At 42.4% G+C, this 144,179-nt stretch overlaps 1 protein-coding gene across 1 annotated transcript; it reads right to left on the reverse strand.

Annotated features, from left to right (window-relative positions):
- Positions 1-23,760: 23,760 nt before the first annotated feature.
- On the reverse strand, positions 23,761-95,311 carry NIPAL2 (NIPA like domain containing 2). Its single transcript, XM_040626057.1, has 11 exons — positions 95,100-95,311; positions 74,699-74,767; positions 72,284-72,455; positions 56,518-56,577; positions 49,400-49,521; positions 41,773-41,869; positions 34,456-34,591; positions 32,507-32,595; positions 28,339-28,402; positions 27,144-27,238; positions 23,761-25,788 (listed from the first exon to the last, which is right to left on the reverse strand). The coding sequence occupies exons 1-11, from the start codon at positions 95,205-95,207 to the stop codon at positions 25,676-25,678; spliced, it is 1,125 nt and encodes a 374-aa protein (XP_040481991.1). The 5' UTR covers positions 95,208-95,311; the 3' UTR covers positions 23,761-25,675.
- Positions 95,312-144,179: the final 48,868 nt, after the last annotated feature.

The following is a 144,179-nucleotide window of genomic DNA, read 5'->3' on the forward strand; positions in this document are numbered from 1 at the left end:
CCTGGTCAAGGGCTGCCCCAGGCAGTGCTCATGTCCTCGCATCTCCGGGTTTGCACAGGTGCTAGAATGGCTGAATCGGCTAGGAGGGCATCCCACGGAAGGCCAGCGAGAAGCCCCAAGGGCAGAAACCAAAGGAAGGGCAGAAACCAGAGGGCGGCCAAGGCAAGGTGCTTTGGGGCCACACCTGTGCCCGGCAGGTTGCCGCAGAGAGGCTGGACAATAGGTGCCCCGAGGGAACGTGAGCCGGGATGAAAGATGCCCCTGGGCCCTCAGGAGACAAGCTGTTTCCTGTTGCAACTTTCTAAGAGCCAAGGGGCGTGTGTGTGTGCAAGCGTGTGTGCCCGTGTGTGCAAGCGTGTGTGCCCGCATGTGCTCGCGTGGGGGACATGGGAGGAAGCGACGGCGTGCTGGATGTGCATTCTGGAATAAGTACCAGCAGCTGGCGCGTAGATGTATCATCGATCTTGCCAATGTGCGGGACAGTTCCGGGCTGGCTGCTGCGAGCGCTCCGACGGGATCTGTGCGAGGAGCTCGACTCTCCTTTTTGCGGGCACTGCCTGGCATAGTTCTGAACATTTCCCATCGTCTGCCTGCAACAGTCATTAGGCAACAAGTCCAAAGACTGTCGTCTGCTAAGAAAATAGCCCAGCATCTCACTCTGTGCGCTCCAGAGCTGGCTTTCTCATCATGCTGGCCCAGCTGGGCCCCCGACCTCCTTTCAGCTCTCCCCCTGCCCGTCTCATTGTTCCCCTCCCCCCCGCCCCAACTATGCCTGCGGCTCAGTCTTTCTGTGTCCTCAATGAAATAGACGAGGTTGGGGAGAGGCCCTGCTACTTATTACAGTGTGGTCCTGAGCCCAGCAGCAGCAGCTCGAGAAGTGCAGGACCTCAGGCTGCACCCGAGACCTGAACCAGGTCTGCATTTGAGTCACACTGCTAGGGGCTTCGTAGTCAAAGAAGAGTTGCAGGAGTGGTGGACTGAGTCAGTGGTTTCCAAACCTGGTTATCATCAAAGGCATCTGGGGAGCTTGCTAAAAACACAGAGTTCGGAGTATCTGTAGTGCGGCCCTGGACTGTAGTCTTTCTTAAGCACCCCACATGATTCCAACACAGGCCATTCGTGGGCTCGTGTTTGCAGATCACCAGGATAGGCATATTTCTCCTCCCGCCCCCCGCTACTCCTAAGATTCTCATTTCTTTTTTAAAAGATTTATTTATTTATTTTAGAGAGAGTGCGCAAATGGGAAGGACAGAGGAGAGAGAATCTCAAGCAGGCTCTGTGCTCAGCGTGGAGCCCCACGCGGGGCTCAGTCTCACCACCCTAAGACCACAACCTGACCTAAAACCAAGAGTCGGACGCTTAACCAACTGCACCGCCCAAGCCCCCCCTGAGATTCTGATATTTTTGACCATGACTTTTCACAAATGTGAATATCACTCTTTTTGGGTGTTAGGTATTAGTGGGGCCTAGATGTTTGTTTGTTTTAATGAGGCCTAGTTTCTGGCTGCTAAATATTCTGTCAGGAACTTGTATTTTTTCCAGCATTTAATAGATGTCCCTTTAAGTAATTTGTGGGTACTTTGCCAGGCCCTGCAAGCTCCCACGACCTTGCACTTTGGGGAGGCTCCAGTGGCGCCTGGGACAGCATTCTGCTTCAGCCCCTCAGCCATTAGCCCCGGATGGATGTGTCTGAGATGCCAGGTCCTGACTCCCTGTTGAGAGATCCAGCCCGAAGCGTCTACAGAGAGAGGTCAGAGCGTCTGTTTGCATTTGGTCTCATCCGGCCTCTTGGAAGGCCCCGAGTCATTCCTGCCCACCTACATCATGCCCACACCTGCCTGAGTGGCCTTCGAGGAAGCACTCCTCTCCTTTGCCCTGGGAGCCGTGGCTGGGGCGTCTGTACCGGCACGCACCCTTAGGAGAGGAGAAAAGCTGAGTGCGCTTGGCATTAATTAGCCCTGGGAGCCCTGAGCACTGGGAGGTGAGAGGAGGGAGGCCAAAGACCTCAGGGCACCCCCACCAGGCTGAGAGGTGACAAGGTGGCAGGAGGCTCCAGACCAAAAGAAAGATTTCCTCAGAAAGTCCTCCTGAAAAGCCTAAATATCTCATGAAAAGCCTAAATATCTCATGCCATAAGATTCCGGTAGGCATCATGAAGTGTTTTCTGTCAGTGGCCTGTAGAGGTGTCCCTTTGGAAAGGTAGGAGTTGCTTCTTACCCAGGGCAGAGCTTGGCTTCTCCAAAAGCTTGTCCCTCTTACAGATGAACATACTGGGGCTGGGTACTCCCCCGGGGAAGGAAGTGGAAGCCAGAGAGAAGCGGGCCTTCAGTACGGGGTCAATGAGGGCTGGAATTTGGGGTTTTGTTTTTCCAAGGGCAACATCATCACAGAGGGCTCTGTCCCTCCCGGGCCTCCCCAGAGGCCAGAGATGAGGGTGGCTGTGGGCTGGGTGTCCACCATGTTCCTAATCTGGGAATACTTCCCCAAGTCAAGGGGGAATGGACAGTGGGAGGAGGGGGGTGTGGTAACCACAGAGTCAGGCCAAGAGCAGGGATAGCTAGGGAGCCCCAAACCCCAGCAGGACACCTCCGTTATCATAGTCCTGGTTCCTCAGCCTTCATCTCCCTGAGGTGTGAAAAAAATTAGTTCTACCTGTTTGGCCCATGGAATGGATTGTTCTAGTTTCCAGTTACTTCATTTGGTCATTAGTAATGATAAAGAGGGAACGTTAAGTACCCACGATATGCTAGGCTTTCTGTGCAATATTCCAGTTAATATTTGCAGCCACACTTTTATTATTACCTCCATTTTACAGACAAGGAAATTGAGGATTAGGGAGGCTTAATAGTTTGCTGGAAAGACACAGATTTGGGGTTTGGGCACAAAGCAGCTGACTTCAAGGCCGAGTTCATCCCGGCCTGCCGTGATGCCGCGTCACCTGCCATCCCTCCTCCATCCGGGCACAGCGTGTCTGCTGTTCTGTGCTGGGCATGCGAGGGGTCAGATCCAAACATCAGTGAGGCCTTGACTTGCCCTCGAGCACGTCAAGGTCAATGACATGGTGCTCTGGTACCATGTGCAGGCGTGAGGATTTTGGCTCTTGGTCCGGCCTAGGAACTGAGGCTCTCATCCTGATGTTTTCCTAGGAAAGATGGCCCTGGAATCCCAGATTTATTTCACTCCCTTTTCTCGCTCTTTCATTTTGCCCTGATACGCTGCTGTTATTTATGGCTCCGGCACCACCCAAACCATTCATCTTGCCATCGTTAGGCAGTTATGAAAGGCCTGTGATGACGTCTCCCAGTTGGCCCGCTCATGTTTAAAACATCAGCCAAAAGCAAAATACGAAAACACACGGCCACCCCTTCACCCAGAAAGGAGCGGGTACACCGTGGAGCCTTCCATTTCTGAACCCCGAAAAGTCTGCACGAAGCACTTGCCTCTCCTCCCGCTCTACCCCGTGTTGGTCTCCAAAACCTCCGCTCATTTCATCTTCTGAAGGTCGCCCATAAATCAGGGGGCCCGGCCCCCCGGCCTGCATCGCGCCGAGCCTGCCGCTCCCCCGGCCGCCCGCGTGGGCCTCTCGGGCAGTGCTCAGTCCCGGCAAGGATTAACGCTAATCTCGCGCTCATGTGATCGAGTCAAGAGTTATTCTTTCCATCTGTCACCCCTCGGGCCAGAGCTCTGTGTCCTTTCTTCCTCCTTCCCGGAGGTCTCTGAGGGCCAACGGTGACACCCCTGCCCAGGGGCAGTGCGGGGGGGCCGTTGGGCAGCTTTCCCACAGGGCACCTGGAAGGCACCGGCCGTGGAGTGACGGGGTGAAAGCTGACAGGCCCGGAGCTGGCGGGTGTCCCGAGTCCCACCGGCCGGCGAGGAAGGTCACCCAGTCACACAGCTGCCCCGTGGCGGGGCTGGCCCCAGAACGCACGTCTCCTGACAGCGCCTTTTCAAGACCAACTTTTGAATAAAGAATTTTCCAGAAAGAATCTAAAATCCAGGAAGGAAGAGAGCAGGTTGCTGGGTGCAAGTCCTGCGTCTGCTCTTTCTTCTGTCTTTTGACCATTCCCACTTTTCTTCAGCGGCTCTGCCCTCCGCCCGTCTTTCAAGGGGCAGCCTGGGTGCCAGCAAGAACCGAAGGCTGCCTTCCACTCCTGTCACTCCTTGGCTGGAAGACGGCGGGCAGGTCGCATAAACTGACCCTCAGTGTTCTTGTCAATAAAATGGAAATGAAGTTGCTGTCTGCCTCACCATCTTGAACTGACAGTCACGGGAGTCAGAGAAGCACCTGTGTTTTACGTTGGTATTTGTTGAGCACTTGCTGTGTACGACTCACAGAGCCTTGGCTTCTATCTTTTGATCCTCACGGCGATTCTATGAGTTTTGTCATCCCCATTTCGTAGAGAGGGAAGCTGAGGCTCCCTGACGGCAGGGAGCTGACCAGGGTCCCGCAGCTCATTGGGATCAAGCCCACGTCTGTCAGCAGCCTTACCCGACAGGACATGCTCTTTGGTAAGGACTCGCCACACCCTGCCTTTGCCCCTGTGTCTCTCATATACCTTTGGGGTTCTCACAGTGACCCCTTTGAAGTATCTTGGAAAACAAGGGTTTAAGGTGTGAGGATCAAAACAACCGCGGTCAAAGCAGCGGCCGTGCAGTCTCGGAGACTCCCGAGGGGAAGAGGGTGGGGCTGAGGGCGACCTGCTGGGGAGCCGTGTTTTCCTCAAAACCGTGGGTCGGAGAGGATGATGCAATGACAGGGGACGGGGCGGGGCGGGGGGGGGGGGGGGCGGCGATTCCCAGGCATGGCCGCGGGGTGGCGCCGTGGACCGACGCAGGAGTCCCTGTAGGTCCCAGGGAGAGGAGCCTCAGTTCCGTCCCAGGACGGCGTGGATGGAGAGGTTTCCGGGGGCCCAGGAAAGGCCCCCCTGGAAGGGCGTTCGGGTCTGTGGTTCAGTGCGACTGCCCAAGAACTGGCTGCGCTTTCGGTTCCTTCGGATTCAACAGGTGTTCGTGGAGTTCTGTTCGCAGACCAGGCCCTGGCCTGCGGGAGCCGAGGGGCTTGTGGGAACAGGTCCGTCCCTGGCCCCCGGGAGCACACAGTCCACCCGTGGGAGGCGGAGGTGGACACTGTTGCTCTCTTCAGAGTGAATACGAAGAAAGCAGGACAGTTTTTCACGGCCTTAAAAAAGAATGAAAACCTGTATTTTCTTGGGGCACCTGGGTGGCTCGGTCTTGGTTAAGCGGCTGCCTTTGGCCTGGGTCGTGATCTCAGCGTCCTGGGATGGAGCCCCTTGTCTCCCTGCTCAGTGGGGAGTCTGCTTCTCTCTTTGCCTCCGCTCATGCTTGCGCTCTCTCTCAAATAAATAAAATCTACCCCCCCAAAACCCCCAAGCCTCCCCCCAACCCCACCTGTATTTTCTTTATGAAAACCAAAAAAACTTCATGCTTTCCCTCATCCAGCTGAAAGTAGTGTTTGGGGATTCTAGGGCTTGGATGAATGTTCTAAAGAACAGGAAAGGGCCCTCCTCACTAACACATCTCACCATAAGCAACACCCCGTCTCACCTGGGGCAGACCCGTGCCTCATCTAACCTGGCATGCTCTATTTCTTTCTCAAAACCTGGCTCCTTCTAACCCTTTCTGTGCCACTTTTCCTGAATCCTCCAGGAAGCTCTACTTCATCCTCTGCCGTGGCCCCTCCTCCAACCGGGCGTCTGCCACACGGTGCCTCATCTGTTCGCACATCTGCCTGCTAGACTGAAGTGTCCCTGAGGGCAGGGCCCCCGGGCTTGGATCCCTAGCACCCGCCGTGCCAGGCAAGTGGCATGCCTGTTAGGTATTTGCTCAGTATAACCGAGGTGCTTGAGAAAGAAAGCACACATGATTATTTTAAAACACTTATGACCGAATTCAATCTAAGCAACAACCCTGTTCGCTTCTATTATCGGCACTATTTTATAGGTGAGATGGTGCTAGCTGCAGCGGGAGACGAGCCCTGAGATCTCAGTGACTTAGCATAGACAGAAGTTCTGCCTCACATCGCAGTCTGAGGGGAGGTGGACAGCCTTCTCCCGCTGGAAGCTGCTTCAGCCTGAATACATCCCTCCGAGGCGTGGTTGAGCTGCTCTGTCTGCTGTAAAAAAGTACCACAGGCTGGGGGGCTCGCACATCGTTTCCCCCACGGTTCTAGAGGATTGGAAGTCCAAGATCAAGGTGCAGGCATGGTCCGTTCCTGCTGAGGGCCCTCTTCCTGGCTGACGGATGGTTATCTCCCCGCTGCGTCCTCCAAGGCTGAGAGTGAGCAAGCAGGAGAGCTCTGGTCTCTCTTTCTCTTATAAATATATGAATCCCATCTTGACCTCCCTCCCGCCATGACCGCATCTCACCCTCCTCACCTCCCAAAGGCCCCATCGAGAAATATTATCTCAGTGGGGGCTAGAGGTTCCACATGGGAATTCGGAGGCGGGTTGGTGGGACACAAATATTCAGTTTTTAACAGCTGCCACCACTTGGGCACATGGGTTGTCCTGGCCCAGAAGTTACCTCTGTTCCCAATTCATTGGCCAAAACCAGCCATATGACCCCGCCATAAAATGAGGGGCGGCCGAGAAACGTAACATGCATATTTGGTCAAACCCTGCCAGAAATACACACACACACACACACACACACACACACACACGTGCTTACATCCACACACAGATACACATACATGAGCACACGCCCCTATGAGTCACGCTCCCACACAAGTACGAAATAGGAAACACCCATATCCACACACAGAGCCCAACACCATGTGTCCAAAAAATAAAAAGAAAGAAACGACGGGTGTAAAAATAATCTGCATGTCGGGAAATTAAAAGGGCTCTGTCTCATAAAGGTGATCTTTCCCCCCACCATTATTTAGCAAAGTATTATGCTAGGACTGAAAACACAACGATGCCGTGGGAGAAAACTCCTAGAGCGGCGGGCGAGAGCAATGGTGCTGCGGAGCGATGATGATGTTCTCTCCGCGTCTGAGGATCCTAGTTGTGGAGACAAGCCGTTCTTGGGCAGTTTACAGAGAGCAGCAAGACATAATCTTTGCAAGACTTAGCTTGAGCATCTGAGACAGTTGTTTTATTTCGTATCACTAGTTTGAATATATACAGAAGCAGGAGTGGCAGGAGAAGGGCCTACCCCTCCCGCCTCACTCCCCAGCTTTGCACGGTGCCCTCCAGGGGGGTGTTGAGGACTGACTCGGAGCTTGAAAGCGACCTCAGGGAGGGTACCTGATGACATTTTGACATTACTGAGACTGGAGGTGACATGTCTTTGTGGGAATTAAAGTATTTGGGCCAATTATAACAATAAACATGCCTTCAAAGGAAAAAGAGAAAAAAAGCAAAGGTTTCAATCCCTCAGTGTTGATTGAGCTCTCCCTCTCCCTCCTGGGGGAGCCTGTAATGAGTGTCTGGGACACAAAGACGTTCTTTCACGAGGGCATTTCGGGCTCCCCGCTCAGGCGGTAATGAGATGCCCAGGGAGCTTTGGATTTCACTCCAACCATTCAATCCGGTTTGATCAGCGTTCCTGGAGTGACGGCTGGGGCTTGGCGCCTTTCTGGGCACTCAGAACACAATGTTCTCTGGGTTTCTGCCTGCAGGGAGCTTGTAGTTTGGAAGAAAGATAGTACATGCACTTTAATAACTATGAGACAAAGTGGAAGGGGGGAGATCCTGGTGAAGGGGGTGTGTGTGTGTGTGTGTGTGTGTGTTGGGGGGAGGCTGTGTGGGGAGTGATTCCGGGAGTCTTCAGACCAGGCTTAGGAGCACGGCTACGCCTTACCCCTCTGATCTGGAAAGAGCACAGACTGAGGCACGCAGGAGGTCTCAAGCACTGTGGGGTGCAGCTGACTCTTGCAGCCAAGTTCAAGGGAAGGAGGGGAGGGAGGCTGGAGCCACCAGCCATAGCTGCTATGCATACTCCGACATATGACTTCCCTTGGCCGTCAGAAACCTCCATGGCGGGGCTTCTGGGTGGCTTAGTCAGTTAAGTGTCTGCCTCCAGCTCAGGTCATGATCCCAGCGTTCTGGGATCGAGCCCTGTGTCGGGCTCCCTGCTCAGCGGGAAACCGGCTTCTCTCTCTCCCCCACTGCTCGTGCTCTCTCTCATGTGCTCTCTCTCTCAAATAAATAAATCTTAAAAAAAAAAAAAAGAAGCCCCACGTCACACAAGTGCAGTGTTGGAAGCTGCATCTTGCAGTCGGGCCATAGCTAATGGGAGTGGGGAAGGATCGGAGGCTGAGACAGCAGGTTGGAGAGTGGGCATGGCCTCAGGGATAGGGGCTTGTCTTTGTGGGGTCCCCCCTCCACACCCAGGCAACAGTGGCCAGGGCAGCAGCCTGGACTAGAAGGAAACATCATGACGGTCGTCCGGGGCCAGCACTACCGTCCACTGAGTATCTACCTCGTGCCAGGAAGCCTACCACGTACGTGCCTTCCACGTGGAGCCTGGAGTCGGGCAGCCTGCATCTAGCGCAGCTCACCCCCCTGCCAAGTTGCTTCCGGCTCAGGGTCCCGCAAGTAATGGCAAATACTGGTTGAGTGCTTATCCCGTGTCTGATGGTTGGTTTCCGAGCCTGTGCTATTAGCCACAAAGTTCTCCTGCCTTGTGCAGCCCTGCTGGGGTGAGGTGAGGGCAGAGTGAGGTCATGGGGGGGACACCTCAGTGTGAGATGCGGTTATGGGTGGCATATATGTCGCCCCCACGCCCAAATTCCTCTGTCGAAGCCTGACCCCGTAACGTGATGGCATCCGGAGCCGGGGCCTTTGGGAGGTGGTTAGGCTCTGAGGAGCTCATGCGGGTGGGGACCCCAAGATGGGATTTGTTTCCTTCTAAGAAGAAACCCCAGAGAGCTTGCAGTGTCTCCAGGCTCGCACAAAGAGGTCACGTGAGCACGCGGTGAGGTGGCAGCTTGTAGACACAAGCCCGGAGAACAGGCCTCAGACTGAGAGCTCCCGTACCGACACCTCGAGCTGGGATTTCCAGTCTCCAGAATGACAAGAAATCAATTTTTGTTGTTGAAGTCACTCAGGCTGTGTTATTTTGTCATGGCTAAGGTAGTTACTAACTCAGTCCTGAAATCCCCAGGTCGGTACTATTAGACCCATTTTCTAGATGAAAAACGGAGGCAAAGAGAGTTTCAGTGACGTGACCTGGGAAACACAGCTGCACAAGCCTCAATTCTAACCCTGACTTGGAACCGCGCCTCCCTGGGTCAGGTGAGGGCTGGGTTGCCCGGATGCAAACCTCTGATTCCTGACTTTTTACTCTACTGCAGGTGTCAAGTCCCCTCTCCTCAGCTCAACTCGGGCTGTTCATGTGTGAAGTGAGCAGAACTGGGACGGTTTCACGTATGGCAACAGCTCCGAGTGCAAGCAAGTGAAGGCTCTCTGTTGGGATTTGAGCCCAGACGATGCGTTGTAGGACAAAGACCCAGTGATGGGGCTTTGCCGAGAGGCTGCTTTCACTAATGGTTCTATTATTAATAGCTGTTATATAATAACCATTTCAAAAAACGGTATGGTGCCTTCTCAAGAAAGTAAAAATAGAATTACCATAGGATCCAGCAATTACATTCCGGGACGTACTCAAACAAACTGAAAGCAGGGACTTGAACAGCTATCTGTACATTCCTGTTCATGGCAGCTTGATTCACAACAGCCAAAAGGGGGAGGCGACCCACGTATCCGTCAACGGATGAGCAGATACGCACAACGTGGTCTACGCGTACAATGGGATAATACTTGGCCTTAAAAAGGAAGGAAATTCTGACACACCTGCAACACGAATGAACCTTGAAGACATTTTGCTAAGTGAAACAAGTCAGCAGGAAAAGGCACACACTGTTTAATAGCTGTTACGATTCTCATGGTAAGAACTGGCTTCAACCTCCAGCCAGAGAGGCTGACATCGGGCCTTTGGAAGACTGTCCCCTCCGTGACGGCTGTGTGCCCAGATGGAGTTGGGTGAAGGTGCTGCCGAGGTTTGTCTTCCTGGTTATGGAGGCGATGGGATGGAAAGCCGCCAGTCTGCGGTCCTGCCCGGGCTTCATGTTGGTAAATGACAGTGGGGTCTCTGCTTGCTCCCCGCCATCTGCCGGCTCTGTGGTTCCAGTCTCACCCCCACCCCTGCGACAGCCAGAGAGCTGTGTCAAGCATGATAGCCTGCCAACGTGGCATTTGGTTGCCGGAGGTCAGAAGACTTGGCTGCGACACCACTTTGACAGAGAATGAGATGCTCAGCCTTTTCTGCCTATTTCTCTGACTGTACAAGAACTGGGAAAGCTTACTTCATTGGCGCTTGGAGTGATGCCTCCTCTGTGAAGCCTTCCTGATTTCCCCCCACCACAGACTCATGTAGTACTTTCCCCGTGCTTCTGTTGGACCTTGAACATACCCACATGGGAACATAAGTCCCACGGAACTCTAAACTTTGGATGGGAGGACTGGGTCACTGCCAGGCCCCTTGCACTGCAGGGGTATAATCACTGTTTATTCTAGACATAGATGAATGAACAGAGGAGCCCTGGGCATGTGGGGGAGAAGACCCTGGTCCAGCTTTTCCCTGCTTCTTTTGGATCTCACTTCCCTTCCCACATCTCCCACTGCCCCCCACCCATACCCATTCATTGTCCTGTTCGTTGAGCCTCCTCTTGGACTTTCCCTCATACCTGGGGGAAAATAAAACCTGGTTGGAAGGGACCTCATGAAGTCAGTTCCAGTAGGATCAGAATTGGGTTGATCAGACTTAATTGCTGCCTCTCCCAGAGGCCCTTGCACCTCAACCATGGGCAATGACTTGATGCCACAGAAGACAGTGAGGTTATTGGCTTCCAAGGGAGCTCCCAGTCTATTTTACCTCTGGGTCTCCCTGCCCTGTGTGGTCCGTCCCCACACTGAATCAGGCCTGGCCTGCGGGCCAAACAGATGATGGTGAAAGTGATGGTGGGTGACTTCCAAGGCTAAGTCAGAAAGGGCATTGCAGCCTTTGCTTTGGTCCTTGGATCACCCGTTCTGGAGGAAAGCACCCGCCATGACATGAGGAGACTCAAGCAGTCAGTCCTACGGAGAGGCCCACAGGGGCAGGAGCAGAGGCCCCACGCCGACAGCCAGCACGAACTTGCAGTCACGCACATGAGCTACTGTGAAAGAGCGTCCTCCAGCCCAGCTGTGTCTTCAAGGGACCGCAGCCTTCGCTGGTATCCACCCACACCCTCATGACAGACCCTGAGCCAGAAATGCCCAGCCGAGCGGCTCCTGAATTCCTGACCCACAGAAAAGACTGGAGATAATCAGTGGTTATTGCGGTAACGTGTGACACAGCATAAGCTAATTAATGCAACCAGGACTCAGAGGGGAGAATTTCAGACCTCAAGAACCTTCCTGGAATTGAACGGCCACTTCTTCAGTAAGGGTGGTCCTGCACAGCCCGGGAGTGTTTTAAAATCGCACGCTCCAGGTTGCACCCCCACCGCCCGGCTTCCCTTTCAGCAGCCCTGGTGTGGCTCAGCCGCCTGGGTGTCACCCACATTCCTCAGTGCGGGCCCCAGCACTCAGCGGCCAGCACTGCGGCCTGCCCCAGCCCCCAGGCCGGCTGGCTCGGGCGAGGCCCTCAAGGCAGCAGATGACTTTCCTCCTCGTTCCCTTCAGAGTCTCAGGCGTGGGTCGTGACCATTTCAGAGAAAAGGACTGAGATAGATAGGGTTTTCTGCTCGGGCTCTGGAGCGCAGGGCTGCCAATGCCGTGACATCTTTAAACACTGTGTAAGAGAAATGAGCTGTGCTGTTCCTAAGTTGTTCTAAGCAAAAGGACCCGCTCAACCCGACAGCAAGGGCGTTGGAAGCAGGGACTGTGTGACTTTTTCCTCTTTCTCGTTTGTTCACTCCTCCCTCCTTCCCCCTCCCTGTTCCCTCCTCCCCCCTCCCTTTCCTCCTCGCCTCAACAACACTCAGGTAAATACTAGCCGCCAGGCATCGCGGGAAGCCCTGGGCAGAGGGGCAGGAACAAAACAGACAATAACCCTTACCCTTGGGGAGCTTGCCTTCTGCTTGGGGAGGTGGACAATAAGCAAAAAATAAGACATTCAGTTCAATATTTGAAGGCAAGCGGTACTTCGAGGAAAGGGGCAGCACGAGTGGCAGGAGGTGGCTGCAGTCTGAGGGAGTCAGGAAGGCCTGGCGGAGCAGGGGACATCCGAGTAGAGGCCCAAAGGAGGCAAGGGCCGAGGGGTGGGCTTCCTAGGGAAGAATTTTCTAGGCAGAGGAGCAGTCAGGGCAGAGGCCTGAGCGTCCGGCCTCCCATCTGAGGTGGGAGCAGCTGGGAATTTTCAGGAGACCGCAGGAGCCTGCGTGGCCACAGTGGGAACCAGCAGGGGTTGTGGGAGCAGAGGTCGCGGGGCGAGGGGGCAGATGGAGCACGTTGCTTTGACTCTAAGCGAGCTGGGCAGCCACGGTAGGACCTTGAGCACCGGGCCTCTTACTGCCACTGCTGTGTGCTCTCGACCTACATCCCCTTTCCTCGAGTGTCCCCCGATAGATGGGGACGGGAATCTAAAATTCCAGCCCCATCTGCTAAGGGCCTTCCCTCCTAAGGGGGCGACAGGTGTATTGCACGCTGAACCCCCGGCTAGGGTTGCGGGTACACAGGGGCTCTCCTGCCCTGACTGAGGACACACGCTCTCCCAGGAGCCACTAGGAGCCTCACGGTGGCTTGTCTGCTGGGGTCCTGCATGTGAGCACCGACGTGGATGTTCCGGAGTCCCCGTATTCCTGGAGCCAGCCAAGGGCAGGTCCTGTGCCAGGCCGGGAAAGAGGCCATCTCGCCGTGCCTGTGTCACCTGTGGTCATGCAGCCACACTGCTGGGGGACCCAGGGAGCTCAGTGTCCCCACCAGGCAGCCTCTGCAGCTTCGCTCTGAACTCTCTGAGAGCTCACATGCCAGGACCTTCCCTTGCTCAGTCTGGCATTCTTTTGCCCAGTATGAACTCTGTCCTACTTTTTTTTGACACAAAAAGGCCAGATTCTGGCAGGCAGGGGAGCTGATGGAGCGCCGTCAACCCCCCAGTGCCCCGGGGGCCCAGGCCAGGCGGCCAGAGGCCCTGGGAGGTTCATGCGCAGCCGGCCGCGGGCCTTACTGCCCTGAGATCCCGACCGCCCTCCTCTCCCGTTGTCACCTTCCATGTCCCCAGGACTGCTCTGCAGCTCCTGGAAGGTAGCTGCTGGCTCCTATCCTCCCCCGAAGGCCTACCAGGTTTGGCCCGTGGTGGACCTCCCAGGCAATATTAAAGTCTGAGTCATGGAGTCGGGTCTCGAGACACACCTTGCCTGATAATCTTAGACACATTCCATGTTCTCTTTGTGTGCTCCTGACTCACACATTTTATATATTCTGTGTCTGCTGACAGCATGGTCTCCACGCCCCTTTCCGAAGCCACATTCAAGCCCGGCTGCTCTCCTTGCTGCTCCCACATGGTCTCCTTTGTTTCCTTCTTCATTCCTCAGACCTCATCTGAGATAAATCTTCAAGCCCTCCTCTCCTCCCCGAGCTGGTCTATGACTCATGAAGCCCCGTTCGTCCTTCAGAACAAACAGGTCGTCCCCAGTCTCCCCCTCCGCCCTCCCTGACCCAGGGCTCTCTCTCTCCAGTGATGATGGACTTGACTGCAGCGCCGGGTGAGGGTTTGGTCCTGGATTGGTGATGTTATTAAAAACAGATTTAGTAATGCTCCAAGCGGTCAGCCCGCCTGTCCAGTAATGGTTCATCATTGTCATAAAGCTGAACGGGACCATTAGGGGTCAGCTAATCTCTGCTTTTAGTCACGACCACTCGTACGTCATTCCAGGGAAAAGCAGCGATCTTTTATTTGTTGTTAGTTTTTAAAGACCTCCAGAGAGAGCTGGGCCTCCCTCGGAGACTACTCCGGTGATACTGTGTTCCCCAGGCCATGGTGCTGTGTGTGCGTGTGTGTGTGTGTGTGTGTGTGTGTGTGTGTGTGTATGACGTGCACACTCCAGGGCTGCTGCAGAGACAGGGACCGTCTACCCCCACTGCTTGCCCCCTACCCCCTTCTGCAGGTGCAGGTCTGAGGCAGCTGCAACAGAGGGGAGCAAACCCAGCGGGCGGGAGCAGTGCGCCGTGGATTCTGCCTCAGACCCACCCACCCCTGAACTGCTCTGTGACCCAGGGCTCACTGATTAGTCTCCCTGAGCCTCGGTCCCTCGACTCCGATGAGGAAATAATAATGGTTACTTTGCAGTGTTTTGAGGCTTGGAGATAATACCCATCAAGTGCCTTGTCCTTGGAAAGTGCTCCATAAATGTCTGCTATTATTGGGAATAGAGAAAAAAACGATGCCCGGGGGGGGGGCAATGGGAACTTTTGGACTTGCGACTCTCCCGAGAACAGAGTGTGTGGTCTGCGTGGGCAGACGTCAGCCAGGGGCGAATCCTCCTGGGAGCCTCCACTGCTCATTGTCGGGGTCCTGGAGAAAGCCCGAGGCCTCCCCAGCAGGGAGAGGTGACCTGCTGGCCCCAGATCACTTGCATCCTGGATACTTCCAGCTGGCTGGCCATGGCATCCTGTCCCCGGGCTGTGGGGGGCATGGCACACCTCTGTGTTTTGGGGGGGGTGGGAGGATACACATTGCCTGACTTGATGAGAAGCAACTTGTCCCTGGGCTGTTGGTTTCCATGGCAGCGCCAGGAAGAGCAGCCAAGCAACCAGGCAGTTATGCTTGAAAAAAAAGTAGTATGATTTGGGAACCTAGTGATTGTCATAGCTGTGTGTATGCAGCAAACAGAGATTCATTTATGTAACAAATATTTTCTGAGCATCTACCACATACCAGGCATCCGTGGGCATATGAGACAAAAAATCCCTGTTCTTGGGGAGTTCCTGTTATGGCAGGTAAGGGTGGAGGGGCAGACAGTGAGCAATAAACATAGTAAATACAAAAACTATACAGTATTTTAGGAGGTGAGCAATGCTATGGAAAGAAAGAGGAAGAAGAAGAAAAGGTTATGGGGCCTAAGAGTGCTGGGTGAAGGTGGGATGGGTTGCAATGTTAAAAAGATGGTCAGTGACATTTAAGCAAAGATTTAGAGAACTTTCAGGGTTAGCATGGCAGCAAGAGCAGTGTGTGCAAAGGCCCTGTGGCAGGAGTATGAGTACTGTTCAAGGAGGCAGTGAGGCTGGTGGGGAATTAGAGAAGGAGGTAGGAAGGGCCTTCAGGGCAGAGAGGTCCTGGAGGTTGGATCATGTCAGGTCTCTGGACTTGGGCTTTTCTACTGAATGGCCAGTTAGAAGGCTAGAGCAATAATCTAGTGGGAGATGGCAGTCATGGCAGTGGAGGTGGTGACAAGTCCAGCCAATCCTGTTCCACAAAGAGTTGTAATTGGATGCCAGGAATCAGATAAGCATGCACATGACTGACTCAAAGTGGAATAATCTAAGAGTGGCACTAAAAAAAAAAAAGAAAAAAAGTAGAAGGGATTCTAAGGAGGGAAGGAGTGCATCTAGCTGATAAAATCATTAAATCTTTGTGTTAGAGATTTGAGTTTTGAAGGGTGGAAGGTTTCATCTGGGAGCAGGAGTGGGAAGATGATTAGGGCAGGAGTCGCAGCCTGGGCAAAACAGGGAGGAGGGAGAGGCAGGGACAGGCTGAGGCCTTTCTCTCTCCATCCCCGCTCTTCTGCCCCAGCCTGCAGAATGCGTGGGAATCTGAGGGAATAGAGATAATGGGGTAAACTGGTGGGGGTGCTGGGGGAGGGAAGGAGGACCTAAAATGAGGGCAGCCGCTGGGAGTCTAGGAAGAAGGAGAGGCATGAGTGGGCTGCTTGGGAGAGAGGCCGAATGTGATCTGTCCAGTGATTGGCTGGCTGATATGGGAGGAGTCAGAAATGGCCCTGAGGCCCAGCCTGGGCCTGGGGAAAACAAGGGTGCAGTCTGGTGGCAGGGGTGGAGAAAAGAGGACAGGAGGAGGGTGATGACTTTGCTTTTGGACATACTGAGAGCAAGCTGTTCAAGGGGCACTGGTCAAGCAGGCGTTGGAAATGCGGGTCAAGGTGCTGTGGCCACACTCAGCTCTCTGCGGATCTGCACTGCTTTGTTGGTTGAGGGGCTCCCAGAATCGGTGGGAAGACTGTAGGATTAGGCTTGGAAAGGGGGGCAGGAACCAAGTGAAACCAAATGCCTGGCTTCTGGCTAACACTGAGTGGCGTCCCTGGCACTGGAGCACTGACGTGACAACTGGATGCTTTGGGCCACCCCTGCTGGGGGCCATGAATACATGTTTAAGGGCCTCGTGCTCCACACTCAACTCTGGGAAGGAGTGTGAACCTCCAGGGGCTGGGGACAGGGAGTCCTGCTTTTCCAGCTTTCCTAGTGGGCATACGGGGAGGGGGGCTTCTGCTTCCCAGGCAGGCTTGCACCACGGAGGCTCCCCAGACATGGGGGGGCACAATAGTCCCTGTGTTAGTGGGCTAGTTCTGCTGTGACACAGTACCACAGACTGGGGGTGCATAAATACAGAAATGTCTTATCTCCTAGTTCCGGGCTCTAGAAGCCCAAGACCCCGGTGTGAGCAGAGCTGGTCCCTTCTGAGGGCAGTAAGGCAGGATCTGTTCTGTGCCTCCCTCCTAGCTTCCGGGAGCCTCGGGTGAGTCTTGGGGTGTCGATGGCCATCTTCTCCCTGCATCTTCACACCGTCTTCCCTCTGTGTATCTCTGTGTCTAAATTTCTCGTTTTTATAAGGACACCAGTCATACTGGATCAGGGCCTGCCCAAATGACCTCATTTTTAACTTGATGACCTCTATAGGGGGTAATCTAAAGACCCTATTTCCAAATAAAGCCACATTCTGAGGTAGCGGCGGTTAGGACTTCAATGCCTCTTCTGTGTGTGTGTGTGTGGGGGGGGGATGACACAATTCAGCCCATAACAGTTCCCTACAGCAGCATGTTGGTTTGGCTTTCTTCTAACTTCATTTCTCTTCCTCCGAAGAACAGGATGGTTTTCATCCTGATGGCTTTAGAAAGATATTTATGTAATTGTCAATTGCTAAATTATGGAAATGAAATCAATCTGCTTTGCTGGTTCAATCATTCATAAAAACCAGTTAGTAAGCTCTGGTTTGCTCTCAGCAATGTCTGTTGATAGACTGTAGCTCCAACGTTCTGCCTGTGGAGAGTGTCCCTGGCCACGGGAGAAATGTTTTTTCCATTATTAACTTTATTGTTGTGGTGCAGAACTGAGTCAGGAAAGCGAGGCTGCTCCCGTTGCTTTCTGGATGGGGAAAACATGTTCGGCACGTGGGTTGTGCGAAGGGGCCAAATACCAATTTGTAGCAAGGACCTGTCACCCCCGGCCCACCCAGGAACCGCTGGTTCACCACTCAGACCTTTTCCCCAAACGTATTTGACGTCCCCATGGTTTTCAGAAAGGGCATGAAGTCGCACGTGGGCCCTTAGGCCTCATGGCTGTAGGGCCCCTGTTCGGTCTGTCTGGATGAGCTTTTCCTGTCTTGTCACCTTGTGCCTTTGCTGTAGACTCTGGGCCCTGTGTACGTTGTCCTGAAGGAAAATGTGAGGTCTTTATGGCAGGCCTTATGGCCCCTCTTTCCACTGGTCACCCCTTCTTCCTCCTGTGTCTTCTCGCTGAAGCCCAGCAGGCCAGAAATAATGAGCTCTACTCTATAAATGGGGGAAAGGGGTCACCAGAGGCAGACAGGCACCCAGAAATTTGTTTCTCTCTAAATAGGACTAGAAAAAGGAGATGGGGGAATTCACCCAGGAGAGCCCCCCCCAAAATAAACCTACTAGTAACCAAAGAACAGGAAATAGAAACATGGAAGAAGAGAACTCACCACTTTTATGTTCTTTCGAGGGTGGGGGTTGGAGAGGGGTGTTCTCTCCAGATGTCCAGAGAAGCCCCTGGCCTGCAGAGAGCCCCAGCCCCAGTAAACAGGAAACGCCAGAAATCTATTTTTATTTGGTGCTGTCTTTACTTTCCCTTGTTTCAGTGGAAAATGAGTCTGGATTCCACCAAACTCCTTAGTGAACAACAAATGTAAGCGGAGGCAGTGCCAAGGCTCTCATTCCTCAGCCGTGGTTTGGCCCGGTTTCTTCTCTGCGGAGACCTTGGAGGCCCGGGCCTCGCGGGGCAGGAAGCAGGTGGCTCGCCTTGGAGAACGCCAGCGGAACGGCCAGGGAGGGGAGTGCCTGCGCCCCCCGGTGACGGATCTCGCTCCTCCCCCGCAGAAGCCTGCCTTCCCGGAAGCCGCGGAGGAGGGGGGTGCCCCTGCGCCTGTCCCCCCCACCCCATAACCGGAGTCAGCCCCCGGAGCTGGCGGCTGGAGAGCCCCGCACCAGGGAGAGGTGGCCGTGGCGCTGCGCTCCGCAGGGATGCCCGGCGGGGCCTGGACACAGGGCCGACTCCGCACGAGGAACCAGCTTGGCCTAGGGGGGCACTGCTTGGAGACGCGTGCCTCCACCCCTGCCCTGTGCATTTCTCTGCTGTGGCCGTGGGGCTACCTGCTCAGATCTGCTCTCCCTGGTGGATAGTCAAGGAATGAGGTGTTTATAAGCCTCTTTGGCCCTTGAGCTCGGCAGCTTTTTCCTGTCTGTGTGATTAGGCGTGACTGATCTTTCTGTCCACGTGGAGAAGGTTTCCCAGCGTGGCTCCCACTTCCCTGCACACCTGTCTTCATCCTCCCTCTCTCTCAGCAGATGCCTCGGCCATCCTTAAATCACCATATATCAGGATTGCTACGCCTTTAAAAAGAGAACAAGGTTGTCATGTTCATTAGGATTAAGCCGAGGATCTACCAGGGGCTTGCGGTCCTTTACTCCGGCTCACCTTCTCCTGTCTCCTACCCGAACACTGTCCCCTGCTGGTTCTGGAACCTCATTGAACAGTGCTGCACTGTAAATCGAAGGCTGGGAAGAGCTTGCTCCTGGTGTTCATGGAGCACTTCTCAAACATCTAACTCATGTTTTCTGTAAACCCCGTGAATCTTGGGAAAATCAGACCCTTTTGGTGACCAGGAACGCACACTGTCTCCAGCCAGCTGGAGAAGGTGTTGGTGTTACTGTAAGCATGCCCATGAGTGGAGGGAGGTAACGTCACACACCTGGGCCTTCCCAAGACAGGCCTGGGCCGTGGCTTGCTGTCCCTGCAGCTCTCTGGTCAACCTCGCTGTGCGTCTCCTTCTCTTACAGTATGACTTCCCCCTCCACTGCCAACAGATGTGGCTCTTTTATTCTGGCTCTTTTATGCTCACGACTCCTTCTTCCCTATAACTTCAGTTTCCTACTGACCGTGGCTTGCCAAGCCCTTGCTGCCCCTTCTACCTCCACAACCCCCCAGAGGCTTCCAGTCTCTGCTCCCCACCTGACCCCTTGACTCTCTCCACATCTCTCAGTTCAGGCTCTGGGGAGCGCAGTTCTGGCTGGCCCAGCGCATCCCTCTCGGGGCCCAGCTTTTCTGCCCAGAGCCATCTCAGAAGTCACTGCCCAGCTTTAGGACCTGGCTACACCGGCCATTTCCGGTGGGATGTAATGTGCCACAAATGCAGAGCCTGAATTCAGTCTCGACTCCCTGAATGTTTATGATGCCATCTCATATCGGTGGTGAATGACTAAGAAAGAGAAAGGAGAATGTCAATGTTCTGACAGGCGGATTTTTTTTATTCTGTCCTTAGGAACAAACCCTCACCCCCCAGATCTGAAGTTAATGCCATCATGACCTCCCAAGTCAAACCCAAACTCTTAATTCTGTGTCAGAGCTGGTCACCCATCTTTCTAACCTGCCTTTCTCGTCCCACCAGTTGCCTTCCTCTTCACGCGACCCCATGTTGCAGATGTCTCCAAGCTTACTCGGAGCGATTCAGCTTCTCTCCTGCTCGTGGGCTTCCGCCGACGTCTAAATTCTGTATGTGCTTCGGGTACCAGCTCAGGACCTGCGCTCGTTTCCTAGGGCTGTCGCAGCAAAGTGCCACAGTACCACAACCCGGGCGGCTTTGAACAACAGAGATCATTCTCTCACAGTTCTCGAGGCCCAAGGTGTCGGCAGGGCTATGCTCCTTCCAAAGGCTCTAGGAGAGAGTCTTTCCTTGCCTCTTCCCGTTTCTGGAGGCTCCCGGCATTCCTTGGCTTGTGGCTTCATGGCTCCAATCTCTGTCTCTATCGTCATGCTGCTCTTCCCCACCCCCCACTCCCGCTCCCCGGTGTGTTTGTGTCCTTTCCCTTTCCATCTGTTCCACTGTTATTGGATTGGGTAATCCAGGATGTAACCTAGGATGATATTACCTCGAGATCTTTAATTTAATGACATCTGCAAAGACCCTTTGGCCAAATAGGTCACATTCATAGGTTCTGGGGGTTAGGAGGTGGACACGTCTTTTGGGAGGAGCACCATTTAACCCACTGTGATCCCTAGTTCCTTTTTGAAGGCTGCCTCCTGGTCAAGAATGACCTCTTTCTCCTCTGGGCTCCCATGCCCTTTATTCAAGTCTTTGAAGGCACTTAAAAACATTTTTTTTTTTACAGATTTTATTTATTTCTTTGAGAGAGAGCACAAGCAGAGGGGAGAGGGGCAGAGGGAGAGAGAGAGGGAGAAGCAGACTCCCCACCGAGCAGGAAGCCTGATACAGGGTTCGAGCCCCTGGGATCATGACCTGAGCCGAAACCAAGAGTCAGACGCTTCACTGACTGAGCCACCCAGGTGTCCCAAGGCACTCTTGGTGTTCTCTTGTGCAGTATAGATATATTGGTACTAGCGGTAAGAGTGTGGGTTGCAGAGTTAGATGTCCTGGGTTCGAGTCCCAGCTCTGCTACTTGCCAGCTGAATGACACTGGTCAAACCACTTCACTTTCCTTGCTAGGGCCCAGATGCAATGAGGTGCTTAGGGCACCACATGTAAGGAGCTACTCACTCTCAGGGTCCAGCAGGTGCAGGGGCAGCCCTCTCCCCACCTTGACGGTGACATTTCCATGAGCTTCCTTACATTTCATGCCTCTCTTGCCTTACCCTAGTCCCTGCCCTGCCTCTTGCCCTGGTTTTTTAAATCTGTAACTTAGGGACAGTGACGTCCCTGGTAGAGAAAGTTTAAGGACTGAAAAAGTAGCACAAGTAAGAGACTTAGCACAGTGCCTGGCCCATTGGAAGCCTCCAGAGATGACAGCTGTTGTTTCTCTCCAGACACAGCAAGTGTCTGGAGAGCTGGTCTTCATGTCAAATTCATTTTTATAGTCCTTAATAACTTTAAACACATTACATCAAAAATAGTATGTGATCAATTATGTTTAAGTGAATTAACAGTTGCTAAGTTTGAGGCATGTGGTGATTGGGTCTATAATCAGGAGAACAGCTCCAACTTTGAGTCCCTGGATCAAGAGTTCTTGAGCCGGTTCATTTCCCGGTTCACATTTAGCATTTAGAAGGTTTAGGTGAGGAGCTTTGGACAGAAGGTGTAGAGCCCAAACCTCAGAAAACTGCTGAGGTTGGTTTTCAAATTAGAACCATGAAGGCAAAGGCTCCGAAGGCGGGATGCGTGCACGCTGGAAGGATTAGCTCGCGTCTGGGTAGCAGCAGCTCAGATGTGCAAAGTGGCTTTGGTTCATGCGTGCTGGTCACATCGGGAACGGCTGGGCTCCCTCTCCGTTAGGCACTTGCCAGTTCCCTGGGAAGGAGATTCTTTCCTGGAACATGAGGCTATCTTGCATCTTGCCTGGAACGCCATGAAACCGTTGGCAGCATCTGCTTCAGCTGGGTGCATCGTGAAACACCACATTTACTTGATATCGGAATTGATATTCCTCTTTTACATTGTGGTTGGGACTCATTAACTCTCAATAAGGACCGACACTGAAGGAGGAGTTTCCTCCCTTTCTTGCAAAAAAATGTTTCCTTGGACGGGACGTAGCTGCTGTAATTGATTTGCTCTCCTGGCGCAGGGCAGCATGCTGTGTGGTACCCGAGGCTGGTGAGAAAGGGGACAGACTCAAGAATTCCTGGGTGGGAAGGCTTTTCCCTGCGCTTTACCACAATTGCTGAAACACGAGGTTTAATAGCCCAAGACTGGCCTATATTTGCAATGGAAACCGTGTTTGTGTGGAATTTTTTTTTTTTTAATTTCAAGATGGCCATAATAAGAGCCAGACTGTTGATGAGTCTAATGATTAGAAGCAGCTCTTAAATTTCTCACACAATCATGTTAGGTTCAATTCTGAGATCTTATTCTAAAAGTTCAAAATGCGTGGTGTTTATCTAGCAAGCTCACTAAAGCACTCACATCGCTAGTACCAGGCACGTGCGTTACGTTTGCCGTCGCCCCGTGCAAGGATTGTCTCTATAACCAGCCATGGAATTTAAGTGAAGCAGTCTGGAGAGGGGCTGGGAGGGTTCATTTTAGTAACCACTATATTTATGTCCACAATATCACTATTAAATTGGCGAGTATGAAACAACCTTTAGTGTGGCCGAGTGTATACAGTCACCATTCCTGGATGAGCTGTGTGCTTGGAAACAAGGAGCATAACGCGGGTACTTGGCTTCCAGGAATTAGGCTCAGTGTTTCAATCCATCTGAGTCATGTCCACCATTACACCTGCTTCTTTTGAAGCCAAACCTGCACATTATCACCATTACCCTTCAATAGCACTGAAATTGTAATAATCTATGCTATCTGTCCTTGCCCGTTCTTTCCCTGCCACAAAACAGAATTTCCAGGAGCTTGTGGGGGTGGGATGAGGGTGTTGAAAAATACATTCTGAGTCACCGCTTGAGAAGTTTTTATTGTATTTTTTTCCCCAAGCGATTCTGGTAGTGAAAGTATTATGGGTATAGAACAAGCAAACACTTAAACTGAAAGTAGTCAGATGATAAAGTCCTCTGCTTTAACGAGAGGTCGCTAGGACTCATTTCTGAAGCTATTATCAGCTTGGAGTGTGGGATTGGAGAGGCTCTTCCAGTACAGGTAGTGGTGTGCACAAAAGAACCACTGCTTTTATTTTTTTAAAGATTTTATTTATTTACTTGAGAGACAGAGATAACGAGAGAGAGAGCACAAGCAGGGAGGAGAGGGAGAAGCAGGCTCCCCGGTGAGCAGGGAGCCTGACACAGGGCTCGATCTCAGGACCCTGGGATCATGACCGGAACCAAAGGCAGACGCTTAACCGACTGAGCCACCCAGGCTTCCCTGAACCACTGCTTTCAAGAGAAACTTGGGCATTGCTTCCCTCTGTATCTTGTGTAAGCAATAAGATCCTAATATAAATATCAAGACTTGGCTCCACAGTCCCCTAGCAGCCTAGTTTGTCATGAATCATGAAGTGTCACCTTCTCAACTCCTGAATGCGCAAGGAACGAGAAAGAAACTGCATAGCAAGGGCAAAGGAATAATCTAGATCAAGGATTGGCAAACTACAGCCCTAGGGCTGACCACCTGTTTTTGTAAATAAAATTTTACTGGCATGCAGCCATGCTCATTCATTTACATATCGGCTATGTTTGCTTTCATGCTAGAATGACAGAGTTGAGTAGTTGCGACAGGCAACGTTGGCCAACAAACCCAAAAATATTTACTCTCTGCATCTTTACAGGAAAATTTTGCAGACCCCTCGTCTAGACAAATAGTCAAATGAGTCAAGTTGTTGGCTAAAGGTCCCCAATTCACAATGCCAAGAGAAGGGCTGGGTTGGCTTTGGTTGTTGTCATGTACTTTGTAATTTAAAAAATCTTACGAGCCAGTACAACTAAAACTCTTATTCACCTTGCTTTGAAGAAGCAGCATGGAAAGTAAAGTTAGGTCTCAATATATTTTATATGTTGCCTGGACTTCTAAAGCATCGCTGGATAGCTTAAATGTGCATAAGTCAATGTCATTTCTTAAAATTTTTAAAAGATGCGAACGTCGGCAACTACTGAAGTATTGGCATCATGCTTGCGTCTGTACAAAATTCTACGATGCCCAAAACCACGTGTGTAGCTATAAATGTAGTCCTGCTTCCAGGGAGACTCTTTGGTCTAAATATTTGTGCAATCTTTGAAACCAGTTTTGAGAGTCATCAGAAATCTGTAGTTTAAGACACCAGACACATTCTTAGCTGAGCCGTCCAGTGCCAACATGTTGGACCAATTCAGTAAAACATGCCATAAATTATACGACTGCTTTATTTGAATTAGGGGATACTTTCCACAAGAGCAGGCATTCTTACCAGGAGTTCAAAAGCCAGACACGGGCTCTAGGTTGTTATTCATACATTGGTGATGGATTCGAATCTTGCCTTTGTGGCCAGGTGTGGCCAGGAGTATAGGTTATGACAAAAAAACAAAGCTAAAAGACCCAAAGCGGTTAAGACCCGAAGTGGTCTCAATAGCTCTGAGTTACACAACCTTTACAAGTGCAAGACACCTGGCTGGAACAACTTTGACATGTCAGAAGTGATTGGAAGCTTTTGAAACGTCATTAAGGACAGGGTTTCTTACTTGACGCTGCTTACAGTGAAGGCTGGCTCCTTTCTTGTCATTTAAATATATTAGATCATAAATAACATAGATGATTATGGACTCTACCTGCAAATGAATCTTAGTAGATAAGTGACTAGTCATAGCAGAAAAGCCATTCCGGGGACAGGAGCACATGGCCTTCCTCTCTAGACTCAGGTTGGGCCACCTGGCTACATCTGCAGATTTAAGTGGCTAAAATCCAATCCTCTACTCATAGCTGTACTCTTGCCTAGAAGAATTTATAAAGCTTGGGATTATGACTTGGGAGAGGAAATGGTGTGCTAGTGAAAATAACATTAAGAATTTAAATACACTTTTTGAGACTTGCTTCAAGAGTTAAAACATATAATAAATCCACTAGATAAGTCGTAAGAACTATACAAATGTCGGCATAGGATATGAAGTTTTCAGTTTCAATTCAAGTGTAATAGGATCATATAGCTGAAGAAAATGTCCGTCATTCTATGTTTTTTGAAAAATTGGTCTTAATTCTTAAATTGTTCCTTTCTTAATCTGAGAAAGTTCACCCACCAAGGTCTACACACCATCACAGAATGCCACTTACAAACTCTCGTTTTAAGTATACACTTAATTTTCAAAGGACAGTTATAATAGGGCTCATTTCAAGAAAAGATGAGTCACCGTTCTAACTTACGACTAGAAAGGTGAGATCCTTATGGGGGAGGCTCATAAAAGATGTCGTAGGAGAAATGAATGCTCCGAAACCTTTGGTACAGGAGTGAGGCTGGGGGTTGAACGTGTCTCTTTAAAGCAAAGCAGCTGGCGCTCGAAGTCGTGTGGGAAAAGCAGACGTGTGTTCTGTAGCCAAATCGTGAGCACGCATTTTTGTGTGACAGTCCTGCTTGGGGAGCCAGGCTCTAATTAAGATCTAGCCGGTTCGATGTTTGCGAGGGGGACGTCCAGGGTGTGGGGTACACTTGAAATTACATTCCGTGAAGACAGGAGACTGTCAGAGCTTAGGAAGGCCCCGGCTGTCTCTGCAGATGGAGTGGGGTCAAGGGCGTGCAATGCTCACGCACGTCAGCACAAACTAGCTGTGGACACAAAGGGAGATTTTTTTAAAGGTGGTATCGAATAACAGGCCAGCAGCCATCCCCCTCGGCAGTTTAGACCTCTTTCTTCTCTCCACTTTGGCTCTTTGTTGAGTCACTTCCATCAGGCAAAGTTCCATAGGATAAGCCATTTGAATCTGGTTGTATTTTGTCCAACATTTGTTTCCCTGTGGAGATAACAATCACAAGAAATCTTTTGCGCTCAGAAAAGAATACGTCTTAATAATAATTTCTCCTCTCTCTAGCCCACATTTTATTCCCTTTTCTTAGTACTGTGTGGTCCACCTCTACACAGAAGAGATCAACGTCAGGAAGAAAGACCCCGGAGCTCCGTGTCCCTTGTGGCGACCACACACCCTCCACGGGAGACAGGCGGGCATGTGCTGGGCCTGGAAGCTGGGCTGGAGGAGCCAAGAGGTGAACATGAAGCGTCCCCCCGTCTCCACAGCTTCCCTCCCAGGGTCCTTTCTCCATTTCCGCGTTTGCTCTAATGCACGTGACAACAAAGAAAAGCGGACTTCCACGTGGCTTCTGAAAGCTCCTGCTGACTACGTGTGGGGCTTTGTGAGCTGGAGATATCGAGTTAAATGTTATTTTCCACCCAAGAGCCTGTAACCATACAAATCATTTATAACGCACCCCTTTGCCACGAATGCCAATTCTTGCCTTGAATGCTCTTAGCTGATAAGAGGGCCCAAGAGGGAAAGAGAACACAGAATTCCTTGGGACATACTTTCTCAGTTGTAGGGACGAGGCTTTAATGGTTTTTGCTTCAAAGTCTGGGACCTAACAGAATGGCAGAGGAAGCTGTCAGAACATCGTTACTTCTGTCTGGAAACCGGTAGGTTGCCCCAAATCCCTAGCAAAGCTGGATATATTCGGTGGGCAGGGAGGAGGTGAGGACACAGCCAAGTATTAGCTTTGTTCAGAACATCGCTCCTGTTGTCTCCACGACGACAGTGAGTTATTTCCTAGTGAGAGCAGAGGACTGCAAAGATGGTGCATGTGAAATGGATCAGGATGAAGAAGGCAAGGGGGGAGGGGGAGAAGCTCTCCATGTTCAGGTGACTATGAAGAATGTCCCTTTTGGCTCCACCGTGCACAGGCCACTGCAGTCTTCCCCGGGAACGTTGGTCCTTAGCAGCCTAAGCTCCTGTCCTTAGATTTTCCTTCAAAGGCTCTCTGGGCAGCAGGGGACCCCTGCTATAGCCATCCCCTACTCCTATCCCCACCCTTTTTCAGTTTAAGGAGACACAAAAAAGAAATTTGCAACAACCCCCAAATCAAGAAAACGGGGCCAGTTCTTTTATATCCCCAGGGTTCTGTGCAAAACTGACATTCAAATAAATGGTTATTAACACTGACAGTTAAAACGTCACCTCTGGTTTCATCATTAAATAGACATTTTCTTGAGGATAAGAATTATGTTTTATATTAATTTTAACACTCCAAATAATACCAGCCACTACTAATTTATAAGGATAAAGTTTTCCATCATAAATTAAAGAATATACAGTTTTACCAGGAATATTTCCAAAATCAATGTAAGACTGTGGCAGATGTTCCTTTTCTCGATTTCTTGTGACCAAAAACACACCAAGGAATGACAGAAGACACCTGTAAGAATAATATTAATAAAGAACACAAGAACATTGAAACAACCCATGGTGTTAAATAACAGCTCTATATTCTACACGATGACATAAATTCCATGGGTTTTGTTTTTCCTGTTTCTCATGGTAAGCCTTCTAGAACTTGTCTTAATTGCTGCAGCCAATTATATTTTTCCCCAGAACCAAGACCTGGGCAGCTTCCAATAAATCTCTGCCCCAGGTTTTTACCATCTGGAGGCTAATTCCAGCTCTAAACCCTTTGGGTAGACACTAGGTCTCATTTTCTATCCATGCATGCCCAGACCCATTACTGGCATGCAACACGAGCAAAAATATATATATTCTTTAATTTTCTAAGAAATTTAATTGTCCTTGGCCATAAGAATAGTCATAGTTTCCAGATCCTAGAAGTGTAGGCTTGCCCAAGTATCTTATGAAATTGAATTTTCAAGCTAGATGGTTTTCTACGCTGAAAATAGTCTGGGCTCAAGTATGCATAATAATGGTCATGCAGAACACCAGATCAAGGAACCGCGAAGCATTAATGGAGTGCCAGCTGGAACCATCTTATACACTGGTGATATTCTGTCAAAGTTCTGCTCTCTGTTTGCAAAAATGTCAGCAATGATGCCTACCAAATTTCCAGGAAGAGTTAAAGATGGGCACCCAGACATAAGAGAGGGTGTTATTAGGTCCAAAGCTAATAATCTGCCCCACACTTACCCTTTTATTCTAGGTGACCCTAGAGGCATCTGTGGTTCCTGAGTGAGTTCTAACTTAGAAATTTCCAAGAGCAAGGTAGGTCTGAGTTAGTACAGAAAGGTCATGGAGTAGCTCTAACAGCTGGTGGTGGATTTATCTAGACCTTGGCTGGAACTGAAAATCCCCGGTTTCAGAACCCTCAGCGAGAGACCCAAATTATCAAGTCGAACACATGGAGTCCCGTGTAGGGTGTTAAATTGAAAACCATGTTTCTTTTAAGAGCTCAGGAAGCTAATGTTTCTTATATTGCCTTCCATTTTTCTATACCTCAGGTATAATGCCAAAAATCCCACATAAAAGTAATAGGATTTCACATTCCTGACTTATGAGACATCTACTCACCCAAAAAAATATATAAACACAGTTAGAAAAGCTGCACCAAGGAACTCCTGATAAAATATGATACCTATAACAGGAATAAAAGACAAACTTAATTTTAGGGTAAGAATATATATACTAGCTACACATTGTTTTTCAAATTATGTTCATGTATTATTTTTTCTTAGTTACCCTTAAAATGCACATTCAGTAGCTTAAGTTTAAAAATATTTGCACGCCACACTTACATTTTCAGTGATTTCAAAAAGAACATAGATTCGCAGAGTTTATATAATGTAAGTATAAAATCAACACAATTGACATAACTTTTGGAAAGAGAAATTTCTTATCCAGTCTAGGATTTGTCCCACTGGAACAGGCAAGAAAACAAAACTCTAGTGACATTTCCCCCCTACACTTTCAGGCTAGGGGTCAGCAAGCCTGACCTGAGAGTCTGGGCGCACTCTGGGGTCCGTGACACGGCCATCCTTCAGCGCAGCGGCTGGCCGCCCAGGCTGGCACTCTTGGCCAGGCGTCGTGCGTGCTCGTGCACTGGAGGACATGGTAGCAACTGCCCTTCTCCCCAGCTCTGTTTCTCACTGCCAACTCCCTCTCCTTTCTCATTCTTCTGGTCTTCGCTTTTGGGAGAAGGAAAACTTGGATGTGTTATTTACTCTGATACACTTGTCTTCCTCCTTGCTGGTCTGGATGATTTCTTCTTAGTCTAAGTTCCCAAAGCCTTCAGAGAGTTATTATTTTTTTTTAAAGGTATCTTTAAAGTTTGTATTATGTGGAATTGAGTGTGTGTGTGTGTGTGTGTGTGTGGTGTGTGTGTGGTGTTAGCCTTGAGAGTCAGCCAACAAGTAGTTACTGAGTCCTCCATGCCAGCCATTGGGTGAGGTGCTGTGGCCACCATGACGGACAAGACAGTCCTATACCCAAGGAGCGCTCTCAGAAGCCCGCCTCCTCACCTAGAGAATAAACTTCATCCAGGAAGAAGCCATGTCCATTCTAATAAATATTTGTCGAGTGGATGAACATTTTGAGAGCATTTTTCCATGTTATTGCATACTTCCTTGTAATCATTTTAATGTTTCCGTGTTATTCTAAGCAGATATGCCATACTATTCATTTCTCTAAGAGAATTTTAAGCTGTTTTGAAAATTTTTTGCTTTAGTCAAGTAGCAATAAACTTCTTTGTACATATTTCCTTTTTTTCCCTCAGTATTTTAGGATTTTTCTTGTTATTGCTGCTTAAAGCAGTATTTCTTTTGTAAAGAGTAGAAACATCTTTTTAAAAATGTGTGGGTGGGGGCGCCTGGGTGGCACAGCGGTTAAGCGCCTGCCTTCGGCTCAGGGCGTGATCCCGGCGATCTGGGATCGAGCCCCACATCAGGCTCTTCTGCTATGAGCCTGCTTCTTCCTCTCCCACTCCCCCTGCTTGTGTTCCCTCTCTCGCTGCCTGTCTCTATCTCTGTCAAATAAATAAATAAAATCTTTAAAAAAAAAAAATAAAATAAAAAAAAATAAAAATGTGTGGGTGGTTCAGTTGGTTAAGCGTCTGCCTTTGGTTCGGGTCATGATCCCAGGGTCCGGGGATGGAGCCCCACGTTGGGCTCCCTGCTCAGTGGGGAGCCTGTTTCTCCCTCTCCCTCTGACCCTCTTCCCTGCTTGTGCTCTCTTTCTCTCTCTGGCAAATAAATAAAATCTTTTAAAAATTTTGTAGTAAAATACAAATAGTCTGAAGTTTACCATCATAACCATTTTTAAGTTTGCAGTTTTTGTGTGAAGTATATTCACACTGTTGAGCAACTAATCGCCAGACCTTTCTCACCTTGCCACACTGGAAGTCTATGGCCATTAAAGGACAACTCCCCGTTTGCCCCTCCTCCAGCCTCTGGCAATTACTACTCTGCTTCCCATTTCTGTAAGTCTGACCACTCCAGATACCTCATCTAGGTGCAATCCTACAGCATTGGTCTCTTTGTGACCGGCTTACGTCACTCAGCATAACGTCCTCAAGGTTCATCCATGTTGTCACATGGGTCAGAATTTCCTTCCTTTTTAAGGCTGAATAATATTTCATTGTACGACATACCACATTTTCTTTTTCCACTCATCTATCGATGGACATCTGAGTTGCTTCCACCTTTTGGCTATTGTAGATAACGCTGCTATCACCCAGGCGTACGGATATCTGCGTCCCTGCTTTCGATTCTTTCGGTTATGTGCCCCGATGTGGAATTGCTGGATTGTACGGTAATTCTGTGTTTAATGTTTGGAGGAACTGCCAGAGTGTTTTCCATAGTGACTACTCCATTGTACATTCCCACCGACAGTGCACAGAATTCAAATTTTTCCACATCCTCAGCAATACTTGCTAATTTTGTTGTGCTGTTGTTTTGGGCTGGTTGTTTTGTTTTGTTGCGAGTCTACTGGGTATACGGTGGTAACCCCTGGTGGTTTAACTTCGATTTCCCTAATGATCAGTGATGTTGAGCGTCTTCTCCTGTGCTTAGCGGTCATTTGTACATCTTCTTTGGAGAAATGTCTATTCAAGTCCTCTGCCCAGCTTTACATCGGGTTATTTGTTGTTGTTGTTGAGCTGTAGAATCAGAGACTAGACTAGAAACATTTTTCAGGCTCTCGATAAAGACTAGGAAACGAGTTCTAGGAGGGCAGTCCCGTGCTGCCAACGCCACGAGAGCGCCTGTGCTCCTGCAGACTGGCTGGCGTCAGGTATCGCCATAAAAAGAATGAAACAGAAACTTTACTAGTTTCCAGGCAAAATGCGGTATTGAGTTTTAATTTTAAGCTAGACTTTTTGATGGGGGCAAAAAGGGAAAGTTAGTCAAGAAGCTTCACCTCCATTCCATGCTTCAGCAACAGCAGACGAATGAGTGCTCCCAGAAAGTTCCAGCCTCCCTGACTCATCAATTACTTGGTGTGTTGAGTATTGAGATTCCAGCCCTGTCAGTCCTCCTACAAAATGTTCTTTTCAAGGGAACTACATTTTTTACACATCTTTACAACATTAATATTAACCATTAGGCTGTATGTCATGCCTGTAACTCTTTTTGGCCCTATTAATTTTTTTCCTAGTAATTCTAGGGCGCACAAATGTGCAATCTTTTCTTACTTTCTTTTGTCAATAAGCATAAAATGCTAAAAAAAATCAGATGTCTTGGTATATGGTCTTTCTCTTTAAAAGTTAGGTTCAATTTTGGGAAATAAAAAAATGCATCAATTATTCTTAAAAACTGCCCACTAGCAGTCACATTGTTTGCCATGAAACACGAAAGATGTGCCAATTAAGGAACATAATCCTTAACTGCTTCCAAAATGCATAAACTTTGCTTTGGGAAATGAACTTCCAATATGAGAAGGTAGTAAATAGATCCAGTAAGCCGGTAAACTAGGGCCGCACCAGTATTAAACTTAGGCGTGAAATACCGGAATCTACTGTATTTTAATTTGGATCAAATTTCAAATGTATGCTTTTTTAAGAACACTGTTGTCTCTCTCTCTCTCTCTCTCTCTCTCTCTATATATATATATATATATTTAATTGTCAGTAAATACCAAAGAACTAATAGTAGGAAAATAGAGGCCAGAGCAGCAATGATAGTCATTTCTATTCTCATCTGCCTGGCCTTCCCTGGAACACTGGATTCAGTTTTGGACCCAGTTTTGGACCCCTCTCTCTGAACAAAATAGTGAGGGACAGGGAGGGAAGCGTTAACGGAAATAGGGATGTTTGGTCCAGAGACAACGTAAAAGAGGACCCTTCAGCTGCTTTGATTATCAGAAAGGCTGGCAAGGAGAAGACTCCAGAAAGCAGAACTAAGATGAGAGTCTTGAATTCACAGGGAATTCACTAGAAACTAGTCCAGTATAAGGAAACACTTTTTAATAATTCGAGCTCCCCAAACAATTAGGGTGATCCGGAACAGGACTGCGCTGTCTCTGGAGACAGAGAGCCCTGGGGAGCTCTCACACAAAGCGGAATACCCCATCCTCGAGGACGTTATGGAGGAAATTCAGTCCCGGGAGGAGGTGAGGACGATGTGTTGTGGGCTACACAGGTCCTTATAACCTAAAGATTCCCTGACTGTGTCATTTACTCTGAGAGAAACTTGCTTTATGGCTGGTGTGGGGTAGGATCACTGAAGGATAGAAAGCCGACGCTCACCTGCGATAACGGCACTGGTCGTGAAGAGCACGTGGTTGACCGGCACCACGATCGTGGTATCGTAGAGTTTCGTGGCTTGATGCAGGAACCTAGAGCAGAAGGCACTTACTGGAGCTCTGGCTTTAAGAGACGCTCAGCAATACGTTAACAATAACATCACGAACCGCATGTCCTTAAGCTACAACTACAAAGGGAGAGGAAGTGCAGTGAAAGGGCATTTCCAATCAGCAGTCAAAGCTTATGTGCAGCTGATGTAGGAGATCAGATGTCAGGTTTTATGGTCTGTTTAAACCAACAACAGTAACAATGAAAAGCAATTAATCATATTCTGAGGCCACAGAAGTTTGAGTCGGAAGCGATTCAAGCTGCTGGACCAGCATCACCCTGGAGCGGACTCACGAGGATCGACCCTAGAATCTGTTAAATATCATATCTGGGGAGTAGGATAGCTATGCACTGACGTGCCACGTGCCAAGAAAGAAGATGCAGAAGTGAAGGAATGTTTAACGTTTCAGAAACCGTGCTCAGTACTCCAGCTGCAGAGCACATGTGGGGGCTCAGCTTCTCACTCCGGCCACCAGCGTGATTCAGGCTCCTGCATCGAAGCCATGCTGCCCTGGCACTGACACCGACTTGACAATTTTTTCCAAAAAATCCTTAGGTCCTATTGTAGCACCATTGAAAAAAAATGTTTTGTGGGTAGAGCCCAGGTGTGCCCGAGGGTGTGTGTGTACACGTGCCCGTGTGCACACACTTATGTATGTATACGTGTGCATCTATGAACAAGCACACCCCCTCGAGCGGTCTCGCTGGGTGGCCAGTCCTACAGTTCTAGTGCGTTCAGTGTAGTTCCGGAGTGGCAGAGGCAGGGACAAGAACCCAGGGGATGGGAATGCAGGGTACCCTCAGTTGTACCTGCCACCGAAATTCATAAAGCTGAGTTGAAAGATAACGACGTTAGTCACTAAACTCCAAAAGATATTCTAGTAGTGCTGATTAACTCAGAAGAAAGGGATGAAACAAAGTAGTGAGGGTCAAGCTTTAGAAACACCCTCATTCTCGTAAGGAAATGACAGATGAAACAATGACCAAACATTGGGTTTCTCCAGTCATTGTCCACATGCCTTGCAACAGGGCCCATGTCCGAGCCGTAATGATTAGACGTGACTGCTGGCATCCATGCAGGGAACCCCTCTCTTCCTGAGTGTAGGCTCTGATTTCCCAGCTGGCACTGGGATGGTGCTTTTGCATAGCCTTTTGGGATAAACAGAAAACTTCCCGGCTGACTAGAGACAGCCTCGCAGGCAAAGGCATAATCACGATGTGAGATGGAGGGGAAGTGACTGGAGCAGATGGAGGTGGGGGCAGAGAAGAACAGAAATTTAAAATGTTCCATGTCACCACTATTAGGCCCCAAGAGAAACATAAAACAATCATTCCGCGATCTCAGGGGTACGAAGAAAATTCTGGCCAAGGATGCAAAGTTCTGGGGAAAGGATTTCCCTCCTGGCCAAACGTCTGGTTTTGTCCATCCCTGGGCAATTAATGAGCATGAGCTAAGGATGAAGGTGAAGGGTTCATGTATTTCCTATATTTAGAATGAAATCCTGGATGTGGACCTGCCCCTTTGATTTATTGCTAATGACAACCTGCGTACGATGGATATTAATTACAAGCAGAAAAGCATCAGGAAAGTATCAAAGTGCACTTAGCTAGATTACGGCCATACTTTAGAACTCACAAGACATGAAGGCAATGCTCAGTAAAAAAACTTATTATTGGACACGAAGGATAAAGCGAGGCATGCTGGCTGAGGATAAGCTGTAGACCCTTCACCCTTAGAAATCAGTTACACCTAATTTTAATTATCAACGGACGCCAATAAAGACTAATGCTCCGAGAAGCCCAGGAATGTTGAAAGACGAGTGAGTATGCAGAAGCTAACTTACTTGACTTGGAAAACACAAGATGCGATCATGATGATAAACATGATATAGAAGATGGGGTAAGTTAGTTGCGTTTTATCCGTCACAGAAAAAGTGATCATGCCGGAGACTGCTTTTACCGAAATAACAGTCAGCGAGGCTGAAAAAGAAAACAGGAAACACAAATAAAATACATCGTTGAGCCAGAATTACAAATAAATATCTCAAGTTCACACAGCAGAGCAGTCGAGAACCCCCGTTGTGCTTCTGGAATGCGGGCTTGTGTGAGGTGGAGGAAGGACGTGGCGTAGGCCAGCCAGTAGCTCTCTTGCTCAAAGCCGTGCTGGACCCTGAATTTGCTTAAATCAGCTGAAGATCTGCTGTGCGACGGGGTGCTTTTTATCTTTGCAGCGAGATGCTTATTTTCCAGCCCTAACCATTGAAAGAATGCCGCAGAGGCTATAATTACTAGGAGATGGGAAAGTAGAAAACAATGAAGGAGGGGAGAAGAAAAGTCAGACAGTCCATGTGACATGAATGGGAAAATAACTATTAAACTATACTGAAAAAATTCAAAGACAACTAGATGAGAAAAGTGGAGCGTGGAAGGCAGCTTGCTCTGTGAGTTTACTAAGAGTTATACTGAGTCTCTGTATGAGCCTTTTTGTTCATAAATGTCTAGAACTTTCATGAAAAATATTTTTTTGCCAAAGACGGTAGTAGGAAGCAGGACCAGAGCTGAGTATGCATTTTTCGGAGTCAACCATAAATCTAAGATTTACATAAGCAATGTCTATTCTCTATGCTAAAGAGGAACCTATCCGTAGAACAAATTTTTCATAGGTTCCAAATAGCAATGAAGTGACTTGATAAGGTTATAACATGAAAGCAATGAAGCATTTTCTAGAAACACCATGTCCCCGTAGGAAGAAAATGGTGTTTTCTTTTTGTTTCTGGTCCTTTAATGTTGCATATAATTCCATAACCTAGCTGAAACTTACAGAAAATGAAAAGATAATTTTTACATGAGATCAAATAACTAAAAGTCAAAGGCGATGTGAAGGAGGAACATTCTCTTTGGTGTTGTTGGTCTACCTGGTCATAATATATCTGGGCTTTATCCCTTTAGCTCTTGAATATTTTAGCTTCTAGATACTATATATATATATATTATATATTTATATATATATTATATATTTAATATAATATATTAATTATATATTTAATTACATAATTATATAATATACATTATATATAATATAATATATATTATATAATAATTATATAATATAAATTATAAATATATATATATATAAAATAGCAGCGGATGGCCTCCCATCTCCTTTTCCAAAAACTGAGAATATACCTTAATTTGAAGAGTACCAGGACACACTTCCAAATTAGGCATTTTCTTTCCATTAAAAGTCATAATTAACAGAGGAGAACGGGTGATAAATTCTAAAAACAAACCCCGACCCGAACAAAGAGGCCCTTACAACTGGGCCCCTCTTCATCTTAAAACGTCTTTGACCTCATCATTTTACATGTTCTCTACAGATTATGACAATAGTCATAACTTCGCTAATCTAGGAATTTTAAATATCTGCAGTGATGTGTGTCACTCGATGGTTTAAGTTTGTAAGGTTAGCTCTTGAGGGACCTTGGTTTCCTCCTCAAAATTTTGCTTGAAATTAGAGCACAATGTGGTTATGGTCTTGTGGTCCGAACAGCCAGGTTTCCCAAAGGGATTATTAATGGGAAGAAGTTGAACACACTGTTCTATTAGCCTCACAACCTCCGGACTCCAAAGGCCTTTCAAGGTCATCTAATGCAACTACCATCTGATGTTAAATTATACTTAACCGCAAATCAAAAACAAAACTAGACTTCTTTATTAAACAGCTAAACCAACTATCGGTTTGCTATAGTTAATCACTGTATTTTCAAAGCATGTACAATCATCAGCTGATTAATCACTCTTTAATGTAACTGTGCAAGTTACTTCTAGGCTGGTGACAAGTATTTCCGTTTTATTTTTGGGTGGGAGTGTGGTTAAGGAGGACAGATGAAAATACAAAGTTTAATGCAGCATCATTCTAATGTATATATAAAAATATAAAGTGTTTATGTATCTTCTCTTTTTATATACAGAAGAAAAGGCTAGAAAAAATGCTAGAAGAAACTACATCAAGATACTCTTAGTGGTTATCTCTAGGCACTGGGATTATGAATAATCTTTAAACTCATTTTTTTAAGCTATAAAAGTTGACGTGTTCCTTTAAGAAAATTTGGAAAAATGCAGAAAAGCCTGGAAAAAAAAATCACCTGTAAGCTCAACACTCATCCCCAAATCATTTTTAACACTTGGGAATATGTCTTTGTAGCTATTTTTCTGTCTCTAAGTATGAATATATTGTAACATATGAATCATACAGTATATACTATTTAGGAATCTATTTTCGATTGCCATTAAGTATTTTCTATGCCATTAAATATTCTTCTAAAGCATGATTTCATCAGCTGTGGAGTACGCCATTGCATCAATGTGTACTTTATCCTGGCAATTCCCTATTTTTGTATGTTTAGGTTGCATCCTTTTTTTTTTTTTTTGGTATTAAAAATGAGGCTGTGATGAATACTCCTGAACATAGATCTTTGCATACCACTCTGCCAAGTACCCCAGGAAAATCACCTAAAGGGGACTTTGTTAACAGCTGCTGTTTTTCTGAAATGCACTGGCAAGCCGCCCGCTACAGAGAACCAGTCACGCTCCCATAATACTGTGCGGCAGTGCTCGGGTACGTGGATTTTTATATTTTTTCTTGGTGGGTCTTTCTGTTTTAGTTCTCAATAATAGACATTACAGCAGTACCATTTTTACCTGACATAGCTGACCTGAGTTTTAAATCTGGCCTTCTCAGTCCCCCCCTACTTCATCAATTGCTCCTTCCAGAGACTTTCCCAAATTGCCATCAATGCCTCCTTATTAGAGCCATCAATGCTTCATTTATTAACTTGGCTTCCCTAATCTGAATACAGAGCAGAGAGAAGGACCTCCTAGCTTTCCCAGCTCCCTGGTCAGCTGAAAGCATTCTGCTGGGAGTCTTAAGACTCTTTTAAAGGGGCACCTGGGTGGCTCAGCTGGGTAAGTGGCTGCCTTCAGCTCAGGTCATGATCCCAGGGTCCTGGGGTCGAGTCTTACATCGGGCTCCCTGCTCAGTGGGGAGCCTGCTTCTCTCTCTGCCTGTTCTGCCTGCTGCACCCCCCCTTGTGCTCTCTCCCTTTCTGACAAATAAATAAATAAATAAAATCTTAAAAAAAAAAAAAAAAGACCTTTTAAGAAAGAAGATTGCAGCTACCGGGCATGGGGCGCCACCCACCGGAAGCCAGATCTCTTTCTTCCCAGTTGCCCTCACCCTCTGTGTTCTTTTTTAGTTCATTTTTAAGTCCATCACATAAACAGTATTACATTAAAAATAAAGTAAAAAAAAATCCACCTGCCTAATTCCTCTCATTCATTTCCAGAGTACGCCTCATGCGTGCTTTCAATCACAACGGAGGTAGGTACGCTGTTGTGTGTTCCTTTTTCATTTAGCCTGACACTATACGTATTCCTCAAAGCTGCTACATGATTTTCACAATCATTTTTTCCTATAAAAGTCATTAGTGATCACTGTAAAATACCCAGCCAGCACAGGTATTTTTCTCTTTTCTCAGTGAGGACACGTCTGGTTTTCACCAATGGGTGTGCTCCAGCTTTTGGGTTAAGAGAAATATGTTCTTCCAGGGGCGCCTGGGTGGCACAGCGGTTAAGCGTCTGCCTTCGGCTCAGGGCGTGATCCCGGCGTTATGGGATGGAGCCCCACATCAGGCTCCTCCGCTATGAGCCTGCTTCTTCCTCTCCCACTCCCCCTGCTTGTGTTCCCTCTCTCCCTGGCTGTCTCTATCTCTGTCAAATAAATAAATAAAAATAAAATAAAATCTTTAAGAGAAATATGTTCTTCCAATGTCACAGAAACAGAATAGAATGGTGGTTGTCAGGGGCTGGGGGTAGGGGCAAATGGGGTGATGTAGGTCAAAGGGTCCAAATGTTTAGTTTAAGAAGAGTGAGTTCTGAGGATCTAAGACACGGCATGGTGACTAGTTGCTCACGTGCTACCGTGCACTCCGAGGTTGCTGAGATCGTAAGCATTCTCGCTGCACACACACCAGTTAACTATATGAACCATACGAGGTGATAAATGTGTTTGTTATCTCGAGCTCAGTAATCACTCTACAATGTATATGCATATCAAATTATCATGTTGTGTACTTTAACTATATACAGTATATGTGTCAATTATTTCCCAATAAAGTGAAGATTACTAAAAAGAGAGAAATACATTTTTAACACACAGATATCTCTATTCTGATTGCATTTTGGATTCTTTATTAGGAATGGATATTAAAGTTTAACATGTCTTTTCAGCATCTGTTTACATGATATTTCCCTTTTGAGTCATTAACATGATGAACTATGTTAATGGATTTCTTAAAGAACCATCCTTTCATTCCCATAATTAATTCAGTTAATTCAAAATGTTTACTTTGCGCACAGCGTCCTCAGTTCTAGGTAATTATATACAGCGTCACTAGAACAGACACGACTTTGTCCTCGTAGAATTAATCTGGTGGGGGAGATGAGTTCATACCAGAATATAACTATGAGTAGACTATGCAAGTACAAATTATTGTGTTACAAAGAAAAAGAACCAGTTTCACTAAGACCCCTTGGTCTTAAGAATGATTTTTTTTCTGGATTCTACCTGCTAATTTTTTATTAGAGACTTCTACATTAATATTCAGTCGTGAAATCAGTTCATGGTATTCTTTATGTGTGCTGTTTGGGATCAGTATTTATACTGATTATGTAAAAATAAAAGAGGTGAAAGCTTTCTTCTTACATCCTCAAATAATTTGAACAACATCAGAATAATCTGTTTCTTAAAGATTTAAAGGCATTACTGTCTAGGTTGAAAATAAAAGTATGCAGTCCTGCTTCTTTTCAGGATGTAGCTTCCATTTCCGCCATAGTTATTTTCCTTTATATATCCAAGGTTTCATATTTGTTTTCAATTTTATTTCTAATTTTGGGTATTTGAAACTTTTCCTTTTTTTTTTTTTTTGGTCTTATAGAGGATCTATTTTAATGTATTTGAAGAATAGATTCTTGGGTTTATTTATCAATCCATTGTTTTTCTATTCTCTATTTCATTAATTTTTACCCTTATTAATTGGTCCTTTCTGCTTGCCTCAGCTTTATTTCACTGTTTTTCTTCCCTAACTTTTTGAGTGGAATGCTTGACTTACACATTTAAAGTAATGAATTTCCTTTTGAATACAGCATTAGTCATAAAGCTATAGGTTTAATAGTAAGTGTTTTCATAATAATTTTAAAAATATATGCTGCAATGAAATCTTGGTTTCTACTTGGGCCCAGCTGCAGTTTAAGAGGGGTGTTAACATTTCCAGATGTTACGGTTTTACTCATTTCTATTTTTGTTATTATTTTCTGTTTTTATTTCACTGTGATCTGAGAATGTGGTCTGTACTATTTCAACTTCCTGGAATTTATCAAGAATTTCTTTGTGGCCAATTATATGACTAACTTCTGTAAATGTCACACAGGCAGTTGAAAGCAGGTGTATGGTTTGTTTTCAGGATTTAGAGTTCAATTAGATCAAAATTAAGGACTCATTCCTCTATCCTAACATATCTTTCTGTCTACCTACCTTTCATGAACTAGGAGAAGTCTCCCACTCCTCTCATATTTCTGTTAATGTAGTTTTCAAAAGAGCTGCTGCCCGAGTCTCCTGAGGCCTCCTGGTCTTGGGGTCTCTCCCTCCCAACCCGCAGGCCCACCATGCAGAGCAGCTAAACACTGATGTGGGGTCTCCGGGAGCCTCTGCTCCATTTAGTACTTCCGCCTTGATTTTTCACTTACATAGTAATAGCATGGCCTTCTGCTTTCTTTTACTTTCAAACTGAGTTACTTTGTTTTAGTTGACATTTGTGTATGAAGCCAAAGTGTTTCACAACCAGCAAGGGCCAGTTAGAAAGGGCACTATTTCTACAACTCTCAGATCTGAACCAGAGGACACTGGCTGAATCCAATTTCAGAAACTTTTTCAAAATCAGTCTGGGAATTTTTCTGAAGTCCAATTTGGGGATCTTTCTTTATTACTAGGTAAATTTACCCCATTTACATTTATGATCATAACTGATATGTATGATCTTAATACTGTTACCTCACTTTTCTATTTAAAATTTCCTTTATTTTCAATATTTTCCTATATACTGTACATTTTGTCTCTTAGCTGTTTGCTTTTGTTCTCCCTACCTGGTAATTTGGAAAGAAATAAATATAAAGTTCTTTTTCTGTTCTTTTGATCAACAGCATACCTGAACATGCATAAATTTGTTTCTATAAGTAACTACCACAAATACAAATCTTCCGATTCAAAGGAGAGAACTGTTCGTGAAATGAAAAAAAAAAAAGAAAGTTCCAGCTCTTCCTTAACATGAGGGTTGCTGCCTGTCCCAGTGGCATAAGTATAATCTACAGAGTCATAGCAAACAAAACATGATGTATGGACCATCTTATCTGCAAAGGGGAGGCAAAAGAATTATAAATAAAAATTTTAAAAGGCAATTTTCCAAACAATTAGTGAGAGCTCCTAGTGTTGGTTTATATGAGTGTGTGTGCGTGTGTGTATGTGTGTGTGAGAGAGAGAGAGAGGAGGAAAGAGGGTAGATTTAAAAATAGATAGTGGGCTTATAGAAGCAACAGTTTTCAAATTTTATAAGGTGCCTCTGGGAAAAAAAGGAGATGGGTGGATCAAAAATGAAAGAAATGTTGTATCTAAGAAAATCACACTGCTTACATTTACGTTTCTTATTAGCCATATTCATTAAAGACTTTAAAACGTGTAAACAAGACAGGTCTTGATAAGTAATTCCTGATACAAAAGTCTCAGTTGGGATCCTTCACTTGTTCCTCTTTTAATAATTTTCAGTTATATGCTAAGAAAGACAATCTTCAAATTGTCAGAGAGCAAATAAAATTACCAAGAAGTAAACCTTACATATGTTTTTAAAAGAATTAAACATAGCAATTATAGCCATGGACATGCAAAATATAATTTGCGTAATTGAGACTGGGTTTCTTTCTACAGATCAGAGTTGAAAAGTAGAAACGAGGAGAAAGGAATAGAATGCTCCAGTGTCCTCCTCCTCCTCCCAATCTCTTTCCTGACTTCGCATGGCTAGATGAGGGAATTAGGAAACCAAGCACGTCCTTACCAAGAAGTGCCACCAGGGTTAGCAGAATCACCATGTGCTTCATTCCCTTTCTCTTATGGAAATACAGCAGAGTGCAGAAAATTAATATTTCTAAAATCTAGAAATGAAAAAGATGAAAAAGAGTAAACTATACATTATTTTATACAATGTCTTCAGAATACCATACTTCTCTTTCTGATTTTGCAACAGTTCTCCTGAGAGATCTGAGGGTGACTGGCATTTCTATGGACAATTATAAACATATGAGAACAATATAAGGAGCCTCAGCCACCCAGACCCGGAGCTCTAACCTCACCTATATGCCAATGACCCTGAGATGGGCAACTCCAGTCTCATTTATCTAACTATCTTCTAGGCATCTCCACATGCACGTTTAATAGCCATATCACAGAAATATGGGCAATACTGAACTCCTGAGTGCCTTCCTTCCCTACCTGTCCCTCCTGGGGCCTTCCCCCCCAATGAATGGCATCAATACATATCTTGTTGCATCAGGCAGCAACTCTTTCCTTTCCCCCACTCCCCGCCACCTCCTTTCTAACCACTGCAATAGCTTCCAATTTATCTCTGATTCTACTCTGGCCTCTGTAATCCAGGCATTCAGCAGCCAGAGGAATCATTTCAAAGCACAATTTGAATAATGACATATGTCATTCATAGACAATATATATGATACACACATAAGGTGTTTACATAATATGACAAGCAGTCTCGTGCCCTACACGCAACCAGAGAGAAAGAACCTACCAAGACCTTTGAGGTCTCTTGGTACCACTCCCCAGTTGTACTCCGCTCCTCCTGGGATCTCCCCAGCAACCACTACACTGAATTTGTATGTTTACTATTCACTTTCTTTACAGTTTACTACCTTCTATGTATCCTCAAATAGCACCCTGTTTATTTTTGCATATGTTTGGACTTTATACATGCAGAATCATACTTGTTTTCACGTCCTGGTTTTTCACTGTGCACCGTTTCTGAGATTTATCCAGGATGATATATGCAGTAGAAATATATATTAAATCCCGTCATTCCTTTGCTCAAACCTCCTATGGTTTCCTCTCACATTAAGAATAAAATCCTGGATGGTGCACCTGTGCCAGCCACAGATGGCCTCCCCGCTCAGTTCTCTGCAAAGCTCAGATGTCTCCTGCCTTTGGGCTCTGCACTAACTATTGGAGTTGCCTGGAATACTCCTTCCCTGATCTCCCTACAATGGCTCCTTACAATCACTCAAATTTCAGCTTAAAGATCACCTCCTCCGAGATGTCTTCTCTGACCACTCTCATCTAACAGAGCCACCCCTCGTCTACTGTAGAGCATTTTATCATCATCTGGAATATTTCCTGTCCATGCATTTCTGGGTTTCTTTTCTGTCTCCCCGACTAACACACCAGCTCTATGAGAACAGGGACCTTATCTGTCCTCTTCTCCACTGTCTTCATTCAGCGCCTGGACACCGTCGGTCACTCAATAAGTATTTATGGAATTAATGAATAAATTACACCTCAAATTTATTATGAGCAACTTGCCAAAAAACAGACCTAATGTCTAATAAACTGAGTGTTCAATAAATATTAATTGACTGTCTAAAATTTTCCTATCCTTAAGAAAACGCTAACGTAATTTTGAGTTCTCAATTTTATTTTTGTTTGAATATTTTTTCTTTTTTGAAGTCCTTCAGATAACCTGGAGCAAAGCTATTTTTTTTTTCAAGGAGACAGTATCCCTGGACTGAAATCATAAATATTTGAATGTTTACTTCTCTGACGTCAGACAAGTAAAAACATCCCCAATTTTTTTCTTAAACATTACTAGAGTTAGGGACCTCCCTACATCCAGGCCTGCATTTTACTTATGGGGTCCTCTCTAAGTCAGCGTGAGTCTCTACTGTTTCAGTTCAAGGTCTGCTTAGTTTTTTCCCTTTAATCCTCTGTGGGCATGGAAAGCAGCAAGACCATATCCTCCTCATTTAAAAACCTTTCATCTCATATGGAAGATTAAGTCACCCCTCAGTCTTTTCCTGGTTAATTAAACTAATTACTTTAACTTTTTCTTATAGGATTTATTTGCCAGGCCTTGAATTTAATCAAGTCATGCTACAAAAGCTGTTAAACTCCTATCACTTTGCCTTCCCCAAAGCTGCCGTCAAAACGCTGGGTGTCTTAATGTCTGTACAGATCATCAATTGTTAACAGAAATATCCCTGTTGGCTACATCCCCCTTTCAACCACAGGCTTGTATTTCTCACATGATACGATTACAAACAACTCACAGCAGAGTTTGGGCCCCGTATTTGTGATGGAGAGAAGGAGCTCTTCCTGCACGAATGCACAGAGCGTGTTAGCTAAATCTATTAGCAAGAGGATTATTACTTTAGGGAAAATGAGGGTAGTTATCAGTTCTAAATATCACATATGACTTTTTTCCAAATTCCATCTCTGTGGCTTCAGATAAATAAAACATGAGCTCCTGTGACTCAGAATGACTGTAGCTGCCCTATGCTCTGTCTTGTGGCAAGAGGTCATGGAGCTCCCAGGAATAAAATATTCAAGCAGCACGAATTCATGTTCGTTTTTTTCCTAGCAACATTTTTCCCCCTCGCTGAAAATATCAATATTAAGGCAGCTGTGATTTCTACAGGTTGCTGAGACCCAGGAAGGGGCTGCTTTGCTGACAGCTACCTCAGAGGTCAGAAATAATAACAGCACTTACCAGAGGCTTACCACGTGCTGTACTTGGCCCTAATTCATTGAATCCTCTCAACAACCTCAGGAGGTAGGCACTATTATCCCCATTTTAGAGATGAGGAAACCAAGGCTCAGGGGGGTTAAATGATGTAGGTCTGGTAGGCAGAATAACGGCTTCGTTCCCATCTCTGTAACTTGTGCGTACCTTACTTTACATGGCAAAGGGCTTCGGAGATGTGATTTAGGCTATGGACCTTGAGATGGGGAGATTATCTTGGATTATCCAAGTGGGTTTGAAGTAATTGTATGAGTCCCAAAAAGCAGAGAACCTTCCCAGGCCTGGTCAGAGAGAGATGTAACGTGAGAAAGAAGAGAGTCAAGGAATGCTGGTGGCCTCAAGCAGCTGGGAAAGGCAAGAACACAGACTCTCCTCCAGAGGCACTGGCAAAGAATACAACCCTGCCAATACCTTGATTTCAATCCACACCCGTGTTGGACCTCTGACCCTCAACACTTTAAGATAATACATTTGTATTGTTTTAAGACACTGAGCTTGTTACAATTTGCTACAGAACAGGAAACTAACTTAGGTTTTGGTATTTGAAGTCTTTCCAGGGGAACAGAGTCTTTGGGATGAGTTTTCTGAATTGACTCTGGGTTTTCTGGATCCGTTCTCTAATCTAACTAGATTTAAAGGCACTCATCACCCTGTTTTCAGTGGGAAAAGAGCACCGGCAGGCCATGGATGATGTGACAAAAGAGAGACACAAAATCTCACCATTGGGGGCCCCATTTCCAGTTCAAAAATCTGAGCCCCTGTTTACCTCATCTTCTCTCACCAAGTTCTTTCTTGAAAGTAAAGACTTTGAGATGACTTCCTTGTCCAAAAAAAAAAAAAAAAAAAAGAGCTCTGCAAAGGCTCCTTTAGGGTCAAGTCTGGACAAGGATTGATCCTCGGTGGTCAACTTTTATTAATTCTACATAGAGAGATGTGTACCGAAAACGGATTGGAGCGTGCACCCCGGAGGTGGGCTGCCTGGTTTTGAATTCTGGGTCTGCCACTTAGTATTTATGTAGCCTCCGATGAGTTACCTACCTCAGTTTCCCCATCTGCCGCACAGGTAAAGGACAGCAGGGAGTCAGAACTCCGCACAGGGCTCAGTCTGCTGGGTGAGTGGCAGCTACGGCAGCTACGGCTACCACAGCAGTGGGCCCCCGTGCGGACCTGCAAGTGCTGGGTGCATTCCGACAGCAAAGCAAAAGAACCGCCCGCCATGCAGACTGAAGGCTTAGAAACACAGCTTTTTTCCCTTTCGGGTGTTTGACACCTGGTGGTGGGTTTTGAAGCAGTTCTGCTGGAAAGGCTGACTTAATAACCAGCTTCAGGGGATGGAATTACCCTAAACAATAGGGCTCGGCCCCTGTTTAAACTCGTTTAATTTTTTGTCTGGTGGAGAGAAAATGAGCACCATGCAGATTATTTTGTGAAGGATCTTATGTTCATGACAGAAGTTTCCATTTGAATGCTCTGTTGGGAAGTCTGGGTGGGAAAACGGCCATCATCAAGCCTGCCAAAGAACATGAAGTAATTGAGGCTTAGGGCCGAATTTCCTCACGCAGGTTCTGCGGAATCACTGGTAAGCGTTATTCAACAAAAGGTCCTTCGAGAAAAGGACCCCATGGTCGGCAAGTCTGTCTCCTTCCTAAAGGACCTCTGGCTTTGAACATGCTAACAGAGGTGGGTTTCTCAGAGAGGGTCATGTTATGCAGTAGCTCGCCTAGCAAGTTTAACCTGGAAAATGCACTCGTTCTTTGCTTTTTGGCAAAGCAGCAGGTGGGACCACACACCTATGAATATAGGCTGGGAAAGGCTGTTTTAGGGGGTGAGCGAAGGACACTCATTCATCACTGGCCAGTTGATACCAGGCTTCTCAACTCCTCTTCCTACCAAAAAGAGAACCGGTTCAGAGGACAAGCTCCCGGACCCTTGTTTCTGAGGCCTCCACTTCGTGTAAGCCTTAAGGGTAACCTGGACATCCACCTGGTACAGGTAAACCAGCGAGACAAGGAGATGCTATTAGCCTCTGGGGATACAATTTTGCAATCCCCCTTTGAGAAATGTAAAACTTATCCAGCCTCTAAAATATTTTTATTCATTGTATTAGCTATTTGAACAGTCCTGAAAAGCAATTCAGGTACTGCGTTTGTCTTTGGTGTAATCCAAGAACAGCTAGAGGAATGATACTTCAAAGAATGGTCTTAATTTCTGTAATTATGATCTTTGCAGTCATGGTTTGCAGAAAAAGCACAAAAAGTGCCACCTCCAAGGATTAAATATTAATTACTTTGATGCTTAACAGATTTAAACCAAACTTCAGCTCAAGATCTTAGCATATAATTGATAACTTCTAGAGTCTTTAGAGATGCAATATATAATGGATTAAATTCCAAACTAAGCTAATGTAGATAATTCCCTTTGGAGTCTACAGCCAATAGTGTTATTCATATGCGACTTTATTAAAAATTTATTTTATACTATCTTATAAATATCTGAAATTAGTTACATTTTTGGGTGACATTTACTTTCGAGTATACTTTCATTATTTTATAGGAATATGGGCCTCTCCCAGGACTACAAAATTCCTGTTACAGGAATTCTTCTCTAGACCCTGGCTGTCTAATCAGTTGAATGAACTAGTGAATAAATGAATGAATGAATTTAAGAGTTGACTTTGGAAAATGGCAAAATGCAAGTAATGCCACCGGGGTTTTTTTTGGTGGAAATTTAAGGTTTAATAAAAAGTAGTTTTGTTCTTTTCAATGTTTCTTCTGGTGTTAAAACAACATAACGTATGTCATCATCAAACAATGCTGTTTATTCCAGGAAATTAAGTCTTGACTCAACTTTAATCTCCAAAGGATTCAACTCAGGCTATTCATTTTCTGGTCACAGACTGTGTGACCCTGTGTGATGAAGAATTTGTTTTGCCTGTAGGCAAAGAATAATACGTTGGTAGGACTTCAAGTCTAGGCTACCATGAAACACTCCGTAAGTCCCTTTAGAGCCTTGGATTTGATTGATGAAATCTGTTAAAGGGCTGGGTCTGGTGGACAAGCGGGAGGATTACAATGGGGCAGAGAGGAGGCACAAAGTATGATAGACCCAAGGAAGGCAAATCTGAGCTGGAAAGTCCAATCCTAAAGGCTGATGGAGAGCAGGGGGAAGGGGAGCCTTCCAATATAAGAAAGAAGGGAGTTCAGGGGAGAAGATATTGAGTTCAATTTTGAGATGATACATTTGAGGAAACTATGAGACATCCAGGCAGGGATGAGTAATAAGTGGACAGATGAAAACATAGATCTGCAACTCAGAAGAGGCCTGGGAAAGAGATGTGGGTCTGGATTTAGAAGTCTTCCTATAGGATGATGGGAGTTGGCATTGAGATCACCCTAGAAAACCCTGGAAGAGTATGTAGCATGAATAGATTAAGAGTGGTGGGCACAAGAGAAGGAGGTGCCCACCAGGAGTATAGGATGGACTGGTCAGAGAGGAAGACGAGAAACAGGGAAAACAAACTAAGGAAGCCAGGAAAGAGGGGGGCTCAAGGAGATGATGGGTCACAAGTAAATGTTGCACAAGGTTAAAGAAGAAGCAGGACCAAAAAAGCAATTCCACTTGGCAATTTGTGGGGAGGGGGATCTACCAGATTAAAATGAGTGAGGAGTGACAAGGAGCTTGGAAAGTAGAGGGGAGAGTGGAGTGGAGGGGAAATAGGACGGTTTATGAGGATTTTTTTTTTTAAATAGAGAAACCTAAGTATCTTTGTTAAGTAAGAGAAAGGAGCATAGTGGGAGGGTAGAAAGAGAAAACACCTGTAAGCATTTGTGTTCCAGGGGCCAGAATTCTGTATCAGAGATGGCAAGATATATAGAATTCCTGTCACACAGACTAAGGACTGTCAGATGATAATGTAGTACCATGTAGTCCCCGCTGTAATATTCTGGGTTATACTTAGAGCAAAGTTCACCAAAACACATGTCCCGACAAATGTCAATGTCACGTTTTGAATAATAGGTGTATGAAGTAGGGTCATACTCGTTTACCTGTTACAATGGCGGAGGACTAGACCAGATAGCTTTTTAAAGTAACGTCTAATCCTAAAAATGTATGATTCTCTGTGCTTTCTTTTTGTTGAATTTACAATTATTTTACTAATATGGTTCTTGGTTAAATGCTCCAGTCATCTACCCCAGTTTTCTTCTTACCACCTGCCCTTCCTGGAACATGCTGATTCTTCAACCTAAACCAACTTCTGTAACAAGTTACATACCAACAATCTCCAGCACATTCTCACTATACCCACTGGATATAATTTGAGGAACCTATGAGATATCACTGAATCAAATAAAATATCCCAAATAGTGCCTTCAAATTTCTGTATCAGCTCATTCCATTCTTTCTTTTACACATCTCCTAGTATTATCTGACTGCTATCTACTTCTCCCCAATCTGTTGCATTGGTCTCAACGAATACTTTTTTGAAGAACATATCTATCTTGAATAAAAGTCAATGAAGTAAAATGTGTCTTTAGGTATTTCCCTTTGACCTGGGAAGAGAGGTTTGTTTTTTTGTTTTTGTTTTTCTTTTTTTTACTTTGAGTTGTCCTAAAACATGTTGCTCTGAAATTTGTTGGATTAAATGTTGTGGAAATTGTTCCAGTGACAAGTCACCCCCAAGAATAGGATAGTCAGGAAACTGGGGGTGTCCTATTGTTGATTTAGTGTTTCAAATACTTTGGTCTTGGTAAAATATATTTACAATATAATGAGTTGTTAATGCTGAGAAGAAGAGACTTCATTCATTCTCTAACATTTGCATATAGCAGTGGTCTAGGTAATATAACTTCTGGGACAGTAAAATGTTTAAGATTCTTACCACATAGATCAGGAACTGCCAGCCAATGAAGTAATACTGTACTGTTCTTGCAGAGATAGACTGACTTCTGCTTGGAGCAAAGTTCACCAATAAATATGTTCCTGCAAATGCCAATGTCATACCTTTAAATAAAATTGAAAAGACAAGCCAAGTTGAAGAGGGATACTAAGGCTTTTTGTCAATGCAAACACTACCTACAGACTGAGCTTTACTTAGAGAAGTGCGTATAGTCCCTCCCTCCTAAAATACAATTCACCAAACCATCCCTAGAGAGCATGATGCATTCACTTGATGGTATTACCTTTAAAAGGTGGGGGGTGGGGGCGATAAGGGCCAGGGAAAGGATGGGGTAGGACATAACTTCTGATTTTTCTTTGTTGTTCCGGATGAATCCTTGCCTCTTCAGCAAACCTTCCCCCAAAGATGGGAAAGATCAGAACACGTGCATTTGGACATATGAAAACACATCGAAGCTGGCTGTTTGTTTCTACATGGACCAGTAAGCACATGATCGATCTAAACCCATCGGAGCCCAGAGAGTGGGGAAGTCCATCACCTGATGACCTACTCCATACTTATTCATCTTTGAAGCCTTTACGCGCGTGCGCGCACACACACACACACACACACACACACACACACACACTTTATACTTTGAAACTCTGGTAAAAGATCACCTTCATCACGGTCACGTATTGGACTCCTTTGAGCAGAAATAACAAAGGTGAATGCTGACTTTGCTGTAAGATTTTTTTAATCCCATTTAGAATCTAGAATTCTAGGGGTAACTTAGTAAAATAGCCACATTATAAACCTATGTAAGAAATGGGTTACTGTCATCCCTTTAACCGTACTTAAAATAATGGAGGAAAGAAATGTGTATGGGAAGAGGGGCCGCATAAAGAGGAGTAAAGGGAGGCCTTGACATTCCAAATAACACTGAAAACTGCTTATTTATTAATAATCAGTGGAGAAAAACTGATACAGGTAGGGTTTTTCAGATAGCACCCTTGAAAACATAATTCAACTTGTTTCATCACTGAGGTCAGCATTGTTGTGTATATAATTTACAACCAGCACTGACTCCAACCCGAAAAAATTTAGTTTGTCTATAAAATCTCACAATTGGAAGACACCAATTTCCCGTTCCTCTTAACCAAGTGATTTAGTGTTTTGAACTCCTGTTTCTGAGAACAAACAGCATTTGACTTTTCGCGCAAACGAGACGATAGCTACTCGAGGTATTGTAGAAGCTATTAAACAAGCTCCCTCTGTAATACTTTGTGAAGGCAGAAATTATACACAAAAATTTAAAAGCTATTTCTAATGAGAATTTGAAAAATGAAAAAAAAAAACAATCTATATTATTAAGCATTGTGATAAAAGGAAAATAATAAAAATTACCAGTACCTAAGAACTTGGGCAAAACTATTGGTCAGCCTGCCCTTTCTTTGGAAAAGAAATAAAGATCTTACAATTGTTCAATATTAGGTTGCTAGAAGGATAGGATTCAAAAAAAAAAAAAAAACCACCACAACAACAAAACCAAAAACCAAAAAAACAGTCTTCTAAACTTGGTATAGTGAAGTAGAATAAATGCAGTGAATACCACTTAAAAATCTCAGACTTCCAACTTTCTTTTGTGAAATCCAAATTTCTTATTTTTACTGAGTTCCTCTGCCAGTAATTTTTTTTTTTATCTCTACTACCTGTATCTAGTGTCATTACATTTCTTTATTTTTAAATTTAGTTTTGATTGGGTAACTAACACATGCATATGGTAAAAAATTCAAAAGACACACAAGGGTGGTGAGTGAAAAGTTAAATCTCTCGTACACCCTTATGATAGTCCACTAGTTCCCTCCCGGAAGTTAATACCGCCACCAATTTTTCGATTTCCCTTTTCAGAGGTGTTTTATGCAGGTGTGTGAGACAGTGCATGAGTTTGAGTTTCCTACACAGATGGCAGCATATTACATACACTTTTCTGTACCTTGCTTTTGTTCTACTTAACAGAACATCTTGGAGAACATTTCACATCAGCGTATATAGGGCAGCCTCATTCTTTTTAAGTCTGCATAATATCCCATTCTCTGGAGGTAGTGTTATTTAACTTAACTTTCCAACAGGGTCCCTGTTTCCCATCTGCTTCCACATTTGCATACTGGGCCCATTTCTACAAATGCAGATCTTCACTGCATTTCAAAACTCCTTGAAAACAAATAAAATGACTCATGATTTTGCAATTATACTTTCAAAGTACTTCTGCATATGTATTATGTCACTTGAGCCCCATGTCACTGTGGATTTAGTTAATGACTCTAGGGCAGCTCAGTAGGTCAACCATTGTTTCTTGTTAATAATTTTAATTTTAGCTTCCCCTGACAATTACAACGGTAGTTCTAGATAGCTGCTATCTGTTACATGTTTGTTTACTGGGTGTCGTTTGTATTTCTCTGTGTGACTCACAGTCTCCTTTATGGATCATGTGCACAAGTTTCCTAAGTGTTCAGAAGTGTTGAAGATACTCGTTAGTGGCTCCTTATATAAATTTCCCTAAAATGTATTTATATCCCATATTTTTCCACAAGTGGCACGAGATGTCGTTTCCTGATATTTTTATTTCACTAAAGCCACAGACGTTCTTTCATTGGAAAGACACAGATTTATACATTAGAAAACCTGCTAGCTTACCTTCTGCTGGTCCACTTGCCCAAGAGAGTAATCTGGAAGCGTAAGATACTCAAGGAAAGGAAGCTGTGCTTGGTCTGCTCTTTGCCCACGAAAATGATTAAATTCCAGGTCAAAACTTGGATCGTGATAGTCTAATCCACACTGAAACTGCCCCCACAGAATTCAAATTTCACTGCTCCTTGCTGACTGGGAAAGCTTAGGCATGTTACTTATTCCTCTGTGACTTAGTCTCCTCCTCTCTAGGTACAAATTAACTTATCACACCTACTAGACTCCAGGAGTCTGGCTGGACAAGAAGCCAATCTGGGGAGCTGAATAGATTTGAAAGCTCACCTAGAGGCCTGATGTGACAGAGGGGCCTCGGACACATCTACCTCAGGATACTGACTGCTAAGAGTCAAAAGCTATCTCATGCTTAAAAATTAATCCAAAATTGGCAGCTCTTTCTGCACATGGGTCCTGTCCCTGTGCTATCATAAAAGCACCTTTTTGCTTGAGGCAGCCCTGAAACCAAAAGAGCCAATCTGTTCTCTCAAACAGAAATGATGGTTTATTTGGCTAGATTAATGTTCTCGACACTGGCCCTCACCCAAGCTGACCATTTGGTGTGGGAGAAGGAAGGAAAGAGATGGTCCTCATGTCACTATTAATCTCTTGACATTCTATCCGGGGAAATCATTTATAGGTCACTTGAAGTAATCAAGTTACTGGTCTCTGGAGGGTACTGATGAATTGACTGTATTTTTTTTTTTAAATGATGATACTATCTGGACGTTAGTCAACTAGGATCTCACAGCCTATTAGATTTAGTACTTTTGATGACTAAGGGAGAAGAGAGGGGAAAGTCTATATAGGTTTTGGCTGATTGAAGGGGAGTGAAATCTGGTGCTTTTTAAAGGAAAAAATAATCATTAAAATAATTTAAAGTTATTAATCCACTAAGAATCAGAGCACAGTCCAAAGCCTGTCATTGAGTTAATAATAGTTGGCGATTCCTTTCAGACATAGCTTTTGTGAGGTCATTTTTTGAGGCTAGTGGTGAAAAGTTTCATAGCCACAGAGCAACATTTGGCACTAAATTAGTTCAGCTTGTTTCCACATGGCCCAAAAATCTTCATTTGTTCCATCATGAAAAACAAACTTTCATTTGCTTGAAGCAGGGAAAAATAAATGATTTTCTTTTGCATATTTTGACAATTTAATTTTTAGCATGCTTATATGTTAATCTTTTTTTTTTTTTTTAAAGCCACTAACTACTCTTTTCCCTGTTTGGTTTTAGTCTCTGTAAAGAAAAAAACCTGCATTTTTAGCTCTCAACAGAAAGAGCCAAACTTTCTCAAGGCAATGGCAATACAGACCCAAAGAAAATATGTGTGGCTTAGCACATTACTGAGTGAGGTTGGGGAGAAGTCCTTCTCTCCAAGTATGAAGTGGGTTATTGCATTTCAGGTCATGACAATTTTGTGACATGGCTGTTGGAGGCGCAGGTATGGGATAGGTGGCTCCATTGTTTCTTCTTCCTACCCCACTAAAGTCAAGAATTGATCCCTTTTAACTACAGTGTGAAACAAATGTGGCATCAGTTATATAGCCCTACTCAAAAAGCATTAAATTAGGAAGGCAAAAATACCCAACCAGAGTTGTGGGAAACATTAGCTGGATTACTAAAGTTTGCAAAAGCATCCGAATCAAGGTTTCCTCTGTTGAACCACTGGGGTACACGTAGCAGCGTAATGACAGTAGCTAACATCGAGGGCTTATTACGTGACAGGCCCTGTTCTAAGAGTTCTACCTCTATGTACCCATTTAATCCTACAAGATAGGTAATATTATCTTCATTCGAAATATGAGGAAAATGAGGCTTAAGGAGATTAAGTAACTTGGAAAGGTCACACAGCTCTCTGTCACTAGAGACTCACCCTCAACCATTACACTACGGTTGTATCAGGCTGCCACTATTAGAATACTGGTCTACCATTCACTGGTTACAGGACTTCGGGCAAGTTAGTTAACCTCTTTAAGTATCAGCTCTGTAAATAGGTTGTGCCTACGTTTAAATGAGATAGTTCATGTAAAACGCTAATAGTACCTGGAAAGAGGAACTATTATTTAATAAATGTTAGCTGTTCTGAAAATAAGAGAAATTAGCAAAGAAGCAAAGAGTTAATAGAGGTTTAATTTTTTATTATTATTATTTTTTGGTATGTGTGTTTATGTGTATGTGTTTCTTATTCCTTATATTACATTTTTAGTATTACCTCTCAGGAATGAAGTTGATCACAGAAATGATGACAATTATATTAACGGGGCTTTACATTTCTCAACGTGCTTATACGAATTACCCAATTTGATCCTTACAACAGTATTCTGTATCTGTCAACAAACTGAGGCGTAGGGAAGTTCAGTAATATTATGTTGGACACAGAGCTGACAGAAAAAGTTGAATCCAGATTTGAACCTATGAAAGTGAGTTTAATTTTTATGCTTTGATGTTGAGCTAGTTTACTGGTTTTAGTAATGTTTTGTTGATCTTGGGATTTTCAAGTATAGAATCAAATCGTCTGCACACACTGATATTTCTATTTCTTCCTTTTCCATAGTTGTGACTTTATTTTTTTCCTAATCCTATTGGCAGCAGTTGAGTGCAGTATTAAATAGAAACTTACCCTGCCTTTTTGCACCTTTGTTAATACTTCTCATGTTAGTCCCCCCAAATGCTTGGAAATGGCCCACGCCTGTCCTATCCAGCCATCAGAACTGACTGAAATGTTACCTCTCTAAAAAATTCCCTCTGAGCTTCTCAGCTAGGGTAACCTCTATTTATTCTAAACCAGTGGTTCTCAACTGGGGCTGCTTTTGTCCCCCAGGGGACATTTGGCGATATGTGAAGTCATTTTTAGTTGCCATAACTAGGGCAGATGGTGCTACTGGCATCTAATGGGTAAAGGCCAGGAGGGATACCGCCGAGCAACCTGCAATGCCCAGGCCAGCCCCCTGCAATGAAGAACTCTCCAGCCTAGACTGTCAGCAGCGCTGAGGTTGAGAAACCCTGTCCAACTAAAGCCTCAAGGCATTAGGACACATATTATTTTCTGCTTTTAAAAAGCTTATTAATGTATATATTTTATCATTGACTGTATTATTTGAGGACAGAGATTCATCTTCGTCATCTTTTTATTGCCAATGTTCACAAACATTGGCAAGTCTCCCTACACAGCCACCTGTATTACTTCATTAAATACCTTAGATTAATTTAAACCTCAATCAACCATTAACTACAAAAGATGACCTATGTTAGATAAAATGATTTCGAGTTTCCTTAAGACATTTGATAAACAAGAAAAACAATATAGGACCTAATTTTTTTAATTTGTCAAACTCGGGCAAATGTTCCTTCTTTTTTCTGATTCCATGCATCTTCCCCAAATGATTCCATAAACCATGATATATTAAAAAAGAGCACAGAAAATCAATATATTTGAAAAGATACAATGCACATATGAGTGCATTTGGAAAAACATTGTAACCATGACAAATTTGATGATGTCAACTAAAAACTCTACTAGCAGAATCAAACCAAGGAGGAAAAAGAAAAAGTGAAAACACGTTCAAGATACTAGGCTCAAGGGAACCACAATCAGGGAACACGAATGCTCAACATACCAATACTGGTGTCACATTTAAACCTCAGATTTTTTAAAAATCCGATCTCCTTGGAAGTAAGCAGACATGGCTTTATTTAAAGTGCCTAAAATGCCATATTTGTTATGATATGTCAGCAGCAATTCAGAGAGGATTTTGTCAAGGAAGAAAATAGGAATTTCCAGAATTCTTCTCCCAAGTGATATTTCTAGTAACAGGTGGAAGATACACTCAATACGTGAGGGCTTTGCTATGTAATAGCAATCTTTCTTACAGCCAGGAAGGCTACTGTTACTTTCCGCTAATAGCTGTATTTCTAAATGAAAATTTGAAGGGGAATATTCTATGTTACTTTTGGAAAGGGCTAAATACAAATTAGGTAGTTAATTGGTGCATCTAATTTTTGTGTGGTTTTCATTTTTATGCAGTACTTTCATGTAACAACCTAACAAATACATCTTTTGAAGTGGAGTACTCTATTAGGTAGCACAGATGTTTCTTGGATTTTATTATGCTCATGAAAATTTCATAACATTCATAATAATAGTGTAAAATAATAATTCACTGTGACCAAAGCATGAGCAGTGGGCACAGTGAAAATTGAAATATTTCACATGAAAGAGCAGAAGGCAGCTCCAAGAAAGAATACCATTCATCCCCAAATGAGATTTATCCATTTCAGTAATTTGTTCCCAGTTTTTAACACACATTTTTTTATGGATAGTATTATTTATTTCCTGATCAAGCAGTGCTACAATTACATGAATTAACCAATTACTTACCTAGTAAATCTGAAGCTCTTAAGTTTTCTTTCAGAAACATCACAGAAATAATGGCACTACCTAGAAAGAAAATGGTCATTAGTGGTGTTTCCAATATAAAAACATACATTACGCAGTGCCATTTGAAGGGAGTTAAGCACTTTGTATCTTATACCTGGACTAGCTATGTCCTGGTCAGAGACACCCAGTAGCTGTGGCTGTGAAAACAACTTCTTCCCCCTCATGGTTGAGGATACATAGAAACTAACCTGGTTTACAATGGACCGAGGACAGTGGCTGGCATAGTGCCCTGTGGACAGCAAGGGCATAATAAAAGCTCACTAAATAACTAAATGAAGAAATGGAAAGAAAGAAAAGAAAGAAAGAGAAGGAAAGATAAAGACAGAAAGAGGGAGAGAAAGAGAGAGAGAGAGAAGAAAGAGGGAGAGAGAGAGAGAGAGAAAACAAGCAGGCAGGCCGGCAGGCAGAAAGAACAAGAATGGATGGACAGAAAGAGTGGAAGGAAGTTTTAACTTTAAATATATCCCAAACTGAAACCCATTATTTGCCTTCATCTCCTCCTATAATTCCTATTCTGATGATATGTCTAAGGGGCCCCAGAATCGTAGGACTCCTGCCATCTCCACTGTCCACACTACACATCCAACAGGATCCCGGGTCCGGGGGTCTGAACTTCACCATCTGTCCAGCCCACCCCCCTTCCCTTCAGTCCACTGTCACTGCACTGCTCAGACCAGCTTCAACTCAGGCTTAGACCTCAGGCTCCTGACACGTTCCTCATCACATTTGTTCTTGATCTCTTTTATATTCTATGCCCACCCTTACTGAAATAATCAGAATTCTCAGAAATACCATTTAGTTTCATTCTAAAGGACTTTTATTTGTGCTATTCCCTTTGCAACTCTGCCTCCATTCTTGTGACCAACTCTGGACTCAAGATCACCTCTGGATTCCCCTAGACCCAGTTGACCAAACCACCCTTTTGTGTAATTACCCCCTCTAACATAGCTTTCTTGTTACACTGACGATTTATTTGCCCGTCTCCCTGCAAAGACCATCAGTTTCTTTGACTCTGAGATATGTCTTATTCTTCTAAGCTCTCCTGGGTGTACCTAGCACATAAATAAGAAAGTTTGTGGGATCTCTGCCCTGCATTTGCTGGCCTTCATAGTGTAAGATCCTCTTTCCCATGACAGATGGTACTGAACCCTCAACCTCTAAGTGAGCCATGACCTAGTACTATGGCCTCAGGTTATGTAGGATATGTTGAATCTCTCTGAGTTGTTCCTCTTACGAAGCCATTACTCTATGAGTAGCATGGGAAAATCCAAACTTGCAATAAGACAAAATACTACACAACATAATTTGTATTTACATTTTTAAGAGTGGGGGAGGGGCACAGGGAGGGGAAGAGAGAGAATCTTAAGCAGGCTCCACACCCAGCATGGAGCCCAATGTGGGGTTTATCTCACGACCCTGAGATCATGACCTGAGCCAAAATCAAGAGTTGGACACTTAACCGACTGAGTCATCCAGGTGCCCCTGTATTTTAAATTTTTAACAGAAATTATTAACTAGGTTTTTAAGTTTATTTTTTAAAGTAAAAATATAGGTAAGAAAAGTCATCATAAAAATAACTCATCATCTAGAGAAAACTGCAGTATGGTGTGTTTATTTTACCTTAGCTGAGATAAAACTGTAATGCAAATTTTTTTCAGTTTCCTTAGTTACCATATTATTAAACTTGCCATGTCATTTAAAATTCTATATAGAATTTTAAAATTTTAATGAGTCTGTATAATAATTCATTGAATCAGTTAAATTTGAATATAACTATATCTGGTATTCTGGCAATTGATTTAAAACAAAATAAATCCACACCAGAAACCCTCATTCAAGAGAAGCTGGGATTCTCTTATGTTTGCTCCATCTTCTTCTCAACCTGGCTCTCTCTTAGTCAAGCTGAGCTATGTCCTTGCAAACGTCTCCTGGGCAGGTTATTTATTGAATAGACATTTCACACAGAATAAACAGAGCACGGAAAATATCCACCAAGCATGAATTTAATTGGGTCGTGTAGCTTTAAAACACTAAAGCAATGTTTTCTGTATAGATACGTAGCCCATTAAGAATTGAGTTTGGGACAGGTGTAAAAATGTCTGAAAATTTTCCGTTTCATATTTGAACCAAAACAATTCAGGGAAACTAATTTCATGTGTTAGAGAATTAGGAATGTTACAAAAACCAAGACCCCATTCCCATCCCATCATTGACTTCCTGTGTAATTGCATAAGGAATGCTTCCAAGTGAAGAGATATAGATCAGTAAGAAATAGGTGAAGTATCACTGCTAACACACACCAAATGCATTCCATTATAACAATCCTTGAGACGACTATTTCACAGCAAAGGAGTCCAGTAGGAAGGGAGACACTACTTACATGGAGTGGGCTGGTAGGAGATACAGAGACAATGTACTCCAGGTCCTAAACTTTATATTTGGGAGGCAGGTCCAGAGAAGTTGTTTGTTCATTCATTGATCCATTCATTTAACAAACATTTATATTACAGCAGAATTGGAACCAAAGCCCACACTTCCTTAACCCCAGTCCAGAACTCTTTCAGGTACACTACACACCATTGCCTTCCTTAAAGGGAGAGAGAGGCATTGTTCTCCTCTTCTTGTTGCTAAACCAGTTTCATAAATAATTTTACTTTTAGAAGAGATGGGGGAGGGACGCCTGGGTGGTTCAGTTGGTTAAGCATCTGCCTTCAGCTCAGGTCATGATTCCAGGGTCCGGATCGAGCCCCACATGGGGCTCCTTTCTCAGCGGGGAGCCTGCTTCTCCCTCTGCCTGCCGCTCCCCCTGCTTGTGCTCTCTGTCTCTGACAAATAAATAAAATCTTTTTTTAAAAAAAAGAAGGGATAGGGGAAATGTTATATAGGTGACAATTTCATTGCTAAAGAGAAAAGGACATGCTTGGTAACAATAAACTTGAAATATACTATATGTATCAAATTATATCAATTGCCATAAAATAGTTACCAACATTTCATGAACATAAATATGCTACTTTTACTCTCTGAAAGAACTTGTGTCTAAGGCACTTCCATACTCATTTTTTTGTTTGTTTTAAGAGAATGTGAGCTTTTCTACAAAATTGTTAGATAAGAGAATAAGATTTTTAGTTTTATTCATCTAGCAAAGGAAGTAATAAAAAAAGAACATTCTGTTAAGAAACACTCATAATTCATTTATCTTTCAAAATATGGTTAAAATGAGAGCTGTGCTGAGCAAAAAGACCGTGTCTGAGCAACAGCTCATAACATGACTTCTACGCAGAGCAGTAAATTTTTAAAATGAGAAAAAATAAATAAACTGAAGTGCCCCATATACATTTGCAGTCAGAGATTTGTCAAGCTCAACCCTGTCTAGTTGCCTCTGTAACAGCCACCACTGCCTAATAAACACCTAGGAAGAGGAAAGAACTACTATGCTTTTACTCCTGTAGCAAAATTTAATATTCAGAAATAGAGCATTTCAAGATCAATAGCTTAAAAACCAGGGGCGCCTGGGTGGCACAGTGGTTAAGTGTCTGCCTTCAGCTCAGGGCGTGATCCCGGCGTTATGGGATCGAGCCCCACATCAGGCTCCTCCACTAGGAGCCTGCTTCTTCCTCTCCCACTCCCCCTGCTTGTGTTCCCTCTCTCGCTGGCTGTCTCTATCTCTGTCGAATAAATAAATAAAATCTTAAAAAAAAATAGTTTAAAAAGCATTAAAACGGAACATAGTTGTAAATGAAACAGATCTGTGCTAGGTAAGATTAAACTGTGGTTACGACAGAGCATTGACTTCAGCACTCACAGTTCTGTGTAGGATTTTGACTGGGGACATATCTGGGCAGAGGTTCGAGAATCCTTTTCCATTCTGGCCTTCGTATGGACGCAGATTGAAACAGAGTACTCACAGACATGGGTCTATTGTGGACACTGGGGTTAAATGCATTATACACAGGGACCCCAGAGCCAGACACGGAAGGGGGAATGAGCATAATGCATTAAAAAAGAAAAGGTGAGAGGTAGCATAGGAAAGATCATATACTAAAATTAGAACAGTGGTTGTGTAGCTACTATCTATCCTTTTACATCATTATTACAATAAGCACTGCATTCCTTATGCTGTACCTTTTATTCTTGTGTCTTACTCATTTCATAACTAGAAGCCTGTGTCTCCCACTCTTCTTCACCCATTTTGCCCAGTCCCCACCCCCTCCCCTCTGGCAACCATCAGTTTGTTCTCTGTATTTATAGGCCTGATTTTGCTTTTTCTTCATTTATTCATTTTTTTTTTTTTTTAGATTCTACTTGTGGGGATTCCCTTAAGTATCCCTAAAAATACTGAGCATCTTTTCATGTCTCCTGGCAATCTGTATGTCTTCTTTGGAAAAATGTCTATTCAAGTCCTCTGCCCGTTTTTTAATTGGATGGTTTGGGTTTTTTGGTGTTGAGTTGTAGAAGTTATATATTTTGGATAGTAACCTCTTATTGGATATATCATTTGCAAATACCTTCTCCCATTCAGTAGGTTGCCTTTTTTGTTGTTGTTGTTGGTTTCTTTCACTGTGCAAAAGCTTTTTTTTTTTTTTAATGTAGTCTCAACAGTTTATTTTTGCTTTTGTTTCTCTTGCCTTAGGAGACATAACTAGAAAAATTTTTCTACAGCCGATGTCAGAGAAATGACTGTTTTCTTGCAGGATTTTTATGGCTTCAGGTTTCACACTTAGGTCTTTAATCCATTTTGAGTTTATTTTTGTGTGTGGTGTCAGAAAGTGGTCCAATTTTCTTCTCTTGCATGCAGCTGTTCAGTTTTCCCAGCACTATTTTTTGAAAAGACTCTCTTTTCCCCACTGTATATTCTTGCCTCCTTTGTTGTAGATTAGTTGACCATATAAGCATGGGTTTATTTCTGGACTCTCTACTCTGTTCCATTGATTTCTGTGTCTATTTTTGTGCCAGTGCCATACTGTTTTGATGACTACGGCTTTGTAGTATATCTTGAAATTTGGGACTGTGATCTCTCCAGCTTTGTCCTTCTTTCTCAAGACTGTTTTATTATTCAGGTTCTTTTGTGACTCCATACAAATGTTAGGATAATTTGTTCTAGTTCTGTGGAAAATGTTGGTATTTTGATAGGGATTGTGTTACATCTCTTGATATTCACATATATTGCAAAATGATCACCCCATTAAGTCCAGTTAACATCAGTCCATATATAATTACAGAATATTTTTTTTCTTATAATGAGAACTTTTAAAATTTACTCTTAGCAACTTTTAAATATGCAATACAGTATTATTAGCTATAGCTGCCATGCTGTACATTACATCTCATGACTTATTTATTTTATAACTGGAAGTTTGTACCTTTTGACCCCCTTTACCCATTTCACCCACCCCACCCTCTCCCTGCCTCTGGCAACCGCCAATCTGTTCTCTGTATCTATAAGCTTGTTTTTTTGTTTGTTTTTTAGATTTCACATAGAAGGGAGGTAATATGGTATTAGTCTTTGTCTGACTTATTTCACTTAGCAGTGAAATCTTATCTCAAATGGTAAGATCATTCTTTTTTATGGTTGAATAATATTCCATTGTGTATGTATACCTCATTTTTCTTTACTAATCCACTGAGAGATACTTGGGTTGTTTCCATACCCTGGCTATTGTAAATAATGCTGGGATGCATATATCTTTTAAAGTCACTGTTTTTGTTTCTTTGGATAAATACCAAGAAGTGGAATTGCTGGATAATATGGTAATTCTATTTTTAAGTTTTGAGGAATTTCTATATTGTTTTCCAAAGTGGCTACACCAATTTACCTTATCACCAACAGTGTACAAGGGTTCCTTTTTTCCACATCCTCGCCAACACTTGTTACTTATCTTTTCTTATAACAGCCATTCTAACAGGTGTAAGGTGATATCGCACTGTGGTTTTGACTTGCAATCCCCTATTGATTGGTGATTTGAGCATCTTTTTATATACATGTTGGCAATCTGTATGTCTTCTTTGAAAAAGTCTACTCAGATCCTGTGCCCATTTTAAAATTGGGTCATTTGTTGTTTTTGCTATTGAGTTATGTGAGTTCTTCATATATTTTGGATGCTAATGACTCATTAGATATATGATTTGCAAATATTTTCTCCCTTTTAGTAGCTTGCATTTTCATTTTGTTGATGGTTTCCTTTGCTGTGCAGAAGCTTTTTAGTTTGATGTAGTCCGACTTGTTCATTTTTGCTTTTGTGGCCTTTGCTTTTGGTGTCAAATCCAAAAAATCATTGCCAAGACTAGTGTCAAGTGTCAAACTACATTTTCTTCAAGGGGTTTCATGGTTTCAGGTCTTACATTCAAGTCTTTAATCCATTTTGAGTTAATTTGTGTTTGTGGTGTAAAACAGTGGGGCAGTTTCATTCTTTTGCATGTGGCTGTGCAGTTTTCCCAACACCTTTTGTTGAAGAGACTGACCTTTCTCCAATGTATATTCTTGGATCCTTTATAGTAAATTAATTATACATATCTGCCTGGGTGTATTTCTGGGCTCTCTATTTTGGCCCATTGATCTGTGTCTGTTTTTATGACAATATCATACAGTTTTGATTGCTATAGCTTTGTAATATAGTTCAAAACCAGGGAACATGACGCCTCCAGCTTTGTTCTTCTTTCTTAAGATTCCAGCTATTTGGAATCTTTTGTGGTTCCATACAAATTTTAGAATAGTCTTTTCTAGCTCTGTGAAAAATGGCCCTGGAATTTTAATAGGGATTACATTGAACCTATAGATTGCTTTGGGTAGTATGGACATTTTAACAATAAGAAATTCTTCCAATCTTTGAGCATAGACTATCTTTCCATTTATGTGTGTCTTCTTCCATTTCTTTCATCAGTGTTTTATAGTTTTCAGTATACAGGTCTATTACCTCCTTGGTTAAATTTATTCCTAGGTATTTTATTCTTTTTCATACAATTGTAACCACTTCTTAAAAGGAAAATTTAACCCAAAATTTAAACAATCAGGTATACTTTACTCAACTGTGACTATGGATATAATATTCTTATCAGATTCAGTTGTAAAAAACATACCAAAAAAACCTTTGGTCCAATGGGTTACAAATTCAAATGCCAATGGGGCCAATTAGGCAATCCTTTGCAGAGGGCAAAATAACGAAGGTGGTGGGCTGGGGCAATGAAGGGTGATGGGGTGTGGTGACGAGGGTGGTGGGCTGTGGGTGGTGGACTGGTAGGATGAGGGCAGGTTGCTGTAGCTATGAGAAGCAGTGGGGCCATGGTGACCTAGAATATACAAGGTCAGTGAAAGGTGGCAGCCACAATTCAGCCTTAGCCAAATGCAAGTCCAGGACTACCAAATCTGATTTTTTAAGGCAAACCACTTTTTGTGTGTCATGGTCCAATTTTTAAACATGGGAAATTAATCTATATTCTTTAAAAGCATTGTTTAAGCCAAACAAAACACAGGAAAGGTCAGATCTGACCTATAGGATACCAGTTTTTGAAATCTCATCTAGCCCACAGTGAAAATTTCATCAATTTTCAATTAGTGTTATCCAATTTATTGTTTAACCTCTATGATCTGAAGAGAAACCAGGGTATCTTTTTATACTATAGGAAAGTGGAAGACAAAGTAGTAAAGGAAACCCTTTTGTAAAAAATAGCCCATGAAAAGAACATATTTATATATAAGAATGCTACAAACAGATCCTCACATGTAAATATCTGGCTTGTGGTTTCTGACCATTTATAATGGCAACTTTATTGCACTGCTAAAAAGCAAACCACTGAAGCACTTTCCCCTCACTCACAATCAAGCTTCAAACATGCGGACACATTGAGCCTGCTCCCAGGCTCAATCAACTGTAATTGTATGGAGGTACCAACTCCCCCAAAATCATCATTCCCCCTTAGTTGTAGAATTGTAGAAGGAACATATGTCAATTACAACATACCCCATGGAGTTAGGATTTGAAAATCTAAGGATGTGACAGTTGGAAAATGCTTCTTTGTAGAGAAAAAAGTTGTCCTACCATACTGGCAGGAATACAAGTGTCAAGTAATTTATGTTAATAAAAAAATTGCTATTGTCATTTATTGAAGATACTGAAGAAACTGCTCATGGGTAATTTGTATAATTTCAAATAAGGAAGTTCACCTGGATTAAGAATAATCATTCTTTTCTACATTTTTCTTGACACACATTAGTGATTAAACTTGAAAAGACTCCAAAAAAGTAAAGACTCCATCACTGAGAAGATTAACTCTGTATTATAAATTTATATAATAGCACATTACTTCATCAGGAGCAATGTCTCTAGAAATACTTCATGGTGTTCTCAAAAAATCAGGATGAGTGGAAAAGACCTTTCGAATAGCGCTTTTTAGGTTTTAGGAATGCTCTCAGCCGAGTGCATGAGCAGTTCCTGCACATTTATTTAGGCTGGTTTGGGGACAAATCTGCTACAGCAGACAACCCAGCAAGCCACCAAAAAAAAGGGATCTTTTCTGCATATTTCCAACATTAAAATACATGCCTGTGTGAAGCGCCCACAGGCAGCCCATGTGGCCTGGAGCTCCAGTGATCTCATCCAGGCTGGCACTAAGCACGGGGCTCTGAAGGACCGGGAGAATTCGCAGCATCTAGGCTTGTGGAATGCTACAGGTCACTTGCTTATTGGTCTGTTTATGTTTCCTTTCATTTGTTTCTAATAAAAATCTTGGAGACCAAAGTTTCTGCTTGAGATGACTTCTTTAGAGTTCCAAAAGGCCTCACCAGGGCTTTCTGGCTACACTATGACCATCGCCTAATGGATTACAGACACATTTCAGCTCACAGTTCCATCACAGCACAAGAGAAATACACGAAACAACATATATTCCACATCATGAATTTCCATTTGAGCCAAAGCCAGCATGTTAGGGAAAAGTTGGAGATGGAAAAAACTTATCGGTCATGTGTCTCATTCTCTCCTCATTTTCTCAGTGCAGTTGGCTCTCCAACCATCATCCGAACTAGCCCAGTCACACGGTGACTACTTCTCTTAGGAAATTATTCCAGGGCCAAGGAGATCTTGTTGCTATTGATTCTATCATTCCGTGTAAAATTCCAAGTGTTTGATCTCACGTAATTCATCTCAAGTTTAGGCTGTTCATTACCCACTTCTATTCATCTGGGCAATAATGAAGTAAAACAGCAAGTTTATGTGTCTTATACATTACCTGATGTGGTGGATGCCCATTCAGTACTTGTTTCTTACCATTATTTCTCAAGTACTGCCTGAATTTAACTTGGAAAAGGGTGATGTATTCTATGAACTCTCTTAGAACTTTAAATCAATACACTCAGGGATATAGAACTGAAAAATGTCATTGGTGCTTTCATTATGTTCTGTTCCTCCCTGCCCCTGCAACAGTCTCCTTTGCCACTCCCAGAAAAATTAATTTTATACAGACTAAGTTTGACCATGAATCTCCTTAATTCCATTTGACTTCAATTCTTTTGATTGTTGATGGTTGTATGATTTTTAACCATCTCTCAACGCTTAGGCATAGCATAGATATGTCATGAGGATGAGCAGAAAAAGTAAAACGTTAAATGTAAGGCTGCACTTTGCAGATACACAAATAATTTAACTTGTTAGATTGTCCCCAAAGGACAAGCTTATAAACTTTTAAGTATGTACAGAAGTGAATATCCACGAGTTCCTTGCAATGAAATGCTTAACTATTGTGCTTTTAAGCAAGTGTTTTTGTCTTCTAACACGCTAGAACAGAACATCCTATCCTCATTTTATCAAAATTCAAATTCAAACCAGGTCTACAAAGCTGTATTGTATGATTTCCCTGTACTCTGCTTTCCTGGAGAAGGAAGATGGAAAGCAACCAGACATACACAGTCACGTCTCCTGGGTCTCAGTTAAAAGGTGAGGAAGGACATTAAGCAGGGCATCGTGAGAATGATGGAAGTCATGGAGGGGAATGTAGGACCAGGACTGCCGTGTGGGGTTGAGCAGGTGGCACAGTGCACAAAGACACAATGTCTGCGGAAGCACCACCCACATCTCCTATCTTGCTGCTTTGTATATTTCTCAGGACAATTTTAGGACAGGTGGCACCAAAGTGTATTGTACTAATTATGATGATTTGCAGACAAACAGAAATAAAGTATCATGAGAAATGCTACCTTTTTCTATTCAGAAAAAGGCACCACATAGACAAGAAGAGGACCCACGTGGGGTGCTAAGGCAACAGAGAATAAGCCTCTTTAATTTACTCTGGAAGCTAAGGAAGGCCTTCTGCGGAGGGAAGGAGTAGTAGTATTTTAAAATTTTATTACAAACTGCTCAGTATATCCAACTTATTTCTTTTTACTAGATTTCTGGTATAATAGTTTCTCCAAAAACACATTCTCAAATTGCAGTTAGGCCTGAAAGAAATCTGTCCTTCAGCCTCGCTGAAGTTAATTAGCAAGTACACAAAAGTGCCACAAAGCCAGAGCAAGAAGATACAAAGTTACACACACATCTTATGCCGCCATGTTTTCCTCTGACAAGTGTGTGTGTGTGTGTGTGTGTGTGTGTGTGTGTGCACGTTAATTATTTTGTCTTGGTACGTTATTTGGAAATTGATATTTTCCAACATGTTTTGGTAGGGAGCACGTGGAGGAGTCAAAGGGTAATTGCTGCTCAACGGTTGAACACATGAGCTGTGAGGACCCTACTTTTCTGTTCCCTGAAAATTAACCATTACATGGATAAGAAAATAAAAAGCTTCTCTTAACCTGGCTCCTCCATTTTAGAGAATTTAATCATCAGCTACCTTTTGGGGCCTGGGGAATAGATGCCCTTATAAAGAACAGTGTGCTGTGTTTCTGAGTGATAATCATTATTATAAATCACAGTGACAATCACTAGTGTTGTCACTATGTCAAACACTAGTGTTGTCACTATGTCAAACACTGTAGACTGTATCCAACACTGTTCTTAGGTGTTTGTGTTTACCCTGTTTTTCCCTGAGGACAACTTGTGAGGAAAGAACTCTTTTTTATCTCCATTTTACAGATTAGGGATCTGAGGTATAAACCTGTTTAAACTACTGGTGTGGAGGTCACAGAGCTCTCCGGTTGGCAGAACTGAGATCTGGACCCTAGAGCTCCCTGTGAGGCCCCAGAGCGCATGCTCTTGACCATTCAACTGCTCTGTCTTATTGGGACAAATATCCAGCCTAGGCTATAGACGAAATTGAAAAACATCCATTAAGGGGCACCTGTGTGGCTCGTTGGTTAAGCAAGCATCCGACTCTGGATTTCGGCTTAGGTCATGGTCTCGGGGTTGTGAGATCAAACCTTGCGTTGGGCTCCATGCTCAGTGCGTGCAGAGTCAGCTTGCCCCTCTCCCTCTGCTCCTCCCCCCACTCGCTTGCTCTCTCTCCCTCTCTAAAATAAATAAATAAATAAAATCTTAAAAAAAAAAGAGAGAAGAAAAACATCAGTTAAGCTTTCTTAATTAATGGAAACACAAACACAAGTCAACATCCAGCATTAACCACACTGCCAGTATAAAGAGCATATTCGTCAGAATTTGGACCTATTGTGCAGTGAGAAAAATAGGGTAAAAGTGCAAGGTGACACAGGGATACTACGGCTCTGACATTCTCAAAATGCTGGCCCCAGGCCTGGGCATTCAGATCTGCCTGGATTATTCCCCACTATCCAATCCTGAGACTCAGAGAGGCTAGATAGCTCCCCTGAGCCAGGCAGTGGCGATTGGATAATTATTAATGTGAGCACTGCCTTAAGAATTCCCTGAAGGGCTTTCTGCAGAACTGCTGTCCTTTGAGGATGCTTCATAGAAAAACACTTTGTGGTCGGCAGGTTCTCGAACCCTGGCCTACTGCCTCTGCCTCTGAAAGACTCACAGTGTGCGTGGGCCCGTCCTGGGTGCGCCCCGCAAAGCCCTGCACTCATGAAACCGGGCTAGCATCTAACATCCAATAGCGCGGAAGTCTGTTTGATCGTGGAGCTCTGTCTCTCAGAGCACCTCTGGACCCACCGGTAAAACTGGTGCTTGAGGGATGGCTGCTTCAAGGTGAGCGTGGCAGTGAGGCACGGCGGAGCACACACGGCAGGGGAAGGAAAGGATAGACGGGAAGATGGATGCAGGCAGGAATGTGGGAAAAGCCCAAACTGAAATAGCCATAATGCTTCAACACAGTGTTTCTCATATACTAGTCCTAAGAACAATGTGTTCGATTGAAGTTACAAAGGGAGAAGGAATTTTGATGAGGTAAGACGAGACAGCAGGTCTGATATATTAGGCCTGGCATATTGTGTGCAGGGAGATAAGACTACAGGATTACCTACACGGGATCTCTCCTTACTTCCGGAGGGGAGAAAGGAGCACGGTGTGCTGATGTGAACCTGAAGCAGAGCAGGAAGATGGAAGACGGTACCTACCCTACTTTGGAACTCCAGCTTTTTTTAAAGCTGTTCTGGATTTTAATTTTCTTCCTTCCTCTTCTTCTTCTTCTTTTTCTTTTTCAATTTTAAAAACAACAAAATATAGAAGAAAGACCAGAAAAAAATATGCAAACTCCCATTCCATGCAATATACAATATCTTTGTTTTTTTTTTCACTCAGAAGGAAGTCTGATTCCTTTCATGAATCTCCCAAGAAATAATAAGAGGAAAAAGTTCCAGCACAGAAAAATGTGGACACTCTTCTGCCTCATCTGTAGACAGAGCCATATGATATGGCTATTTCAAAAATACTTCTTTTTTTTGCTTCAGGTCCTTTAGAGTTTCTAGAATCTTTATAAGGAATCTCAGGGTGGTAAGGGTTTGTTCTGGGGAACATTCTCAAATCACCAATGGTCCATAACTCACTCAAAACACTTCACAATAACCTAAGTTCAGCTCAGGAATGCTGTGGGAATATTACTCATGAGCATATATTACTGTTTGCAAAGATTGTAAAGTAGGAAATGGTTTGTATTTGAGGCTGTATTTTTTACTTCTTTGAATCATTTTATGGGCAGAGAGGGAGGTTGCTAAAAAGTTCTAACATTGAAATATTAATTGGGGCTAAGAGCACACAAAGAAAAATGATCTATAGCTTTAAGAAAGCCCCATCCGTCAAACCAGTGGGCTCAGAGTTTGAAGATAGGTAGACTGGCCCATGGGGACTTGGGGAGGACAGGACACTGTCTAAGGTGAGTGGGAAAACTTAAGCTTCCTATTATTAATAGGAGCTTTGAGCAAGTGAGGCCAAGATGAGCAACTTCACAGGCAGCTTCTCTGAAGGTCTGCAAGGGGGATCAAGGGACACGTAATCTCTGGCAACTTCCAAATTCTCACTTTAGGTCCCACAGGGCCTGGCTGTATTTCATTTCTGTGACATCTCTGATCATTGTAATGAATCCAGCCATACTCCCCTTTCTTCAAGCGAGTTGGAGTAGCTCTCTTTTTCTTGTTCCCAGAAAAAAGGATTCCCAGTACCTGGGAGACTCGAGATAAATGAAGAATTTCATTACGATGTGGTACACTCAACCCTCCCCCAGGTGTCTGTTTATATTCCTGGATGCTTTTTTTTTTTTTTAAATCTATTTCATGGAAGCTAAGCATAAAACAAAACAAGAAATAAAAATGAAAACTAGCTCTAAATATAAAGTCATTACGAAGAATAATACAGCATTTTCAGAACACCTGGGGCCTGAGAGGTCCCAAAGTGACAATATAACTAGATCTTTTATCTATTATTCCTCAGATTTTGAGAAGAAAGAAGAAATCCACAATGTCCATGTACATGGTACGTGTAGAAAAGAGAAGATATACTAAAACTGCTCATTTTATTAGAATGTTAAAACTGGTAAATGATTACGTAAATTGTGTGCCTATTCAGAGTAGTAACAGGATGGCGATTTTAACCGAGCAATTTCTAGAAAGCTGAAAAAGTGTTCTTTGCTAAATATTCTACTACAGTATACTATGAAAGTATTTTAAGTAAAATATTTTGAGTGATTTTTTTTGTTTGTTTAAATATTTTGAGTGATTAAAAAGAGGAAACTACTTGTTTGAATATTTTGAGTGATTAGAAAGGGGGAACTACTTTCAAAATACAATACAATTCTTTTTGAATATACATTTCAGTTTAAACTATGCTTTCTTTAAGAATATGATATTTTTAGGAGAAATATTAAAATTGGGACATGTGAGTGCTTCTTACGCTTGATCTAGTTGTTACCAGACAATAACCATCAACTTGTTCCTACTTCACTGGAAATTTCAAATTCACAGGCATTCAAAAACATGCGGTTTCCATAGCAGCAAATAAGAAGGAAAACTAAAAAGATTCTATTGATCCTAAGGCTTAGAAAATTTATTCATCCTTTTAGCAGTGATTCTTGCTCTTTTTTTTTAAGTCTTTAGCAACATCTCATATTCTCTTTCCTAGATATATTTAGTAAATCGTTTAAATTTTGAAAGTAGGTTAATTGTGACATTACTGTAAAATTACACATTCTTATAGTAATGTAGAATAACCAATACTTAATTCTTTTTAAAAAAGATTAATTTTATTTTATTTTAATTTTAATTTTTTATTATGTTAGTCACCCTACAGTACATCCCTAGTTTTTGATGTAAAGTTCCGTGATTCATTACTTGCGCATAACACCCAGTGCACCATGCAATACGTGCCCTCCTTAATACCCATCACCAGCCTATCCCATTCCCGCCCCCCCCCAAGCCCTCAGTTTGTTTCCCAGAGTCCATAGTCTCTCATGGTTCTTTAGAGAGAGAGCAAGAGACAGGGCACGCATGAGCGTGAGCATGCGAGCAGGCGGAGGGGCAGAAAGAGGGGGGAAGGACAGAGAGAGAATCTTAAGCAGGCTCTACACCCAGCACAGAGCCCGCAGGGCTGGATCCCACAGGGCTGGATCCCACAACCCTCAGATCATGACCTGAGCCTAGATCAAGAGTCAGATGCTTAACTGATTGAGCCACCTAGGTGCTCCAATATTTAATTCTTTTTTTTTAAAAAAGATTTATTTATTTATTTATTTATTTATTTATTTATTTATTTGAGAGAGACCGAGAACGAGCACAAGCAAGGATGACGGGCAAAGGGAGAGGGGAAGCAGACCCCAGCCCCGCCCCCCTGCTGAGCAGGGAGCCTGATGTGGGCTCCATTTCAGGACCCTGGGATCATGACCTGAGGAGAAGGCAGAGGCTTAACCAACTGAGCCACCCAGGTGCCCCCCCCGCCACATTTAATTCTTAATGTAAAAGAGATACTGAACTATGGAGTCAAGATTAGGCATCAAACACTCTAAGTACACATAATGTCAGTCTAACATATGAATAAAATGCAATGTATTACGAATGTTTTTAGATAATTCACTAATAATTTAAAAAGCATGCTATTACATTTGCTGTTACTGTTAATTTATTAAGATGCAGACGCTGGAAATCAAGCTTTTAAACATAATACTACAGTTACAAAGTGCCAGTTTCTTCATGGGTAACATGGCAGCATGATGGTGGATCAGTGAAATCAGTGTAATTGTGCCAAGTTAAAGTGCTAAGAAAACAGGAAGTAGACTTTCTTCTTTTATTCATGTGTTGTTCAAGTTATATGTTGTTTCGCCAACTATTCTGATCTCTAAAAAATTCTATTTGTCAAAACACAGAGAAACTGCTCACCTGTAACAGACATACAGCCTAACGGAGCGATGAGAGTAATGGGAGCAAACCCGTAGGCTGCAAAGTTGCCCGTCTCCCCCACGGCCATGAGCGCGGCTCCAGCCCACCACAACACGCTCTTGAAGTAGGGCCTTGGGTGTTCCCGGTGCGCCATCTGGACATGAGAATATTTCTAGGAGTAAATCAGAATGCAAATAAGAAAATATTTCTACCCAGTTAAAACTTGCCTTGAACATTTTTGGTCCTATGCATTCGCATCATGGTTTTTAAGTTTATTTGCCAATTATTACAGAGCAATTATTATGGTTTTCTGCTTGTTCCAAACCTATTAACTGCAGAAGTGATGGCAATCGACAGAGAATTTTGCATGGAAAGGGCCTTCCTTACATAAGAATGTTGCTTAATTCTCACAAATGTAAAATTAGTATCAGTAATTGCTCTCCAAAGATGAGCAGTGTGAAGAATCGAAGATATTTGCAAATGACACTGCAGATAAAAGATTAGTATCCAAGATCTACAAAGAACTTCTCAAACTCAATACACGGGAAACAAATAATCAAATAAAAAAAATGGGCAGAAGATATGAACAACACTTTTCCAATGAAGACATACAAATGGCTAACAGACACATGAAATAATGTTCAAAATCATTAGCCATCAGGGAAATTCAAATCAAAACCACATTGAGATACCACCTTACGCCAGTTAGAATGGCAAAAATTGACAAGGCAGGAAACAACAAATGTGGGGGGGAGTTGTGGAGAAAGGGGATCCCTCCTACATTGTTGGTGGGAATGCAAGTTGGTACAGCCACTCTGGAAAACAGTGTGGAGATCCCTTAAAAAGTTAAAAATTGAGCTACCTTATGATTCAGCCATTGCGCTACTGGGTATTTACCCCAAAGATACAGATGTAGTGAAGAGAAGGGCCATATGCACCCCAATGTTCATAGCAGCATTGTCCACTATAGCTAAATTGTGGAGGGAGCTGAGATGCCCTTCAACAGATGACTGGATTAAGAAGATGTGGTCCATTTATACAATGGAATATTACTCGGCCATCAAAAGGAACGATTTCACATTTGCAGCAACATGGATGGGACTGGAGGAGATAATGCTAAGTGAAATAAGTCAAGCAGAGAAAGACAATTATCACATGGTTTCACTCCTTTATGGAACATAAGAAATAGCAGGAAGATTAGTAGGAGAAGGAAGGGAAGAATGAAGGGGGGATAAAGAGAAAGGGGAATGAACCATGAGAGACTATGGACTCTGGGAAACAAACTGAGGGCTTCAGAGGGGAGGAGTGGGGGATTGGGACAGGCCGGTGATGGGTATTAAGGAGGGAACGTACTGCATGGTGCACTGGGTGTTATACGTAAGTAACGAATCATGGAACTTTACATCAAAAACTGGGGATGTACTGTATGGCGACTAATATAACATAATAAAAAATTATTTAAAAAAAAGAATTTAGTGTCTTTTTAGTCCACCGCACCACAACGCTTCCTTTAGATTGTCGAAAAAGCCCAGATGCCAAAATAAACATTACTCGAGAAAGCCCCTCTGAAAAGGGATTTAAATGTATGAGTCAAAGCAGCTACCACAATAAACATAGTAGGGCAGAGGTTTTGCTAGTGGGGGTCGGGGTGATAGATGCTTGTGTATACACGGTCAGAGTATTTCTTTGTACTGGAAATATCTACATTCCTGGAAAATTGGCCGTGAAATAAAGCCCTATTTCCTTATTGATTTGATGATGCCTGAGCCTACTTTCTATTAAGAAGTACGTACCATTCTAAATTACATTTAAAAACTTTAAAAAAAATAATAAAAGTACTAGAAGAAAACACAGAACATTAGGGGCGCCTGGGTGGCACAGCGGTTAAGCGTCTGCCTTCGGCTTAGGGCGTGATCCCGGCATTACGGGATCGAGCCCCACAACAGGCTCCTCTGCTATGAGCCTGCTTCTTCCTCTCCCACTCCCCCTGCTTGTGTTCCCTCTCTCTCTGGCTGTCTCTATCTCTGTCAAATAAATAAATAAAATCTTTTTAAAAAAATAAAAAAAAATAAGAAAACACAGAACATTAAAAATAAATCTTGGATCATGCCAAGATTATGAACATCTTTGGTACAAATTTGTGGTACAAATTCACAAGCCACCAAAGCACCTTGCCTCGGACATGTAATATTATCAAGAGGCCCAGAAAAACATTGAATTTCCTTTAAAATCAGAAGAACAAAGTGAATGCAGTCCAGACTAGACTGTGTGTGTCTTTACATCAGTGAGGTCGTAAAATGTAACCATTTGTATATCATTGTGGAGGAAGGATCCCAAGAAGGAACGGAGGCCTCTTAAAGTCATAATGTGTTCCTGGATCAAACTATAGAGTTAGAAAAATAAGCTACTTCTTACCTGAATATTTAGGGAAATACTCATTACCAAATTTCCTAAAATGGCTAGCAAGACTCCCAAAAGGTGAATCTGTAAAAGAAAATGTTTTCTTTTTAAAATAGCACTTGTAAGATACTTCTAAATTAAAAAAAAAAAAACAACACCAAACCCACAAAACAAAACCAACAAAATTTAAGTTGATACATTCATTCATGTGCTTGTTCATTCAGCAAATACTTACTTAGCACCCATTTGCCATGGTCGTTTGGATTGTGAATAGTGGTTTTACCAGGATCTGTTTTTTTCACTTTAGTCAAATATTATTTTTTTTAGAACTAGCGCAATCCTTTACTGAATTCTCTAGATATTTGCCTCATTGGCTCAAATAAAGAATATATAGTTACCAGGTTCTGACTTTTGCTCCCTAAGGTGCTCCTTATTTGTCCTTTCTGTTGACTTCTCTTAGCAACGTCTCTGATCGTGGTGTTCATTGCCTCAAGTATGGACATAATTGTTGCCCATCTGGTCTCCCTCGCTCCTTTCTCTTACTATATTCTGGAGGGCTGTGGTATGAAGGCGAGATCGCTGGCCTTGGAATGAAAGCATGTGTCTGAGATTCAGATCTGCTATTTTCTAACCGTTGACTTTGAGCAAGTTATTTCAGCTCCATGGCCTCAGGAAACAAGAAGATGTTGAATAAGATGTTTCCAAAATCCTTTTACTTCTAAAGTTCTATGATCTCCATGGGAGACAGACTACATTTTCCCACCACTCCTCTCATCAAGAACCCACAGTGTTTCTCTACAGATAGCCACGTCGAATATAAAACTATCATAGCAGCTCCCCATAATCAGTCCTCATCCTGAGCTGACAATTGGCCACAACATATTTAATGGAACCTCTACCTCAGGTACCTGGCACACGACATTCTCCAGTCCATCACACTTTGGCTCCTGTCTCCCCTCTCGCCTAGAAAGAACAGCGCCCTTCCTCAGCCCATTCCAGTCTACTTCACCCTCCTGGCCTGCTGAGGACCTCTGCCCCTTCTTGAGACCCGTTCAGACCACCTCAGCCCATCCTTACTTTCTCAGACTCTAAATGGCAAATGCTTTTGTTTCTTCTTTTTATTTCTTCTTTTATACTGTCACGTGCATCATTATGTTCTATGGATGGATGGCAAGGGATGTCCGAGGGAAGAAGACCATGTCTTAGGCCTCTGTTGGACCATCTACATCATCTACTTTACAAAATTAGGGGCTCTTGAAAAATACTTGCTGGAAAAAATGTATAATGGTTTAAAATAAGAATTAAAAAGAGATTTAAAAATAAGTCCTTACACGTTGCCAAGATGTTAACTATAGAGAGTGCTATGTACTATTTGATGACTTCAAAAGATGCATTTGCTGCTCCTATCTAGGTACAAAGGTGTCATATCTTGTGGCAGTATAAATTAGCAACAGTATCAGGGATACCCCCCCTTTTTTTACAGTACATAACTTCTAGCTAGCTTCAAATTCCAAGGAGTTATTTGAATTTCAAATGAATATTATAACCACAAGAAACCCTTTCAGAATGCAAAATGTCTTTGAAGTTTTAGAACTTTATTATATGTGCTGAAGTGAAATTCAGTGTTTTTAAAAAATGAAGCAGAAAAGTTGAAAACCCATTTAATAGTTGATATATAATATCCTTAGCCTTTAATCAGTTAAGAATTTTCTTTTCCTAATAAAGGCACTTGGCAATAATTGTGATCACTATTCCTCATGGGGAAAAACTGTATCATAATAAATTGTGCTATTTCCATGCTTTCAATTTATAATCGAATGCATTTGGCAATAATCAGGAAAATAAAGATTCAGAAGAAGTTTGGGATTGAATGGATGATGATGAAATCTTCCATAATTATAACAGTAAATTGTAGAATAGAAACAACTTACTTCAGTTCTTTAAATCATTCAATGAGTAGTTTAAACACCACCAGGCTGAGTGTTTAGAAATTGGCAATGATTGCTCAGCTATGACACCAAAAGCACAGGCAACAAAAGAAAGAATAGATAAGCTGGACTTCATCAAGATTAAAATCTTCTGTTCAAAAAGGGACACTATTAATGGAGTGAAAAGGCAATCTACATAATAGGAACAAATATTTGCAAATCATATATCTCGTAAAGATTGATATCCAGCATACATAAAGAACTCCTACAATTCAACAACAAATTAACAACCCAATTAAAAATAGGCAAAGGACTTGTATAGACATTTCTCCAAAGAAGATTTACAAATGGCCAATAGGTGCGTGAAAAGACGTTCAACAGCACTACTCATTAGGAAAATGCAAATTGAAATCACAATGAGCCACCACTTCACACCCACTTGAATGGCTACAATTTAAAAAAAACCACCAACAACAGAAAGTAGTAAGTGTTGGAAATGATGTAGAGAAATTGGAACCCAGGGGTGCTGTGAAGAGGATGTTAAATGGTATAGATGTTGATCATACACCATATGTAAGAATTTAATCAAAGACCCAAGCTAAGAGCTAAAACTATGAAATTGTCAGAAAAAAACATAGGAATAAATCTTCATAATCTTGGATTTGGCCATGAATTCTTATAGATAGGACATCAAACGCATAAGCAACAAAAGAAAAAATAACTGGACCTTATCAATATTAAAAACTTTTGTGTTTCAAAGGACACTATTGAGAAAGTGAAAAGATAACCCATAAAATGGGAGAAAATGTTTGGAAATCATACATCTGATAAGGGACTTGTATCTAGAGTATGTAAAGAACTGTTACAACTCCATAACAAAAACACAACCCAATTAAAATTGGGCAAAGGATCAGAATAGACATTTCTCCAAAGAAGACAAATGGCTAATAAACCCATGAAAAGATGTTCAACGTCATTAGTCATTAGGTAATACAAACAGAAAGCACAGTGATATACTACTTCACAGCAAATAAGACGGCTATAATAAAAAATCATAAGAAGTGTTAGCCAGGATGTAGATAAATCAGCAGCCTCACACACTGCTGATGGAACTATCAAATGGTGCGACCACTTTGGAAAACGGTCTGGCAGTTCCTCAAAAATGTAAGCATGGAATTTCCATTTGACTCAGCAATTCCACTCCTAAGTATATATCCAAAAGAAATGAAAACATGTCTACACAAACATTTGTACACAAATGTCCATAGCAGTGTTACTCATAATACAGCCAAAAGTGAAAGTGATTCAAATGTCCATCAACTAATGAATAAATAAAATGTAGTATATTCATACAAAAATGGAGTATCATTTATCCATAAAAAGGAATGAAGCACAGATATATGCTATGACCTGGATGACCTTGGAAAATTTATGCTATGTAAAAGAATCTAGTTACAGAAGACGACGTGTTACATGATTCCTTTTATATGAAAGGTCCTGAGTAGACAAATCTAGAAATAGAGAAAGCAAATTAGTGGTTGCTTAGGCCAGGTAAGGATGCTGGGCTCGGGGATGACAGCCAAAGGGTGGAAGGTTTATTTTGGGGTAATGAAAATGTTCTAAAGTTGATTGTGGTGATGGTCATACAACTCTGTGAATATACTAAAAACCAGTGAATTGTCCCGTTTAAAATGAGTGAGCTATATGAGACGTGAATTACATTTCAATGAGATTGTTACAAACAATAATTTTTAATACACAAAGTATTTACACCTTCTTTTTTGGCCCAAAGAAATAAAACGCTACCGGTGTAGCTCTCTTTCTTACAGTCTCTTCTCTCTTCCAGAGACAAGAAACATTTTTCTGAAGCTGATATAGATCAATTTCTTTCCTTCCTAGATTTGCTTTTATTATCTGTTTACTGAATTTTTTTCATCTTTCTTCATTTAGACGCTTAACTCATTAGTTTTTCCTCTTTCTTCCTATCTAATAATATACACAAGCGCAGCTACACACATTCCTGTAAGTGCACCCTCTGTTTTAGCTCCATGCTTCCTTTGGGCATGCTGTTTAAATTGGCATTTAGCTCTAAATATTTCATAATTATATTATTTTTATCGGAGACTTATTCAAAGGTCTTTTTAAAAATATTTCTAAATGAATGGGGGTGTTGGTTATTGATTTGTTACCAGTTTCTAATTTTATTGAGTTGTGGGCAGAAAATATCCTGTGTGTAAATTAATACTTGCTTTTTGACCTACTATATGGTATAAACCGAAATTTGTTTTGTGACCTAATAATGTATGGTCAAGTTTTATAAGTATTCCATGTATGCTTGAAAAGAGAGTATTTAATTGTTGGGTTAATACATTCTCTATATATTTTGCTCTCTATCTATCCTTCCATCTATCTATCTATCCATCCATCCATCCATCCATCCATCTCCATTAATTCGTTGCTCAAATCTTTGCTACTCTTAATACCGATGTAGGTATATTAAAAATCTAACTATGAACATGGATTTATCCATTTTCCTTTTAAATATGTTGAATTTTGCTTTAAAAGATGTCAAGTGCTATAGTGTTAGGTAGATAAAAGTTCAGGATTGCTTAATCTTCTCAGTTAATAGTTCCTTTAATAATTATATATTGACTCTTTTAATCTTGATAATGTTTTCACTTTAAAGTTTATTTTATCTGATACTACTATAATATCGCTGCTTTCTTTGGATATTTGCCGCTTTCCACATCATTTACTTTCAATATTTCTGTGTCATTATATTTAGTCAGGTCTTTTATACATTGAAAATAATTGAACTAAAACACCAAAACAAAACCTGAGACTTTCTGTTAAATGGGAAGTTTGGTCCATTTTATTTATTGTGATTATAAATATATTTTCATTTGTTTCTACCATCTTTTTTTTTTTTTTGTATTTGTAGTTATTTTGTTTTTTCTTTGGTTTTCATTTTCTCCTTTCCTCAATCTTGTTGGATTGGTTGAGCATTCTTTACTTTTTTCCTTCCCCCACTCTTTTGGCTAAGAAGTTACATATCTTATTTTCTTTTAGTCATTATTGTTAAGTTTTTAAAACTTTCTATTTTGAAATTATTTACTCACAGAAGGCTGCAAAGAAATGTAAAGGTAGGGGCACCTGGGTGGCTCAGTCGTTAAGCGTCTGCCTTTGGCTCAGGGTGTGATCCCAGAGTCCCAGGATCGAGCCCCACATCAGGCTCCTCCACTGGGAGCCTACTTCTTCCTCTGCCATTCCCCCTGCCTGTGTTCCCTCTCTCGCTGGCTGTCTCATTGTCAAATAAATAAATAAAATCTTTAAAAAAAAAAAAGAAAGAAACGTAAAGGTAGGTCCTGTGTGTTCTTCCCCCAGCCTCCCCTCATAGTTAACATCTTACACAATTATAATGAAACATCAAAGTCAAGAAATCGGCATTGGTAAAGACCTTGTTCAGCTTATACCAGCGTGTGTGTATGTGTATATGTGTGTGTGGGAACAAGATACTCATCTGTACCATCACCATAAGATTTCCTTGTGTTACCTCCTTATTGAGACACCCATCTCCCCTTCCCCATCTCTAACCTATAGCAACTACTAATCTGTTCTCCATCTCTAGAGTTATATTAATTTACATATGCTACTTAAATGGAACCATGCAGTTTATATACTTTTGAAACTGGCATTGGCCTTGAAGTTCATCCAAGTTGTTGGATCCATAGTCTGTTCCTTTTAAATGCTGAGTAGTATTCCATGGTGTGGACGTACCACAATTTATTTAACAGCTCACCCACTGAATGACATTTGAGTAGTTTCCAGATTTTGGCTGTATGAATAAAGCTGCTATGAACACTGTGTACAAATTCTGCATGAAAATAAGTTCATTTCTCTGGGATGAATGCCAAAAGTGTAACTGCTGATTATGTGGTAAGTCTATTTTAAGTTTTTGAAAAGAACTGCCAAACTATTTTCCTGAGTAATTGTCCCATTTTACATTCCCAACAGCAATATATGAGTGATACAGTTTCTCTATTAAATTTGTCATGCGTTCTTGATATAAATTCTAATGTTAATCAATATTACCAATCTCCTGAACATTATAAAAACTTTGTTTTAACTATAATCTCTCCTGTCCTATCTTACATGTTCTTGATGGTATATTAGTCCCCCCTTGCTTTTATGTCCTCAAATTAGTCATTGTTATGATTGTTTCATACAATCAATAACTTGCCTTATTTAACCATGTCTATTTCTTTGCTCATCACTGCTCTTTTAAAAAAATAGCTTTATTGAGATATGATTCACAGACCATTATGTTTGCCCTTTTAAAGTGTACAACTTAATAGTTTTTAGAATACTCAGAGTTGTGCAACTATCACCACTATCTGATTTCAGAATATTTTCATCACCCCCAAAGCAAACTCTACACGCATTAGTAGTCACTTACCATTCCCTCCTCCTCTCAGTCCCTTGCAACCACCAAACTACTTTCTGTCTGTATAGATCTGCCTATTGTGAACATTTTATATAAATTGACTCATAACAGTATGTGACCTTTTGCGTCTGGTTTCCTTCACTTAGCATGTTGTTTTCAAGGCTTACTACGGTGTAGCATGTATCAGTATGTATCAAGTATGTAAAATGTATCACTCCTTTGTATGGCTTTTTGACCTACCACATTGTAAGGATATAAGGATATACCACATTTTATTTATGGATTCATCAGTTGATGGACATTTGGGTTGTTTCTACTTTTTGGATATTACATTCTGGCATCTTAATTTTTTTTCTGGGTTCAGTGTCCTTCCTGAAGAAACCTTTAGAACCTCTTTCAGTGAAATCTTTTGAGTTCCAGTTCTCTGTTATTCTGCAAATATCTTGAGTGTAGAAATGCAGGCTGACAGTAACTTCATTCAGTGCTCTGACCACATTATTCCATTGTCTCCTGGCGCTGCTTGTCATTGAGAAGTAGGTTGTCAACCTAATTGTTGCTCCTTTGCAGATAGTCTGTCATTTTTCTCAGGATGCCCTGAAGATTTTCTTTGTCATTGGTATTTAGCAGTTTCACTATAATTTTTCGGTATATGAATTACTTTTTGCTTAGGACTCATTCTTCCTCAATTTGAGGGTTCATGTCTTTCACCAGTTTGGTTAAGTCCTCAACTATTATTTCTTTGAATGTCATCTCCCTTTTGTTCTCTCTATTCTCTCCACAAAAAACTCCTGTTACCAGTATGTTAGACTCTTCAATACTAACCTCCTTGTTTCCTATCAATATCATATTTCTAACTCTTTATCTCTTTATACTGAATTCTGGACAATTTCCTCTGACTTTCCTTTGACAGAAGATCTGTTCTTCTAGGTTAGCTTTTCTGACTTCTCTCCTCTGAATTGAGTCTTCATACACTTCTATGCCTACAGACATCATACTTTACTGCAATGATTTTGTTCAAGTTCATTTTCCCTCTAGGCTATAAACTCCTTGAGGGCAGAGCTGTGACTTACTCATCAACTCATTTTTGTAACCCTAACGACTGGTATAGGACCTGGCAGAAAGAAGTTGTTTATTAAATGCTATTTGAACTGATTATAAACTGTCTAGAAATAGTACATTTTGGCCTTTGGTCCTAGGAAGATCTCAAAGGGAGTATTTTGTAATCCACTAGAGTTTGAATATACTAAGCCCTCAGTTTTTGTGAGAACACAGGCTTGTCCCAGAATTCAAATTTCAACAACTAAGGGTTTCCACTAGTGTGCAATAAAAAGCTGCTTGTTGACATTTAAAATCTGGTTAATTCACATTGAACAAAGAACAAATAATATATAGGTATTAAAGCAGGTGTCAGAAACAGTTTCCTGATAAACTTGGTATATCTAATTTTTCACTTTTCTGAAACTTTACCTAATTATTCAAGGTTAATTGCACACTCATTAAATTCATTTCACACATAATTGTAAATAGTAGTAATACAGTAAATCCTCATTAATGCCCCTAACTGAAGGGGAGGGATACTTCAAATTTGCAGTGTTTTAAATAAAGGTGGTTTAATTACCTTCAAGAATATACAGTAACTTGAAGTAACCAGTATTAAATGCTGTTTCCAATTAGAGGCTCTGGTTAATGTGCTTTAATGACTACAAAATCCTCATCTGCAATCAGGAGTATCATTTGCATACAGTGAGCGGATCCTTATAAACTGCCATTTAAATTAAAGTTGTCTAGTGTATATCATTACTTTACTCTGTTTTCTAGCATTTTAGAATTAGTGGGAGTTTAGATCTCCTCTCCTTTCCCCACCCCTTTTCTCCCCCTTGCTGATTTGGAGACTACTCAGGAAAGAGAATAGAGGGCCAGAGGAGGAGAGGGACTTGTGCAAAGTCACATAGCTAGAAGCGGGCAAATTTTGGCCCCAAGGCACCCAGCTCATGTCTGAATCACTATTTCTTTGCCGTCTGCAATCAGTAACCTTCTGGCTAGTCATTGTCAATTTACTACAACTTTAAAATTGCAAAATCTGTTTCTTTTTCTCAGCACAAGTCAAATAAAACGAAGATAATAATCGAAAGGAAAGTTTGCTCCACCGCTCAATAATGCAGTTAGAAGTATAGGCCAGACACACAGAAAGATGCCCTTAATTTGTTCAGTGCTCTCTCTTGTCACCACTGTCGCTTAATTCCTGACTTTCCCAGGATGTCTTGGCAAACAGATGGTGGGAGCCACAGTAAACAATTTATCTGGAATGAGATTCGAAATATCAGCATTGATAAGTATCAAGGATGTTTTTGTTTTATTTGGAATAGCAATCTTCTATCCTACCTTTTGTGCCAAGAGTGTTCTTTAGATATTTTGCATAAAGTTATTGACCTATAATCCATGGGTGGGGTGTTTTGGCCAGATGGAGGTGGGATATAACACGGATATGTGGAATTGGTAATAGTCTGTCCTGGTTCTGACTTTGAACTCAAACATATTCTTGGCTCTGCCTTCAAAACATAAATTCAGAATCAGACCCCAGTGGAGCTAGTGTGTGCTTCAAAAGAACCATAGATTCAGAGCTAGTTTTGAATGCTATAATAGTCATATTCACCTTGCAACTGGAATAATGCTATGTCTCCTGTTCCAGGCAGTAAAATATGCCTGAACATACAAGTGACAGATTTAGTTTTTAGTACTGGAAATACCAGAAGTTGAGTGATTTAGGTCAACTAGTCCCTGCGGGAATGACCATAAGAGCCTGAATCTGCAAGGGGATGACATGTCTGAGAAATGGGTGTTCAGTTCACCCCATGTCACAGGAAACTCTTAGGAATGAGCTGGGATTGTTTTGCATTTTCACCTTGTAAACTGGCAGACAATTACCTCACCTCCAGAACAGTTAAGAAGGGACAGGAGAACATCCAAATTCTTAGTAATACTTTGTAATACTTAAGTATTAGGAGTAAAGACTCATAATGTGTACAACTTACTTCGAAATGATGTATTACAATATAAAGAAAAAAAAACATACAGAGAGAGAGAGAGAACAAACAAATGTTTCACAATGTTAACAACTGGTGAATTTCCAGGTAAAGGACATGTGGTATTTATTGTTCTACTCTTCCTCATTTTCTAGAAGTTGGAAAATTTTCAAACTAAGAAGTTAAAAAAACACTGCTTTACAGACTCAATGAAGTTAAAAGGAATATGGATTCATTTAAAAAGGGTTAAAAGAGATGATAATAAGAAAAGCAAGAAATATATAGCAAGCCAGCTGAACCGAGGAAAGATATCAAGGGGGAAAATAAAACGATTGCACCACCTAAAACCACATGCAGATACTGCTTGGGAGGAACACACAATGGGGAGGAAAGGGACATGAAATGCAAGGGGTCGGAGAGAAAATGGTAAGTATGGCAGAGACAATTGGAGGATGCTCACAGCAGATGCTATTCATTCAGTCATGCACCCGTTTGGTATTTATTCTGCATAAATATAAGGTTTTATGTCGGGACCTGAGGATGCAAAGTACCCTTGAGGAATTCAGAAGAAGTAGAAAAAGCAACTGATAACAGACTACCACCTGCTAAATCTGTAAAAGAGGTAGATGCTTTGCAGAACCCACGAGAACAGAAGGGACAGAGAGTGCGAATCTGCCTAGCTTGGAGAGTATATTAGCTACAGGAGTGACTGCTATGACAAATTACCACAAACCTGGCAGCTTAAAACAACCGAAATGTATTCTTTGACTGTTCTGGAGGCGAGAAGCCCAGAACCACGTTCACTGGGCTGAAACCAAGATGGCGGAGCTACCTTCCCTCTGAAGGCTTAAGAGGAGAATTCATTTCTTGCCTTTCCCATTTTCTGGTGGCTGCTGGCATAGCATTGGTTTATGGTTCTATCACTCTAATCTCTACCTCTATGGCCATACCACCTTCTCTTTTTTTGTATAAAATTTCCCTGTGCCTCCCTCTTATATTCAAGTGGCATTTAGGGTCTATCCAAATAATCCGGGATAGTCTTCCTATTTCAAGATCTTTAACTTAATCATATCTGCAGTCAACAGGGTGCCTGAAGGGTCTTCAAGCAGAAGATGCCAGGAGAGCTGGACTGGAGAGGCCAGCGGGAGCCGTTATCTGCCATGAATCTGTAGGTGGCACAAAGGACTCTAAACTAGAGGGTAGGTGCAGATTTGGCTTTGAAGAAGACTCATCCTGGCTGCAGTGTAGACGATGAACCAGCATGGAGCAAGACCAGAGAACAGGAAAACCATTTGGGAGACTAATCTTCAGGAGCTGGGAGAAGAAGTAGGGGCAATGAGAGAGTTAATTACAACCGGGCCGTGAAGAAACAATATTCATATTCATAGTGGTAAACACTGGAGACAACCTGAGACATGTAATGCTTTTTGGATTACTGAGTGGGTTGGACTATTCTTACCACTAATTTCCTTTGCCCTTGCTGATAAATTGAGTTGTCTGCAATACCAACCCAAACTGAGTTAAAACCATAATACCATATGTGGAAAAAAAGAAAGAAAGAAAAATGTTCAGGCACAAATAGATTTTTAATTTGTTATCTTGGTTATTGTATGCCATAAGGTTACTACCTTTCCATCCTGAGAAAGTCTCATGACCCTGGATCCAAAGCTGGTGATGTAAAGCCAACAGAACAGATCTGGGTTACATAACACAGTATATCGTTGCTATTCCTACAAGTGGTGCCATGCCAATTTGTAATCAACCTTAAAACCTAGGCAGAAAAAGCCCAACATATTGCTTTCCCATACAATTAAGAGCTATTACATTTTGTCTTTTACTTGGGAACACATCGACTTACATAATTGCACATTATTTTTATAAACCAAACTCCATTAAGGATAAACCTTACTAAGTTTACCAAGAAGCCTCCATGTTTTTTGCCTTTGAGAAATTTAAGTTTCAGTAGAAAAAAAATTTATGGGAAAAGTAATATATTTAACAACACATCCTTTGGGGGCTTTTGACACTTTGTTAGAGGGAGAGCAACAATTGTCAAGAAAGGTGAGATACTGGTTCAGAAAGTCTTAAAACTTGCTTCTATTATAAAACAAATCAACCCCGTAGAAGGTTGTGAAGGGAATCTTTGGAATTAGCGCAGACATGCTGAACACAAAGAATGCTATTGTTTCCATCCAGACAGATCTAAGGTCCCATAACTCCCAAATTTTGCAAGAACATATTCATAATAATAATTCAAAAACTCTGTAATCCCTTGTTTTCAAAGAAGCAGGATTGCCGTCTGCCTTTTGTGGGGCCAGCCCAGGCTTTGGGAGAGGTTTCCTATCCTAAAGCTGGGAGCCTGAGAGCTCTGGTAGTTATAAGTCCTTCCCTCACACCTGCCTGGGTGTCTGAGGTATCCGCCTTCTGAAGAGCAATGCCTGCCTTGACCTCTGTGTTTGGTCAGCTCCATTCCCCTGGAGATTTGAACTCTTTCGTCTATGTCAGGCATCAGCCGCTGGGTGAGTTTCTGCCTCAGTATGAGGGAGGGATAATGACATTGCTGCTCTCTGACAGACTTCTTCCAGAGGCTCCTGTGGCCCCTGCTACCCACCAGACCAGATCTTTCTGACAGCAAAGCAGGAGTCAAGTTCAAGTTTTCTACACCTCTCAGGCATTGTGACTTGCACTCTCCATTGCCTCCAAAGGGCCACTCCTCATAGCCAAAATAATTTCCCCTATTCCCAAGCTCCTCCTTCCTCGCCAATGATGGTGACTGTGATTTGGGTCTGCAAATGTAGTCCAAAAGATTAATAAAACACTCTACGTGTAACTCACGATTATTTTCAACTTCATGGCGGCGGCAGCCGCTTATAACATGAGGTCTGCTTGTGCCTTGCCCACAAAGAACCACTCATTTCTCCACTGCTGTGACTCAAACAGCCACATCCCAAGGTAAATTATAGTTTCCCCTTCTGCTTTGGGGCACTCTTATTTACCATTATATACCCGTACTATGTTATTCTGGAAGCTTAATGTAAATAGTCTATCAGAGAGTATAGGCAAGGGTAGTTTCACATCAGTCCTTCAAATGTTGTTTATCAATTATAAAACATTCTCTCTCTCTCCCTGTCCCTCTCCCTCACACACACACACATAAACACACACACACACATAAACACACACACACACATTATGTATATCACATATATATAGAGAGAGACATTTTGAGGACATTGGCCATGTTTTCTGATTTCTTTGATATCACTAACACTGTTCTGTTAAGTAGGGCTCTCTGCTTGTGATTTCTATTGTATGGAAAGTTGATTGCATTTTAGGCCCTCATTTGTTGATTTGCTGATCAAGCTTACCATGGGCTGTGACAACAGAGAACCCAGTGCAGCTCTGTCCCTAGCATCCCTGGAACAATCAGAGGTTTGCAAGTCCAGGGGCTGAAGACGAAATAAACACACCCCCTCCGCCTCCCTCGCAGAATTCACAGGATTCACCTCAAACTTGAGTGAGATATTGGAAATGCTAACATGACTTCTAGGATTCCATATGGTATTGCACTCATACACCATACTTTTCCCACTAAACTTTTAGGAGTTTCCAACTTAACTGAAGAGGTGATTGTTGATGGTAAAGAAATTTTTTAGCAGGTAGAGGCAAGAAAGAGACTAAGCAAGAGATACTACCTCTGCTAGATGATTCCCGTTGACTTTGCCATCAGTAGGAAAGACGGGCTCCTTGTAGTTTTTTTGTTTTGTTTTGTTTGGTGATGTCTGAGAGGGTAAGGCTAGAATTTAGAAATAAGTCACCACTTATTTGACATGATGCTAATAAAAATATTTCAGAAGTTGATCCTATAATCTGAACTTTTAAGGAGATTATTCTGTTCAGCTTTCACCCACAAAGGCAGGCAGGCCGAATAGGGGGCAACTTTCTAGGGCTGCTCATGTGAGGCAGCATATGGAAAGGGAAGGTCCTAAATGAGCTGAGAAGGGTGTTAGTTTGAGAGTTGACCAAGTCGACAATAATCCATAGGAGGACATGGTTGTTAGGGCCACACAGTATCCCCTTCTCTTGATTACGGGACCCCTCTTTCAGCTAGCCCTTCCTAAAGGTGCCCACGTTCTGTGGGGATGCCAAGCCCAGTAACTCTGGCCGTGGTGACTGGTATGGGAAAGGCCACAGACCTAACCTCATCCAGTCAGGCTAAAGCCCATTTATTTTCATTGGCTGAGAAAGTCAAGCTTCCCCTTCTGGAAGTGGACGGAAGAACGCAGGCTAGTGGGGCAAGTCTGCTAAAAGTGGAACCAACAAACTCTAAGGAACAGAAGTTGAAGAGGACAGCGAGATCCTGAGCTTTCACCACGTTGTTAGAGCCCCTGGATCAAGCCTTAGTTGCACCCAGAGTTCTCCTGGCCTTTCACGTTAAGCTGATTAATTTCCTTCATTATTTAAGCCAGTTAGTGTTAGGTTTTCTGTGACCTGCAAACTAATGCCTCTTAATTACAAAGCATTTGTGGTTAGGGAAGCCAGGTTAAGCTAGAAGAGAGACAGACTTGTCTAGCAAACTTAGTTTGGCCAGTGGTCCAAATTACTCCAAGAAGAAACCAACTGGAGAGGTACAAAGGAGGAGGGGTGGGGGATTTCGGAAACCAGTGCTGAGGCTGCAGGCTACACTCCTTGTAGGCTGACCTTGGGAGGACCTGTCAAGGCCAGAGTCTCTGAAGGAGTCCGGCCAGGACACACACAATCTTTGGTGAGCTGTGGCACTCAGGACTAAGCGTATGTTAGCTTGTATTTACATAAGGGGACAGTCCATAGCTCCTGACACGTGCCAAAGATGACAGGAGGCCATCTGAAGAATGACGAAGGGCGGGGCAAGTGACAAGAGAAGGCACATGCTAAGAACTATGTGAGGGGAGGTGGAGTGTTATCTGCCAGGCGCCAGGCCATCAGGGCATTCTGGTGAACAAGGCGATGAGCTCTGACTTTGTGGAAAATGTAAGTCTATCTGGAACACAGTGGGAGATGAGTTATAAAAAGGTGTAAACTGAACAGAGTAATACTGGACCTTTAGGAAAAACCAAATAAATGGACAAGCCCAAGCTAAAATAAATACCATGGAAGTAACAGCACCGGGGCCCTCCCAGGCTGGGAGTGCTGGTTAAACTGCAATCAGTGTCCGGTAATATGATCACACTACTGCCACCTAACCCCTCTGTCACTGCTCCCATTGCCACACACCCATCTCCCCAGCCCAGGAGTCTGGCAAGTGGCAGAAGACATAGGAGGAATCCTTGCCTTAGTACTTCAAAATAACAAGTGTTCCAATTAGGAAATTACTGCAGTTAGGAAGTGATCTGAGATGTGAATATGTTTGCAGAGTGATGGGGAGGCAAACACCAAAGGGACTAAGGAGGGCACTAGATACAGAGAAATCAGCAGTTTTAGATTAAAAAAAGAAAGGTTACATCAAACATCTGACATGATTTCTCTTATTTCCATTTGCAATGAGCTAAGTCCAATAATTACTAATTATTAGAAATATGTATTTTATGACATTTCTTATAAAGTAAGTTGACTATAGTACTACTAGTAATAATAGCTAGTATTTATTTGAGTACTTTCTTTGTGTCTGGCACTTTACTAACTTTCGGACATACATCACCTTATTCGATTCCTACATCAACCCTGTAAGGTATGCAGTATTATTATTACCATTTCAATAGAGAAAAGCAAGATTTGGAGAATTAAGAAACTTGACAATACCTCTGGTAAGAGGACTGAGCTTTTAAAACTGCACTATACAAAAACAAAAAGGATAGCTTAGGGGAACATCATCCTTTCCATGGTAAGCTCTCAAATGCCAACTTGAACAGTCATCATCGTTTTTAAAAGAAATTGTTTAATTCTCAATTGCTTGTTTAAGCAAACAAAGTAAATATGGCATACCACTTCCCACAAGGTGACTATGGTATATACCATTATCGACCCAGATAAAACGTGCAAGTTGGACAGTTATTGCAATGCTAATATTTTTAAAACTTAAAAAATTGTAGAATATAATACAGACAACTGTAAAGAGAATGATACAGATGAATAAATTACTAAAATGAATTATCATAAGGCAAACACCCTTATAACACCATCCAGATCAAGACACCGAAAGAAATTGGGCATCCACCCAAAGCCCTCCCTCCTCCCCATCTCCTCACACCAGCTCCCCTCCCACAAGCAACCACTGGCCTGACTTTATTGCAATCATTTTCTTGCCTTTCCTTATATTTTCATCACCCAAGTGTGCATCCTTCAATACTATAGTTGAAGGGTTTTGTTTTCAATACTATAGTTGAAGGGTTTTGTTTTTTTCTTAGGTCTCTCGAGTTACAACTTCTCCATCCTCTCCCTTTTCTTTCTTGTAAAAATGATTTTTGAAGAAATGGAGCCATTTCAACTTGTAAAATCGCAATGTTTCCCATAGCCTGAATTTTGCTGATTGCATCAATACAAATATTTAACTAGTTAGTATAAATCAAGTCGTAAGGAGGAGATCAGGTAGAATGAAATGCAAACATCTTGTCTGCCAAATTCACAGAAGCATTAAGACTCTTTTCCTCTAACAAAAACCATGGGATGATGATGATGATGATTTGTCTTCTTTTTACAAAGGCTTTGATATAGCTGCTTTGAGGTAATCTGTTTCTTCCTTCCTCTTGCTGCCTCACACATATGTCTTATAGAAAATCTGGTAACAGGAAAATACCATATTGGATATATAAGGAAGGCAAAAAAAAAAAATCAATAAGCATAAACAAAACAAAAAAGGGATTTTTTTTTCCCTTGGGAAGGATATGGAAAAGACCAGCAACCTTTACCCAGCACTTTGGTTATTTGTAAATTTTGGCACTTTTCTTTCTTTAAGAGCCAGACAGATGCAGCCACCAGCAGAAAAGAAATAGATGGTCGCAAAGCAAAATCAATAAAAGGGCAATATAAAACTCAATGCAATTTTTCTTTAGTGCAATGAAACAAGCCATATGCATTCCCCCTCTCACGTTGCCTTTCACCACCACGTTCTTTTCAAGCCATAGTTTCTAAGCAACGGCCTTCAGGTAAGGAGTACAGATAGCTGTGCAGTTAAACCTACTTGCGGTAAGATCTTGGGGCAAGTTATTTAACACAGGTTTCCTTACGTGAACAGTGAGGATAATATGTACCTTAGAGGTTGTTGTTGGGGGCTCTATTGAGATAATAGCTATAAAACGTCACATAGTAAATGCATAACAAATGTCAGTCTCTTGGCTTTGCCTTTTCTTGGCCAAGTTGTAACAATTTTCCTTTAAATATATTGACTTTAAACATTCAAGCCTTTGAAAATCAGAAATTCAAAGAAAGGACATAAAAAATTCTGAATTTTCATTTCACCCTATGCAGAATAAACCTTTTTGACAATGTCCTTGTGAATTTAGATACTTAGCAATATGCTTAAACTTTAAGAACCAGGGACAAAACCTCTCCTTCACAGTATTTCCCACGTTCATCTTTTCCTGTCCATGCCTTCCACAACCTTGCTGATTTGGCACTATTTAACCAATCAAATAGCAAAAGGGAGACTGGAGATCTTTTATTCCAACCCTCATTTTCCTGGAGAGGAAACTGAAGCCTAAGCACACTCTGGTTCACAGCAGAAACTAGACTACAGCCTCTAACACTGGTTGCAAATTAAGTGCCTACAGGGGCCAGTAAGGTAAAAGAGATGAGAGTAAAGGGAGAGGCTTAGGTGGGGAGCACAGCTGTTCCACACTATGAACTTCAGCTCACAATTACCATGTGGGAGAGAAGGCCAAGTGCTGCTAGAACTTCTAACATTTAAAGAGATCACTGAAACTTGAAACTTTATATATAATCTACTTGCTTTTAAATGCTGGCAATGTATTAAACATTTTTTTTAAGCCTCTCTGCTGGTCAAACAAGACACATCTGTGGGCTGGATTTAGCCAATTTGAGGCCTCTGCATCAACCCTGCTAACCCTAAGTTAAATTTCTTTTATTTAATTCGCTTTGATTCTCACACTCCTTGCTAAAAAAAAAAAAAAAAAATTTAGTAAAAAATAAATAATTAAAAAAATCTTCAAGGGCTGGCTCCCTATTGCCTACAAGATAAAGTCCAAACTTCTTAACCAGTCCTTCAAGGCAATCCATGACTATATTTAAGACCCCAAATTATATTTCCACTTTACAGTTTCCATCTCCCCCTGCAACCAGAATGGCCACCGATTTCTACATCAGGTACAAAAATAGTCAGAAAGTCACCTGTCCGGGCCACATGGGCTGTCCTTGGTCCCCCAGACTTTCCCTCTTTTGGAATGACTTCCACCTGTGCACTCCCTTCAGTGAAACTCTGTCCACCCTTAAGTGCCCACTGAAATACCACCTTTCCACAAAACATGCCTCATGGCCCCTACGAGAAGCCACCTTGCTCCAAACTTCCACAGGACTTTCTATCACTCACATGACCCTTAAAACACACTGCCTTGTTTTGGAGTTCCCTGTGTAGCTCATTTCCCCAAGCACCTAATAACACTCCCGGAAGGAAGGGTGAATTGGTACACACGTGTTTCGTACAAAGCAGGGGACTCAATAACCGTCTCAGAAATATTACCCTTTTATACTGAAAACTTGGGGATCGAACATGAAGAAACTACGTTGGCAGAGCTCCACTGTATCTGTATGTTCGTAGGCAGACTCTTGAGTGACAAAAAAAAGGGGCAATGCCTCACTTCTCTGGCTTCCCAAAACATTTTCCCCACGGAACTACTACGTTCTACATGCTTTAGGATTTCCTCCTCTAGAAGCACTCACACATTGATTCTAAGAGACCACTGTTAAATATTTATCTGCTATGTGAAAGTGTTGGTCTTTCTCTAGGAGGAAGGTTCGTTTATCAGCCTGATGGTTATCCCTTGGAAAGACACCAAGAGCTGGGCTACTGGTGAATAGACACTGTCATCAAATAGTTCAGCTGTGATAAAACTGATTAAACCATGACTACCCAGCAACCAAGGCTAATTTTGAGTGTGAGAGTCCTAAACTGATATCTCACACTTTTGCTGGAGCCACTCCCATTTCAATCACCTACATCTGACTATGTCAAAAAAGAAAAGAAAAAAAAATTAGACTCCATTTTATTGTTGCTGGCCTGGCCCACATTAGAGGCATGCAATAAAATGTTTGCTGAATGAATTTCAAAAAATCAATTTTCACGCTCTTCTAAGTCTTATAAGATGGGCTAAATTTGTGCAATAATGGAGAAAGTTGATACAACCTTACCTCAAACTAGCTATAGTTTAGATGTCAGCTGAGTAATTTCAATTAGCATATCCTGGATACACCCTCTTAAAACTGTACAAATATATACTAAGGCAAGTTGGGCCTTGCAAACATCAAGTTAGGTCCCCACATTTATGTCACGTGGTAATCTGTTTTGCTGTTAGAGAGCCAAGACAATCCTGAATTCCAGGAAACATCAAGGAAAACTGACAACAGGAGTTTGAACTATGAAAACAATGTTTTCTCCTGTTTTGGATGATGCCATTGTAGGTCACAACTATTAACCCTCTAATTTCTTTACCAAAAGAAAAAAGTTCATTCTTAAACCTTTACTGGGAGTGCTTCTAGCATAAGCATATTATAGCATGTTTATAATATATACTAAGCATAAGCATAATTTAACAGATAAGGCTCAAAGAGCTTTCCATAAAAGTAATAAGCATAATTTAACAGATAAGGCTCAAAGAGCTTTCCATAAAAGTAATTCTTTTCTTTGTAACTCCTGTGAAGGAAGAAGTGGAATAGATTACACACAGTGACCAAGAGGCTCTGAGTCCCCTCATTTTTCCTACTTTAGTACATTTTGTGGTAAAATAGACTTAAAGCAATACCCTCTCCTTTGTTGAAAACGAGTAAGGTGAACGTGCTTATTTTGTCTTTATATAAATAAATTTGTGTTAAATTTCTGAAAACAAAATTTTAATATTTAGAAATTAACATTCGAAACACTTTTCAAGGGTTCTTATAGGAATTCTAGGCTTTTGGTTATTGCTTAAACACGATTTAGCCCAACAGTAACAAATATTTTATAATTAGAGTGTTGTAAAGTAAGAAGGCCCACAGGTTTGTTAAAGAACAAGAAAAAAAAAAAATAGCACACTTACGAACATAGAAGGAAGCCTGGACCCATTACATCAAGATCTCTTGCCCCCGCTTGAAAGAATATAAATGCAGCTAGAGGAAGGGCTCGCCAGGGCAGTTTTTCTGATCTTAAACCACGACAAACATAAATGGGCAGCTCCACTCCCCTTTGATCTCCTTCAATGTATATTTCCAGCATAAACTAGCATTGTTTAGGCTGCCAGTGTTTCCCCAGAGGACCGGTGAGACCAAAGGAGAGAGTCATGCGATTGCAACCCGAGAATATCGGTGTTCTTCGCAAGGAAATGGAGGCGCCCTGCTGAGCCGGTGGGGACACGCACGCACGCAGAGCATCTGCGCGGGGGTGACATTTGGTAGCCCTTAATGAGCTCCCTGCTTCTGAGAATGGGGTGTCATTTATTTTTAACTGTAAAATGATCGAGATGGAGGAGGATTGAATATGGGTGGAGGAGAGTCACCCCACACTCCTAGAATCCTTCTGGGAGAAGGGGGATTCAGGCTGGAGAGGCGGGAATGTTCGGGACCAAGAGGCCCAGGAAGGACCCCGCAGAGGTCGGAGCCGCAGACCTAAGCACCCCACTCCCAGGGACTGATGCCCGCGAGAGTTAGGCCGTGGGGGGAGGGGCGCCAGCACTCTCTCAAATGAGGGGTAGTTCAGTGAACGTGTAGAAACATCACGTCAGCGCTTCCCGCTTGGCCGGCCCGGTGTCTGAGAGCCGGCAAGCGGGCGGCCGAGGAGCAGGAGGCGCCGCGGCCCCTTCCTTGTCCCCACCGGGCGACTGGGGCGGCCGGCCCCTTACCTGGTTCCTGCCGTACCACGCGCCCGACAGGGAGCCGTTGCCGGCGCCCAGCGCCCAGTACGTGAAGTTCCGGGACAGCTCGTCCACCGCAGCCGAGGCGGCGGCCATTGGGGCTCGCTCCCGGCGCTCGGGTTCGGGCTCGGGCTCCGGCTGCCTCCCGACCCCGCCGCTCCGCCAGGCGCCGCGGAGGAGGCGCGCCCTGCCGAGGCTGCGCCCGGGCCGCGCCGAGGCCACTTCCTGCTCGGCGCCCGGGACGGCGGGCGCGCCGGGGCCACCTGGCTCCCTCCCCCGCGCGGCGGCAGGTGCGGCTCCCGCCTGCTAACACGCCCCGCCCGGCCCGGCGCGGTCTCGGTCCCCGGGCGCCAGGTGCCCGCGGGGACCCCCGCCGCCTGCGGCCTCCCGGGGCGGCCAGGCTTGCGGCGCATCCTCGGGCCCGCGGGGCCTGGGTGCTCGGCGTCCTCGCTGGCCAGACGTCCCAGGGCGGATCCCCGTGCGCGCGGGTGGCCGCACCTGCTGGGGCGAGAAGGAGGTGTCTCCAAAGGCGCTTCCAGCCCCAGCGAGTCAATACGCACTGAAGTGAATGGGAGAGAAACCCATCTGTCTAGGCCAAATCAGCCCCCTTCGCCCCGTCTACACCCTGCAGTTCTAGCTCTCTATCACACTTTCAGTGTTTCTCACTTGAATTTTCAAAGTTGTTTGCATATGGAAAAGTCGCGAGTTCCCGAAACTACTGTAAGCAACATGAGAATAAAGGTTGGATCGATTAAATCTCAATGTCAACAATTGATAGATTCTTAGCAAATATTCCTAAAATGAAGGAAGGAATCTCCTGGTGGGAGCTGGAGGACCCCAAAGTTTCCTTCAGATGGAACCAGAAGGAATTGCTGAAACGTTGCCAGCTTCTCGATGTAAGAATTTAGAAAGGGAGATAATTGTTAATGGTTTTAACGAACTCTTACTAGATGTTTTGGGTTTGCCTGTTTTCAAATTCTACTGAGTCACTACAAATTATTTGTAAGGTATCGCTGACCTTGAGAATCCTGTGATTCTATATTGTTGCCTGAAGTCCTGGAACTTGCAATTTGTTGTTTACACAATGCTGAGATTCTTCTTACATAATGTATTTTGACTGCCATGACTTCATTACAGAGAGACCTTCCTGAAAAGAGAATTGCTGCCTAGTGAAAAACTGGGAGAAAGTTTTCAATGTTTATTAGGGGATGTGTGTGAATGAGAGAAGGAAGTGAGAAAAATATTTTAGGTAGAGAAATAACAGGACATGTCATCTGGGAAGCTGTGTGGTTTCTTGCTCGAGCACCCAAAATGCTAGCCGAATCGTTACTATGGTAGCTAGCTACTCGCAATTTTAAGAGGCTCATTTATTTCAAATAAATATCTGAAGGAAAAAGTGTCTATTTTTTGGTATCTTCTATATCACATTAACTTGTGTTGGTGACTTTATTAATGCTTCTTTCAGTTGAGCTGCTTTAGCGTACAAGTAACAGAATATCCTAGTAAAAGTGGCTTAGACAACAAGCATCTGTTATCCCTGAAGGGAATTTTGTTCTATGTGGCTCAATGACGTCATCACTTCCATCTTTCTGCTCTTCCATGCCTGATGTATCAGGCTTTTCCATTTTCACGGTGGCAGCTCCTGGCATTACATGCAAACAGGACCACACTTAGGAAAAAAAAAAAAAAAAAAAAGCAAGGCATTTTTTCTTCTTTAAGATTTTATTTAGTTATTTGACAGAAAGAGAGAACACAAGCAGGAGGAGCCCCAGACTCCCCACTGAGCAAGGAGCCCGATGTGGGACTCAATCCCAGGACCCTGGGATCATGACCTGAGTTGAAGGCAGATGCTTAACCGACTGAGCCATCCAGGCATCCGAGAGGCATTTCTTCTTATACATCTTTTGATTAGAGGAAAACCCTTTTCAGACTCCCCCAGCAGACTTCCCTTCAGGTCCCATTAGCCAGGACTGGGTCACATGCACATCCATGCTCCACGTGCAAGGGAAGCTGGGAAAGTGACTCTCAGGCATTTCCAGCCTTCAGAGTGGGAGTAGAGCTCTATCAGCAAGGAAGAAACCAGGATGGGGTGGGAGGGTACTATTAGCAGAGCCTGGCACAACCACTCCTCAGTATATTCTATCAGCCAGATTGTAACTAGTCATACAGTCTCTAACAAGCAAGATAATAAATGAATCGTGTCACTTTCCTGTTTCAAATGTTACCAAACGTCCCCATTGACACAATAAAGTTCACACTTTTTAAGCTTGGCATATGAGATACTTTATGATCTGGCCCCCACACTCTGCTACACTTAAATCACTCCCATTTTATTTTTTAATTAAAAAAAATCATTTTCTGCTTCTTTGCATTTGTTTAAGAACCTCTAATTTTGGAGGAAGACAGCACTTGGTACAGAATAAGTATGATGTGTAGCCTGTGACATGCCGTTCTCCAGATTCCAAGACGCCACTGCAGTTGCTGTGGCTGTCCTAGTGCGTGGGGGTGGTTGGAACAAAGAATTCGTGACCAATGTTCCTTTCCACACAGTTCACAAGGAGGCGGCAGGAATGTTGCGTGAGCTATTTTGGTCCCAGCAGTGTAGGAGTTGCTGGAGACTGTTCAGGGCTTTATGATGGCCTCTACCTCTTGTGGGGTTTCTTCGGGGGATATCCTGTTCACTTTATAGGACACCAAAAGCCTTTGATCAACTGCCTGTTTTTAGTGCTGAAATGGTGGAGGTGTGTTCCTCAGTTAATTCAAGGAATTCTATTCTGGTGCCACATCATTTGAAGCTAAATCCTGACTCCACTGCAGATTTGCTGTGTGATTTTGATTAAGCTGCTTAATTTCTCTGTGCTTTGCATCCATCATCTGTAAAAGGGAGCTGATGAGTACTGAAACATAGAAAGTACTCAGTAAGTGCTGTCTTTTACTATTTATGACCTTGGGAGAGAGAAGGGTTCTTTAAACAAACCAATACACAAAAAAATACACACCACAGAGGATAAGATTGATACACACAATTGCAATAAAATTAAGAACTTTCATACATCAACAGACCGTAAAGTATAAAAAGATAAGTCACAAAGTGAGAACATTATTTCTCACAACATATAACTGACAAAGGTTCACATCCAGAGGCAGAATATGTAAATAACCCCTACAGGTCAATAAGAAAATGCCAGATAACCCAGCAGAAAAATGGGCAAAAACATAAACAGACATATTTCATAAAAGTATAAATGGCTGATAAACATATAAAAAGCTTCCATCTCACCAATAATTAGAAAAATGCAAATTAAAAAGTCCAATGAGCATCAATTTATACCTACCTGGTTCGCGAAAAAAAATTCATTTTAAATTTATATATTGTTTCAGTTCATTTGGGCTACTATACCAAAATAGTCCCGACTGGATAGCTTATAAACAACACAAATTCATTGCTCACAGTTTTGAGGCTGGGAAGTCCAAGATCAAGGCACCAGCATGGTCACATTCAGGAAAGCCCTCTTCCTCGATCACAGCTACCACCTTCTTGCAGCATTCTCACGTGGTAGAAGGGGCTATAGATCTCTCTGGAGCCTCTTTTATAAGGCACTAATCCTATTTAGGAAGGCTCCACTTCCCAAGGCCTCACCTACTAATATCATCCACCTTTGGGGAGGTTTGGATTTTAACACATGAATTTTTAGGGGGGACATAAACATTCAGATCACAGCACATACAAATTTTGGTGAGGATGTGAGTAACAGAAACTCCTTTTCACTGTTGATGCTCTTGACATTAGAAACAGCTTGACATGATTTGGTAAAGATAAAGGTGCTTCTGTGAATTTCACTCTTAGGTATATGCCCCCAGAGAAATACGTATAGCAGGAGAGATGTACAAGGACAACAACACTCTTTGTAAAAGCAAAAGAAAAACAAAAACTGGAGACACCTCAAGTACCCATCAACAGAAACAGCGGGCAAGTGAACTTTGTTACTCTTTATTGTAAACTCCTAGACAACAGTGAAATTGCCTACACCCACAGCTATCCAGTATTCACATTGACATGGATGACTCCCACAGACATAATATTGAGTAAAAAAAACAAGTTTACAGAAGATTGTATACAGTGTGCTTCAAAGGCACACAAAATCAGACAATACACTGTACATCCATATGTAGGAAAAATCGAAAGAAAAGCAAGGGGATGATAAACACAACATTTGGGAGTGGTTCAAAGGTATTGACAATATTCTACTTCCTAAGCTAAGTGATAGACTACATGGGGATTTATTTTATTACTATTACGAAAGATACACTTTATGTCTTATGTGACATGATTTTTATAAGTGTAATATATTTTATAGTTAAAACAATAAAATGCAAGGTTTTGTGGTCAAAGTTTCCAAAAGTTCAAGGTCGGTAGACCTGGATTTAAGTTCAGTCTTCTGCTCTTTATCAGCTGCGTGGCTTTGGGCAAATTCTCTGAGATTTGGTTCCTCATTCATGAAGTTGGGAATAATAATATTTTGTTTCAGAGACTGTTGTAAACATTCAGTACTAGGTCATGTGAGTGGAAAACACTTTACAGTTCAGCTCAGTTCACCAAACACTTGGTGCCAGGAGCCAAAGGCACAGGGATGAATGAAGCATGGGCTCTGTGCCCAGGGGCTGACACGGACGTGAGCAGACAGGCAGGTAAACAGGTAGACTCAAGTTGTCTTCAGCATGAGAGCTGGGAGACAACAAAATAGTTGTTCTCAGCTCAGCTTGGGAAAGCAAGTGCAGCCTGAGAAGGCCACCTAGAAGGGGTGCTGAGTGCCCCGAATCCCAAAGGACAAGTTAGCCACTTTCAGAAGGGAGGTGGGAGTGAGCAGGGCTGACAGAAGGAACAGCATAAACCAAGGTCAGCGGCCAGAAACAGTATAGTGTGCATGTTTCCACGTTAGTCGTGGCTGGAATGAGATTTACCGGAGAATAAGGACAGAAGGACCAGTAGGGCCAGGAAATACAGGATTTGGGTGCTGGGTTATCAAGGTCAGACTTGACTCTTTAATAAGAGCCATTGAGTAAGTTTACATAAGGGAACAGCAGGACAGGATTGGTGCTTTAAAAGATTCCCTGCTGGAAGGGCAGTGATGGTTTAGTGGAAAACACCAGAGAGGGAGAGTCAAGTTAAGAGCCTACGATGGCTCCAGTGAGGCCACATGACAAATGCTAGAGAGTGCAGAGATTCAGAAATGTTCTCGAGCAAAACCAGCACAACCCGTGGATGGGGCAGGGGAAGGAGAGAATAGGAGGGGGAGGAGATGTGAAGCAGGGGAGAGAGAGAGAAGAGAGAGTCTAAGCTGCATTCTAGTTTGGGCTAACGGGTGCTAAGATGGCACCACTTACCAACATGGGGACTAGGAAGGAGGATTCCGTTTAGGGGGAGAGGGAGAGTTCAGTTTGAGTGGAAGACTCATTGAATTTGTGGAGCTTGTGGGGCATCAAAGCAGAAAAGGATGTGCATGATGGTCTTAAGATGCAGGGGTGAGGTCCGGGGCCAGGGAGATTTGGGAGCCACTGGTGTGCAGGTGGATGAGACCGGCCAGGGAGAGCACATGGCCCCCATCTTTTGGAGTCATACTAGGCAAACTTTTTCTATAAAGGGCCAGATAGTAAATATTTTAGGTTTTGTGGACCATATGGTCTCCTACCATAACTACTCAACTCCAGAAGCAGCCACAGACAGTATGTAAATTAGTATGTGGCTGTGTTCCAATAAAGCTTTATTTATAAAAACAGGTGGCTGGCACAAACCATAGTTTGCTGACCCCTTTTCTAGAAAGAGGAGAGCTGAGTGCAGAACACAAGGCCAACAAGGACCAGTTGAGAGGTAAGAGAATATATTTGCTAGGCCTCTTGGCACATGAGCAACAGGATCCCAAATCAAAGGAAAGTTCAATCACTCATAAATAAAACCTGGGGAGGCAGGGATGGAGCCAGACCACTAGACCCAGGAACCTGATTTCTGGGTACGGGCTTCATCCTCAGGTCAGCTTCACATGGTGGCGACATGGCCACAGCAACTTCTGGTGTCCGTCCTTAGAGCCTGGATTCAGAAAGGTAAAGAGAGTCTGACAGATTGGTTCTTGTTCCCAGGTCTTCATGCCCCCCGCCCCATGCAGGGATATATGTATTATTCACCCCCCAACTCTTTTCCCCTCCCTTCCACCAGACAATTGCCAAATGACTACAATTCTTCCCACCAGAGGCAGCATCTCAATGATGCTGGCTTTGGCCACATCGCTTGCTTTGGAAATGCGGATAGTGACAATGTGACAGTTCTGGGCCAAGACCTTAAGAGGTATCCCATGTTTCTGCTCACTCAGTATTCCTGCGCTCTATCCTGAGAAGAGCAGGCCTTAAGTGGCCACTGATCCAAAGGGAATGAAGACACCTATGGAGCCCACCTGAAGCCAACCCTTGCCGTATCTGGCCTGTGGACCCATGAACGAGAAAATCAATATTGGTTGTTATAAGCCACTGAGATTTTGAGAGTATTGGTTATACAGCAACATTGACTGATTAAGGGTGTGCCCAACCAGCTTCATTTAGAAAGTCCTGGTGGAAAACTGGCCTGACTGGGGACATGTAACATATCTCAGGGCCAATTACTGAGGGCGGAGAGATTTGGATCCTGTGCTCACTCTCTTGAGGGTGGTGGGGGCAGTTACCAAGGTGAGGAGAGGTGGGCTGAGCAGATCAACGCAGTAGCGAGGGCTGTGGAGAAGCCACGGGGAGTCGTGCCAGGGACACAGGCAGGACAGAGTAGCAAAAGCGAAGGGTGTGTTGACTACCACCATAGATGGCCAAGAGGACACCAAGACAATAAATGAAAGGCGTTCATGCGCTTTGGCAATAATGACCAATAAAAGTCATTAGTGATCTTTGCCTGAGCAGTTTCAGTTGAGTGTTGGGGGCGCCAGCCAGATGAAAGTTGATTATTATATTTCCATAAACTCTAATGCACCATAGGAGTGTTAGCTATTTCCAAGAAGGGCCTTAGAGAAGGAGCAGGTTAGGAGTCCCTGAGTTGGGGGTCAGGAGTTTCATTAATTTGCGCTGCCCTTTGAAGCCACGGAGGTCTCCGGGAAAAGGGAGTGTTGGGATCATCCCCACTAGAGGGAGATGATTCTAGAAGGGGGAGATAGAGACCTCAAGGGTGGAACCAGGGTGAAAAGTGGAGCACAGTCCTGGTGTGACCCTCAGGGCTTACAGCAGCAGAATTGTATCTTTGGGAACCAGATGTGAAGGCAGGATCCAAGCGATATGGAAATTAAAACAGCAGGGTTTAGTGAGAGATCACAAGGGAGGTTGGAGGGGCCAAGGGAGGAGAGAGCTGATAAGAGTATCTGGTCTCAGGCCTGGAGAAACAGCAACAGAGCCAGCTGTCACACAAGTATCCAACTGGCAGAATGTTAATCTAGTGCCCACCCCCTTTTGGGGCTCTGACCTTGTATTGACTTCTTTCAGGCCCCTTTCCTTAACCCCTGTCCTCCTTCCTGTCCCCCCTAGGGGGGGACACTCCCCACCCTATCCCATCTGCCTTTAAGGACATCTGTCTATGTAGGACTTCCCAAGGTTGGTTCCACCTAGGCTGGTCCTCTCCAGACAGTACCGCAACATCTTTCCCTCTGCCTCCTCTTAAACTGTACTGTCTCCTGTCTCATTCCTTTGCTCTCCACCCTCAAGGAGGCAGCGGGGACTGGATCCATGCCAAGATACTAACTTCTTCTGTGGTTATTTGCTTTCTATATGGACTCTCCTGGTAACATCACGTCTTAACCCAAAGGACTATTTCTGTCAAAGGAGTAAGAATTGGGCAGACAGTGGTGGGGTATGCAAAATTGCCTCTCAAATCTTACCACATAATAAGTTTGTCACTGATGCAGCTTGTCCCGAACTGGAGAAGGCATTGAGGGAAGTTAAATAAGAACTTTAATTTTAGAAATAAAATATGTAATTTTAGGTGACAACACAACAGATTTTAGATGTAATTGCTAAATGAAAATGCCCTGATGCGGGAATTACAGGGCTAGACGAATGGCCACAAATCCAAGGTCAAGACGCAGTTCCCCATATCTGGGCGTGACCTTTTTCTTCCAGTTAGTCCCTTCCATGCTTACATCTGTTATTTCACTTGATCCTGACAAAAGCTCTGTGAAGTAGGTGAGGTATTTGTGTTTTTTAAAAAGCATTTTAAAAAATTTGTCTTTTTAAAAAGCAAAAACAAAAATTTTCAGCCTAGGGAACCTAAAGTACTCATCTAATGTTCACTCTGGTCTGGGGTGGAGTTGGGACTTCTGCTGCTAGGTTAAGAAGTCCCTCTATGTGGGCAAATTAGTCAAGGTTCTTCAGAGAGAAAGAATCAATGGAGATCTAGGAGATGTAGATTTCATGTGATGATGAAGACATCCCAAGATCTACAGCCAGCAAGCTGGAGACGCAGGAGAGCTGATGGTAGAAGCGCTAGTCTACACATCAGAAGGCTTGAGACCCAAGAAGAGGCAGCTTTTCAGTTTAAGACTGAAGGCAGGGAAAGACTGGTGTTCCAGCTCATCGGTCAGGCAGAAGGAACTCCCTCTTGCTCAATCTTTTATTTTATTCAGGTCTTCAAATGATGGGAGGAGGTTTCCCCACATTAGGAAGGGCAATCTGCTTTACTCAGTCTACTGATACAAATGCTAATCTCATCCAGAAACACTCTCGAAGAAACACCCAGAATAGTGTTTGACCCAATGTCTGTGTGCCCTGGGACCCAGTCAGGCTGACATATAAAATTAACCATCATAACCAGTGCCTCAAAGAGGGAAATAAAAAGACAGTCCTGTATTGCATTGAATACCAATGAAATGCCCTATGGAACCAGGTGTGACAAATGTGGCCGGCAGGTTTCACAGACATAAATTTGATTATTTGTACCATTTTTCTCTGGCCTGTAGTTTGGATCCTGTAGTAATCCAATTTGTCCTGTAGGTTTTCTATGATCACTTTACTTGAATAGGGTTTGCTTTCTATCTTTCTCCTCGTCTCCTTCTCCTTCTCCTCCTGCATCATCATTACCATCACGCTGTCATCAGCAGCTTCCAAGGTTTACTGAGCGCCTTCTGCTCTCATGGCTCTGTACCAGGAAGGAATTAAGAATTCACAGGGGAGACTAGATCTGTCCCTTGCTTTGAGTGGCTTAATTACAGTTTAGGAGACAGAACATACGCATAAAAAGATAAATAAATGTAAACCAACTATGAACAAGTTAACTAAGGGCTAAGTGCAGGACAGTCATCTTGAGATGCCACAAAAAGGGAGTGATTAGCGGGCTGAGCATGGTCTGGAAAAGCTTCAAGGCATCTGTGACTGTTGGGCAGGGCCTGAGGGAAGGGTGCATCCTAAAGGAGAGAGACTGTCAGGAACGATGCAGAAGCCCCTGGATGACAGTGGAAAGTGTGAGTGTGTGCTGAGACAGCGAGGTGAGGCTTGGTGGGCTCCTTCCTGAGCCATTGAACAGCTTGATGCTTGGAGAGTAGCATCCAGGAACAGCTTTAGGGCCAGGTTGCTAATTAAAATTTTTTCACTGTGTGTGAAATTTTCCAGGATCAGCACGGAGAGTCATCTGCATCTCCGAGATGCATCTCCTCCCTAGCACAACTTCCTGAACCTGTCTAGCTGGTCAGGTATCACTGCTGCTCTACCAAGCTATGTACATTCCCTCGGAAAAGCCTGCATTTGCACATGATTAAAGAAAAAAAAGCAACAAAAGAAAAAAGCCTCTACCTGCTTTCATGTGCACAGTGAATGCTGTTGTTATATGGTTTGTCCTGTTTGTCTGGGTCCATAGCCCCGGTGAGCTGTAGATTATAGAGCAAGCAGGGACTGGTCTGATGGTTCTCTCCCAGGCCCCTGCTCAGTATTGTGCTTGGTTTGCCTTGGGGACGACATAGAAACTGTGTGTAAGCTTCGCCTCCATCAGCTCACCTTGCTTCCCCCAATTTCCCCAGACCCTCCTTGGTCCTCAGGAGGCTGTATAGGTCATGGAGAGTGAAACACTGAGAAACAACCTGTCCTCCAGTCCTGCTCTGCCACGAACCAGCTGCATGGCTGTAGGCAAGTCCCTTTCCCTCCCTGAGCCTCGTTTTCTCATCTGTAAAATGAGAGGTTTGGACTAGGTGACCATGCAGAATGTTTCAACTCTGAAGGCTGAGTCTAGAAGGAATTATATTTTCCTTGAATTATATCAGATAGTGTTTTCTCCCCCTTGGCTACTTAGGGGAGGAGAGGGCAGCTCTGGAAAGTACTGGTTCCTCTCCTGAAAATGTCTTAAGATATTGGTCTCTAATCAAAGAGGGTTGGCTTTTACCTACCAGATATATATATTTTAAAGATGTATTCATTTATTTGAGAGAGAGAGAGAGAGCACGAGCACATGAGCGGGGGGGCAGGGACACAGGGAGAGGGAGAGAGAATCTCCAGCAGACTCCCTGCTGAGTGTGGAGCCCCATGTGGGGCTCAATCCCAGGACCTGAGCCAAAATCACAAACCGGACACATTTTTTAAAAAATATCTGTTATGGGCATTTCAGAGAGATGGAATATTTAGAGAACTTTAAATGTAGGAGAACCAAGACTCAAATGATGCCACAATTGAGTAGCTGTATGACCTTGAACTAGTTTCTTCACTTTCCTGGGACTCAGTTTCCTCATTTATAAAAGGAGAATAATAGGGGCGCCTGGGTGGCACAGTCGTTAAGCGTCTGCCTTCGGCTCAGGGCGTGATCCCCGCGTTCTGGGATCGAGCCCCACATCAGGCTCCTCTGCTAGGAGCCTGCTTCTTCCTCTCCCACTCCCCCTGCGTGTGTTCCCTCTCTTGCTGGCTGTCTCTGTCAAATAAATAAATAAATAATCTTTAAAAAAATGAGAATAATAATAATGATGATGACAAGAACCACACTCCTTAGGGTAACTGTGAGGATTAAAAATCTGTAAGTGTCAAGTCCTTAGGACGGTGCCTACACATAGTTAATATCCACAAGCTGGAGCCACAGTGTGACTGTGATCGATGCGGCCATGAGGAGATGAAGTGTAGGGTTACAGTGGTTGGCAGGGGGACACCGGATCAAGGCAGATCTGAGTTTCAGTCTGGGCTTTGTCTCTAACCAGCTGTGTACCTTGGGCAAGTGATTCTACTACCTCAAGCCTCAGTTTCTTACTCTTTATGGGGAATCATAATAGTTTCTGCTTTGTAGAATTATGAATGAAGGTTCAGCAAGACAAGGCATTCATTTAGCCTGCACAAGACAGAGTAAACATTCAACAAATTTAATCACAACCACAAACAAACAAAAGCGTCAATAACTGCTGTGCTTCCTTCCCCTGCCGGCTTTCCTGCAAGGACGATAGTAGCGGAAGGAAACTCTCCAGACTGAGAGAGGGACTGAATCATGTAGCTGGACGACATGCTTCGTGAGGGCAGGCCCCTTTCCACCTGGTTTATCCTATAGCTTCAATACTTGGTGTGGTGCCCGGCCATTCAGGCACCGGAAAGAAAGCCTTTACTGATAGTGGAAACAAGAAAGAGATGATCATAAATCATTCTGCTTTTACAAGACCTGGCTCAGTTTTCAGGCTTTCAGGCCTATTCCATCTGCTGCCTTCACAGCTCCACCCAGGAGGACATTCGGCGATGTCAAGACCTCCCCTGCACTCTAGACCAGCGCTGTCCAAAAGAAAGATAATGTGAGCCACATACAGAATTTTAAAAGTCTTAGTGGCCTTGTTAAAAAAAAGTAAAAGAAAATTAGTGAAGTGAATTTTAATAATGTACTTTATTTAACCCACTTTATCCAAAGTATTATCATTTCAATACCCAATCAAAATCAAAATCGATATCAAAATTATTTAATATTTTTTGTACTAAGTGTGAAACCTGACATGTATTTTACGCTTGCTGCATACCTCAATTCAGACAGCGTATTTCAAGTGCTCAATAGCCTCATGGGTCGAGTGGCTCCTACACTGGACGGCATGGCTCCAGACCGAGAAAGCAAGATCGAGCCTCTCCTTGCACACACCCTCAAGCCCACCACTCACTGTCTGAAGACCCACTGATCTCCCAGTGGGTGCTCTACAGAAAGGCCTCCGGCTTCTTAGAAGATACACCCACTCCCCACACGGTGTGCTCTGACCTTCCATGTCTCACTAGAAAGACCACATCAGAATACACACCATAACCTCAACACCCATTCCAGGAGATACACATATACAACAGGGAATTAATTGTCCAAAGACTTCCAAGCGTATTATCTGAACTATCAACTACCATCAACCATTAACTATCATTCTCTTTTGTCAGTCATGCCTTTGGAGAGCTCTATCCACTTCGATCTGCCCTATACTTAACCCTCTCCAGGGTTCATTTGTTCATTCAATTTAGTGAGCGCCTACAATGTGTAATGGAGTTAGGAATATAGTAATGAGCAGGAAGAATGCAGTGCCTGCCCTTGGGAACGTTCAACTTGAGTTGGATGGGAGGGCGAGTAAGCAGGATCTTATAGTGTAACGGGGGGAATAAATACTAAGTACTCTGGAAGCTCATAGGAGGGCAACCAGGCTAATACAGTAGGGGTGTGTGTGTGTGTGTGTGTGTGTGTGTGTGTGTGTGTAAGGGGGCAATCCGGGAAGCAACATCTAAAGTAAAATCTGAACTTTGAGTTAAAATTGGAGTATGAGGTTGTTGGGTGTGGAGCTGGAGCAAGAAAGAGAACATTCCAGGTAAGGAGAGGACAATCACATGTCCCAGAAGGTTCAAAGTAGGGGACCCGCAAATCACCCCATCCAGATGGAGTCCAGGAAGAGTGTGCTTGTGGCTTGGGTAGATGTCGGGGAGGTAAGGGATTAACCACTGTTACTAGTCAGGGCTTTCTTTAAATTCTATTGTAAAGATCCTGGGAACGTTAACTCTGGTTCTGATTTCTTGCTTGCTGTTTACAGGGTATCTCCATGTTCCACTTAAATTCAGCATACTCCAAATCACTCATCACCTTCACTCCTCTGCTTAATATTCCAAACTGGTTCTCTACCCTAATTTCTCTGTCTCTCATAATGCGATCAGCATAGCTCCAGTCTCCTACCACAGCTAAAACAGCTTTCCTCACCTTTTATATCTTCACCCTGGTACCTAAGTCATCACTAAATCTCACTAACTTTTTGACTGAATATCTGAAGGCTTTTGGTTCAAGCACTTTCTGGCTTCCTTGAAGATAATTCATCACTCATTTTTGTTTAATAGCTTTAAATTTTCACCAGGGCTATCTAAACTCCAAGTGGTATAACTTGTACTCCTTTGAGATATCATTTTGGAACAAACCAGCAGTTTTAAAAATCACATCAGATTATAAAGCAGGAAAATAATTCCAGCAGTCCAGAAATGCCCCAAGTAATTTTTATTGGAAAAAAATGTTTTATATATTTTTTGATTCTAATGTCTTCTTATATCTTTTAAAAAATCATCAACCTTCCTCCTGAAATTGTAAGGTCATATTACCGGCACAGAGAATCCATAAACAGGGATTTTTATTTGCCTAATTGCGCCCCTCCCTTTCTATACAAGCCCTTTCCTGGATACATTACCTGCGTGTTCACTCACCCTAAAAAAATGTTCAACACTGTTTAAACTTGCCCTTGATTACCAAGTATCTTACTTCATATTGGCTCGGCAATTCATTATAACCACACCCTGTACTGGACATGGAAAATTTAAAACACAAGAACCAGACTGCACTTTGTGTCTCATGAATAAATGAGAAATGATCATTTCCCCCAGTTGTATTTTGTCATTTCGTAAGCAAAATGTCCACTGACTGGAAATTCCATTTTAATCAGTCAGTATTTAGTGAGATTGAAGGACTGCGTTCTGCATGAAACTACTTGTTAGAGGGATGGTAACCATGTTGTCCACAATTAAAAATGAGGACACAGGTGTGACAATGGGGACAGAGATTTGAAATCAGTACCACCCTAGAAAATTTGGGTCAGATGATTTCCATAGTTATATGAAATGCAGGATAAATAGCGTCCCTCAAGTTTATAATTTTATTGGAAACACAAGTTCAACACACATTTATTTACTCGGCCACGGAATAGTGAACACCTCGTATAGGGGGTACTTAGTTAGCTGGTAAAGTCAAAAAGGTGAAAAATACAGACAGTTACCTGAAATGCTTTCTGAAACATTGTGAAGCTAATTTTATGTGTCGACTCGCTAGGCTATGGCGTCCCACTGTCTGGTCAAACACTAGTCTAGATGTCACTGCGAAGGTATTCTTTAGATGCAATTAACATTGACTTCATTTGCATGAGTAGACTTTGAGCAGAGTGTTCTCCATAATGTGGCTGGGCCTCATCTGAATGGTTGAAAGCCTTGAAAGCAAAGGTTGAAAGTCCCCCCAAGAAAGAGAAATTCTGCCTCTGGACTCAAGACTGCAATATCGGCTCTTGCTGGAATTTTCAGCCTGCCCGCCTACCCTGCAGATTTTGGATTTACTGCTTTCCATAATCATGTGAGCCAACTTCTTAAATAAGTCTCTCTCCTTCTCTCTGCACACACACACACACACATACACACACACACACACACTTCTGGTTCTGTTTCTCTGGAGAACCTTAACACAGCTCTCATAAGAATTGTTATTTATTTCCCATTCCTGAGATAATCTATGCATTTTCAGAATTGTAGAATATCTTTTCTCCCCCCACAAATGGTAACATCCCACTTCACAAATATGTCTTCTAGCAATGTTTTTAAACATATGGCATTGACTTTCAAGGCCCAACTTGCTGTTAAAGAGAATATTTAGAAGCCGAAGTGGAATTATCAGATAGAACAAAGTTACCTAATTTCAAGTGGGATGAGAAATGAGAGAATGCAGAGAGCTTGAGGAAACCTCAGAAGTGTTTGAGTCAAGGGGGTGACAGAAACAATAGCCCAGAGAAGGCAGCCTTCTGCTGAAAAATTTGGAGGAAAGAAAGTGCATGGATGATTGGCCCCTGTGTCTCCAAGTATCTTTACAGCAGAAAAAGACGCTGTGGAAAGAAAGGACAGTAGAGCAAAACTGGTAAGAGCAATTGGGATAATGACCAAAATTGCCTGGGGGAAAGAAAGGAGCGGAAAATGCCATTTAAGATCTAGAACTGTGAGTTCAGCACTAGATTAATGTTTGGGGGCTCTGGGGTTTCTACGAACTGTTCCAGTGGAAAATGGTGCAGGATGCTCTGTTCTAAAAGGAAATGTGGGCACTCTGTAGCAAGAGAATTCTGGATGGAGTAAAGTGATAGCTGATTTCCACATCTGATTTAAGCACGTAGCGGGCCTGTTTCTCTGAACTGGCAATAGAAAACACTTGGAAGGCAGAAATCTTATGAATAATTAGACATAATTAGGTTGTCAGCTCATATATCATTATGCCTTGCCTCTCAGGGATGTTTTGCAGATTAATTAGTTAATGTTTGTAAAATAAGCTCCAAGTGCCATGTATCATTGGCATAGAATTTGATTTTCAGTATGATGAGTGTAATTAAGTCATGTTGATTTCATACAAACCTTCATTGCAGGGTAACGTCTGTTCTGGAGTGTTCTGGAGACATTTGGGGGCATGGGTTCTTGAACAGGCATTTCATCAAGAAAACTCTTGGTGTTCAGAGCACAATGACAGGCATTTGGCATCATGTTTGATACACAGCTCAGGTGAGATGAGGAATTTCAAGTGCCAGATTAGAATTGTGGCTTCTACTAATGAATAAAGATTATGTTTTTACATAATACCCAGCTTGACAATATAGTAATTAAAAGCAAACACTTTAAAATCAAGATCAGCAGGAGAGAAAACATTAAGGGCTTTATCGGGAGCCCTATGTGAGCCTAACCTACTATATGACACGTACATTATATATTCTTCAGTTAGGAAATTCATTTTTTGAATCTAGAAATGGCTTTAAATATCCCCCAGTCCATCCATACCTTTTAGCAAGCTGGTCTTAAACAGTATAATTGATTATTGACTCAGAAGCTCAAAGAAACATTCATATGTTTGGATTTGGTGATTTTTGAAAGAGGAATCAAATAAGGTCCAGGATAGTGGTTTTCAAACATTTTGGTCTCAGGTCCTTCTACTCTTAAAAATCACTGAGGACCCCAGAGAGCTTTGTTTATGTGTGCTACATTTACCGGTGTTTGCTGTATTTAGAAATTAAAGCCAGGAAAAAAATCTTAATTTATTTTATTCACTGAAACTAATAAGTCCATTGCATAATAACATAGATAAAACTTATAATGAGAAGAGGTGAGAAGAGTGGCATTGTTTTACATTTTTAGAAATATCTTAAATGTCTAGCTTATTAATGGAAATCAGCTTAAGTTCCATATCTGCTTCTGCATCCAGTCTGCTGTGATACATCGTTTTGGTTGAAGGAGGTGAAGAAAATTTGGCCTCACACAAATATGTAACTGGAAGAGGGAGAACTATGTTAAGAACCCTTTTAGATAATTGGATCTTCCCTTTTGACTTGACACCAGAACTCAGCAAGTGATAGTGTCTTTAAGGTTAGTTTCTTAAACATTGGTGGATTCTAAAACCATATCCGTGACTTTTTGCACCCCATCACTTTAAAATCCAAAGGTCTATCTCGTACTTGCATCATGCATTGGTCCTTTGGAAAGTATTGGTTCACTGAGTTATGCAGATCTTCCAAATGTTACAAACATTTCTTTATACGGTATCAAACACTCACTTTTATCACTATCACCACTGATTTCATCCTAAAATTCTTTAAGTATTGGTATACTGTCAAGTTTTCTGAAATTTTCATTTTTGTTATAAAGCTGGAATTTTGTTATTGGCAATAAATACTTTCAGTTGTTTTCCTTGAAGTGATAGTCTCACTTTGTTCATTTTAGAGACAATGTCTGCCAAATACCGACATCTGAATAAGCATAGCTGTTTCAAGTAAAAATGCTTTTCCACTGAAAAGCAGCTAGTTCAGCTCACCGCGCAAATCATTCTCCTTGAGACGACCTTCATAATCGGTATGCATCCAGGGCTTTGTAACAATTTCCCACTTCCTCACACAGAATACTAAAACGGTATGTGCTCAAGGGCAAACATTTAATAAAATGAATACTTCTTACTGCTTCATCAAGGTCACTGTTAAGGGAAATTGGCATTTTAAGAAAAATCTGCAAGAGTACGGCAGTGCCATAGACACACTACACTTTGGTGCGGCTGCCGGGACTGGTGCTGCCCTCCAAGCAATTGCAGCCATCTTGCTTTTGCTCCACCGATGCAAGTATCAGCCCGCTGAAAATGCAGATGAGGTCCGAGTCTTACAATGAAAGAGTTTTGAACTTGCAGACTCTCTGAAAGGATCTCAGGGACCTCCAGGGGTTCATGGACAGCACTTTGAGAATCACAGGTATAAGAATGCACTGAAGCTGCTGCTGAGGAGAGAGTCAAGAGATCTTTTTTTTTTTTTTTTTTTAAGATTTTAAAAAATTATTTATTTGACAGCGCACAAGCAGGGGGAGGGGCAAGCAGAGGGCAGGGGATCTTTTTAAAGCAGCGTCTTAAGGAATAGCTAGGATACTGGAAGGCGGTATAATCTGATGGAATTGGCTGCTATTGTTTTTAAGCGGCAGGAAGCATATTATACTGCCCTAAATTTTTCAGATCTTTTCGACTGTAACACACAAGAAGATATACCTTTACATTGTAACCTAGTGCATAATATATGCAAGTATATTCACTGAAATAAAAGTTTCATGAAATAACAGCCATATAATTTGTGATGCATCTAACATTTTTATTTTATTCTGTTTCATATTTTTAAAAAAATGTTGATCTGATTTCACTCATATGTGGAATTTAAGAAACAAAACAGATGAACATATGGGAAGGGGGAAAAGAGAGAGAGAGAGAAACAAACCATATGAGACTCTCAAGGATAGAGAAAAAACTGAGAGTTGATGGAGGGAGGTGGGTGGGAGATAGGCTAGATGGGGGATGGGTATTAAGGAGGGCACTTGTGATGAGCACTGGATATTTTATGTAAGTGATGAATCACTGAACTCTACTCCTGAAACTCATATTACACTGTATGTTAACTAACTAGAATTTAAATAAAAATAAAAAAGGATAAAAAATAAATAAAAAATAAATTTTATTTTATTTTTTTTAAGATTTTTTTTTTATTATTTATGTATTTGACAGAGAGAGACAGCCAGTGAGAGAGGGAACACAAGCAGGGGGGTGGGAGAGGAAGAAGCAGGCTCCCAGTGGAGGAGTCTGACATGGGGCTCAATCCCAGAGCACTGGGATCACGCCCTGAGTCGAAGGCAGACGCTTAACGACTGCGCCACCCAGACGCCCCTAAGAAATAAATTTTAAAATGCTGATCATACCCCACTAAATTGGTTTCACAACTCACTAATGGGTTGGAAACCACAGTTGGCAAAAATCTGTTCTAAATAGAGATGCTTTCATTATAAATCCTCCTCAGGGCTGATTACCTTTGGTTGGAGACAAAATGTATCCAAGAGTTTTTAATGGTTGGTTATTCTGTCATTTCTTGATTCAGTTGCAAATAATTTTAAGGTGTGGTCTAATGAGAAACACTTTGTTTCAGGATGCAATGTGTTTGATTTCATGGATTTTTTTCTGATAAAGTCTAAATGCGTACCCGAGGTTAATAAAATCGAACACTTTTTCTTCATTACTGGTGGATAAATACATACAATACAACCTTATAAAGGAGATTGTATTGAGACTGATGCAGTAGTAAAAATTGCTCCCATAAAAAGAACACTTTGATACATTCCCAGGATCTAGGTTTATATCCTACTTAATACTGCTCTGACTTCCTCCTCTGAGACTCATTACTCTGACAGGTGCAATTAATTGTAAAAACTAAAATGAACTGGCTATCAATTTTTTATTTTGTTTTAATGTAAATATTATTTCTTGTTGGTAATATGATAAGAAGATAGATGGGAAGGAAGTAGAATGTATGAGAGATAAAGAAATATCCACCTCTTTGGTATTCGACCTCCCTACTTCTCCTACTTGTCTTTCAGGGTATCCCTTCAGGGTCTCTCTCTCTCCAGGGTCTCTCTCTCTCTCTCTCCTTCTCCCATTTCACCTATATTTTCCGTTAGTTTAAAAATATTGATCTATTGATCTATCCTGGCTTGATCTTGAAGTATTGGTTTTCCATCTGTTTAAGGTCAAGGTACTTGCCTAGCCTTGCCTCCTCTTGTTTGGCATCATTTATTCCATGGCTTCACGCAACATGTAGGAAGGATTGGGGCAGGGAGATAGGAAGTGAGAAGAGAAGAAGAGTTAGGTATCTGTTGTACTCGCTCAGAAGCAGGATGAAGAGGCCCTGAATGAAGGAGATGCCACTAGAAATGGAAAAGGAGGACAGACCTCTACGATTTGTTTAGTGGTTGGAGTGGGGACGTGGGAGAAAGAAAAGATGATTTTGAGATTCTCTCTGGGGAGAACTTGGTAGGGTAGGAGAAAGAGCTGATACTGAAAAACTGATGAGATCATTAAAACAACAAGACACTGCAGATGTTAAACAGGTACCAGAAAATATAATAGTGGAACCTGAGAGACTATAGAGCTAGAGACTTGAGCTAAGTAATCTACACTTTAGGGGCGCCTGGGTGGCACAGCAGTTAAGCGTCTGCCTTCAGCTCAGGGCGTGATCCCGGCGTTATGGGATCGAGCCCCACATCAGGCTCCTCCGCTATGAGCCTGCTTCTTCATCTCCCACTCCCCCTGCTTGTGTTCCCTCTCTCGCTGGCTGTCTCTATCTCTGTTGAATAAATAAATAAAATCTTTTTTAAAAAAAGTAATACTACACTTTAGTAGTTGCTGAACTCATGGGTATAAGTGAAGTCACTAATGTGGAGAACACAAAAGGAGAACGTGACTGAAGATAAACTTTGGGGAACTTCAAAATTGGAAAGAGCAATAAGAGGATGAGGAGTCCCTGAAGGAGACAGAGAAGGAGAAATCCATGGAGTAGAGAACCACTTGGAAGAGTGTAACTTATGGAGACAAAGTAGTTTGACAGCACACAAAATACTAAGTTACAGTCCTTTGGGGGAAAGAACAACCTCTTCCTTCTTCTGAGTAAAGAGTGACAATGTTCAAGAGATGGATGATGTGGAGAGAAAGATCCTAGAACTTCAAGTGGCAGCCATGGCGTCTCATTTCCTCATAGGAGCTTCCTGTTATGTGACTGGGCAAGCCACAAAGCATAGTATGAAAGCATGAGAGAACAACTGAAGGCTGGTCTCCAGCCAGTATACTGTCAGAAATAGATCAAGTCAGAANAGCTGCTTGGTTTGGGGAAGTTAGAGAACACCACTGAGTGTATAGGACTTGAGTCAAGTGTCAGAGGATGAACAGGATTTGGGGAGATACAATAGTGGAGGGAGAATACTTGACTTTAAAAATGATGGTTCATCATCTGGAGAAGAGAAAATTGAAGACATAAATTCCCCCCAAAGAGCATTTTGTGTTTCCTTTTTCTTGTTTGGGAGCTGAGGAGACCTGTTTGTTTGAGACGTTGATATACTACAGTTTGATACTTGATAGAAGACTAAAAGGAAGGGAAAAGTATATGTTCATATGCAAAGTCTTCCTTTAGGGGGCGCCTGGGTGGCTCAGTCAGTTAAGCGTCTGCCTTGGGCTCAGGTCATGATCTCAGGGTCCTGGGATCTGGCCCCAAGCCCGCCCTCCAGTCCAGTCGGCTTCCCTGCTCAGTGGGAAGCTTGCTTCTCTTCCTCCCTCTGCCCCTCCCCCTGCTCGTGCTTGCTCTCTTCTCAAATAAATAAAATAAAATTTTTAGGGGAAAAAAAAAAGAAATATACCCTAAAAGTTTTCAACAGACGAAAGAATGTTATTCTTAAGGAAGTTGTAGCACTTTATGTAGAAAGTTAAGAAACCACCCGTAGATCCCTCCACTTTACAAGTAGGAGGTGTGAATAAGCAACTCATTGTTTAATTTAGCGATCAAAAGTGAAAGTCATACAGTGGAGGTCTGGGAGATGTATATTGGATATGATATGAATATATGTCTTCTTGGATCACAATATGAGAGAAGTACAGGCGTTGATTTCAAACTGAAGAGAGACACGGGAATACAGTCCAGAGGGGTAAATTGTTTAAGAGTATTGTGACTTTAAGATAAAATATCATTTTGGTAGTAAACCAACATTCTTGAGCCATGATGCTGGTTCTTTGGGGGAAAAATTAAATCAAGCAAACATAAAGACATTTTATTCCACTATCTTTGGGGAAAATACAGTTACAAGTTTGACCTCTAAGAATCAGTTCCAGGATACTATGGGTTTTATTGACCATGCCCTGGAACCGGATCAGCAGTTACGGTGTGTGGCAGACAATCGTTCATGGCTGAGAGTTGTTTGTTAGGCATTACCAGAGGCTTCAGAAAGGGTTTCAGCGTGGTTCACCTTGCTTTGAACGAAACCAATGAGATCACCAGCATTCACTTTAGTGAGGACAAGCTGAGGATTAGCAGCTTTTCAAAATAAAAACCAGAGAGTACTAAATATGTCATCATTGGGAGGGGGTGCTTGGGGTTTAAGAGGATTTGCACACATACAGAGATCATTACTATGTTATTAAGCATTTATAAGATCGTTTGTATTTGCCAAATGCAAATATAAAAATCATTTCTTAATTATACAGGCATTAAAGTCTTGCATCATTAACCACATATTTAAAACAGCTTTGTATCACTTATAAAAACAACTTAAAATATCAGATGATTGAATTTTCTCTGTTCTAATACCCAACTGCCTTACAGCAAGATTAACCTGTTTATGATCTTATTAAATATATTAAAAAGTGTGATTTTCTCATTTGTCAAAATCGAAGTGTGGGGAAATGAGGCAATTTGTGCATATATATTCATCAATCCAGCATTAAAACTCGAGAATTGAACTCTGCTGTTTTTTTTAAAACCTGGTTAGTATTTGTACAGTATGTCAGGCAGGCAGCATACTGTAAAGAACAAAAGAAGGAAAATAATAAGGTAATAAAAATTATTAGCTTTGGGTTGAATAACAAAAGAGCACCAAATGGAAACTCATCCACTAGCCAAGAAGGGCTCTCGTTCACTCCCCCATCCATCACCACCAGCTGGCAGATGGGCTCAGTGCAAGCCACCACCAATGCCAAGTTCTCTGCTTCTGCAGCAGTCTGTCCCTGCCATTCAGGGAGGGAGGACAGGGAGTGGCCGGAGCCTACAGCTCCACGTAGCAGTTCAGCCCACTGCGAAGGAAACTCTTGGGGTTAGCCAACAAAAATGGAATTCAAATTTGGAACCAGACCTCACCTGATATATTTTAATTGATTGTCATATGATTGGCCATCTGTTTATAATTTGAGTGTCTTTTCTTTGTATGAGAAATGCTTTTGTACAGGGTGGGACCCATGCTCCTCTCAATTTCTATATGGAAAAAAATATTTTCTATCTTTTCATTGCTTTGCTGAGTAGCTTTCAACAAGCTTTTGGAAAAAGTCTGGATCCAGATTTATAAAGTATCAACTGATGCTATGCTAGAACAATGGGGTATTTTATGGGCTGTAAAGCTCTTATTATTAAATAATTTTTTGGTTGTGATAATTTTAATAATAGCAGTAGTAAACTATTTTAGAGGCTGGAAGGCTGATGAACCTTTTAAAATCAGTTGAAATTGTTTCAATTCAATTTACACACTAAGGACTAAATCCAAAATATTATTTGGCTATAGCTACAGTTCCATAACTTATTTGAATGCCACTATTTAGATGATTTATAGAAATTGATGTTAGCTGGAATTATGGGTCAAAATTATTGGTTTCTAAAATTTCTAGAAATGCAGAAATTGTCCTATTTTTTCAATTTAAAATACGCTAATCTTCATTGGGCCAACTTTGATTCTCTTGTCTAAACCTCCCTTTTATGAGTCCCTTATGAGTCTCTTATCAAAATTCTGGTAGTTAACATAACATTTTGGAGCCGTATATCTTTCTTTCTTTCTTTTATTATGTTATGTTAGTCACCATACAGTACACCATTAGTTTTTGATATAGTGTTCCATGATTCTTTGTCGAACTGCATTTCTTAAGGAAAAGGGTTCTCAAACTTTGGTACTTCAGAATAACCTTAGGAACCCGAGCCTCAGCCTAAACCCATGGAATCTGAATCTGAGGTCTGGGCATCTTTTTTTTTTTTTCCCACAAGTCACTCAGGTTATCCTGATGCACAGAGTTTGAGAACAAATGAACAAGACCAGACCAAAGGCCAAATCGGCCCACTGCCTGTTTTTGTAGATAACACTTTATCGGAATACAGCCACACCTATCATTTTTTTTCAATCAATTTATCTTTTTTTTTAATTTAAATTTAAGTTAGCTAACACATTGTGTAGTACTGGTTTCAGGAGTAGAATCCGGAGATCCATCACCCACATACGCCCAGTGCTCATCCCAGCAAGTGCCCCCCTTAATGCCCACCACTCACCTAGCCCATCGCCACCCCCAGTCCCCCTCCAGCAAGCCTCAGGCTCTTACTTTGTTTTTATCTTATTTTATTTTTCCTTCCCTTCCCCTATGTTCACCTGTTTGGTTTCTTAAATTCCACATACCAGTGAAATCATGTGATACTTGTCTTTCTCTGACTGAGTTATTTCACGTGGCATAATACCCTCTAGTTCCATCCACGTTGTTGCAAATGGCGAGATTTCATTCTTTTTGATCACTGAGTAATATTCCATTGTGTATATATATATATATATATACCACATCTTCTTTATCCATTCATCAGTTGATGGACATTTGGGCTCTTTCCATATTTGGCTATTGTTGATGATGCTGCTACAAACATTGGGGTGATGTGTCCCTTCAAATCAACATTTTTGTGTCCTTTGGATAAATACCTAATAGTGCAGTTGCTGGGTCGTAGCACTGAGTAATATTCCATTGTGTATATATATATATATATATATACCACATCTTCTTTATCCATTCATCAGTTGATGGACATTTGGGCTCTTTCCATATTTGGCTATTGTTGATGATGCTGCTACAAACATTGGGGTGATGTGTCCCTTCAAATCAACATTTTTGTGTCCTTTGGATAAATACCTAATAGTGCAGTTGCTGGGTCGTAGGGTAGCTCTCTTTTTTGAAGAAACTCCATACTGTTTTCCAGAGTGTCTGCACCCGTTTGCATTCCCACCGACAGTGCAAAACACACTCACTATTTTTGTATTGCCTATGGCTGCTTTCATGCTACAATGGCAGAACTGATTAGCTGTGACCAAGACCATGCAGCCCCTAACCTGAAGAGATTTATTATTTGGCCCATTATAGGAAATGTTTGCCAACTCCTAAATGAGCTGAAATTATATAAAAAGAAATAACATTTCTCCAGATCCAGTGATTCCCATTCATTCATTCATTCATTCACCTAGACAGGCAAGAACTAAAAATCATAGAAACACTCATGGGGGGTTAAAAAGGACTTCAGATACTGCCTTTTAATTTTCTTCAAACCTTTTAGTTGATTCAAACAAAGAAAGGAAAAACTAAGTTGGATAGTATGTTTTTTTTTAAGCTAACCACATTTGATTGATATCTTGGAAATGTAATACTTTTCTAATTTGTTGCTGCAAAATGACTCATCCCTAAGTTAAACTCTCTAACATCATGAATTTTAGCAGTGTTTCAAGTGATATTCAAATAAAAGAAAAAGCAAACCTACTCCTCTCAAAAGGTGGATAATATTAAAAAGATTATAGGAGCTTAGAAGTGTATTTGGATTAAGCAAGGCAGAGAAATGGGAAAAGGGCTAATGATCTTTAGAGCTGCCTAGCCAGAGACAGCACATCGTAAAACAAGGATGCGTTTTGGTGATACAGGACAAGAATGCTCTGTACGCAGTATGAAGCATCTTGAAATGTGAATAAATTGGATGAAGTTCCAAAAACAATAGATATGCTCAAGTGAATGGGAAGATCCAGCTGCAGCGAGGCCTCTGATTTACACAGCATGATTGTTTCAAGGCGTGCACAGCCCTTCCCAAGAGCTGGGATGGATTTTCCTCCCAGCACCTGCAGGAGATGTTGAATTGACATCACAGAAAATTGTCAGCAGAGAAGAGAGACTGATTGCCCGGCTGCAGGAGGGAGGTGGAGAAGGAATTAGCTTCCTTACACCTTGTTCATCATGTCATTCACTCCCTTCTTCAAAGACGTTCAGTGACTTCTTATTACTTAAAGGATTAAAGTCAAGCCCGGCTGGCATTTCAGGCATTCTCTAATCTGTGCCTTATGCTGGTATCACAACGTATTTTCATGCCTATTACCCCATTTGATCTGTACAGCACCCCTCACGCACGTCAAAGGAGGAGGTAGTTTTCAGTTTTCAGATAAACAGGCTTCAGGATAGCTGGCTCAATGGACAGGTGGAAGGTCACACCGCAGTAAGGGGCTGAGTTAGGGCTGGAACCCAGGTCTCCTGCACCATGCCACATCTTCTTGAGTCCTTTCTTCTAAGTTAGACTTGTTCCCGAAACATGCTCTGTGCTTGCCTACCTTGTCTTTGTTCCTGGCTCATGGAATGCCTGCCATGGAACGCCACCTTTTGGTTTCTAGCTCCTTTTCTGTCTCTGCTAGCAAACCTTTCCTGAGCTCTAGTATTTAGTGTTTTCTGTCTCCTTCTCTGAACCCACACACTTTTTGTAGACAACCTTTCCTTTTCTTCAGAATCCTACCATTCTTTGTGGCACCTCTTGTCTTATTAGATACTTTCACGGTATAGTAAGAGTCTCAAAGGGCTCTTTAACTTTGCACAAATGTCTCCAGTGGAGCTACACGCTCTTTGAGGGACCATCTATGGATCGCCTCTATTTCTTTTCTCCTCCACCATGACTTGCATAGCGCGTAAAGAAGGCAGGGCCCAATAGATATTTGTTGGACAAACAAATGATTTCATTCTCATGCTATCTCTGAATATGATTAAAAGAGATGAAACTGAAAAAAGGAGATCGGGTTGAGTATCACAAATGTGTTTTTAACAGCAAATTCTTTTCTATTGAATGCAAGTATTCCAAGGATAGCCACTGACGCTCCATGTTTAGCCAAAGCCCAGAGTCCTAAGGGCTGAGTGATCTTAAACTGGGCATAACATAAACCAGCCCATGAGGGAATTAAGACTTGGAATATACACTGATAAGACAACCCTTTTGTACCTTTTACTTCTTTAGGCCAGCAACTCACAGGTAGTTGGCATAATAGGAGGAAAGAGGAAGATAGTGTTTTCCTCCCAAAATGCTGACCTTGCCATATCTCTACCTTCTGGAGAGCAGTGCTGCTCTATGATTTCCTGGCCGGGGCCCAGGGTGCAGCTGCAACGAGGCAAACCTTCCTTGGAGCTTTGCCAAAGTCTTCTCATCTCGCTTTGGTTGTCGGATTAAGAACTAAACATAGTTGCCTTTGGAAAGCTGATAAATAGGACATAAAATTCATGAAAGGATCACCTTACCGGTTTGTGAGGCTTGACTAAGCCTTAATGATGCCCACTCTTCTCCACTGTTCTCACTCAGAGGCAATGCTTCTCCCCCATGTCTCCGTGTTGCGTGTTTCCTGCCTAGTTGCAAGACCACCCACCCCAGAATTAGTGCACAGAATGATTTAGGCTTATTCTTACCTCCTGTGCTGACCACACCTGTGATCAGCATTCTCTGAGTTCAGAACCCCAGGGAGCTAGGTAGGGCTTTGGGGTCTACGCCACATCTCTCCTGTTTTGGGATGAGTACATCGGCCGAATAAAACTAAATGTGAGGTTATACCTCTTTACATTGATGACTTCCTCTCAATTCACCAGGTCCTTCTATCACAGAAAGTGATTATGTTAATCTGAGTGCTACCTGGGAAGTTGAAAACTTATGTGGTTTTTATTACTTCTGCAAGAGCCTCTCAATTATATTCTACACACATATTTCTTCACTTAAGAGTAAAACAGAGCTGTGTAAAGTGAGCAGCATGTTTACAGTCGATCCCTATGGCTTGCTATCAAATTAGTGGCAAATCAGTATTACAGTAAACAGAGGTCAAAGATCAAACCCACAATTTCACATAAAATTCAAAACACGAGACACGAAATACAAAATAGAAGGCTCATGTCATGAGACCATCAACTACTCTTAAAAAATAATCAAAACCAGGAAAAGATGAGAGGAAACACAATTTAAACATGATTTTAGTCCAGAATCTGATGCAAAAGCCAGACCTTACAGAGCTCTTTTAAAAACCATGACAACTGACTACATGTCACTCATCTTAAATGGAAACACACATCAAAAGGTGGCAAGAACCAAGACTTAGCAACTCCCGGATTCTATTCATGGATTTGTCACTGACTTTGGACAAGTCAAACTCTGTCTTCATTTTTTACTCTGAAAAGCAGGGTGGAAACTATTGTTTTACTTCTTTTGATGGACAACTCTGGAGAGAGTCATGCTAATAAGGCGACAGTGGTAATTCTCTACTCGATTTGATTAGATGTATTTTTGAAAGGTCAAATGATTTAGTAGCATGAAATTGTACACACCACACCCCATTTTTACTGTGGGCAGCTCTCCACTCTTGGCTTCTAAGGAGGAAATTAGAAGGATCACATTTATTCCATGTTAAAGTACTCCTTCGAACCAAATAACCCCATAAAAATTGATTACAATTTAGACCTTATTATTAAAATTGAAGTCCTAAATTAGTCAACAGTTCACACCGATCATCATTAATCTAGAATTAATTAACCTTGAGTTAAAACATAACTTTTTACTGAAGGCTTAGATGAATGGACTAGGCCAGATGATAAGTATTATGGGAGGAAAAGCAAAGCCTTTGAAAACAGAGTTTGGAAAAGCCCTTAAGGAGTTCTGGGTATTTAAATGCAATTTTCGTCAATAATTTTAATCACAACCCTGCTTATTAATTCATAAGTATTTGCTTAATCAATGCCACCAGATGTCAGTATATCCTGTACGATTACCACTGAGTTCTCAAAGCCATCCAGAGTTTTCATTCCAGTTAATGAAAGGGGGATAGTGGCCAAATAATTAAGGCTCTTGGGAGGATTATAAATCCTATTCCTCAACATCAGCTATGTTATGGTAGAGGCCCCTCAGTTTAGATGCAAATTCCCAAGTTCCCAATAAATCTCAGCACTGTGGATCTAAAAAGTAGGAATGCCCTACTCTGAAAGTGATGTGTGGTCAGAGAGCTCAAGCAGCATGTTGAAGAACAGGAACTCAGCGTAGCCTCAGCCAGCACAGCCCTGGACCTCTCCTGTGTTTTCCTTCGCCTATTGACCTGACTTCTCTATTAAGGAAATGTCTTATTGGTGTTTGGTGTTTAAAGGAGTTACCAGCGAGATAAAGGAGCTTTTTATTAATGGAGAAGATAACTAATTTTACTGTAGATAAGTGCTAGGACTTTTACCTGTATTATCTTATTGAAATAATAAGAAGTTGAGAAAGAAAGTTTAAAGCTTAACATGCATCCTTTTTGACATTACGAAGTAACTAAACTGAGTTCTCATGCTTTTCGGAGATGTTATTTCAGTTAACGAAATGATGCCTGTGGTCAAAAATATAAAGGTGTAGTAAACTGGCCAAATTTTAACGTGTAGGTTGTGATTAAACAACAACTCCTGCAATCTTTAGCAGGATAGACCTGGGAGGGTTTTCCATAAGCAGTAAGGATAAAATTTTAAATGCTATTTAACAGATATATTTTTTTAAGATTTTATTTATTTATTTGACAGAGAGAGACACAACCAGCGAGAGAGGGAACACAAGCAGGGGGAGTGGGAGAGGAAGAAGCAGGCTCCCAGTGGAGCATGGAGCCCAGTGTGGGGCTCAGTCCCAAGACCCTGGGATCATGCCCTGAGCCGAAGGCAGACGCTTACCGACTGAGCCACCAGGCGCCCCAACAGTAGATATTTAATTGTGAAATACATGTGCATTTTGATAACTGTAAGCCCTAGAAATGTTTGAAGTCCTTGGCACTTTGCTATGTTTTCAGAAAAGAATGAATTTTGCATGAACGACGTCCATGTTGAAACTTCACATTATAAAGTCTCACTGTGGCATCATCCCGGGCATGGTCCCTGGGGACAGCATTGCAAGGCAGCTCCAGGCTTCTGGCTGAATAATGAACAGTGAACATTTTATCTTAGGCATAAAAGTGTCCTCCTTTATCCTAGAAGTTGATATTGCTGTAGGCTTTACCCTTGGAAAGAAATCCTTTGAAATATGATGTTTAGTGTGAGAAAAAATGTTACAGTCTTCTCATTTAAGACAGGAGGAAGAAAAGTCTGACAAAACTCTTTGGACTCTACTTCTTTTTTTTTTCCTTAAGATTTTATTTATTTATTTGACAGAGAGAGAGAACACAAGCAAAGGGAGCTACAGTCAGAGGGAGAAGCAGGCTCCCCACTGAGCAAGGAGCCCGATGCAGGACTCGATCCCAGGACCCCGGGATCATGACCTAAGCTGAAGGTAGATGCTTAACCGACTGAGCCACCCAGGCACTCCTGGACTCTGCTTTTATAAGCATTGATACACCTGCAGTTTTGTTCATGAGAAGATAACTGAATTTTTTCAAAGCTTATCTCCTCTGTTGTTAAAATGTTTGTGAAATTCACTACAAACAGAGCTCCCTCTCCTCCCAAATGCATAGGCACGTGTATTATTTCTCTGGTGCATAGAAATTACTGAAACAAATAGCTAAGGGCTCTCTATTGGATAATGTCAAATAGGGAATTTTAACATGGTGACTGCATTCACGTAAGCCATAGAAATCAGAAAATTGTATCTAATCACACAGAAGGAAGATGCTACAAAAGTCACTCTTAGACAAATCTTACTTGTCCTTGAATGTTTTCCTATAGGAATACATTTTACAAACTGCCAAGTTATTCATTGATTGAATCAAACATCATGACAGCCCGGGAGGACTTTCGCGTTCTTACAGCGATCCTATAATCTGCTGCTCCACCCACCCCTACTTCACTCTGGGGGATGCTGACACCCAGAGGAGTAACTTACCTAGAGTCTCACAGGTGAGAATTGGCTTGTGAATTCCACCCACTCCTCAGGCCCCTGGGCACGTGCACTACTTAATTCTTAATAATAATGGTTTTGTCGTAAACTAATTTCTTTTACTCACTAGAACTGGTTTCTAGGGATTAACTAATCTAAACTAATTCTCCCAAAAAATCATTAGACAAGCAGGCACAGGTATAGTTCATCCTTTAAAGCTGGATAAACAAACAAACAAACAAAAACACAAGAGGAGGTGGAAGGCATTTTACACACAAATCTTATTTATTCTTCATAAAACAGTGTGAGGTAAGGATCATCGTCTCCATCTGATTGATGAGGAAGCTGGCTCAGAGCTCTTAATTAATGTGCCCAAGGTCACTATTTAGCTAAGCAGCAAAGCCAAGATTTAGAGCCAGATCTGATTCCAGAAACCATGCCCTGTCCAATCCAAGATGTTTCTTAAGTTACTTACCCAAAATTACATGATGAGAGCTAATAGAATTGATCACAAATCTCAGTGCCAATGCACTGGGCTATGTTTGAACAGAGTCCTCACAATGAAGTCCAACAGTACAACTCCTAGCACTAACCAAGAATGTCCTACATTTTTCTCTCTCTTTTATTGCTAGTCCTAATTGTTCCACATACTAGATATCTTAACTAAATCACAGGTTTGCTTTCTCTTGAAACCTGTAAATCCCCTGAGAAGGTCAGTCCATAAATTATCAAGGAAATGAAATATTAAGAACTCTTAGCAAGGACTACCACTCAAAGTGGTTTTAAGCACAGTTACGAACCATGGGTATGGGCAGCAGGCTTCTGTGTGCTCCTGAGTTAGTTCGAATGGCACATGAGGAAGGAAGGTGGACTCAGAACCCTCATGTTGTCTCAGTTTTCCAGATGTCCTGTTCTCACTCTGTAGCTCATCTTACCCCCATTTTTCTTCTCTTATTTAAAACTGCATTTCAAAAACAGAAGAGAAAGAAAAGAACAAGAGTGCCTATACCCTGATGATTTTATTATCAAGATAGTGAAGTTGATATTGCATTGATAACTTTAGGGTAAAAAAATTGACATATTTTAAAATTCTTTTTTTTAAAAGATCTTATTTATTTGACAGAGAGAGAGACAGCCAGCGAGAGAGGGAACATAAGGAGAGGGAGTGGGAGAGGAAGAAGCAGACCCCCAGTGGAGGAGCCTGATGTGGGGCTCGATCCCAGAACGCTGGGATCACGCCCTGAGCTGAAGGCAGACGCTTAACGACCGAGCCACCCACGTGCCCCCATATTTTAAAATTCCATCTTGTTTATTCAACATGGGTCTTAAACAGACTTAGGTGGTATTCAATTCTTTTTTTTTTTTTTAAAGATTTTATTTATTTATGTGACAGAGAGACAGCCAGTGAGAGAGGGAACACAGCAGGGGAGTGGGAGAGGAAGAAGCAGGCTCCCAGCGGAGGAGCCTGACGTGGGACTGGATCCCAGACCGCCGGGATCACGCTTAACGACTGCGCTACCCAGGCATCCCAAGTGGTATCCAATTCTTAAACAGACCTCCAGACAGAGGGAGCAATGGGAAATAAACCTCTTTCCTAACCAGATAGCTCTGTTTGTTTTTAACCAAATAATTTTACTCTGGTGTCTAAATGATGATTCCCACTGCTTTGGAAAAGTAGTATGATCCTTTGTGGGTCCAACTTGGAACCAGCCCTCAAAAGATCAAACAGATCTTGGGCTGGAGAGGTTCCTAAGGACACCAGCACTTGCTGAGTAAAACACTCATGGACTAATGGCCACCATTTTGTTCTTGGGTGCTCGGAGAACATGTGTAAGCAGGGGGAGTGGGGAAGAAAGTAATTTCACAGGATTGCACATGTATTACTTATTGCTTTCTGCTGGGGAGGTTCATAGAGTTTAGAGTACCATCTTGGGTGGTGTTCACTCACCAATTGGTCCTGTGAGGGGTATTTAACGCTTCATCCAGCCATAACCTGGAAAGTCATCTCATGAAATTCCAGCTGTCCTGATACAATGGAAGAGAAGCTCTTATTCTTGCGTATTTGCATATTCTGTGTAGGAGATGAGGCTTTATTCCAGCTCATCCCTCTGCAGGTCCTTTAGTTATGAATGACCCAAGGCCCGGGTCACAGTCCTGGCACCACTCGGGAGGGCCTAGACTTCCATGGCAAGTGGGCTGTTCCCAAGGTTGCCTGCAGAGCTGCTGTCAGAGGGCACTCTGGGCAAAGCCAGAGATGTCAAATACTGCACATCTTCTGCTTTGTCTTCTTTTTAGGGTAACTCACTTCTGCGTGCAGGTAAAGGAAAAAATAACCAATTGACCTGCCACTGACCCCAAAAGGGCAAGCTCTGAAATCTCCATGTAACCAAAACAATCTAGGCTAGAAAGAAATGACTGACTTTTGCAAAGATCTGCGTTGACAGTGTAGCCTATGTATTAAAAAAAAAAACAAAAACAGGATACTCAATACAGGAATTTGAGGAGTTTGAAACCTATCAAATCATTCTCACCATATGCCTGTTTTTCTTATTAATATCATAATATTTCAAAGTAAATTGGCTGGCTTTCTTACCTCCGACTGCTCAGATACAATGAAGAAAGAACCTCTCTTTCTCTCTTTTATTTTTGGAAAGTGTTTTTATCAAAGTCTATATTCAGCACGACATTGCTGACATGATTCCCTCCTTTTGCCCTCCACTGTCACAGCACTAGTTCATACTTTCAACATTAATAATAAAATAATAGAACTAATAGTAATAGCCATTATTTCTTTATCAATTTGTATGGATATCGCTTTGCTGAGAATTTTATATGCGTTATTTAATTTAATTTAATCCTTACAACAGTAAGTAAGCAAATAGGTTAATACCAAGTGTTTACCATGAATGATGGTTAATTTCATGTGTCAACCTGACTGGGCCATTGGAGGCCCAGATAGCTGGTTAAATATTACTCCTGGGTGTGTCTGTGAGAGTTTCTGGGAGAGATTAACAATTGGCATCATTCAATTCATTGAGGGCCTGAATAGAACAAAAAGGAAGAAGAAAATTGAATTTACAGAAGTCAGTCATTTCTTTTTAGCCTAGATTCTTTTTGCTACATGCAGGTTTCAAACGCTTCAAACTCCTAAATTTTGCATCTGGACTATTGTATTAACTTCCAAGGCGGTAACAGTTTTCTTTCATGCCAATCCATCCTTCAGAGATATTCAACTTACAATCTTTTTTCCCTTCAATCCATCAGTGGTTTACTGCTGCCTGTATAGTGAATTCAAACTTAGCCTGGCATCAGAGGTCCACCAACATTTGCATGGTCTCGATTCTCATCAATTTCTACCACTCACTCTAGGCTGTAAACACCTTATGGGCACCTCTCAGCTCCACTGCATCCTTTGGTGCCTCTTGGCTACTTGGGTCACTTCTCCCCATCCCTACCTGCCATTCTCACGCTAGGCCTCTAGTTCTCATTTGAATTGCTGCAGCCACCTTCCAACTGGTCTTCCTGCCTCTACTTCTTTCTCCACTCCAACTCGTTTTCTTCTTGGTAGCCAGAATAATCTTTCTAAAATTCAGAGCTGAGCATGGCATGCCCATGCTGAAGGCCTCTCAATAGTCTCCCACTGCCAAAGCAATCAAGCCTAAACTCCTTCAAAGGGCACTTCGTGACCTGTCCTAGCTTACCTCTCCACTCTTCATCTCTCACTAACCTCCTAAATGGGCCCTTTCACCCTTAGGGCTTTGCCCAGAATATTCTGCTTCAGTCCTTACTTGGCCAATGCCTTCTCAACCTTCAGGCCTCAGCTGGGATGTCATCTCCTCTGAGACACCATCCTCGACTCTTGCCCTTACCAATGTCTTCCAGGCTTGGAAGCATATTGTGCCATTCAATGTACCCTAGCATAATGTGCTAATTACTCCCTTTGCCCTTGTCCCACTGTCAGGTCACAGCCTGGTTCTTGTCAGCTTGTAGCACTGGACTGTGCATTCCCTAACTGGCAGGACTGTCATCTTATTCACTATTGTTCCCCAATGCCTGTCACATAATAGGAATTCAATAAATATCCAGCAAAGAAAGTGAACACATAAACAAATGAATGAATATCTGGAATGCCTTCCCTGTCTTCACTTCTTGATGAAATCCTTGCTTTGCTTCAAAAATTGGCTCCAACTTCAGTTCTCCTCTAGCGCTGAGCTTGCTCTGTCCCCTCTGTGGAATTAGCATACACTACTCTGGGCTCTCCTGGAAATGTGCTATAATATAGATAATATATTTAGCAAGTCTTCAGATATGGCTTTGCTAAATTGGAAGCTCATTGGGGGCAGGGATGATATTTTTGCCCACTTCAAGCTTAGCCCCTGGCATAGGGCCTGATACTTAGTTCATTCACACCAGTTGAGAATTTTCATTGGGGTCCCATCATTACAAATGGGGAAAAAAGAAGATTTAAAAAGAAAAAAATATTAAGGAAAGATGTAGCCTTGTGATGAAACAGTGCACTACCCCTCCACCCCGGACACACCCCAAATAAAACCCAGTGCTCTGTTCCTGGAGCTTTCTGCTTCCTCCACCTGGGCACCTGGGACACCTTGTTTCAAGAGCACCATCTTTCTTCTGTACCTTCTCTTTACCAACTCCTCCGCAATAAACCTGCTGCCCAGCACATCTAGAAATCAAATTATGTTTTTTCACCTTGTTAGCATTCATTGCTAAGCAGAAACTGTATGCAAGCAGGTGGCAAGTGCTCAGAGGGCTAAACCTCGATGTCATGTGACCCAGCAGTCTGGGGCTCAACCATCCAAGAAGGTGTCTCTTTAAAAGGAGTCAGATCACCCCTTCACCTTGACTCTGTGTCCAGTCCAGTCTATACCTTCCATACAGCTGGGACTCTCCCTTCCTTGGCCACCCAAAAGCCAGTGTGGATTCTACCCTACCCTAGGGTTCACCTGCCACTTATTTATCATACCACTCTGTCTGCTTGGACAGTTACCCTCAAATGATGCATTTTTTGTTGTTGCCTCTTCTGGGAGCTCTTAAATCCTCATTAATTAATGTGTTTTCCTCACAACGCAGTTTCTTTCAGTAGCTTCCTCTTCCTTTTCTTTCCTGTACTCTCACCGATCCAGCCTTCCAGGTCTTCTGCAAGTGGTCCCTCATGCCTCTTAGACTGTTTCCCCCTCAGTTCACCTCAACATGCATTTACTGGGGTAGGCATTTGGTAGGCACTGGGGATAAAGATAAATAACAAAGAGTACTTGCCCTTGAAGGAATTATCCAAGACATACAGAAAGAAAGAAATACAACACGGAGTAGTTACATGATAACAGAAATTTGTATGGGATTGTCTTAGTTTTCTTCTCCAAGAAATTAAGATTTAAGTGCCATTCATTTATTTGAGAGGTGATCCAAGGAAGCACAAAGAGGGAGTGAGAGAGTGAAACAGAGAAGGAGAAAAAAAGCCAATTGAGAGTGTATTAAAAAGTAGGTAAAGACTGGGGGCAATAGGGGCGCAGACCTCCTTGGAACCCTCTGAGACATGGTGGAGAGCACTCTTCAGAATTGTCCTGTTATAAAGTAAGGAAGCTGGGGTGTTTATCAGTGAATTCCTGCCTCTCAATGGTTAAGGGTTGCTTCTGGGACATTAACTTCCCGGCACTTTTGCCTCCTCCATGTGGGGATGATGTGCTCTTGTGGTCAGAGAAAGCCCTCAAGTCAAAAGAAACAGATGCTTGAGAAATGAGGCCATAAACATGCACAGGAATTACTGAATCTCCAGGTGGCTTCTGGGGGAGTCCCAGGGAGATACGAGTGAGGCATCAACCACGTCTGCTACACGGACACAGAAATATGTGTGTAGGGAGAGAATAATGTAGGTCAGGAAAATCTCCATAGAGATGCTGTCTTAACAAGGTTTGAAGGTGAAAAGTTCTCCAAGTGGACAAGTAGGGGAAGTGTTTCAGATCAAGAAGATATGCATGAGGGCTTGGAGACGTGAATTAGCATGCTGACGTGGGATACCTGGGTACAGATGAGCCAGGGGGTGGTGTTGAGGCAACAAGGGGCAAGGTGAGATTGGAGGAATTGGATAAGCATTTGCATCACATCTTTTCAATGCCAAGAGACAAAAACCCACAACAAAATGGTGGAAAAAATTTTGTTAGTGTTGGCCACATGACATGGTTCTTTATTGTGGGGATAATTGGGTGGACAGGCAAGGAGGTCCAACCATAGACCTAGGCTATCCTCCAGCTCTATGGAACGTATTTTAAACTCTCTACACATTTTAGCTTCTGGCGTCCTGTTTTCCTTTGGTTTGTTTACTCACTTTGATGGAAGGAGAGATTTCCTTTTCCTGAACTTCTCAATTTTACCCTAGTCATTAGCAAAGTCATGTGGAATAAAGATCTCAAGGAAAATGTGACATTTTCATCTCTTATGAGGAAGTGTAATTTGGGGCTCAAGGAGATCCAAGCTTGTGTTATTGGCAGAAGAAATATGACCCTTGCAGGGGAAAATAGAACAATATGGATTGGGATATTCTTACTTCAAACATACACCACCGTGTTTAAATAAATAAATAACTCAGAAATTTCGGCTGTGGGGAGAGCATAGCTAACAAATCGTGATGATCCTATTCTACCTCTGCATTCCATCTCTGTTGGCGGTGTTCGCCTCTGAGCAGTTCGCGTCAGCGAGGCTGTGCTGTGCTCTGCGAGCTACCACTAAGCCTTAGCAGCAGCCTTTGATAATCTTCTTTATCCATGATATTGTGTTTTATTTCATCAGCAAAGAAAAAAAGAGAAAAAGCCAGTGACATAAACAACGGGCATTTGGAGGGTTGTTCTTGTTTATTTAATTTCCTTTTTTAAAGGAAGGCAGCTGGGGGTGGGGAAGGGAAGGGAGAGCGAGACTATTTAAAAACTAATTACAGCATAAAAATCATCCCAGATCTCTGTTCCGGCCTGTTAAAGTCCCAGCTTTACCCTTATGCATGAGTCAGAGGCACCCAGGGGTCAAGCTTGTGACTACCAAGAGGCATTATTGCATTTGGTTGTTTCTGTGGAATTTTGGAATGCAGTTAGTGTCCATCCCACACCATCACATAGGGCAGGGTTTCTCAATCTCAGCACTATTGACATTTTGAGCTGGATCATTCTTTGCCGTGGGCTTTGTCCTTGCATTATAGGATTTTTATCAGCATCCCTGGCTTTCATCCAATACACAGATTCTAATAGATGACTACGCCTCTCCCAAGATGTGACAACCCAAAAATGTCTGAAGACATTGACAAATATCTCCTGGGGGGCAAAACTGTCCCTGTTTGAGAACCACTGACCTAGGGTCACACAATCACTGCTATAGAACAAAATTATTCCCCAGAAAAATCTCTCTAAGTGGGTTGTTCTGATTTTTTTCCCAAAAGAAAAAAAAGAAACAGGTTTTCACCTTTCCTCCTTTTAGTCTGTAGTTGCTTTTCTAACTTCCAGAGTCTTTTTACTGCCTGAAAATATACATTCCCCTATAATAGTTTATTTGATTTTCTCAGTCCTCTCAGGCACACCATGCCTGTGAAATGAAAGCCCTGTGGCTTGGGAACGTTAGGTGAACTGATAATCAAACATTTTCAGACACAGAAAGCAAAAGAGAATTTTTAAATGTCTTTTCTATTAAAAATACTCTGTTGTAATGATGTTATTTTTAATTTCCAGAAAAACCATCAAGGTTATAATCTCCTTGAAGGCAAGCACTATTTTGTTCCTCTGAGTATAACTGTATAACTGTCCACAAAGCTTGGCACACAGTAGATGCTCAATAAATGTATAATGATTAACTGTTTAATTAAAATTGTCATCTAATAGTTAGACTTTGGGCAGCCTTAGTCATAGTTAGCCCAGAGGCAAGTGAGGTAGGTATCTTTATTGGAGTGAGTCACTAGTGAAGAAATGAGTATCACAAAAATGCACATACTCTTCTGTTTGGATCTGTTCAGTACGCATTTATTGAGCGCTTGGTGCAGCGGGGCTGGGACACCAAGGTCAAAAAAATGCAGTCCCTACTTTTGAGACATTTCAAGTCACTTAAAGGCATAGCAGTGGATAATTTCAATGCAATGTGGTACATTCTTAGATAAAGGGGCTTTACCAGGACTGTGGAAGTCCAGTCAAGGGCCACCAACTTGGCCTTTGCTGGTAGGAGAGAGGAGCAAGGTTGGAAAATGTGATATATGGGCTAAGTATGAAGGGACAACCAGAAGTTGGTCATGTAAGGGAGGTGGTCATTGAAGGGGTAGGATGATGGCAATGGTCGCCCAGGTAGAAGAATAGCGTAAACAGAGCTCCAGAAGCAAGTCCTGGCAAGATGTGGGAGGAGAATTACTTATGATCTGATGTTGATGGGGTTGGGATGGATTGCACATGAGTCTGGGGAGATGGAGAGCCCAGTTCATAGAGGACCTGGCACCTGGACCAAGGAGTGGGAGCCCTCCTCTGCGTGGGGAGGGCAATGTCTCAAGCACAGGGTGAGGCAGTCTAATTTTGTTTTGCTGCAACATCAAGCATGGATATAAAGAACAGAGGCCATTTCATAATGGATAAACATATCAAATCACTAGGATGCACACCTGAACTAATAGGATATTGTACGTCAGTTATACTGCAGTTAGAAAAACAAATAAAAGAGAAATATTTTTTTAAAAAGGAACAGAGGCCAGATGAGAGACTAACATGACACTCATGGGAAAAGGTGCTCTAGGTGATGGAAGGAGGGAAGGTACAGAATCAAGAAATGGAACAGAATGTCCCCAAAAGAGACTGAACTATAGGTAGTGACCCTCTGAACCAGGGAGAGTCCATGGGTGTCTGGGTGCCCCTTTGAGAGATGTGTCTGATCTGTTGAGATGTGAAAAGTATTTCTCTGTCACCTCTATGCTGCTCACTCTCAGAGTTTTGTGGATTTTTTTTTTTTTAGGTAGAGAAGATAATCTGCCTTGTAGATATTCCTTATAGAGGATTTTGTGTTTTTAAAATTCTCTGGGCTCATCAAAGAAATAAAATTGGATATCAAAGAGGGAGCAGCTGCTTTCTCCAAAGGGTAGCACTACAGGAATGGGAAGGAAAAGGAATCCAGATTTTGAAAGGAATGGAAGCCCGAGTTTTCTAGCAGAGGCTGGAAGGAGAATGTCTTGAGTCAGCAAATTATATTTGCTGTGCTTTAGCAACTTTGGGAGTACTTGCAAAGTTCAGGGCAATGTTAAGATCTGGAGTGCAGGTGAAGGTAATTGGAATTGAGGGAGCCAAGAACCCAAAAACTAGAAGTGTATTAGATGGGCCATCCACAAAGCTATTGGAAAATCCTAGAATCAAGCAGGGATTCAGTTCACCCCTAAGATTTGTGCAGCTTTGGCAAGAGTACAAATAGAGGTGCCCCTCTTCCTAATCCCATCCCTGTTCCATTTCGAGTTGGGGTGCTTGCTTTTCTGCTTGTGAGACCTCAGCCTGCACATCCAAGCTCCGCCATCACCTCTTCAACCACAGGCAACCTGGTTACCCAAAGAGTGCACATGCCAGTAGCACTGTCCACCCTCTAGAGGACAGATGCATGAAAGAGGCCCTGGAAGGGGGCTCAGGGCCACGTGGGTACAGACTCCCAGGGTCCTAGGTACCCAGAACATGGTTCTGAAAGAAGAGGCATGTGTTCCCTATGGGGCTCTACTGTTGTCCCCAGGGACTCCTTGCCCCTTGGGAAGGAACATGTTTATAGGAGGGCCAGAGCAGCGTCATCTAAAAGATGGGACCCAGGATAGAAATCCTGATGGGTTGTGCCTAAGGGCAGAAATGGCAAAGATTGGGATGGAGGAAAAGGCTGAGTCAGGGCCTTTGTATTCAACAAGGTGTGTGTGTGAGCGCGCATGTTTCTCTGTATGTTTTAGGCAGATGGGTGGCAGTGAGTGTTAAGAAGAACCACCCTTAATACAACTCTATTGCGTTAGAATCAAATGAAATCGATGGATACCACTCTAACAGTTTGATCTTCTCATTTTCCCTGGTAACCTTTAGTTTCTACAGAGTTTAAAGACAAGCAAGTAGAGTGGGAGATGTTGGGAGATTACACACCAAGAAGTGGTAGCTGGCAGCAAAAAAGAGGCAAGAGTCTCCAAATAGAAAAACACATCAGTTGGGAGTCATTTAGTGCCAGGGAAAATAGCTCTACATGCCTCAAAAACTCCTTGGGAGAGAAGTCCATTACAGCATGGAGCAATGATGAAAGGGCTTTTAGAAGTTTCCATTTTTGGGAAAAAGTATTTGCTTTCAGTTGTCTAAAAAATGCATTAACTTAGAGCTCCTTCTTCTTCAGAAATTTGGGATAAATTGGGTATTACTGTAGTTCCCATTTAATCTGAGACTTTCTGTTGGCTCTCCTCTGGATCAGAACAGCCTGATCAAGTTTTGTTGTTCCTCCTCATCTTCTCCTGCCTGTCCTTGCACAGAGCTGCATCGTAGGACCCATTTGCCGGTCAGGCAGCATAAAGTCAGCTCAACTAATCTAAGTCCAAAAATGAAGTGACAGTTCTGCCGTTATGCCCTAATTCACAGTCACATCACTAAATTGTTCATCATAGCTTCAGATGGGACTTGAAATTCTCTTAAAACAGCTGGCAAGTGGCAAGAACAGACATGCCCACTCACTGGAGCTACTTCAGCAGGAGCAGGAGAGATGAATGAGGGTAATGGATAATAGCAAAGAAGGTCCAATCATCCCCCTTCTTCTCAGCTCTCAGCCCAGGAACACCTGGGCCACCACTCTGGGGGGCTTGGTGCAACTCACCAGGAGCTGGATCATAGCATGGCTCCAAGAGGAACATGAATCTCTGGGACAGCCCTCATGTGGCCTTTACGAGCTCATCTCATCTCAAGTGGATTCCCACTACTTCTCTGCTCTCAAGTCCTCTCCTTTGAAGGTCAGCCCTAAAAGCTTGAGTGAAGATGGCGGCCCTACCTCATGCTGACTCAATGCTTAGCCTCTTTCTCATGAACAAAAAGGCATGGGTAGGTTAGCCTGGAAATCCAACCATTGTTTATAGTATAGCTTTTAGAGATAGGGATTCTAAGTGGCAAACAACTGACTTACAAACAAGCGTGAGTAAGTTGGGGCCATCTTGTTTGTACATGTGTGGCATTTTGTGTCTACGTCTTCCCAACACTGGCTCTGGACCCAGTCCTGTTCTGAAAGGGTAGGTAAGATACAGTGATGATGGTGATGGTGGTGGTGGTAGGAGGAGAAGAGGAGCTAACATGTTTACCAACCTTACTCTATAGTACCAGTGCTTGACAATGACTGTGCCATATAATGTCTATGACTATTCTGTGAGGTAGGAATTACTAACCCCCCTTTAGAGGTAGGAAGCTGGGCTGGAATTCTCTAACTCTCTTAAGGTCATAAAGATGGGAGGTCACAGAGCCAGGATTCTAACCCAGCCCATGCTCTTAACGAACATCAGGCAGCATATCCTACAAGGCACCTGGCACTTACACTTCGTACTTGACAGCTCAGCCTCACTCAGTTTTCCTAGGGTCCGGCTCTGACCTTGTCCCTTCATTCTAAAAACGAGGTTCTGCTTTGTTTCCAGTCACCAGTCTCCTTGTTTTAGGCCTATCTCTGGTCACTGTATCCTTATCAAATTCCCTGAATTGAGTGCCCATCATACCCAGGATCTCTACTTTCCCAGGACAAAATATTTGCCTTGATTTTTCTAGCACTGCCTAAGAGTCTGAGCTACTGGGTGGGTTCCCTAGTACCTTCCAGATTTATGGATAACTGCTACTTTCTTGTTGCTCCTGATGGACCATCCTGTTGCTGACCACCAGCTTAATTGAGCCACACTGCCTCTCTCTGACTTCCATACACTCCTATATTCTAGGCCCACTTATAAGTCTTGACTATCCTTGGTCACTGCATAATACTTGCTCAACTTTTGCCATCTATCGCCTAGGTTTAAACTACCCCCAGGTAATACTGAAGCATTTGCAAGAGGACTATAAGCAAACCAGAATTTTCCCAGAGGGATGCCAGGGAGCCTGGACCACACACTCCACTTCTGCAATAACCAGGGTCATACCCCAGTCTTCCCTTAGAGGTCTGTCTTTTGGAAACTCTGTCCACCCACTGGGTTGGCTAGTAATAATTTTGTCCAGCCTTTTAGGCCCCCTGCCACCACTATCACTGACTCCAGGGGCTCATTTGGAAGCTTTCTCCAGTGTATTTTCCATTATTGATTAAGAATATAAAGAGGGGGGCCTTTATTCATTAATTCTCTCCTAGACTTCTTTGCAAGAAAAGCATTCAGAACAAGCAAAGAACATAATACCCAGGGGTCCTGCCAGCTTCCCTCTGTGGGCAGCAAAAGACAACAAAAGAATATGGAGCTAGAGGGTCTCCCACCTTTCCTGGAGCAGCCTGATAGGTATGGTAACCCCAGTGGCAACTTCTGGTGAGGCATCAGGGCAGGGAAAAATGATAGTGAAAAGAATCATGTATGAAGACTTGTAGGATGGATGTCAGGGCAAGTTTTGGAGAAAATTGAGAGTTAGATGCTACAGAGTAGCTGTGAAGTGAAAGAATTGGAGATAAGTGACAAATTGAATGGGCCTTGTGCTGCTTAGGATTAGAAATTGGATCCCCATCTTAGAGAGGCACAGTAAAGACTAGTGTGCTTTTAAAAATTGCTTTTAGTTTCTGAAGTACATTTTCTTTTGAAAGTGATTTTGAAAAGATACTGGGCTATGTGGGACCCTAGAACCATAAAAAACCTATTTGGACATTGTTCCAAACCATGGAAGAAAACATAATAGTTTTGCAAATCACTTGACATCGTAGAAAGGCACTGTTTCCATCTGGAAATAAAGTTTACCCTAATTCCACCATGTTTTCCAATGTCATAGTTCTTCACATCCGGGAATCCATCCCATTTTCTTCCTTGGCTCCCTATATCTCTGGTTTAAGTGAAACGTGGACAGTTATCTATAGCAAATACTCTGAGCATCTCCACAAAGTCTGGTTGTCAGGAAAGCCCAACAGCCAAAAAGAGAAAAATGAGGCAATACATTTAGTATAATTTAGGCATACTCATTTCCCAGTGCCTTCTTGTTCCCTTGACAAATGACTTGGGTTTATTTTCAAGAGTGGGATAGGCAAACTCAGTTGGGAATGCAACATGGTTAAAGCAGGAAAGCATGAGTTGGAAGTCAGGGACTCTTACCAACTTCTTACCCTGTGATGCTAATTCCATCACCAGTATTAGTGAGATATGGGGCATCTGAAATCCTGAATTGCATCTCCAAGGTCAGAAAAGAAGCCATAAAATGAAACATCTGTCAAATATTTTGAGATCCTTAGAAGCACAGAATGTTAGAGCTGAACATCATAGGTATCTATGAGAATGTGGAAATAGACCTTTTTCATTAAAAACAAGACAAAGCACTACAAGTTACTGAGCCTGAGGTGGTTTGAGATCTATGTATCCTAGATCAAGCAATATGTGCACAAAATATCACAGGGCCTCTTGAGTCTCATAATGAAAAGATGAGCTCATACTTACTGAGTAGAAGTAAACAAAGCAGCTCTCTAAATACCAACACCATCCCTTTACACTCAGCACCTAAACCGAAGGCTTTGGATAAACATTTCGTGCTTTTCTCCATTTTGTCTTAGTAGGAATCTTATCTCTCACTTCCCTTTTCTGGTTTTGGTCTGTCTAGGGCTCTGTCAGTGAGCAAGAAACTCTTTCAAAATATTGGACATTGATACAGAATTTTCAGAAAATGGTGGTGGTGACAGCAGAGGTTTCAATCTATTTGACTCCCCTCATAAAAACAGACAGTGCAACTAGATAGCAGAACTGAGAAACCCATGGAAAACATTTAAACAAAACTAGGTAATAAATTATCCTCACCAACCCCCAAATACAAGCAGATGAAGACAAACCATTAATAGCCACAAAAGCTGCATGGTAGCGGGATCTGTACGGGAGGGAGAGAGAAGCAACTGGGCAGGGTTTGATAAACCAGAGAAGAGACGACAGGCATACACCCTGGGAAGCATAGTGGGCCAATTTGAGAAAGGCAGCTGAAACTGGAAGGGTGTTGATTTTTGCAACACCAGGTGAAGGAAAGGGCCCATAATAAGGATGACGGAAGAGGCTGGATCTGTCTCACCCTTTGAATTCTCAAAAGCAACCCAGAGCTCCCTTCCACAACAGGGTCCCACAGCTAGGAGAAACTTATGGGAATGGAATAAAAATTATCAGGACATAGACAATAAAAGGATGAAAAAAGAAGTCCAGTCCAATGTGGAGGGAAAGAACAGAGTTCCAAAGTGTCAGAAAACAAGCTCATGTATGTATTAATACTGCACAACAACAGAAAAGGGAGCAGAAAAGCTTTCTTGAACCTCACTTCCTGCCTTGTTCTAAATGCTCAGGAAAACCAACGTCACATAAAAATAAGCAACACTTAAAGCCCATACAAAGTTACTATTTAAAAGCAGAAGACAATGAAAATAATATCCCTACAAATAATAAAAACATTGGAAAGACGAGTCCATAAGGCAGATCAAAACTGTAACTTATTACCTTAAAATGAAGCAAAAGACAATAAGAAAGTAATTGAAGACTTGAAAGAACAACAGAAGTCAGAAATAGGAAAGACTCAGGGGTGCCTGCCTGGCTCAGTCGGTGGAGCATGCAACTCTTGATCTCGGGGTTGTAAGTTCTTATTGCTTAAAAAATAAATTCTTTAAAAAAATTGGAAAAACTCATAAATGAGCTGTCAGAACTCAGGAAAGATGTAAAAATATAAGAAAAAAATATTTCGGAAGCGAAGACAGAACTATAAGGAACAATGAGAGCAAAATGCACAATAGTTAATGCCTTAAAAATCAAAGTGAAAAGAAGTAAAATTTTAAAGTAAAAAAAATAAAGAACGAGATAAAAAAATTGAGAAAAAAGATCATTGAAGATAGGCAAAGAAAGCCCAATATACAGATAATAGAAATTCCCAAAGGTGAAAATTAAAGAGAATAGAAAAAATTACTAACATGTATAATTCAAGAAAACATTCCTGAAAAAAGAATGAAATCATATATTGGAAAAGCACCTCGCTCTTCTGCCTCAGGCAAAGATGGAGTAATAGGGACTGGATTTACTCTCCAATATGGAACTAAAAAAACTGAATAAAATATATGAAACAATGGTTTCAAGGCACTGGACATCAATAATGTAGGACAGTGATTCCTGAGATATAGAAAACAGTTGAGGTCAGCCCTTTGATTGTCCCAACTTACTACCTTGTGAGAGTTTCCAGGTTGTGGTACAGGAAAGGAAATCTGGCAGGAGGAATCTGGAAGATTCTTCAAGTTGAGAAGGCAAAGTTATGAGTCCAGGAAGACCAAAGGGAGCTAGAGTTACCAGAAAGAAATACTGAGAAAGAACCCAGAAATCTGACTAGGGTCATGTAGCGCATTCAGCAAAGTGCTGATCAGTGATATTGAAGGCTGGGAAAGAACCACATGACAGGATTGGAGGAAACAGTACCTGATGCTCACACAGGCCTGAGAATAATGCCTGCAAAAAGGTAAGACTCAGACAAGAAGAATAATCAATCAGTAGAAACCAACCCAGAACAGACATAGATGTTAGAATTAACATCTATTAATTAACAGACAAGGACACTAAACAACTTTTATAACTATGTTCTATATGTTCACAACTTTAATAGAAACATGGGAAATATTAGAGATCTGAACTGAACTTCTAGAGATAAAAACTACAATGTATAACATTTAGAATACACTGGATGAGATAACTGGCATTGCAGGAAAAAAAAAGATTAGTTGAACTTGAAAACATAACTATCTAAATGAAACAGAGAAAAAAACAAGTTTAAAAAGTTAGCAGAGCACTGATGAGCTCTAGAACAATTTCCATAGGCTCATAGACATGTAATTGGAGTCTCTGAAGGAAAGGAAGGAGAGAAATGCTGCAAAATATTTGAAGAAATAATGTCCAAAATTTTTCAAAACTTGATGAAAACTATAAACTCACAAATCCAAGAAGCTCAATGGATCCCACGTATGAGAAACATGAAGAAAACTACATGAAGTCACATCAAAATCAAATTGCTCAATACCACTGAAAAAGAGAAAATCATAAAATCACCAGAGATAAAAGACACTTAACATACAAAGAAACAAGATAAGGATGACAGATTTCTTTTTGGGAGCAATGCAAGTAATAAGGTCACATCAATCTAGACTTCTACATCCACTAAGAACATCTTTCAAAAAAAATGTGAAATAAAGACTTTTTCAGACATAAAAAGTTGAAAGACTTCATCACCAGCAGACCTGCATTGTTAGAAATGTTATAGGACATCTAAGGCAGAAGAAAAATAGTACCGGATGGAAATACAGATGGAAATAGTACCGGATGGAAATACAGTTCTACACAAAGGAAAGAACACTGAACATGGTAAGTACATGTGTATAATGTAAATTTTTTTATTACTTGAATTTCTTTAAAAAATAATTGTTTAAACAAAAATAATGGCAATGTATTTTAGGATTTATAACATATGTTAAAGTAAATGTATGTCAATGACAGCATAAAGTCCAGAAAGGGAGAAATAGAAGCAAAGCTCTTATAATATGCATTAAACGCTATAATGTCATTTGAAGGTAGGTTATGATAAGTTAAAGATATAAATTATAAACCCTAAAGCAACAACTAAATAATAAAGAGTCATAGTTGATAAGTCAACAAGGAAGATAAATAAAATCATACAAAATTCTCAATTAATCCAAAAAGAAGGCAGAAATAGAGAAAAATGGAATAAAATACAGATGAGACATTTAGTAAACAAATAAAATGATAGATTTAAACCTACTCATATCTATAATCACATTAAATGTAAATGGTCTTAACAGCCTCAATTAAAAGGTAGAGGTTATCAGAATGGATTAAAAAGGCAAATAGATTAAAAGTAAAAGAATGAAAAAAGATATACTATAGTTATCATAAGAAAGCTTGACTTCTGTGCATCAAAAGACAAGACCAACAAAGTGAAAAGGCAACCTACATAATAGGAGAAAATATTTGCAAATCATATATCTGATAAGTGGTTAAAGTACAGAATATATAAAGACCTCCCACAACTCAGTAACAAAAAACCAACCTGATTAAAAATGAGCAAAGAACTTGAATAGACATTTCACCAAAGAACATATATGAATGGCCAATAAATACATGGGAAGACTTTCAACATCACTAATCATTAGGGAAATGCAAATCAAAATCACAATGACATACTACCTTATACCCATTAGGATGGCTACTATCAAACAAACAAAAAACCCGGGAAAATAACAAGTGTTGTACAAAAATTGAAATCCTTTCTTGTGCACTGCTGGTCCAAATGTAAAATGGGAAAACCACTATGGAAAACAGAAGAGTGGTTTCTCAAAAAATTGAACACAGAGTTACCATACGATCCAGCAGTTCCTTTTCTAGGTATATATTCAAAAGGTCTCAAACAGATATTCAGACACCCATGTTGACAGCAGCATTATTTACAATAGCCAAAAGATGGAAGCAACCTAAGTGCCCATTGACAGATGACTGAATAAACAAAATCTATATATATATAAAGATGACTGGACAAACAAATCTATATGCATACTATGGAATATTAGCCAACCTTGAAAAGTCAGGACGTTATGACACATGCTACAACATGGATGAATCCTGAAGATATTATGAAAAGTGAAGCCAGTCACAAAAAGACAAATATTGTATGATTTCTCTTACATTAGGTACCTAGAGCTGTCAAATTAATAGACAGAAAGTAGAATGGTAATTGCCAGGTGCTAGGGGGAGGGGAGAATGGGATTTTGTTTAATGGAAATAAAGATTCAGTTTTGCAAGATGAAAAGGGTTTTGGAGATTAGTTGTACAACAATGTTCATGTACTTAATACTACTGAACTGTATACTTAAAAAATAGTTAATGTGGCAAATTTCATATTATGTAATTTTATCACAATTAAAAATAATAAAAAGGAAGCTAGAGTTGGTATATTAATATCACACAACATAGATTGCAGAGGAAATAATATTACCAGAGAGAAACAAAGCTATCTTATAACATCTAAGTAGTCAATTCATCAGGAGGAAAGAGTGTTCCGTGTACCTGGGAATATTGACCCAACTGACCAATTCCATGATATATTTCAATACAATCACAAGGCTTTAAAGAACAAGAAAAAAATATTTCAGGGAATAGAAAACAAGAACATGTGGCATAAAACAGAAAAAAATTAAATTATCATCAGACTTCGATAGTGCCATTTTATGCCAGAAGAAAATAGAGTAACATGTGTAAGATAATCAAGAAAAGAAAATGTAAGCCAAGATTTTGCATTCAGCAAAACTCACTCTCAATTGCAAAGGGTACAGACATATTGCTATCAACATGTGACAATTTGGGGAAACTGGTCCCATAGACCTCCCCGAAGGGTCTATTAGAGAACAAACTTTGAACAATCAAAATAACAAGAGATGGGACGCCTGGGTGGCGCAGTCGTTAGGCGGCTGCCTTCGGCTCAGGGCGTGATCCTGGTGTTCCGGGATCGAGCCCCACATCGGGCTCCTCCGCTGGGAGCCTGCTTCTTCCTCTCACACTCCCCCTGCTTGTGTTCCCTCTCTCGCTGGCTCTCTCTCTCTATGTCAAGTAAATAAATAAAATCTTAAAAAAAAAATAACAAGAGAGATGTTTGCGGGGAGCATGAAGTATATA

This window comes from Ursus maritimus, unplaced genomic scaffold (assembly GCF_017311325.1).
Source record: "Ursus maritimus isolate PB19 unplaced genomic scaffold, ASM1731132v1 scaffold_9, whole genome shotgun sequence".
NCBI lineage: Eukaryota > Metazoa > Chordata > Mammalia > Carnivora > Ursidae > Ursus > Ursus maritimus.

Excerpts from the sequence above, each read along its gene's own strand:
- NIPAL2 (XM_040626057.1), bottom strand. The coding sequence starts at position 95,207 with ATGGCCGCCGCCTCGGCTGCGGTGGACGAGCTGTCCCGGAACTTCACG. Across the intron at positions 34,592-41,772 it reads AACCCTGGTGGCACTTCTTG|CCTCGCTGACTGTTATTTCG; the intron begins GTAAGGACGTGC and ends TTTCTTTTTCAG. Across the intron at positions 28,403-32,506 it reads GACCAGTGCCGTTATCGCAG|GTATCATATTTTATCAGGAG; the intron begins GTGAGCGTCGGC and ends TTCCTGTTATAG.